The sequence below is a fragment of the Rhipicephalus microplus genome, unplaced genomic scaffold (genome assembly GCF_043290135.1).
Source record: "Rhipicephalus microplus isolate Deutch F79 unplaced genomic scaffold, USDA_Rmic scaffold_14, whole genome shotgun sequence".
NCBI lineage: Eukaryota > Metazoa > Arthropoda > Arachnida > Ixodida > Ixodidae > Rhipicephalus > Rhipicephalus microplus.
The window spans coordinates 2910618-3049158 of NW_027464587.1; positions in this window are offsets into that span (position 1 = coordinate 2910618).

Genomic DNA, 138541 nt, shown 5'->3' on the forward strand with positions numbered 1-138541 from the left:
GCCACCCTGTTTACGAGGTGTCTCCTGGCGGGAAGAGTACCAGAGTCTTGGAAGAACGCTAACATCATCTTAATACATAAGAAAGGAGATGACAAGGACTTGAAGAATTACAGGCCGATCAGCTTGCTCTCTGTAGTATACAAGCTATTTACAAAGGTAATTGCTAACAGAGTAAAGAAAACATTAGAATTCAATCAACCAAAGGAACAAGCAGGATTTCGAACAGGCTACTCAACAATTGACCACATTCATACTATCAATCAGGTAATAGAGAAATGCTCAGAGTATAACCAACCACTATACATAGCCTTCATAGATTACGAGAAGGCGTTTGATTCAGTAGAAATATCAGCCGTCATGCAAACACTGCGGAATCAGGGCGTAGATGAAGTATATATAAACATTCTGGAAGAAATCTACAGGGGATCAACTGCTACCATAGTGCTTCATAGAGAAAGCAACAGAATACCAATCAAGAAGGGTGTAAGGCAGGGGGACACAATTTCCCCAATGCTGTTTACCGCGTGCTTACAGGAGGTTTTCAGAAGCCTAGAATGGGAACAGTTAGGGATAAGAGTCAATGGAGAATACCTTAGTAACCTGCGCTTCGCCGATGACATTGCATTGCTGAGTAACTCGGGGGACGAATTGCAACTCATGATTACGGAGTTAGACAAGGAGAGCAGAAAAGTGGGTCTTAAAATTAATCTGCAGAAAACGAAAGTAATGTACAACAACCTCGGCAAAGAGCAGCGCTTCGAGATAGGTAATAGTGCACTTGAAGTTGTAAAAGACTATGTCTACTTAGGGCAGGTAATAACCGCAGAGCCGAACCACGAGATTGAAGTAACTAGAAGAATAAGAATGGGGTGGAGCACATTCGGCAAGCACTCTCAAATTATGACAGGTAGATTGCCACTATCCCTCAAGAGGAAGGTATATAACAGCTGTATCTTGCCGGTACTTAGCTACGGAGCAGAAACCTGGAGACTTACAAAGAGGGTTCAGCTTAAATTGAGGACGACGCAGCGAGCAATGGAAAGAAAAATGGTAGGTGTAACCTTAAGAGACAAGAAGAGAGCAGAGTGGATTAGGGAACAAACGGGGGTTAAGGATATCATAGCTGAAATCAAGAAGAAGAAATGGACATGGGCAGGGCATGTAGCGCGTAGACAGGATAACCGCTGGTCATTAAGGGTAACTGACTGGATTCCCAGAGAAGGGAAGCGGGGTAGGGGGAGACAGAAGGTTAGGTGGGCAGATGAGATTAAGAAGTTTGCGGGTATAAATTGGAAGCAGCAAGCACAGGACCGGGTTAACTGGCGGAACATGGGAGAGGCCTTTGTCCTGCAGTGGACGTAGTCAGGCTGATGATGATGATGATGATGATGATAGCTTTGATGATATGTTCTGATGGTGGTGAGAGTGGAGAAAGACTGTCCCCGTGGCGCAATGGGCAAGCTCGATCGGCTGTTAACCAAAAGGTTGGAATTTCGAGCCCACCCGGTGGTGGTGCGGCGCTTTTTTTTGCGCTGATAGTTTGAAGATATGTTCTGATGGTGGTGAGAGTGGAGCAAGACTGTCTCCGTGGCGCAATGGGCTAGCGCGATCGGCTGTTAACCGAAAGGTTGGAATTTCGAGCCCTCCCGGGAGTGGTGTGTTGCTTTTTTCTTTGCGGTAATAGCTTTGAAGATATGTTCTGATGGTGGTGAGAGTGCAGCAGGACTGTCTTCGTGGCGCAATTGGCTAGCGCGATCGGCTGTTAACCGAAAGGTTGGAGGTTCGAGCCCACCCGGTGGTGTTGCGGCGCTTTTTTTCTTTGTGGTAATAGCTTTGAAGATATGTTCTGATGGTGGTGAGAGTGGAGCAGGACTGTCTCCATGGCGCAATTGGCTAGCGCGATCGGCTGTTAACCGAAAGGTTGGAGTTTCGAGCCCACCCGGTGGTGGTGCGGCGCTTTTTTCTCTTTGTGCTGATAGCTTTGAAGATATGTTCTGATGGTGGTGAGAGTGGAGCAGGACTGTCTCCGTGGCGCAATTGGCTAACGCGATTGGCTGTTAACCGAAAGGTTGGAGGTTCCAGCCCACCCGGTGGTGGTGCGGTGCTTTTTTTCTTTGGGCTGATAGCTTTAAGATATGTTCTGATGGTGGTGAGAGTGGAGCATGACTGTCTCCGTGGCGCAATTGGCTTGCGCGATCGGCTATTAACCGAAAGGCTGGAGGTTCGAGCCCACCCGGTGGTGGTGCGGCGCTTTTTTTTTCTTTGCGCTGATAGATTTGAAGATATGTTCTGATAGTGGTGAGAGTGGAGCAAGACTGTCCCCGTGGCGCATAGGGCTAGCGCGATGGGCTGTTAACCGAAAGGTTGGAGTTTCGAGCCCTCCCGGGAGTGGTGTGTTGCTTTTTTCTTTGCACTGATAGCTTTGAAGATATGTTCTGATGGTGGTGAGAGTGGAGCAGGACTGTCTCCATGGCGCGATTGGCTAGCGCGATCGGCTGTTAACCGAAAGGTTGGAGTTTCGAGCCCACCCGGTGGTGGTGCGGCGCTTTTTTTTCTTTGGGCTGATAGCTCTGAAGAAATGTTCTGACGGCGGTGAGATTCGAGCAGGACTGTCTCCGTGGCGCAATTGGCTAGTGCGATCGGCTGTTAACCGAAAGGTTGGAGGTTCGAGCCCACCCGGTGGTTGTGCGGCGCTTTTTTTTTCTTTGGGGCGATAGCTCTGAAGAAATGGTCTGACGGTGGTGTGAGTGGAGCACGACTGTCTCTGTGGCGCAGTGGGCTAGCGCGATCGGCTGTTATCCGAAAGGTTGGAGGTTCGAGCCCACCCGGTGGTGGTGCGGCGCTTTTTTTCTTTGTGGTAATAGCTTTGAAGATATGTTCTGATGGTGGTGAGAGTGGAGCAGGACTGTCTCCATGGCGCAATTGGCTAGCGCGATCGGCTGTTAACCGAAAGGTTGGAGTTTCGAGCCCACCCGGTGGTGGTGCGGCGCTTTTTTCTCTTTGTGCTGATAGCTTTGAAGATATGTTCTGATGGTGGTGAGAGTGGAGCAGGACTGTCTCCGTGGCGCAATTGGCTAACGCGATTGGCTGTTAACCGAAAGGTTGGAGGTTCCAGCCCACCCGGTGGTGGTGCGGTGCTTTTTTTCTTTGGGCTGATAGCTTTGAAGATATGTTCTGATGGTGGTGAGAGTGGAGCATGACTGTCTCCGTGGCGCAATTGGCTTGCGCGATCGGCTATTAACCGAAAGGCTGGAGGTTCGAGCCCACCCGGTGGTGGTGCGGCGCTTTTTTTTTCTTTGCGCTGATAGGTTTGAAGATATGTTCTGATAGTGGTGAGAGTGGAGCAAGACTGTCCCCGTGGCGCATAGGGCTAGCGCGATGGGCTGTTAACCGAAAGGTTGGAGTTTCGAGCCCTCCCGGGAGTGGTGTGTTGCTTTTTTCTTTGCACTGATAGCTTTGAAGATATGTTCTGATGGTGGTGAGAGTGGAGCAGGACTGTCTCCATGGCGCGATTGGCTAGCGCGATCGGCTGTTAACCGAAAGGTTGGAGTTTCGAGCCCACCCGGTGGTGGTGCGGCGCTTTTTTTTCTTTGGGCTGATAGCTCTGAAGAAATGTTCTGACGGCGGTGAGATTCGAGCAGGACTGTCTCCGTGGCGCAATTGGCTAGTGCGATCGGCTGTTAACCGAAAGGTTGGAGGTTCGAGCCCACCCGGTGGTTGTGCGGCGCTTTTTTTTTCTTTGGGGCGATAGCTCTGAAGAAATGGTCTGACGGTGGTGTGAGTGGAGCACGACTGTCTCTGTGGCGCAGTGGGCTAGCGCGATCGGCTGTTATCCGAAAGGTTGGAGGTTCGAGCCCACCCGGTGGTGGTGTGGCGCTTTTTTTTCTTTGGGCTGATAGCTCTGAAGAAATGTTCTAATGGTGGTGAGAGTGCAGCAGGACTGTCTCCGTGGCACAATTGGCCAGCGCGATCGGGTGTTAACCCAAAAGTTGGAGGTTCGAGCCCTCCCGGGAGTGGTGTGTTGCTTTTTTCTTTGCGCTGATAGCTTTGAAGATATGTTCTGATGGTGGTAATAGTGGATCACGACTGTCTCCGTGGCGCAATTGGCTAGTGCGATCGGCTGTTAACCGAAAGGTTGGAGGTTCGAGCCCACCCGGTGGTGGTGCGGCGCTTTTTTTTCTTTGGGCTGATAGCTTTGAAGATATGTTCTGATGGTGGTGAGAAGGGAGCAAGACTGTCTCCGTGGCGCCTTGGGCTAGCGCGATCGGCTGTTAACCGAAAGGTTGGAGGTTCGAGCCCACCCGGTGGTGGTGCGGCGCTTTTTTTCTTTGCGCTGATAGCTTTGAAGATATGTTCTGATGGTGGTGAGAGTGGAGCAAGACTGTGTCCGTGGCGCAATGGACTAGCGCGATCGGCTGTTAACCGAAAGGTTGGAGTTTCGAGCCCTCCCGGTGGTGGTTCGGCGCTTTTTTTTCTTTGGGGTGGTAGCTCTGAATAAATGTTTTGACGGTGGTGAGAGTGGAGCAGGACTGTCTCCGTGGCGCAATTGGCTTGCGCGATCGGCTGTTAACCGAAAGGTTGGAGGTTCGAGCCCACCCGGTGATGGTGTGGCGCTTTTTTTTCTTTGTGCTGATAGATTTGAAGATATGTTATGAGGGTGGTGAGAGTGGAGCAGGACTGTCTCCGTGGCGCAATTGGCTAGCGCGATTGGCTGTTAACCGAGAATTTGGAGGTTCGAGCCCACCCGGTGGTGGTGCGGTGCTTTTTTTCTTTGGGCTGATAGCTTTGAAGATATGTTCTGATGGTGGTGACAGTGGAGCAGGACTGTCTCCGTGGCGCAATTGGCTTGCGCGATCGGCTGTTAACCGAAAGTTTGGAGGTTCGAGCCCACCCGGTGGTGATCCGGCGCTTTTTTTTGTGCTGATAGCTTTGAAGATATGTTCTGATGGTGGTGAGAGTGGAGCAAGACTGTCCCCGTGGCGCATTGGGCTAGCGCGATCGGCTGTTAACCGAGAGGTTGGAGGTTCGAGCCCACCCGGTTGTGGTGCGGCGATTTTTTTTCTTTGGGCTGATAGCTCTGAAGAAATGTTCTGGCGGTGGTGAGAGTGGAGCACGACTGTCTCCATGGCGTAATTGGCTATGAGATCGGCTGTTACCTGAAAGGTTGGAGGTTCGAGCCCTCCCGGGAGTGGTGTGTTGCTTTTTTTTGGGCTGATAGCTTTGAAGATATGTTCTGATGGTGGTGAGAGTGGAGCAGGACTGTCTCCGGGGCGCAATTGGCTAGCGCGATCGGCTATTAACTGAAAGGTTGGAGGTTCGAGCCCACCCGTTGGTGGTGCAGCGCTTTTCTTTCTTTAGGCTGATAACTTTGAAGATATGTTCTTATGGTGGTGAGAGAGGAGCACGACTGTCTCCGTGGCGCAGTTTGCTAGCGCGATTGGCTGTTAACCGAAAGGTTGGAGGTTCGAGCCCACCCGGTGGTGGTGCGGCGCTTTTTTTTCTTTGCGCTGATAGCTTTGAAGATATGTTCTGATAGTGGTGAGAGTGGAGCAAGACTGTCCCCGTGGCGCATAGGGCTAGCGCGATGGGCTGTTAACCGAAAGGTTGGAGTTTCGAGCCCTCCCGGGAGTGGTGTGTTGCTTTTTTCTTTGCACTGATAGCTTTGAAGATATGTTCTGGTGGTAGTGAGAGTGGAGCAGGACTGTCTCCGTGGCGCAATTGGCTAGCGCGATCGGCTGTTAACCGAAAGGTTGGAGGTTCGAGCCCACCCGGTGGTGGTGCGGCGCTTTTTCTTCTTTGCGCTGATAGCTTTGAAGATATGTTCTGATGGTGTTGAGAGTGGAGCAAGACTGTCTCCGTGGCGCATTGGGCTAGCGCGATTGGCTGTTTACCGAAAGGTTGGAGTTTCGAGCCCTCCCGGGAGTGGTGTGTTGCTTTTTTCTTTGTGGTAATAGCTTTGAAGCTATGTTCTGATGGTGGTGAGAGTGGAGCAGGACTGTCTCCATGGCGCGATTGGCTAGCGCGATCGGCTGTTAACCGAAAGGTTGGAGTTTCGAGCCCACCCGGTGGTGGTGCGGCGCTTTTTTTTCTTTGGGCTGATAGCTCTGAAGAAATGTTCTGACGGCGGTGAGATTCGAGCAGGACTGTCTCCGTGGCGCAATTGGCTAGTGCGATCGGCTGTTAATCGAAAGGTTGAAGGTTCGAGCCCACCCGGTGGTTGTGCGGCGCTTTTTTTTTCTTTGGGGCGATAGCTCTGAAGAAATGGTCTGACGGTGGTGTGAGTGGAGCACGACTGTCTCTGTTGCGCAGTCGGCTTGCGGGATCGGCTGTTAACCGAAAGCTTGTAGGTTCGAGCCCACCCGGTGGTGGTGCGGCGCTTTTTTTTCTTTGGGCTGATAGCTCCGAAGAAATGTTCTGACGTTGGTGAGAGTGGAGCAGGACTGTCCCCGTGGCGCCATTGGTTAGCGCGATCGGCTGTTAACCAAAAAGTTGGAGTTTCGAGCCTTCCCGGGTGGGTGTGTTGCTTTTTTCTTTGCGCTGATAGCTTTGAAGATATGTTCCGATGGTGGTGAGCGTGGAGCACGATTGTCTCCGTGGCGCAATTGGCTAGCGCGATCGGCCGTTAACCAAAAGGTTGGAGGTTCGAGCCCACTCGGTGGTGTCGGCGCTTTTTATTCTTTGGGCTGATAGCTTGAAAATTATGTTCTAATGGTGGTGAGGGTGCAGCAGGACTGTCTCCGTGGCACAATTGGCCAGCGCGATCGGCTGTTAACCCAAAAGTTGGAGGTTCGAGCCCTCCCGGGAGTGGTGTGTTGCTTTTTTCTTTGCGCTGATAGCTTTGAAGATATGTCCTGATGGTGGTAAGAGTGGATCACGACTGTCTCCGTGGCCCAATTGGCTAGTGCGATCGGCTGTTAACCGAAAGGTTGGAGGTTCGAGCCCACCCGGTGGTGGTGCGGCGCTTTTTTTTCTTTGGGCTGATAGCTTTGAAGATATGTTCTGGTGGTGGTGAGAAGGGAGCAAGACTGTCTCCGTGGCGCCTTGGGCTAGCGCGATCGGCTGTTAACCGAAAGGTTGGAGGTTCGAGCCCACCCGGTGGTGGTGCGGCGCTTTTTTTTCTTTGCGCTGATAGCTTTGAAGATATGTTCTGATGGTGGTGATAGTGGAGCAAGACTGTGTCCGTGGCGCAATGGACTAGCGCGATCGGCTGTTAACCGAAAGGTTGGAGTTTCGAGCCCTCCCGGTGGTGGTGCGGCGCTTTTTTTTCTTTGGGGTGATACCTTTGAATAAATGTTTTGACGGTGGTGAGAGTGGAGAAGGACTGTCTCCGTGGCGCAATTGGCTTGCGCGATCGGCTGTTAACCGAACGGTTGGAGGTTCGAGCCCACCCGGTGATGGTGTGGCGCTTTTTTTTCTTTGTGCTGATAGATTTGAAGATATGTTATGAGGGTGGTGAGAGTGGAGCAGGACTGTCTCCGTGGCGCAATTGGCTAGCGCGATTGGCTGTTAACCGAGAATTTGGAGGTTCGAGCCCACCCGGTGGTGGTGCGGTGCTTTTTTTCTTTGGGCTGATAGCTTTGAAGATATGTTCTGATGGTGGTGACAGTGGAGCAGGACTGTCTCCGTGGCGCAATTGGCTTGCGCGATCGGCTGTTAACCGAAAGTTTGGAGGTTCGAGCCCACCCGGTGGTGATCCGGCGCTTTTTTTTGTGCTGATAGCTTTGAAGATATGTTCTGATGGTGGTGAGAGTGGAGCAAGACTGTCCCCGTGGCGCATTGGGCTAGCGCGATCGGCTGTTAACCGAGAGGTTGGAGGTTCGAGCCCACCCGGTTGTGGTGCGGCGATTTTTTTTCTTTGGGCTGATAGCTCTGAAGAAATGTTCTGGCAGTGGTGAGAGTGGAGCACGACTGTCTCCATGGCGTAATGGGCTATGCGATGGGCTGTTACCTGAAAGGGTGGAGGTTCGAGCCCTCCCGGGAGTGGTGTGTTGCTTTTTTTGGGCTGATAGCTTTGAAGATATGTTCTGATGGTGGTGAGAGTGGAGCAAGACTGTCCTCGTGGCGCAATGGGCTAGCGCGATCGGCTGTAAACCGAAGGGTTGGAGTTTCGAGCCCTCCCGGGAATGGTGTGTTGCTTTTTTCTTTGCACTAATAGCTTTGAAGATATGTTCTGATGGTGGTGAAAGTGGAGCAGGACTGTCTCTGTGGCGCGATTGGCTAGCGCGATCGGCTTTTAACCGAAAGGTTGGAGGTTCGAGCCCACCCGGTGATGGTGCGGCGCTTTTTTTCTTTGCGCTAATAGCTTTGAAGATATGTTCTGATGGTGTTGAGAGTGGAGCACGGCTACCTCCGTGGCGCAATGGGCTAGCGCGATCGGCTGTTAACCGAAAGGTTGGAGGTTCGAGCCCACCCGGTGGTGGTGCGGCGCTTTTTTTTTCTTTGTGCTGATAGCTTTGAAGATATGTTCTGATGGTGGTAAGTGTGGAGCACGACTGCCTCCGTGGAGCAATTGGCGAGTGCGATCAGCTGTTAACCGAAAGGTTGAAGGTTCGAGCCCACCCGGTGGTGGTGCGGCGCTTTTTTTTTTCTTTGGGCTGATAGCTTTGAAGATATGTTCTGATGGTGGTGAGAGTGGAGCAAGACTGTCCCCGTGGCACAATGGGCTAGCGCGATCGGCTGTTAACCGAAAGTTTGGAGTTTCGAGCCCTCCCGGGAATGGTGTGTTGCTTTTTTCTTTGCACTAATAGCTTTGAAGATATGTTCTGATGACGGTGAAAGTGGAGCAGGACTGTCTCCATGGCGCGATTGGCTAGCGCGATCGGCTTTTAACCGAAAGGTTGGAAGTTCGAGCCCACCCGGTGGAGGTGCGGCGCTTTTTTTCTTTGCGCTAATAGCTTTGAAGATATGTTCTGATGGTGTTGAGAATGAAGCAAGGCTATCTCCGTGGCGCAATGGGCTAGCGCGATCGGCTGTTACCCGAAAGGTTGGAGGTTCGAGCCCACCCGGTGGTGGTGCGGCGCTTTTTTTCTTTGTGCTGATAGCTTTGAAGATATGTTCTGATGGTGGTGAGAGTGGAGCAAGACTGTCCCCGTGGCGCAATGGGCTAGCGCGATGGGCTGTTAACCGAAAGGTTGGAGTTTCGAGCCCTCCCGGGAGTGGTGTGTTGCTTTTTTCTTTGCACTGATAGCTTTGAAGATATGTTCTGGTGGTGGTGAGAGTTGAGCAGGACTGGCTCCGTGGCGCAATTGGCTAGCGCGATCGGCCGTTAACCAAAAGGTTGGAGGTTCGAGCCCACCCGGTGGTGTCGGCGCTTTTTATTCTTTGGGCTGTTAGCGTGAAAGATATGTTCTAATGGTGGTGAGAGTGCAGCCGGACTGTCTCCGTGGCGCAATTGGCCAGCGCGATCGGCTGTTAACCAAAAAGTTGGAGGTTCGAGCCCTCCCGGGAGTGGTGTGTTGCTTTTTCTTTGCGCTGATAGCTTTGAAGATATGTTCTGATGGTGGTAAGAGTGGAGCACGACTGTCTCCGTGGCGCAATTGGCTAGTGCGATCGGCTGTTAACCGAATAGTTGGAGGTTCGAGCCCACCCGGTGGTGGTGCGGCGCTTTTTTTTCTTTGGGCTGATAGCTTTGAAGATATGTTTTGATGGTGGTGAGAAGGGAGCAAGACTGTCTCCGTGGCGCAATGGGCTAGCGCGATCGGCTGTTAACCGAAAGGTTGGAAGTTCGAGCCCACCCGGTGGTGGTGCGGCGCTTTTTTTTCTTTGCGCTGATAGCTTTGAAGATATGTTCTGATGGTGGTGAGAGTGGAGCAAGACTGTGTCCGTGGCGCAATGGACTAGCGCGATCGGCTGTTAACCGAAAGGTTGGAGTTTCGAGCCCTCCCAGTGGTGGTGCGGCGATTTTTTTTCTTTGGGGTGATAGCTCTGAATAAATGTTTTGACGGTGGTGAGAGTGGAGCAGGACTGTCTCCGTCGCGCAATTGGCTTGCGCGATCGGCTGTTAACCGAAAGGTTGGAGGTTCGAGCCCACCCGGAGATGGTGTGGCGCTTTTTTTTCTTTGTGCTGATAGATTTGAAGATATGTTCTGAGGGTGGTGAGAGTGGAGCAGGACTGTCTCCGTGGCGCAATTGGCTAGCGCGATTGGCTGTTAACCGAGAGGTTGAAGGTTCGAGCCCACCCGGTGGTGGTGCGGTGCTTTTTTTCTTTGGGCTGATAGCTTTGAAGATATGTTCTGATGGTGGTGACAGTGGAGCAGGACTGTCTCCGTGGCGCAATTGGCTTGCGCGATCGGCTGTTAACCGAAAGTTTGGAGGTTCGAGCCCACCCGGTGGTGGTGCGGCGCTTTTTTTTTCTTTGTGCTGATAGCTTTGAAGATATGTTCTGATGGTGGTGAGAGTGGAGCAAGACTGTCCCAGTGACGCATTGGGCTAGCGCGATCAGCTGTTAACCGAAAGTTTGGAGTTTCGAGCCCTCCCGGGAGTGGTGTGTTGCTTTTTTCTTTGCACTATTAGCTTTCAAGATATGTTCTGATGGTGGTGAAAATGGAGCAGGACTGTCTCCGTGGCGCAATTGGCTAGCGCGATCGGCTGTTAACCGAAAGGTTGGAGGTTCGAGCCCACCCGGTGGTGGCGCGGCGCTTTTTTTCTTTGCGCTAATAGCTTTGAAGATATGTTCTGATGGTGTTGAGAGTGGAGCAAGGCTGTCTCCGTGGCGCAATGGGCTAGCGCCATCGGCTGTTAACCGAAAGGTTGGAGTTTCGAGCCCTCCCAGGAGTGGTGTGTTACTTTTTTTGTGGTAATAGCTTTGAAGATATGTTCTGATGGTGGTGAGAGTGGAGCAGGACTGTCTCCATGGCGCGATTGGCTAGCGCGATCGGCTGTTAACCGAAAGGTTGGAGTTTCGAGCCCACCCGGTGGTGGTGCGGCGCTTTTTTTTCTTTGGGCTGATAGCTCTGAAGAAATGTTCTGACGGTGGTGAGAGTGGAGCAGGACTGTCCCCGTGGCGCCATTGGTTAGCGCGATCGGCTGTGAACCAAAAAGTTGGAGTTTCGAGCCTTCCCGGGTGGGTGTGTTGCTTTTTTCTTTGCGCTGATAGCTTTGAAGATATGTTACGATGGTGGTGAGCGTGGAGCACGATTGTCTCCGTGGCGCAATTGGCTAGCGCGATCGGCCGTTAACCAAAAGGTTGGAGGTTGTAGCCCACCCGGTGGTGTCGGCGCTTTTTATTCTTTGGGCTGATAGCTTGAAAAATATGTTCTAATGGAGGTGAGAGTGCAGCAGGACTGTCTCCGTGGCGCAATTGGCCAGCGCGATCGGCTGTTAACCCAAAAGTTGGAGGTTCGAGCTTTCCCGGGAGTGGTGTGTTGCTTTTTTCTTTGCGCTGATAGCTTTGAAGATATGTCCTGATGGTGGTAAGAGTGGATCACGACTGTCTCCGTGGCGCAATTGGCTAGTGCGATCGGCTGTTAACCGAAAGGTTGGAGGTTCGAGCCCACCCGGTGGTGGTGCGGCGCTTTTTTTTCTTTGGGCTGATAGCTTTGAAGATATGTTCTGATGGTGGTGAGAAGGGAGCAAGACTGTCTCCGTGGCGCCTTGGGCTAGCGCGATCGGCTGTTAACCGAAAGGTTGGAGGTTCGAGCCCACCCGGTGGTGGTGCGGCGCTTTTTTTTCTTTGCGCTGATAGCTTTGAAGATATGTTGTGATGGTGGTGAGAGTGGAGCAAGACTGTGTCCGTGGCGCAATGGACTAGCGCGATCGGCTGTTAACCGAAAGGTTGGAGTTTCGAGCCCTCCCGGTGGTGGTGCGGCGCTTTTTTTTCTTTGGGGTGATAGCTCTGAATAAATGTTTTGACGGTGGTGAGAGTGGAGCAGGACTGTCTCCGTGGCGCAATTGGCTTGCGCGATCGGCTGTTAACCGAAAGGTTGGATGTTCGAGCCCACCCGGTGATGGTGTGGCGCTTTTTTTTCTTTGTGCTGATAGATTTGAAGATATGTTATGAGGGTGGTGAGAGTGGAGCAGGACTGTCTCCGTGGCGCAATTGGCTAGCGCGATTGGCTGTTAACCGAGAATTTGGAGGTTCGAGCCCACCCGGTGGTGGTGCGGTGCTTTTTTTCTTTGGGCTGATAGCTTTGAAGATATGTTCTGATGGTGGTGACAGTGGAGCAGGACTGCCTCCGTGGCGCAATTGGCTTGCGCGATCGGCTGTTAACCGAAAGTTTGGAGGTTCGAGCCCACTCGGTGGTGATCCGGCGCTTTTTTTTGTGCTGATAGCTTTGAAGATATGTTCTGATGGTGGTGAGAGTGGAGCAAGACTGTCCCCGTGGCGCATTGGGCTAGCGCGATCGGCTGTTAACCGAGAGGTTGGAGGTTCGAGCCCACCCGGTTGTGGTGCGGCGATTTTTTTTCTTTGGGCTGATAGCTCTGAAGAAATGTTCTGGCGGTGGTGAGAGTGGAGCACGACTGTCTTCATGGCGTAATTGGCTATGCGATCGGCTGTTACCTGAAAGGTTGGAGGTTCGAGCCCTCCCGGGAGTGGTGTGTTGCTTTTTTTTTGGGCTGATAGCTTTGAAGATATGTTCTGATGGTGGTGAGAGTGGAGCAAGACTGTCCTCGTGGCGCAATGGGCTAGCGCGATCGGCTGTAAACCGAAGGGTTGGAGTTTCGAGCCCTCCCGGGAATGGTGTGTTGCTTTTTTCTTTGCACTAATAGCTTTGAAGATATGTTCTGATGGTGGTGAAAGTGGAGCAGGACTGTCTCCGTGGCGCGATTGGCTAGCGCGATCGGCTTTTAACCGAAAGGTTGGAGGTTCGAGCCCACCCGGTGATGGTGCGGCGCTTTTTTTCTTTGCGCTAATAGCTTTGAAGATATGTTCTGATGGTGTTGAGAGTGGAGCAAGGCTATCTCCGTGGCGCAATGGGCTAGCGCGATCGGCTGTTAACCGAAAGGTTGGAGGTTCGAGCCCACCCGGTGGTGGTGCGGCGCTTTTTTTTTCTTTGTGCTGATAGCTTTGAAGATATGTTCTGATGGTGGTAAGAGTGGAGCACGACTGCCTCCGTGGCGCAATTGGCGAGTGCGATCAGCTGTTAACCGAAAGGTTGAAGGTTCGAGCCCACCCGGTGGTGGTGCGGCGCTTTTTTTTCTTTGGGCTGATAGCTTTGAAGATATGTTCTGATGGTGGTGAGAGTGGAGCAAGACTGTCCCCGTGGCGCAATGGGCAAGCGCGATCGGCTGTTAACCAAAAGGTTGGAGTTTCGAGCCCACCCGGTGGTGGTGCGGCGCTTTTTTTTGCGCTGATAGTTTGAAGATATGTTCTGATGGTGGTGAGAGTGGAGCAAGACTGTCTCCGTGGCACAATGGGCTAGCGCGATCGGCTGTTAACCGAAAGTTCGGAGTTTCGAGCCCTCCCGGGAATGGTGTGTTGCTTTTTTCTTTGCACTAATAGCTTTGAAGATATGTTCTGATGACGGTGAAAGTGGAGCAGGACTGTCTTCGTGGCGCGATTGGCTAGCGCGATCGGCTTTTACCCGAAAGGTTGGAAGTTCGAGCCCACCCGGTGGAGGTGCGGCGCTTTTTTTCTTTGCGCTAATAGCTTTGAAGATATGTTCTGATGGTGTTGAGAGTGGAGCAAGGCTATCTCCGTGGCGCAATGGGCTAGCGCGATCGGCTGTTAACCGAAAGGTTGGAGGTTCGAGCCCACCCGGTGGTGGTGCGGCGCTTTTTTTCTTTGTGCTGATAGCTTTGAAGATATGTTCTGATGGTGGTGAGAGTGGAGCAAGACTGTCCCCGTGGCGCAATGGGCTAGCGCGATGGGCTGTTAACCGAAAGGTTGGAGTTTCGAGCCCTCCCGGGACTGGTGTGTTGCTTTTTTTTTTGCACTGATAGCTTTGAAGATATGTTCTGGTGGTGGTGAGAGTGGAGCAGGACTGTCTCCGTGGCGCAATTGGCTAGCGCGATCGGCCGTTAACCAAAAGGTTGGAGGTTCGAGCCCACCCGGTGGTGTCGGCGCTTTTTATTCTTTGGGCTGTTAGCTTGAAAGATATGTTCTAATGGTGGTGAGAGTGCAGCAGGACTGTCTCCGTGGCGCAATTGGCCAGCGCGATCGGCTGTTAACCAAAAAGTTGGAGATTCGAGCCCTCCCGGGAGTGGTGTGTTGCTTTTTTCTTTGCGCTGATAGCTTTGAAGATATGTTCTGATGGTGTTAAGAGTGGAGCACGACTGTTTCCGTGGCGCAATTGGCTAGTGCGATCGGCTGTTAACCGAAAGGTTGGAGGTTCGAGCCCACCCGGTGGTGGTGCGGCGCTTTTTTTTCTTTGGGCTGATAGCTTTGAAGATATGTTTTGATGGTGGTGAGAAGGGAGCAAGACTGTCTCCGTGGCGCAATGGGCTAGCGCGAGCGGCTGTTAACCGAAAGGTTGGAAGTTCGAGCCCACCCGGTGGTGGTGCGGCGCTTTTTTTTCTTTGCGCTGATAGCTTTGAAGATATGTTCTGATGGTGGTGAGAGTGGAGCAAGACTGTGTCCGTGGCGCAATGGACTAGCGCGATCGGCTGTTAACCGAAAGGTTGGAGTTTCGAGCCCTCCCAGTGGTGGTGCGGCGCTTTTTTTTCTTTGGGGTGATAGCTCTGAATAAATGTTTTGACGGTGGTGAGAGTGGAGCAGGACTGTCTCCGTCGCGCAATTGGCTTGCGCGATCGGCTGTTAACCGAAAGGTTGGAGGTTCGAGCCCACCCGGTGATGGTGTGGCGCTTTTTTTTCTTTGTGCTGATAGATTTGAAGATATGTTCTGAGGGTGGTGAGAGTGGAGCAGGACTGTCTCCGTGGCGCAATTGGCTAGCGCGATTGGCTGTTAACCGAGAGGTTGGAGGTTCGAGCCCACCCGGTGGTGGTGTGGTGCTTTTTTTCTTTGGGCTGATAGCTTTGAAGATATGTTCTGATGGTGGTGACAGTGGAGCAGGACTGTCTCCGTGGCGCAATTGGCTTGCGCGATCGGCTGTTAACCGAAAGTTTGGAGGTTCGAGCCCACCCGGTGGTGGTGCGGCGCTTTTTTTTCTTTGTGCTGATAGCTTTGAAGATATGTTCTGATGGTGGTGAGAGTGGAGCAAGACTGTCCCCGTGGCGCATTGGGCTAGCGCGATCGGCTGTTAACCGAACGTTTGGAGTTTCGAGCCCTCCCGGGAGTGGTGTGTTGCTTTTTTCTTTGCACTATTAGCTTTCAAGATATGTTCTGATGGTGGTGAAAATAGAGCAGGACTGTCTCCGTGGCGCAATTGGCTAGCGCGATCGGCTGTTAACCGAAAGGTTGGAGGTTCGAGCCCACCCGGTGGTGGCGCGGCGCTTTTTTTATTTGCGCTAATAGCTTTGAAGATATGTTCTGATGGTGTTGAGAGTGGAGCAAGGCTGTCTCCGTGGCGCAATGGGCTAGCGCGATCGGCTGTTAACCGAAAGGTTGGAGTTTCGAGCCCTCCCAGGAGTGGTGTGTTGCTTTTTTTGTGGTAATAGCTTTGAGGATATGTTCTGATGGTGGTGAGAGTGGAGCAGGACTTTCTCCATGGCGCAATTGGCTAGCGCGATCGGCTGTTAACCGAAAGGTTGGAGTTTCGAGCCCACCCGGTGGTGGTGCGGCGCTTTTTTTTCTTTGTGCTGATAGCTTTGAAGATATGTTCTGATGGTGGAGAGTGGAGCAGGACTGTCTCCGTGGCGCAATCGGCTAGCGCGATTGGCTGTTAACCGAAAGGTTGGAGGTTCGAGCCCAACCGGTGGTGGTGCGGTTTTTTTTTCTTTGGGCTGATAGCTTTGAATATATGTTCTGATGATGGTGAGAGTGAAGCAGGACTGTCTCCATGGCGCAATTGGCTTGCACGATCGGCTGTTAACCGAACGGATGGAGGTTCGAGCCCACCCGGTGGTGGTGCGGCGCTTTTTTTTCTTTGCGCTGATAGCTTTGAAGATATGTTCTGATGGTGGTGAGAGTGGACCAGGACTGTCTCCATGGCGCAATCGGCTAGCGCGATCGGATTTTAATTGAAAGGTTGGAGGTTCGAGCCCACCCGGTGGTGGTGCGGCGCTTTTTTTTCTTTGGGGTGATAGCTCTGAAGAAATGTTTTGACGGTGGTGAGTGTGGAGCAGGACTGTCTCCGTGGCGCAATAGGCTTGCGCGATCGGCTGTTAACCGAAAGGTTGGAGGTTCGAGCCCACCCGATGATGGTGTGGCGCTTTTTTTTCTTTGTGCTGATAGCTTTGAAGATATGTTCTGATGGTGGTGAGAGTGAAGCAGGACTGTCTCCGTGGCGCAATTGGCTAGCGCGATTGGCTGTTAACCGAAAGGTTGGAAGTTCGAGCCCACCCGGTGGTGGTGCGGCGCTTTTTTTTCTTTGTGCTGATAGCTTTGAAGATATGTTCTGATGGTGGTGAGAGTGGAGCAAGACTGTCCTCATGGCGCAATGGGCTAGCGCGATCGGCTGTAAACCGAAGGGTTGGAGTTTCGAGCCCTCCCGGGAATAGTCTGTTGCTTTTTTCTTTGCACTAATAGCTTTGAAGATATGTTCTGATGATGGTGAAAGTGGAGCAGGACTGTCTCCGTGGAGCGATTGGCTAGCGCGATCGGCTTTTAACCGAAAGGTTGGAGGTGCGAGCCCACCCGGTGGAGGTGCGGCGCTTTTTTTCTTTGCGCTAATAGCTTTGAAGATATGTTCTGATGGTGTTGAGAGTGGAGCAAGGCTATCTCCGTGGCGCAATGGGCTAGCTCGATCGGCTGTTAACCGAAACGTTGGAGGTTCGAGCCCACCCGGTGGTGGTGCGGCGCTTTTTTTTCTTTGTGCTGATAGCTTTGAAGATATGTTCTGATGGTGGTAAGAGTGGAGCACGACTGCCTCCGTGGCGCAATTGGCGAGTGCGATCAGCTGTTAACCGAAATGTTGAAGGTTCTAGCCCACTCGGTGGTGGTGCGGCGCTTTGTTTTCTTTGGGCTGATAGCTTTGAAGATATGTTCTGATGGTGGTGAGAGTGGAGCAAGACTGTCCCCGTGGCGCAATGGGCAAGCGCGATCGGCTGTTAACCAAAAGGTTGGAGTTTCGAGCCCACCCGGTGGTGGTGCGGCGCTTTTTTTTGCGCTGATAGTTTGAAGATATGTTCTGATGGTGGTGAGAGTGGAGCAAGACTGTCTCCGTGGCGCAATGGGCTAGCGCGATCGGCTGTTAACCGAAAGGTTGGAATTTCGAGCCTTCCCGGGAGTGGTGTGTTGCTTTTTTCTTTGCGGTAATAGCTTTGAAGATATGTTCTGATGGTGGTGAGAGTGCAGCAGGACTGTCTTCGTGGCGCAATTGGCCAGCGCGATCGGCTGTAAACCGAAAGGTTGGAGGTTCGAGCCCACCCGGTGGTGGTGCGGCTCTTTTTTTTCTTTGGGGTGATAGCTCTGAAGAAATGTTCTGACGGTGGTGAGAGTGGAGCACGACTGTCTCCGTGGGGCAATAGGCTAGCGCCATCGGCTGTTAACCGAAAGGTTGGAGGTTGGAGCCCACCCGGGGGTGGTGCGGCGCTTTTTTTTCTTTGGGCTGATAGCTTTGAAGATATGTTCTGATGGTGGTGAGAGTGGAGCACGACTGTCTCCGTGGCGCAGTTGGCTAGCGCGATCGGCTGTTAACCGAAAGGTTGGAGGTTCGAGCCCACGCGGTGATGGTGTACCGCTTTTTTTTCTTTGTGCTGGTAGCTTTGAAGATATGTTCTGATGGTGGTGAGAGTGGAGCAGGACTGTCTCCGTGGCGCAGTTGGCTAGCGCGATTACCTGTTGACCGAAAGGTTGGAGGTTCGAGCCCACCCGGTGATGGTGCTGTGCTTTTTTTCTTTGGGCCGATAGCTTTGAAGATATGTTCTGATGGTGGTGAGAGTGGAGCAGGACTGTCTCCGTGGCGCAATTGGCTTGCGTGATCGGCTGTTAACCGAAAGGTTGGAGGTTCGAGCCCACCCGGTGGTGGTGCGGCGTTTTTTTTTCTATGTGCTGATAGCTTTGAAGAAGTGTACTGATGGTGGTGAGAGTGGAGCAAGACTGTCCCCGTGGCGCAATGGGCTAGCGGAGATCGGCTGTTAACAGAAAGGTTGGAGTTTCGACCCCTCCCGGGAGTGGTGTGCTGCTTTTTTCTTTGCACTAATAGCTTTGAAGATATGTTCTGATGGTGGTGAGAGTGGAGCAGGACTGTCTCCGTGGCGCAATGGGCTAGCGCGATCGGCTGTTAACCGAAAGGTTGGAGTTTCGAGCCCTCCCAGGAGTGGTGTGTTGCTTTTTTCTTTGTGGTAATAGCTTTGAAGATATGTTCTGATGGTGTTGAGAGTGGAGCAGGACTGTCTCCAGGGCGCAATTGGCTTGCGCGATCGGCTGTTAACCGAAAGGTTGGGGTTACGAGCCCACCCGGTGGTGGTGCGGCGCTTTTTTCTCTTTGTGCTGATAGCTTTGAAGATATGTTCTGATGGTGGTGAGAGTGGAGCAGGACTGTCTCTGTGGCGCAATTGGCTAACGCGATTGGCTGTTAACCGAAAGGTTGGAGGTTCCAGCCCACCAGGTGGTGGTGCGGTGCTTTTTTTTCTTTGGGCTGATAGCTTTGAAGATATGTTCTGATGGTGGTGAGAGTGGAGCATGACTGTCTCCATGGCGCAATTAGTTTGCGCGATCGGCTATTAACCGAAAGGCTGGAGGTTCGAGCCTACCCGGTGGTGGTGCGGCGCTTTTTTTTATTTGCGCTGATAGCTTTGAAGATATGTTCTGATGGTGGTGAGAGTGGAGCAAGACTGTCCCCGTGGCGCAATGGGCTAGCGCGATGGGCTGTCAACCGAAAGGTTGGAGTTTCGAGCCCTCCCGGGAGTGGTGTGTTGCTTTTTTCTTTGCACTGATAGCTTTGAAGATATGTTCTGGTGGTGGTGAGAGTGGAGCAGGACTGTCTCCGTGGCGCAATTGGCTAGCGCGATCGGCTGTTAACCGAAAGGTTGGAGGTTCGAGCCCACCCGGTGGTGGTGCGGCGCTTTTTCTTCTTTGCGCTGATAGCTTTGAAGATATGTTATGATGGTGTTGAGTGTGGAGCAAGACTGTCTCCGTGGCGCATTGGGCTAGCACGATCGGCTGTTTACCGAAAGGTTGGAGTTTCGAGCCCTCCCGGGAGTGGTGTGTTGCTTTTTTCGTTGTGGTAATAGCTTTGAAGATATGTTCTGATGGTGGCGAGAATGGAGCAGGACTGTCTCCATGGCGCGATTGGCTAGCGCGATCGGCTGTTAACCGAAAGGTTGGAGTTTCGAGCCCACCCGGTGGTGGTGCGGCGCTTTTTTTTCTTTGGGCTGATAGCTCTGAAGAAATGTTCTGACGGCGGTGAGAGTGAAGCAGGACTGTCTCCGTGGCGCAATTGGCTAGCGCGAGCGGCTGTTAACCGAAAGGTTGGAGGTTCGAGCCCACCCGGTGGTGGTGCGGCGCTTTTTGGGGGGGGGCGATAGATCTGAAGAAATGGTCTGATGGTGGTGAGCGTGGAGCACGATTGTCTCCGTGGCGCAATTGGCTAGCGCGATCGGCCGTTAACTAAAGGCTGGAGGTTTGAGCCCACCCGGTGGTGTTGCGGCGCTTTTTATTCTTTGGGCTGATAGCTTGAAAGATATGTTCTAATGGTGGTGAGAGTGGAGCAGGACTGTCTCCGTGGCGCAATTGGCCAGCGCGATCGGCTGTTAACCGAAACGTTGGAGGTTCGAGCCCTCCCGGGAGTGGTGTGTTGCTTTTTTCTTTGCGCTGATTGCTTTAAAGATATGTTCTGATGGTGGTAAGAGTGGAGCACGGCTGTCTCCGTGGCGCAATTGGCTAGTGCGATCGGCTGTTAACCGGAAGGTTGGAGGTTCCAGCCCACCCGGTGGTGGTGCGGCGCTTTTTTTTCTTTGGGCTGATAGCTTTGAAGATATGTTCTGATGGTGGTGAGAAGGAAGCAAGACTGTCTCCTTGGCGCAATGGGCTAGCGCGATCGGCTGTTAACCGAAAGGTTGGAGTTTCGAACCCTCCCGGTGGTGGTGCGGCGCTTTTTTTTCTTTGGGGCTATAGCTCTGAATGAATGTTTAGACGGTGGTGAGAGTGGAGCAGGGCTTTCTCCGTGGCGCAATTGGCTTGCGCGATCGGCTGTTAACCGAAACGTTGGAGGTTCGAGCCCACCCGGTGATGGTGTGGCGCTTTTTGTTCTTTGTGCTGATAGATTTGAAGATATGTTCTGAGGGTGGTGAGAGGGGAGCAAGACTGTCTCCGTGGCGCAATTGGCTAGCGCGATTGGCTGTTAACCGAAAGGTTGGAGGTTCGAGCCCACCCGTTGGTGGTGCGGTGCTTTTTTTATTTGGGCTGATAGCTTTGAAGATATGTGCTGATGGTGGTGACAGTGGAGCAGGACTGTCTCCGTGGCACAATTGGCTTGCGCGATCGGCTGTTAACCGAAAGTTTGGAGGTTCGAGCCCACCCGGTGGTGGTGCGGCGCTTTTTTTTTCTTTGTGCTGATAGCTTTGAAGATATGTTCTGATGGTGGTGAGAGTGGAGCAAGACTGTCCCCGTGGCGCATTGGGCTAGCGCGATCGGCTGTTAACCGAAAGTTTGGAGTTTCGAGCCCTCCCGGGAGTGGTGTGTTGCTTTTCTTGTGGTAATAGCTTTGAAGATATGTTCTGATGGTGGTGAGAGTGGAGCAGGACTGTCTCCGTGGCGCAATTGGCTTGCGCGATCGGCTGTTAACCGAAAGCTTGGAGGTTCGAGCCCACCCGGTGGTGGTGCGGCGCTTTTTTTTCTTTGCGCTGATAGCTTTGAAGATATGTTCTGATGGTGGTGAGAGTGGAGCAGGACTGTCTCCGTGGCGCAATCATTCCGCTTCTGGTCACCGACGCGTGCGGACGCAGGATGGCAGGCTCCTCAAGAGCTGTTACAGCGGCCGACGCTGGCCGCGGTTTCTCGTGCACATCGCTTCCCAAGGACTACCGTTTAATTCTGCCACCACTGCCCACAGGAGAAAGATTCAGACGCACGTTGGTTCTGCACTGCGACATCGCAGCGCGTCCGTACGGGATTAACGACTTCCTAAAGCCGCTCAAGGAACTAGGCATCATTCAAGAGGTAAGCGGCATAGGAGCGTATCAGATGTCGCACGTCTGGCTTCTTAACATGAAGACAGATGAAGCCAAAAAGATAGTTCTGGACGCTGGCCTATTCTCCGTGAAAGACCGGCCCTGCGTCGTCGTCGACCCAGAAAGGCAAGAGGTGCGTCTCAAGTTGCATTGGGTAGCCTTTGACGTCAACGCAGAGACTGTACGGCGTGCTTTCCGGGAGTACGGTGAAGTGAAAGAAGTTATCAGCGGCAAGTGGAGAGACGAAGACTTCGAAGGAGTTGAGTCAACCACAAGATTCGTTCGGCTACTACCTAAAAGAGCGTTACTACGGATCGCATACTCCACCAGATGCGTCTCGGAAGCGGCATGGCACTGGTGGTCGTGCCAGGAAGAGCACCGCTGTGCCTGCGTTGCCGGAACACGGGACACATTCGTCGCGACTGCAGGGTGCCCAGGTGCGCTGGTTGTCGCGCTTTTGGGCATGAGCAGGCGGACTGTACTCGTTCCTATGCCAATGCAGCAAGTCGAGCAACAAATGCCGACCACAGTGAATTGCTCATGGATGAAGAGGAAGCAGAGAGGGCCGCGGCGTCGAAGGCAGGAGAGGAGGCGTCTCATGCAGTGGCGACCAGCGAGGTAAAGACGGAGACACCTAAGCAAGACGCAGGCACAGATGAAAATACGGTTGTGGGCACTCCAACGCCACGGCGTTCGACTCAAATGGAAACCCAGCACAAGGCTGAACCAGTCATCGGGTCCGACGCTACTTCGGACATGGATACAGTTGAGGCTACGCCAGTAAAGCGACGCCTGAATGAGGGAGACGCGGCGTCCCAGCAGCGTCTGACCCAGGAAGATCAAGGGCAGTGGCGAGTGGCTGGCTCCAAAAAGTCTCGAGGTGCTGGCCGCCTGCGTTCGTCGTCGCTTTCACGCGGCGGCGACGGGACGACGCCTTGAGCGTCGGCCGGACAGTTGTTTAGGTGTTGGTAAGGTAAGCGTCTTTCGCTCGGCTTTCTCTCATCACGATGGCGACGATTAAATTTGCGACGCTAAATGTACGTGGGCTTTCTGCCAAACGGCGGCAAAACCAGCTTTACCGCCTGATTATAGAACAAGATCTGGACATCGTCGCTGTACAGGAAACTAAAGTAGAGAGTGAAGAGCACGCTGAGCGAATGGTGCAGCCTTTCACGAGACTGTTTGATGTGTGCGTTTGTCACGCAGTGGGTACATCTGCAGGTTGCCTCTTGTTAATTCGGCAGAGCCCTAATGCGAAAGTGGAGTCTGTAACTACCTGCGAGGCGGGTCGTTTTATTATATGTGATTTATCCCTACCAAGAGAAAAATGGAGAGTAATCTGTGTGTACGCACCCACTGTGATTCAAGATCGAAAGGAGTTTTTTGAAAAACTTGATGTGTATTTAAAATGTGAACGTAAACTAATTTTGGCTGGGGATTTCAACTGCGTTTGTACGAGTATAGATAAATAAAGTTCCAGGCCATACAGAGATTTAGGCACTGCCGTTCTAATTGATATGGTGGCGAAAGCTCAGCTAGAGGACGTGGGTGAATGTCTTTGCAGTGGAAAAGCGGTTATGTTTACCCACTTTCAGCGTTCAAGCCATGCTAGACTTGACAGAGTATATGTGTCTTCCGAAATCATTCCTTCGTGCCATGATTACAGAGTTACACCTGTTACGTTTAGTGATCATTGTTTGGTTTCATTTTCAATAGGTAAACAGAAAAGGAATAACAAACATTTCTCTTGGGACCTCTGGAAATTTAATGTAAAGCTACTAAAGGATGAAGAGTTTAATCGGATTTTTCTGGAGGGCTTAGAAGACTTAGCAAATAGAACACTTGAATCCTGGGGACATAAGTGGGAAATATTTAAACAGACCATTAAACTGAAAGCACTTGAGAGAGCCAGTATCCTGAGACATGCTGAAAAAGAACTTGAAGTGCGCTTGCGTGAAAACTTGCAACAGTTAGTAGTGGATGAATGTACTCAGGCCGGAACATTTTCAGAGGAGATAAACATAACTAAACAGAAGCTAGAGTTGATAGACCAAAAACGTTATCGTGGAGCATTGATTCGAGCTCGAGCAGAAAACTTGGTAGCGGGAGAAATGCCAACAAAACGAGCTCTTGGAGCTGAGAAGAGACATGCCTGTAAGAATGAAATAAGAAAAATAGAATATAAAGGAACAAGGTGCCATACGAAAGAAGCAATCGCCGGTGCTTTTTTTCGAATATTACAAAGAGTTATTCACACCAACCAGTGTACACGCAGAACGTTTGAATAGCGATTTCATTTCATTAATGCCAAGACTTGATGACGAAAGAAAGAAAATTTTAGAATTGCCTATAACAGAGCGAGAAGTTGAAAAAGCAATTGATAAGTTAAAAAAAGAGCAGCGATGGCGTAGTGGTTAGAGCATCCGCCTCGCATGCAAGAGGTCCGTGGTTCAAATCCCGGTACCGCGCAGATCCCAACCGGATTAAAAAAAAAAAAAATAAATCCGCGTGTTGATGGAACTGCATTAGGAGGCCTGGGGTGCGGCCTCACCGGCAAACACCGCCGAGAACGCACTCCCTCACCAGAGCAGGATTGGCCACCCTGGTGCAGTATCTGGCCACTACCTCCCACATGCTTACGTCAAATAACTCATGGCCCTCAGTCCCCAGCAGCTGCGAAGCAACTGACCACGGCGGCGGTCAGATCTGCAACGCAGCAGAGGGTGCTAAGAATCTCTGGATCCGGACAGGCCGCCATTGGAACCTGAACTTGGCAACGTTTAACGCTAGAACCTTATCTAGTGAGGGAAGTCTAGCTGTACTATTCGAGGAGCTAGAGGGTGTTAAATGGGATATAATAGGGCTCAGTGAGGTTAGGAGGACAGATGAGGCCTACACGGTGCTACAAAATGGGCACGTCCTTTGCTACAGGGGCTTGGCAGACAGAAGAGAACTGGGAGTAGGGTTCCTAATTCACAGAAACATAGCTGGCAACATAGAGGAATACTATAGCATTAATGAAAGGGTGGCAGGTATCGTAATTAAACTGAATAAAAGATACAAAATGAAGGTAGTACAGGCTTACGCGCCTACATCCAGCCATGATGACGCTTCAGTTGAAAGCTTCTATGAAGATGTGGAATCGGCAATGAGTAAGGTAAAAACACAGTATACTATGGTGATGGGCGATTTTAATGCAAAGGTAGGGAAGAAGCAGGCTGGAGACCAGGCAGTAGGAGATTATGGCATCGGTACTAGAAACGCCAGAGGAGAGCTACTAGTAGAATTCGCAGAACGCAATAATTTACGGATTTTGAATACCTTCTACCGAAAACGAGAAAACCGCAAGTGGACATGGAGGAGCCCTAATGGCGAAAATAAGAACGAAATAGACTTTATAATGAGTGCACACCCTGGAATCGTTAAGGATGTGGAAGTGATTGGCAAGGTACGATGCAGTGACCATAGAATGGTACGGTCTCGAATTCGCCTAGACTTAAAGAAGGAACGACAGAAACTGATACGCAAGAAGCCAATCAATCAGCTAGCACTGAGAGGGAAAGTACAGGTATTCAGAGTGTCGCTGCAGAACAGGTATTCGGCTCTTAGTGAGGAAACCAACCTTAGCGTAGATACAATGAATGATAATCTGACGAGTATCATTACGGAGTGTGCAGTGGAAGTTGGAGGCCGGGTAGTTAGACAGGACACTGGCAAGCTTTCCCAAGAAACGAAGAACCTAATTAAGAAGCGTCAAATCATGAAAGTGTCAAGTACAACAGACAAAATAGAACTGGCAGAGCTTTCGAAGTTGATTAATAGACGTAAGGTATGCGATGTAAGAAGGTATAACATGGAGAGAATTGAACACGCTCTGAAAAACGGAGGAAGTGTCAAAGCATTGAAGAGGAAACTTGGGATAGGCAAAAGTCGGATGTATGCACTAAGGGACAAAGAAGGCAAAATAACTACCAATATGGATAGGATAGTTAAAATAGCGGAGGAGTTTTACACAGATCTGTACAGTAGCCGAGACAACCACAACCTTAATACTATAAGAACTAGCAGTAACCCAGATTACACCCCACCAGTAATGATAGAAGAAGTCAGAAAAGCTTTGGAGAGCATGCAAAGGGGCAAAGCTGCTGGTGAGGATCAGGTAACATCAGATTTGCTGAAAGATGGAGGACAGATTGTGTTAGAAAAACTAGCCACCCTGTTTACGAGGTGTCTCCTGACGGGAAGAGTACCAGAGTCTTGGAAGAACGCTAACATCATCTTAATACATAAGAAAGGAGATGACAAGGACTTGAAGAATTACAGGCCGATCAGCTTGCTCTCTGTAGTATACAAGCTATTTACAAAGGTAATTGCTAACAGAGTAAAGAAAACATTAGAATTCAATCAACCAAAGGAACAAGCAGGATTTCGAACAGGCTACTCAACAATTGACCACATTCATACTATCAATCAGGTAATAGAGAAATGCTCAGAGTATAACCAACCACTATACATAGCCTTCATAGATTATGAGAAGGCGTTTGATTCAGTAGAAATATCAGCCGTCATGCAAACACTGCGGAATCAGGGCGTAGATGAAGTATATATAAACATTCTGGAAGAAATCTACAGGGGATCAACTGCTACCATAGTGCTTCATAAAGAAAGCAACAGAATACCAATCAAGAAGGGTGTAAGGCAGGGGGACACAATTTCCCCAATGCTATTTACCGCGTGCTTACACGAGGTTTTCAGAAGCCTAGAATGGGAGCAGTTAGGGATAAGAGTCAATGGAGAATACCTTAGTAACCTGCGCTTCGCCGATGACAATGCATTGCTGAGTAACTCGGGGGACGAATTGAAACTCATGATTACGGAGTTAGACAAGGAGAGCAGAAAGGTGGGTCTTAAAATTAATCTGCAGAAAACGAAAGTAATGTACAACAACCTCGGCAAGGAGCAGCGCTTCGAGATAGGTAATAGTGCACTTGAAGTTGTAAAAGACTATGTCTACTTAGGGCAGGTAATAACCGCAGAGCCGAACCACGAGATTGAAGTAACTAGAAGAATAAGAATGGGGTGGAGCACATTCGGCAAGCACTCTCAAATTATGACAGGTAGATTGCCACTATCCCTCAAGAGGAAGGTATATAACAGCTGTATCTTGCCGGTACTTAGCTACGGAGCAGAAACCTGGAGACTTACAAAGAGGGTTCAGCTTAAATTGAGGACGACGCAGCGAGCAATGGAAAGAAAAATGGTAGGTGTAACCTTAAGAGACAAGAAGAGAGCAGAGTGGATTAGGGAACAAACGGGGGTTAAGGATATCATAGCTGAAATCAAGATGAAGAAATGGACATGGGCAGGGCATGTAGCGAGTAGACAGGATAACCGCTGGTCATTAAGGGTAACTGACTGGATTCCCAGAGAAGGGAAGCGGGTTAGGGGGAGACAGAAGGTTAGGTGGGCAGATGAGATTAAGAAGTTTGCGGGTATAAATTGGCAGCAGCAAGCACAGGACCGGGTTAACTGGCGGAACATGGGAGAGGCCTTTGTCCTGCAGTGGACGTAGTCAGGCTGATGATGATGATGATGAAGTTAAACAATGGTAAGTCTCCAGGACCAGATAGCCTTAGTGCTGCAGTGTACAAGGAATTCAAACGCGTAGTTTCACCTATTTTGAGGGAGGTATTTAACGAGGCTTTTAAGTGTAAACAACTTCCACAATCGTTTTCGTCAGCCCACCCGGTCTTAATACCTAAAACAGAAGATCCCGCGGAGTTAAGAAGTGTTACTGCATATAGACCAATTAGCCTAACTAATGTTGACTATAAAATATTGATGAAAATATTGGCCAGAAAACTCCAGACAGTCATGACAAAACTGATTGGGCCCCACCAAACTTGTGGCATAAAGGGAAGGAAAATAATGACCAACATAAACATAGCACGATCAATCCTAGAAAGTTGTGACGTTATGCATCTTAATGTTGCCATGCTTCAAATTGACCTCGAAAAGGCATTTGATCGCGTGCCGCACGACGTGCTCCTTTCATTACTTGAGCACATCAACGTAGGGAGTTTGATTAGCGAAGGAGTGCGCATGGCTTACACTGGATGCACGACGAGATTGGTAATAAATAAAACTGCGGGTGAGCGTATACCTGTGCTGCGGTCAGTGAGACAAGGGTGTCCACTATCGCCCCTGCTTTTTGCTATTTTCATTGAACCTTTCTGCTTAAGTGTAATTAATAACCCTGCAATAAGCGGCTTTAAACTGCATGAAGCTGAGGCTAGCCTCCTCGCATACGCAGACGACATTGCAGTTTTCCGTACAAATTATGAGAGTATAATGCATGCTGTAAATGCCGTGAAAACTTTTTTGCCAGGCGAGTGGTAGTGCCGTGAACTGGGATAAGTGCCTTGGCTTTTGGCATGGGGAATGGGACGTCACGCCAAGAGTATTTCTAAACATTAAATGGCAGGAAACACCAGTGAAGTATTTAGGAGTGCCGCTGGAGTTCTATCATGACAGTGAACCGTATTGGAAAAAAGAAACACAGGCATTGCGCAATGATGTAGAAAAATGGAAAGGTTGGGGTATGTCGATATTCGCACGGGCCACAACATGCAACATGTTTCTGGTGAGCAAGCTGTGGTACGTAATGCAGGTTTTGCACTGCAGTAGAATAAGTGTACAGAAAATACACAGAGTATTTGCAACTTTCATATGGAGCTCTGTATTGGAAAGATCAAGCCGCACAAACCTTTTCAGAAAAGTAAGAGATGGTGGACTCGGATTAGTTCATTTGTACATAAGACAACTTGTCAATCGTTTCCTTTTTCTGCGTGATGTGGATGACCCCTTTTTGAGAACTGTTATACAACTAAGGTTATCTAGAGTGCTGCCGGGATTTCTCGTATCATCATCAAATATGCAAGGACCAATACAAGGGTATTTAAAAGAAGTTGTTTCGTCTTTCCGCTTTTTGTCAGTAAGATTTTCGTTAGAGTATCTGACTGAAGTACCACGTAAAAAATTGTATAGAGACCTTGTCGATGTTTTCTTGCCTGTTCCATTGTACCGTCAGCTATATTGTGCAGGCCCAGGACAGAATGTTCTGAAACGTGTTAAAAGAATGCTTGTAGCGCCAGGGGTCAAAACTTTCTTCTTTAAATTACATACTTGTACCTTACCAGTTAAAACGTGGTTGCAGGATAAGGATATATTCGTGCCATGGAGCACAAATTGCCACTTGTGTAATAAACCGGAAACAATTGAACACGTGTTTATAGATTGCTGGAGCGGGGTCTTTTTCTGGGATATACTGCAAAGAACCTTGAAAAAAGAATTACCGTTAAGTCCACATGGCATCCGTTTTCTTTCGGTTAAAAACGAGGCAGGTGTACCTTTTGATCTTATCATGTTTCTGGGCCTGCACAGTATATGAAAAACCCGATGTGCCTTTGAAAACGCGAATGTAGAGGTGCTAGCTGTGCGCCAATATTTTTGCAAATCTGTGTGCCATTTTCTTGAAATGCTGAAAAGCCAAGAGGATGTGCCAGACTGGATTGGGTGCATTGAGCGATTGTTACGAATGCCCAAGTATTGATTAATAGTCGGCCAAGAGCTGACGGTACCTCAATGAATTCTGTGGGTGTATTTTGTGACGCACTTGAATATAGACCAATATGTAAATATGTAAAATGTGAACAGTCATGATTTGCAAGGCAATAAAGAAAAAAAAGAAAAATTCTCCGTGGCGCAATCGGATTGCGCGATCGGCTGTTAACCGAAAGGTTGGAGGTTCGAGCCCGCCCGGTGGTGGTGCGGCGCTTTTTTTTTGTGCTGATAGCTTTGAAGATATGTTCTGATGGTGGTGAGACTGGAGCAAGACTGTCCTCGTGGCGCAATAGGCTAGCGCGATCGGCTGTAAACCGAAGGGTTGGAGTTTCGAGCCCTCCCGGGAATGGTGCGTTGCTTTTTTCTTTGCACTAATAGCTTTGAAGATATGTTCTGATGGTGGTGAAAGTGGAGCAGGACTGTCTCCGTGGCGCGATTGGCTAGCGCGATCAGCTTTTAACCGAAAGGTTGGAGCTTCGAGCCCACCCGGTGGTGGTGCGGCGCTTTTTTTCTTTGCACTAATAGCTTTGAAGATGTGTTCTGATGGTGTTGAGAGTGGAGCAAGGCTATCTCCGTGGCGCAATGGGCTAGCGCGATCGGCTGTTAACCGAAAGGTTGAAGTGTCGAGCCCTCCCAGGAGTGGTGTGTTGCTTTTTTCTTTGTGGTAATAGCATTGAATTATGTTCTGATGGTGGTAAGAGTGGAGCAGGACTGTCTCCATGGCGCAATTGGCTAGCGCGATCGGCTGTTAACCGAAAGGTTGGAGTTTCGAGCCCACCCGGGGGTGGTGCGGCGCTTTTTTTTCTTTGTGCTGATAGCTTTGAAGATATGTTCTGATGGTGGTGAGAGTGGAGCAGGACTGTCTCTTTGGCGCAATTGGTTAGCGCGATTGGCTGTTAACCGCAAGGTTGGAGGTTCGAGCCCACCCGGTGGTGGTGCGGTGCTTTTTTTTCTTTGGGCTGATAGCTTTGAAGATATGTTCTGATGGTGGTGAGAGTGGAGCAGGACTGTCTCCGTGGCGCAATTGGCTTGCGCGATCGGCTGTTAACCAAAAGGTTGGAGGTTCGAGCCCTCCCAGGAGTGGTGTGTTGCTTTTTTCTTTGTGGTAATAGCTTTGAAGATATCTTCTGATGGTGGTGAGAGTGGAGCAGGACTGTCTCTATGGCGCAATTGGCTAGCGCGATCGGCTGTTAACCGAAAAGTTGGAGTTTCGAGCCCACCCGGTGGTGGTGCGGCGCTTTTTTTTCTTTGTGCTGATAGCTTTGAAGATATGTTCTGATGGTGGTGAAAGTGGAGCAGGACTGTCTCCGTGGCGCGATTGGCTAGCGCGATCGGCTGTTAACCGAAAAGTTGGAGTTTCGAGCCCACCCGGTGGTGGTGCGGCGCTTTTTTTTCTTTGGGCTGATAGCTTTGAAGATATGTTCTGATGGTGATGAGAGTGGAGCAAGACTGTTCTCGTGGCGCAATGGGCTAGCGCGATCGGCTGTAAACCGAAGGGGTGGAGTTTCGAGCCCTCCCGGGAATGGTGTGTTGCTTTTTTCTTTGCACTAATAGCTTTGAAGATATGTTCTGATGGTGGTGAAAGTGGAGCAGGACTGTCTCCGTGGCACGATTGGCTAGCGCGATCGGCTTTTAACCGAAAGGTTGGAGGTTCGAGCCCACCCGGTGGGGGTGCGGCGCTTTTTTTTTGCGCTAATAGCTTTGAAGATATGTTCTGATGGTGTTGAGAGTAGAGCAAGGCTATCTCCGTGGCGCAATGGGCTAGCGCGATCGGCTGTTAACGGAAAGGTTGCAGTGTCGAGCCTTCCCAGGAGTGGTGTGTTGCTTTTTTCTTTGTGGTAATAGCTTTGAATTATGTTGTGATGGTGGTGAGAGTGGAGCAGGACTGTCTCCATGGCGCAATTGGCTAGCGCGATCGGCTGTTAACCGAAAGGTTGGAGTTTCGAGCCCACCCGGGGGTGGTGCGGCGCTTTTTTTTCTTTGTGCTGATAGCTTTGAAGATATGTTCTGATGGTGGTGAGAGTGGAGCAGGACTGTCTCCGTGGCGCAATTGGCTAGCGCGATTGGCTGTTAACCGAAAGGTTGGAGGTTCGAGCCCACCCGGTGGTGGTGCGGTGCTTTTTTTCTTTGGGCTGATAGCTTTGAAGATATGTTCTGATGGTGGTGAGAGTGGAGCAGGACTGTCTCCGTGGCGCAATTGGCTTGCGCAATTGGCTGTTAACCAAAAGGTTGGAGGTTCGAGCCCTCCCAGGAGTGGTGTGTTGCTTTTTTCTTTGTGGTAATAGCTTTGAAGATATGTTCTGATGGTGGTGAGAGTGGAGCAGGACTGTCTCCATGGCGCAATTGGCTAGCGCGATCGGCTGTTAACCGAAAGGTTGGAGTTTCGAGCCCTCCCGGTGGTGGTGCGGCGCTTTTTTTCTTTGTGCTGATAGCTTTGAAGATATGTTCTGATGGTGGTGAGAGTGGAGCAGGACTGTCTCCATGGCGCAATTGGCTAGCGCGATTGGCTGTTAAACGAAAGGTTGAAGGTTCGAGCCCACCCGGTGGTGGTGCGGTGCTTTTTTTTCTTTGGGCTGATAGCTTTGAAGATATGTTCTGATGGCGGTGAGAGTGGAGCAGGACTGTCTCCCTGGCGCAATTGGCTAGCGCAATCGGCTGTTAACCGAAAGGTTGGAGGTTCGAGCCCACCCGGTGGTGGTGCGGCGCTTTTTTTTCTTTGCGCTGATAGCTTTGAAGATATGTTCTGATGGTGGTGAGAGTGGAGCAAGACTGTCCCCGTGGCGCAATGGGTTAGCGCGATCGGCTGTTAACCGAAAGTTTGGAGTTTCGAGCCCTCCCGGGAGTGGTGTGTTGCTTTTTTCTTTGCACTGATAGCTTTGAAGATATGTTCTGATGGTGGTGAGAGTGGAGCAGGACTGTCTCCATGGCGCAATTGGCTAGCGCGATCGGCTGTTAACCGAAAGGTTGGAGGTTCGAGCCCACCCGGTGGTGGTGCGGCGCTTTTTCTTTCTTTGGGGCGATAGCTCTGAAGAAATGGTCTCACGGTGGTGAGAGTGGAGCACGACTGTCCCCGTGGCGGAATGGGCTAGCGCGATCGGCTGTTAACCGAAAGGTTGGAGTTTCGAGCCCTCCCGGGAGTGGTGTGTTGCTTTTTTCTTTGGACTGATAGCTTTGAAGATATGTTCTGATGGTGGTGAGAGTGGAGCAGGACTGTCTCCGTGGCGCAATTGGCTTGCGCGATCGGCTGTTAACCGAAAGGTTGGAGGTTCGAGCCCTCCCAGGAGTGGTGTGTTGCTTTTTTCTTTGTGGTAATAGCTTTGAAGATATGTTCTGATGGTGGTGAGAGTGGAGCACGACTGTCTCCATGGCGCAATTGGCTAGCTCGATCGGCTGTTAACCGAAAGGTTAGAGTTTCGAGCCCACCCGATGGTGGTGCGGCGCTTTTTTTTCTTTGTGGTGATAGCTTTGATGATATGTTCTGATGGTGGTGAGAGTGGAGCAAGACTGTCTCCGTGGCGCAATTGGCTAGCGCGATTGGCTGTTAACCGAAAGGTTGGAGTTTAGAACCCTCCCGGGAGTGGTGTGTTGCTTTTTTTCTTTGCACTGATAGCTTTGAAGATATGTTCTGATGGTGGTGAGAGTGGAGCAGGACTGTCTTCGTGGCGCAATCGGCTTGCGCGATCGGCTGTTAACCGAAAGGTTGGAGGTTCGAGCACCCCCCGGTGGTGGTGCGGCGCTTTTTTTTCTTTGCACTGATAGCTTTGAAGATATGTTCTGATAGTGGTGAGAGTGGAGCAGGACTGTTTCCGTGGCGCAATTGGCTTGCGTGATCGGCTGTTAACCGAAAGGTTGGAGGTTCGAGCCCACCCGGTGGTGGTGCGGCGCTTTTTTTTCTTTGGGCTGATAGCTTTGAAGATATGTTCTGATGGTGGTGAGAAGGGAGCAAGACTGTCTCAGTGGCGCAATGGGCTAGCGCGATCGGCTGTTAACCGAAAGGTTGGAGTTTCGAGCCCTCCCGGGAGTGGTGTGTTGCTTTTTTTTTGTGGTAATAGCTTTGAAGATATGTTCTGAAGGTGGTGAGAGTGGAGCAGGACTGTCTCCATGGCGCAATTGGCTAGCGCGATCGGCTGTTAACCGAAAGGTTGGAGTTTCGAGCCCACCCAGTGGTGGTGCGGCGCTTTTTTTTGGGCTGATAGCTCTGAAGAAATGTTCTGATGGTGGTGAGAGTGGAGCAGGACTGTCTCCGTGGCGCTATTGGCTAGCGCGATCGGCTGTTAACCGAACGGTTGGAGGTTCGAGCCCACCCGGTGGCGGTGCGGCGCTTTTACTTTCTTTGGGGCGATAGCTCTGAAGAAATGGTCTGACGGTGGTGAGAGTGGAGCACGACTGTCTCTCTGGCGCAATTGGCTAGCGCGATCGGCTGTTAACCGAAAGGTTGGAGGTTCGAGCCCACCCGGTGGTGGTGTGGCGCTTTTTTTTCTTTGGGCTATTAGCTCTGAAGAAATGTTCTGACGGTGGTGAGAGTGGAACAGGACTGTCCCCGTGGCGCCATTGGCTAGCGCGATTGGCTGTTAACCGAAAGGTTGGAGTTTAGAACCCTCCCGGGAGTGGTGTGTTGCTTTTTTTCTTTGCACTGATAGCTTTGAAGATATGTTCTGATGGTGGTGAGAGTGGAGCAGGACTGTCTTCGTGGCGCAATCGGCTTGCGCGATCGGCTGTTAACCGAAAGGTTGGAGGTTCGAGCACCCCCTGGTGGTGGTGCGGCGCTTTTTTTTCTTTGCACTGATAGCTTTGAAGATATGTTCTGATAGTGGTGAGAGTGGAGCAGGACTGTTTCCGTGGCGCAATTGGCTTGCGTGATCGGCTGTTAACCGAAAGGTTGGAGGTTCGAGCCCACCCGGTGGTGGTGCGGCGCTTTTTTTTCTTTGGGCTGATAGCTTTGAAGATATGTTCTGATGGTGGTGAGAAGGGAGCAAGACTGTCTCAGTGGCGCAATGGGCTAGCGCGATCGGCTGTTAACCGAAAGGTTGGAGTTTCGAGCCCTCCCGGGAGTGGTGTGTTGCTTTTTTTGTGGTAATAGCTTTGAAGATATGTTCTGAAGGTGGTGAGAGTGGAGCAGGACTGTCTCCATGGCGCAATTGGCTAGCGCGATCGGCTGTTAACCGAAAGGTTGGAGTTTCGAGCCCACCCAGTGGTGGTGCGGCGCTTTTTTTGGGCTGATAGCTCTGAAGAAATGTTCTGATGGTGGTGGGAGTGGAGCAGGACTGTCTCCGTGGCGCTATTGGCTAGCGCGATCGGCTGTTAACCGAACGGTTGGAGGTTCGAGCCCACCCGGTGGCGGTGCGGCGCTTTTACTTTCTTTGGGGCGATAGCTCTGAAGAAATGGTCTGACGGTGGTGAGAGTGGAGCACGACTGTCTCTGTGGCGCAATTGGCTAGCGCGATCGGCTGTTAACCGAAAGGTTGGAGGTTCGAGCCCACCCGGTGGTGGTGTGGCGCTTTTTTTTCTTTGGGCTAATAGCTCTGAAGAAATGTTCTGACGGTGGTGAGAGTGGAACAGGACTGTCCCCGTGGCGCCATTGGCTAGCGCGATCGGCTGATAACCAAAAAGTTGGAGGTTCGAGCCCTCCCGGGTGGGGTGTGTTGCTTTTTTCTTTGCGCTGATAGCTTCGAAGATATTTTCCGATGGTGGTGAGCGTGGAGCACGATTGTCTCCGTTGCGCAATTGGCTAGCGCGATCGGCCGTTAACTGAAAGGTTGGAGGTTCGAGCCCACCTGGTGGTGGTGCGGTGCTTTTTTTTTCTTTGGGCTGATAGCTTGAAAGATATGTTCATAAGGTGGTGAGAGTGGAGCAGGACTGTCTCCGTGGCGCAATTGGCCAGCGCGATTGGCTGTTAACCGAAAATTTGGAGGTTCGAGCCCTCCCGGGAGTGGTGTGTTGCTTTTTTCTTTGTGCTGATAGCTTTGAAGATATGTTCCGATGGTGGTAAGAGTGGAGCGCGACTGTCTCCGTGGCGCAATTGGCTAGTGCGATCGGCTGTCAACCGAAAGGTTGGAGGTTCGAGCCCACCCGGTGGTGGTGCGGCGCTTTTTTTTCTTTGGGCTGATAGCTTTGAAGATATGTTCTGATGGAGGTGAGAAGGGAGCAAGTTTGTCTCCGTGGCGCAATGGGCTAGCCCGATCGGCTGTTAACCGAAAGGTTGGAGTTTCGAGCCCGCCCGGGAGTGGTGTGTTGCTTTTTTCTTTGCGCTGATAGCTTTGAATATATTTTCTGATGGTTGTGAGAGCGGAGCAAGACTGTCTCCGTGGCGCAATGGGCTAGCGCGATCGGCTGTTAACCGAAAGGTTCGAGTTTCGAGCCCTCCCGGGAGTGGTGTGTTGCTTTTTTCTTTGCGCTGATAGCTTTGAAGATATATTCTGATGGTGGTGAGAGTGGAGCAGGACTGTCTCCGTGGCGCAATTGGCTAGCGCGATCGGCTGTTAACCGAAAGTTGGGAGGTTCGAGCCCACCCGGTGGTGGTGCGGCGCTTTTTTTTTCTTTGTGCTGATAGCTTTGAAGATATGTTCTGATGGTGGTGAGAGTGAAGCAAGACTGTCTCCGTGGCGCAATGGGCTAGCGCGATCGGCTGTTAACCGAAAGGTTGGAGTTTCGAGCCCTCCCGGTGGTGGTGCGGCGCTTTTTTTTCTTTGGGGTGATAGCTCTAAATAAATGTTTTGACGGTGGTGAGAGTGGAGCAGGACTGTCTCCGTGGCGCAATTGGCTTGCGCGATCGGCTGTTAACCGAAAGGTTGGAGGTTCGAGCCCACCCGGTGGTGGTGCGGCGCTTTTTTTTCTTTGCACTGATAGCTTTGAAGATATGTTTTGATGGTGGTGAGAGTGGAGCAAGACTGTCCCCGTGGCGCAATTGGCTACCGCGATCGGCTGTTAACCGAAAGGTTGGAGTTTCAAGCCCTCCCGGGAGTGGTGTGTTGCTTTTTTCTTTGCACTGATAGCTTTGAAGATATGTTGTGATGGTGGTGAAAGTGGACCAGGACTGTCTCCGTGGCGCAAATGGCTTGCGCGATCGGCTGTTAACCGAAAGGTTGGAGTTTCGAGCCCTCCCGGGAGTGGTGCGTTGCTTTTTTTCTTTGTGGTAATAGCTTTTAAGATATGTTCTGATGGTGGTGAGAGTGGAGCAGGACTGTCTCCATGGCGCAATTGGCTAGCGCGATCGGCTGTTAACCGAAAGGTTGGAGTTTCGAGCCCACCCGGTGGTGGTGCGGCGCTTTTTTTTCTTTGGGCTGATAGCTTTGAAGATATGTTCTGATGGTGGTGAGAGCGGAGCAAGACTGTCTCCGTGGCGCAAAGGGCTAGCGCGATCGGCTGTTAACCGAAAGGTTCGAGTTTCGAGCCCTTCCGGGAGTGGTGTGTTGCTTTTTTCTTTGCGCTGATAGCTTTGAAGATATGTTCTGATGGTGGTGAGAGTGGAGCAGGACTGTCTCCGTGGCGCAATGGGCTAGCGCGATCGGCTGTTAACCGAAAGGTTGGAGTTTCGAGCCCTCCCGGTGGTGGTGCGGCGCTTTTTTTTCTTTGTGGTGATAGCTTTGATGATATGTTCTGATGGTGGTGAGAGTGGAGACAGACTGTCTCCGTGTCGCAATTGGCTAGCGCGATTGGCTGTTAACCGAAAGGTTGGAGTTTAGAACCCTCCCGGGAGTGGTGTGTTGCTTTTTTTCTTTGCACTGATAGCTTTGAAGATATGTTCTGATGGTGGTGAGAGTGGAGCAGGACTGTCTTCGTGGCGCAATCGGCTTGCGCGATCGGCTGTTAACCGAAAGGTTGGAGGTTCGAGCCCACCCGGTGGTGGTGCGTCGCTTTTTTTTCTTTGGGCTGATAGCTTTGAAGATATGTTCTGATGGTGGTGAGAAGGGAGCAAGACTGTCTCAGTGGCGCAATGGGCTAGCGCGATCGGCTGTTCACCGAAAGGTTGGAGTTTCGAGCCCTCCCGGGAGTGGTGTGTTGCTTTTTTTTGTGGTAATAGCTTTGAAGATATGTTCTGAAGGTGGTGAGAGTGGAGCAGGACTTTCTCCATGGCGCAATCGGCTAGCGCGATCGGCTGTTAACCGAAAGGTTGGAGTTTCGAGCCCACCCAGTGGTGGTGAGGCGCTTTTTTTGGGCTGATAGCTCTGAAGAAATGTTCTGATGGTGGTGAGAGTGGAGCAGGACTGTCTCCGTGGCGCTATTGGCTAGCGCGATCGGCTGTTAACCGAACGGTTGGAGGTTCGAGCCCACCCGGTGGCGGTGCGGCGCTTTTACTTTCTTTGGGGCGATAGCTCTGAAGAAATGGTCTGACGGTGGTGAGAGTGGAGCACGACTGTCTCTGTGGCGCAATTGGCTAGCGCGATCGGCTGTTAACCGAAAGGTTGGAGGTTCGAGCCCACCCGGTGGTGGTGTGGCGCTTTTTTTTCTTTGGGCTAATAGCTCTGAAAAAATGTTTTGACGGTGGTGAGAGTGGAACAGGACCGTCCCCGTGGCGCCATTGGCTAGCGCGATCGGCTGATAACCAAAAAGTTGGAGGTTCGAGCCCTCCCGGGTGGGGTGTGTTGCTTTTTTCTTTGCGCTGATAGCTTCGAAGATATTTTCCGATGGTGGTGAGCGTGGAGCACGATTGTCTCCGTTGCGCAATTGGCTAGCGCGATCGGCCGTTAACTGAAAGGTTGGAGGTTCGAGCCCACCTGGTGGTGGTGCGGCGCTTTTTTTTTCTTTGGGCTGATAGCTTGAAAGATATGTTCATATGGTGGCGCGAGTGGAGCAGGACTGTCTCCGTGGCGCAATTGGCCAGCGCGATCGGCTGTTAACCGAAAAGTTGGAGGTTCGAGCCCTCCCGGGAGTGGTGTGTTGCTTTTTTCTTTGTGCTGATAGCTTTGAAGATATGTTCCGATGTTGGTAAGAGTGGAGCGCGACTGTCTCCGTGGCGCAATTGGCTAGTGCGATCGGCTGTTAACCGAAAGGTTGGAGGTTCGAGCCCACCCGGTGGTGGTGCGGCGCTTTTTTTTCTTTGGGCTGATAGCTTTGAAGATATGTTCTGATGGAGGTGAGAAGGGAGCAAGTTTGTCTCCGTGGCGCAATGGGCTAGCCCGATCGGCTGTTAACCGAAAGGTTGGAGTTTCGAGCCCGCCCGGGAGTGGTGTGTTGCTTTTTTCTTTGCGCTGATAGCTTTGAATATATGTTCTGATGGTGGTGAGAGCGGAGCAAGACTGTCTCCGTGGCGCAAAGGGCTAGCGCGATCGGCTGTTAACTGAAAGGTTCGAGTTTCAAGCCCTCCCGGGAGTGGTGTGTTGCTTTTTTCTTTGCGCTGATAGCTTTGAAGATATGTTCTGATGGTGGTGAGAGTGGAGCAGGACTGTCTCCGTGGCGCAATTGGCTAGCGCGATCGGCTGTTAACCGAAAGTTGGGAGGTTCGAGCCCACCCGGTGGTGGTGCGGCGCTTTTTTTTTCTTTGTGCTGATAGCTTTGAAGATATGTTCTGATGGTGGTGAGAGTGAAGCAAGACTGTCTCCGTGGCGCAATGGGCTAGCGCGATCGGCTGTTAACCGAAAGGTTGTAGTTTCGAGCCCTCCCGGTGGTGGTGCGGCGCTTTTTTTTCTTTGGGGTGATAGCTCTAAATAAATGTTTTGACGGTGGTGAGAGTGGAGCAGGACTGTCTCCGTGGCGCAATGGGCTAGTGCGATCGGCTGTTAACCGAAAGGTTGGAGTTTCGAGCCCTCCCGGTGGTGGTGCGGCGCTTTTTTTCTTTGGGGTGATAGCTCTGAATAAATGTTTTGACGGTGGTGAGAGTGGAGCAGGACTGTCTTCGTGGTGCAATTGGCTTACGCGTTCGGCTGTTAACCGAAAGGTTGGAGGTTCGAGCCCCCCCGGGAGTGGTATGTTGCTTTTTTCTTTGCGCTGATAGCTTTGAAGATATGTTTTGATGGTGGTGAGAGTGGAGCAGGACTGTCTTCGTGGTGCAATTGGCTTGCGCGATCGGCTGTTAACCGAAAGGTTGGAGGTTCGAGCCCACCCGGTGGTGGTGCGGCGCTTTTTTTTCTTTGCACTGATAGCTTTGAAGATATGTTTTGATGGTGGTGAGAGTGGAGCAAGACTGTCCCCGTGGCGCAATTGGCTACCGCGATCGGCTGTTAACCGAAAGGTTGGAGTTTCAAGCCCTCCCGGGAGTGGTGTGTTGCTTTTTTCTTTGCACTGATAGCTTTGAAGATATGTTGTGATGGTGGTGAAAGTGGACCAGGACTGTCTCCGTGGCGCAAATGGCTTGCGCGATCGGCTGTTAACCGAAAGGTTGGAGTTTCGAGCCCTCCCGGGAGTGGTGCGTTGCTTTTTTTCTTTGTGGTAATAGCTTTTAAGATATGTTCTGATGGTGGTGAGAGTGGAGCAGGACTGTCTCCATGGCGCAATTGGCTAGCGCGATCGGCTGTTAACCGAAAGGTTGGAGTTTCGAGCCCACCCGGTGGTGGTGCGGCGCTTTTTTTTCTTTGGGCTGATAGCTTTGAAGATATGTTCTGATGGTGGTGAGAGCGGAGCAAGACTGTCTCCGTGGCGCAAAGGGCTAGCGCGATCGGCTGTTAACCGAAAGGTTCGAGTTTCGAGCCCTTCCGGGAGTGGTGTGTTGCTTTTTTCTTTGCGCTGATAGCTTTGAAGATATGTTCTGATGGTGGTAAGAGTGGAGCAGGACTGTCTCCGTGGCGCAATGGGCTAGCGCGATCGGCTGTTAGCCGAAAGGTTGGAGTTTCGAGCCCTCCCGGTGGTGGTGCGGCGCTTTTTTTTCTTTGTGGTGATAGCTTTGATGATATGTTCTGATGGTGGTGAGAGTGGAGACAGACTGTCTCCGTGGCGCAATTGGCTAGCGCGATTGGCTGTTAACCGAAAGGTTGGAGATTAGAACCCTCCCGGGAGTGGTGTGTTGCTTTTTTTCTTTGCACTGATAGCTTTGAAGATATGTTCTGATGGTGGTGAGAGTGGAGCAGGACTGTCTTCGTGGCGCAATCGGCTTGCGCGATCGGCTGTTAACCGAAAGGTTGGAGGTTCGAGCACCCCCCGGTGGTGGTGCGGCGCTTTTTTTTCTTTGCACTGATAGCTTTGAAGATATGTTCTGATAGTGGTGAGAGTGGAGCAGGACTGTTTCCGTGGCGCAATTGGCTTCGTGATCGGCTGTTAACCGAAAGGTTGGAGGTTCGAGCCCACCCGGTGGTGGTGCGGCGCTTTTTTTTCTTTGGGCTGATAGCTTTGAAGATATGTTCTGATGGTGGTGAGAAGGGAGCAAGACTGTCTCAGTGGCGCAATGGGCTAGCGCGATCGGCTGTTAACCGAAAGGTTGGAGTTTCGAGCCCTCCCGGGAGTGGTGTGTTGCTTTTTTTTGTGGTAATAGCTTTGAAGATATGTTCTGAAGGTGGTGAGAGTGGAGCAGGACTTTCTCCATGGCGCAATTGGCTAGCGCGATCGGCTGTTAACCGAAAGGTTGGAGTTTCGAGCCCACCCAGTGGTGGTGAGGCGCTTTTTTTGGGCTGATAGCTCTGAAGAAATGTTCTGATGGTGGTGAGAGTGGAGCAGGACTGTCTCCGTGGCGCTATTGGCTAGCGCGATCGGCTGTTAACCGAACGGTTGGAGGTTCGAGCCCACCCGGTGGCGGTGCGGCGCTTTTACTTTCTTTGGGGCGATAGCTTTGAAGATATTTATTTATTTACAGGTTCTGCAGGCCTATACTTAGGCCCAAGCAGGAGGGGCAAAAACAACAAAAAAAAAGTACAATGTCACAGCACTTAATTAGACAACTTATAGTGCACTTGCACAACAGAGTTACGGCACATAAACAGTGATCAGAACACTCATGCGCAGCAGAAGTCAACTAACTACATTACTCGGGCACTGCGAATACACACCATATGGATACATCATTCAGAACTAAACAAAAAAAGTTTCAAGCTGTTTTTCAATATCTTCGGACTGAAAAGCACTTATTGGTAAAGAGTTCCAGTCAGCAATAGTCCTAGGGAAAAAACTATTTTTAAAAGCAGTGGTACGGGCAAAAACTGGCGCCAATGAATATTTATGCTTATGTCTTGTTTTTCTAGAAGATAGAGGTTTCACACAGTTGGGCAGACTTGTTGTAACTTTACCGGAAAGAATTTTGTGTAGGAACGTTAACCGATTAATTTTCCTGCGAGTTTCCAGTGTTTGGATATCATTTAGTTGCATAAGTTGTGTTGGCGAATCATATCTTTTATATTTACTAAATATAAATCTGACAGCCTTCCGTTGAACTTTTTCAATCAAGGCAATATCTTTTTTACATTGAGGGTCCCAAACAACCGAGGCATATTCAAGTTTTGATCGGATGCAGGTGTTATATGCCAATAATCTAGTCTCCTTCGTTGAGGATTTAAGTTTCCTCTTAAGAAACCATGTTCTGATGGTGGTGAGAGTGGAGCAGGACTGTCTCCGTGGCGCAATTGGCTAGCGCGATCGGCTGTTAACCGAAAGTTGGGAGGTTCGAGCCCACCCGGTGGTGGTGCGGCGCTTTTTTTTTCTTTGTGCTGATAGCTTTGAAGATATGTTCTGATGGTGGTGAGAGTGAAGCAAGACTGTCTCCGTGGCGCAATGGGCTAGCGCGATCGGCTGTTAACCGAAAGGTTGTAGTTTCGAGCCCTCCCGGTGGTGGTGCGGCGCTTTTTTTTCTTTGGGGTGATAGCTCTAAATAAATGTTTTGACGGTGGTGAGAGTGGAGCAGGACTGTCTCCGTGGCGCAATGGGCTAGTGCGATCGGCTGTTAACCGAAAGGTTGGAGTTTCGAGCCCTCCCGGTGGTGGTGCGGCGCTTTTTTTCTTTGGGGTGATAGCTCTGAATAAATGTTTTGACGGTGGTGAGAGTGGAGCAGGACTGTCTTCGTGGTGCAATTGGCTTACGCGTTCGGCTGTTAACCGAAAGGTTGGAGGTTCGAGCCCCCCCGGGAGTGGTGTGTTGCTTTTTTCTTTGCGCTGATAGCTTTGAAGATATGTTTTGATGGTGGTGAGAGTGGAGCACGACTGTCTCCGTGGCGCAGTTGGCTAGCGCGATCGGCTTTTAACCGAAAGGTTGGAGGTTCGAGCCCACCCGGTGATGGTGTGGCGCTTTTTTTCTTTGTGCTGATAGCTTTGAAGATATGTTCTGATGGTGCTGAGAGTGGAGCAGGACTGTCTCCATGGCGCAATTGGCTAGCGCGATCGGCTGTTAACCGAAAGGTTGGAGGTTCGAGCCCACCCGGGGGTGGTGCGGCGCTTTTTTTTCTTTGGGCTGATAGCTTTGAAGATATGTTCTGATGGTGGTGAGAGTGGAACAGGACTGTCCCCGTGGCGCCATTGGCTAGCGCGATCGGCTGATAACCAAAAAGTTGGAGGTTCGAGCCCTCCCGGGTGGGGTGTGTTGCTTTTTTCTTTGCGCTGATAGCTTCCAAGATATTTTCCGATGGTGGTGAGCGTGGAGCACGATTGTCTCCGTTGCGCAATTGGCTAGCGCGATCGGCCGTTAACTGAAAGGTTGGAGGTTCGAGCCCACCTGGTGGTGGTACGGTGCTTTTTTTTTCTTTGGGCTGATAGCTTGAAAGATATGTTCATATGGTGGTGAGAGTGGAGCAGGACTGTCTCCGTGGCGCAATTGGCCAGCGCGATCGGCTGTTAACCGAAAAGTTGGAGGTTCGAGCCCTCCCGGGAGTGGTGTGTTGCTTTTTTCTTTGTGCTGATAGCTTTGAAGATATGTTCCGATGGTGGTAAGAGTGGAGCGCGACTGTCACCGTGGCGCAATTGGCTAGTGCGATCGGCTGTCAACCGAAAGGTTGGAGGTTCGAGCCCACCCGGTGGTGGTGCGGCGCTTTTTTTTCTTTGGGCTGATAGCTTTGAAGATATGTTCTGATGGAGGTAAGAAGGGAGCAAGTTTGTCTCCGGCGCAATGGGCTAGCCCGATCGGCTGTTAACCGAAAGGTTGGAGTTTCGAGCCCGCCCGGGAGTGGTGTGTTGCTTTTTTCTTTGCGCTGATAGCTTTGAATATATTTTCTGATGGTGGTGAGAGCGGAGCAAGACTGTCTCCGTGGCGCAATGTGCTAGTGCGATCGGCTGTTAACCGAAAGGTTCGAGTTTCGAGCCCTCCCGGGAGTGGTGTGTTGCTTTTTTCTTTGCGCTGATAGCTTTGAAGATATATTCTGATGGTGGTGAGAGTGGAGCAGGACTGTCTCCGTGGCGCAATTGGCTAGCGCGATCGGCTGTTAACCGAAAGTTGGGAGGTTCGAGCCCACCCGGTGGTGGTGCGGCGCTTTTTTTTTTCTTTGTGCTGATAGCTTTGAAGATATGTTCTGATGATGGTGAGAGTGAAGCAAGACTGTCTCCGTGGCGCAATGGGCTAGCGCGATCGGCTGTTAACCGAAAGGTTGGAGTTTCGAGCCCTCCGGTGGTGGTGCGGCGCTTTTTTTTCTTTGGGGTGATAGCTCTAAATAAATGTTTTGACGGTGGTGAGAGTGGAGCAGGACTGTCTCCGTGGCGCGATTGGCTTGCGCGATCGGCTGTTAACCGAAAGGTTGGAGGTTCGAGCCCACCCGGTGGTGGTGCGGCGCTTTTTTTCTTTGCACTGATAGCTTTGAAGATATGTTCTGATGGTGGTGAGAGTGGAGCAAGACTGTCCACGTGGCGCAATGGGCTACCGCGATCGGCTGTTAACCGAAAGGTTGGAGTTTCAAGCCCTCCCGGGAGTGGTGTGTTGCTTTTTTCTTTGCACTGATAGCTTTGAAGATATGTTGTGATGGTGGTGAAAGTGGACCAGGACTGTCTCCGTGGCGCAAATGGCTTGCGCGATCGGCTGTTAACCGAAAGTTTGGAGTTTCGAGCCCTTCCGGGAGTGGTGCGTTGCTTTTTTTCTTTGTGGTAATAGCTTTTAAGATATGTTCTGATGGTGGTGAGAGTGGAGCAGGACTGTCTCCATGGCGCAATTGGCTAGCGCGATCGGCTGTTAACCGAAAGGTTGGAGGTTCGAGCCCACCCGGTGGTGGTGCGGCGCTTTTTTTCTTTGGGCTGATAGCTTTGAAGATATGTTCTGATGGTGGTGAGAGCGGAGCAAGACTGTCTCCGTGGCGCAAAGGGCTAGCGCGATCGGCTGTTAACCGAAAGGTTCGAGTTTCGAGCCCTTCCGGGAGTGGTGTGTTGCTTTTTTCTTTGCGCTGATAGCTTTGAAGATATGTTCTGATGGTGGTGAGAGTGGAGCAGGACTGTCTCCGTGGCGCAATGGGCTAGCGCGATCGGCTGTTAACCGAAAGGTTGGAGTTTCGAGCCCTCCCGGTGGTGGTGCGGCGCTTTTTTTCTTTGTGGTGATAGCTTTGATGATATGTTCTGATGGTGGTGAGAGTGGAGACAGACTGTCTCCGTGGCGCAATTGGCTAGCGCGATTGGCTGTTAACCGAAAGGTTGGAGTTTAGAACCCTCCCGGGAGTGGTGTGTTGCTTTTTTTCTTTGCACTGATAGCTTTGAAGATATGTTCTGATGGTGGTGAGAGTGGAACAGGACTGTCTTCGTGGCGCAATCGGCTTGCGCGATCGGCTGTTAACCGAAAGGTTGGAGGTTCGAGCACCCCCCGGTGGTGGTGCGGCGCTTTTTTTTCTTTGCACTGATAGCTTTGAAGATATGTTCTGATAGTGGTGAGAGTGGAGCAAGACTGTCTCAGTGGCGCAATGGGCTAGCGCGATCGGCTGTTAACCGAAAGGTTGGAGGTTCGAGCCCACCCGGTGGTGGTGCGGCGCTTTTTTTTCTTTGGGCTGATAGCTTTGAAGATATGTTCTGATGGTGGTGAGAGTGAAGCAAGACTGTCTCCGTGGCGCAATGGGCTAGCGCGATCGGCTGTTAACCGAAAGGTTGGAGTTTCGAGCCCTCCCGGTGGTGGTGCGGCGCTTTTTTTTCTTTGGGGTGATAGCTCTAAATAAATGTTTTGACGGTGGTGAGAGTGGAGCAGGACTGTCTCCGTGGCGCAATTGGCTTGCGCGATCGGCTGTTAACCGAAAGGTTGGAGGTTCGAGCCCACCCGGTGGTGGTGCGGCGCTTTTTTTTTTCTTTGTGCTGATAGCTTTGAAGATATGTTCTGATGGTGGTGAGAGTGAAGCAAGACTGTCTCCGTGGCGCAATGGGCTAGCGCGATCGGCTGTTAACCGAAAGGTTGGAGTTTCGAGCCCTCCCGGTGGTGGTGCGGCGCTTTTTTTTCTTTGGGGTGATAGCTCTAAATAAATGTTTTGACGGTGGTGAGAGTGGAGCAGGACTGTCTCCGTGGCGCAATTGGCTTGCGCGATCGGCTGTTAACCGAAAGGTTGGAGGTTCGAGCCCACCCGGTGGTGGTGCGGCGCTTTTTTTTCTTTGCACTGATAGCTTTGAAGATATGTTCTGATGGTGGTGAGAGTGGAGCAAGACTGTCCCCGTGGCGCAATGGGCTACCGCGATCGGCTGTTAACCGAAAGGTTGGAGTTTCAAGCCCTCCCGGGAGTGGTGTGTTGCTTTTTTCTTTGCACTGATAGCTTTGAAGATATGTTGTGATGGTGGTGAAAGTGGACCAGGACTGTCTCCGTGGCGCAAATGGCTTGCGCGATCGGCTGTTAACCGAAAGGTTGGAGTTTCGAGCCCTTCCGGGAGTGGTGCGTTGCTTTTTTTCTTTGTGGTAATAGCTTTTAAGATATGTTCTGATGGTGGTGAGAGTGGAGCAGGACTGTCTCCATGGCGCAATTGGCTAGCGCGATCGGCTGTTAACCGAAAGGTTGGAGTTTCGAGCCCACCCGGTGGTGGTGCGGCGCTTTTTTTTCTTTGGGCTGATAGCTTTGAAGATATGTTCTGATGGTGGTGAGAGCGGAGCAAGACTGTCTCCGTGGCGCAAAGGGCTAGCACGATCGGCTGTTAACCGAAAGGTTCGAGTTTCGAGCCCTTCCGGGAGTGGTGTGTTGCTTTTTTCTTTGCGCTGATAGCTTTGAAGATATGTTCTGATGGTGGTGAGAGTGGAGCAGGACTGTCTCCGTGGGGCAATGGGCTAGCGCGATCGGCTGTTAACCGAAAGGTTGGAGTTTCGAGCCCTCCCGGTGGTGGTGCGGCGCTTTTTTTTCTTTGTGGTGATAGCTTTGATGATATGTTCTGATGGTGGTGAGAGTGGAGACAGACTGTCTCCGTGGCGCAATTGGCTAGCGCGATTGGCTGTTAACCGAAAGGTTGGAGTTTAGAACCCTCCCGGGAGTGGTGTGTTGCTTTTTTTCTTTGCACTGATACCTTTGAAGATATGTTCTGATGGTGGTGAGAGTGGAGCAGGACTGCCTTCGTGGCGCAATCGGCTTGCGCGATCGGCTGTTAACCGAAAGGTTGGAGGTTCGAGCACCCCCCGGTGGTGGTGCGGCGCTTTTTTTTCTTTGCACTGATAGCTTTGAAGATATGTTCTGATAGTGGTGAGAGTGGAGCAGGACTGTTTCCGTGGCGCAATTGCCTTGCGTGATCGGCTGATAACCGATAGGTTGGAGGTTCGAGCCCACCCGGTGGTGGTGCGGCGCTTTTTTTTCTTTGGGCTGATAGCTTTGAAGATATGTTCTGATGGTGGTGAGAAGGGAGCAAGACTGTCTCAGTGGCGCAATGGGCTAGCGCGATCGGCTGTTAACCGAAAGGTTGGAGTTTCGAGCCCTCCCGGGAGTGGTGTGTTGCTTTTTTTGTGGTAATAGCTTTGAAGATATGTTCTGAAGGTGGTGAGAGTGGAGCAGGACTTTCTCCATGGCGCAATTGGCTAGCGCGATCGGCTGTTAACCGAAAGGTTGGAGTTTCGAGCCCACCCAGTGGTGGTGCGGCGCTTTTTTTGGGCTGATAGCTCTGAAGAAATGTTCTGATGGTGGTGAGAGTGGAGCAGGACTGTCTCCGTGGCGCTATTGGCTAGCGCGATCGGCTGTTAACCGAACGGTTGGAGGTTCGAGCCCACCCGGTGGCGGTGCGGCGCTTTTACTTTCTTTGGGGCGATAGCTCTGAAGAAATGGTCTGATGGTGGTGAGAGTGGAGCACGACTGTCTCTGTGGCGCAATTGGCTAGCGCGATCGGCTGATAACCAAAAAGTTGGAGGTTCGAGCCCTCCCGGGTGGGGTGTGTTGCTTTTTTCTTTGCGCTGATAGCTTCGAAGATATTTTCCGATGGTGGTGAGCGTGGAGCACGATTGTCTCCGTTGCGCAATTGGCTAGCGCGATCGGCCGTTAACTGAAAGGTTGGAGGTTCGAGCCCACCTGGTGGTGGTGCGGCGCTTTTTTTTCTTTGGGCTGATAGCTTGAAAGATATGTTCATATGGTGGCGAGAGTGGAGCAGGACTGTCTCCGTGGCGCAATTGGCCAGCGCGATCGGCTGTTAACCGAAAAGTTGGAGGTTCGAGCCCTCCCGGGAGTGGTGTGTTGCTTTTTTCTTTGTGCTGATAGCTTTGAAGATATGTTCCGATGGTGGTAAGAGTGGAGCGCGACTGTCTCCGTGGCGCAATTGGCTAGTGCGATCGGCTGTTAACCGAAAGGTTGGAGGTTCGAGCCCACCCGGTGGTGGTGCGGCGCTTTTTTTTCTTTGGGCTGATAGCTTTGAAGATATGTTCTGATGGAGGTGAGAAGGGAGCAAGTTTGTCTCCGTGGCGCAATGGGCTAGCCCGATCGGCTGTTAACCGAAAGGTTGGAGTTTCGAGCCCGCCCGGGAGTGGTGTGTTGCTTTTTTCTTTGCGCTGATAGCTTTGAATATATGTTCTGATGGTGGTGAGAGCGGAGCAAGACTGTCTCCGTGGCGCAAAGGGCTAGCGCGATCGGCTGTTAACCGAAAGGTTCGAGTTTCAAGCCCTCCCGGGAGTGGTGTGTTGCTTTTTTCTTTGCGCTGATAGCTTTGAAGATATGTTCTGATGGTGGTGAGAGTGGAGCAGGACTGTCTCCGTGGCGCAATTGGCTAGCGCGATCGATGTTAACCGAAAGTTGGGAGGTTCGAGCCCACCCGGTGGTGGTGCGGCGCTTTTTTTTTCTTTGTGCTGATAGCTTTGAAGATATGTTCTGATGGTGGTGAGAGTGAAGCAAGACTGTCTCCGTGGCGCAATGGGCTAGCGCGATCGGCTGTTAACCGAAAGGTTGGAGTTTCGAGCCCTCCCGGTGGTGGTGCGGTGCTTTTTTTTCTTTGGGGTGATAGCTCTAAATAAATGTTTTGACGGTGGTGAGAGTGGAGCAGGACTGTCTCCGTGGCGCAATGGGCTAGTGCGATCGGCTGTTAACCGAAAGGTTGGAGTTTTTAGCCCTAGCGGTGGTGGTGCGGCGCTTTTTTCCTTTGGGGTGATAGCTCTGAATAAATGTTTTGACGGTGGTGAGAGTGGAGCAGGACTGTCTTCGTGGTGCAATTGGCTTACGCGTTCGGCTGTTAACCGAAAGGTTGGAGGTTCGAGCCCCCCCGGGAGTGGTGTGTTGCTTTTTTCTTTGCGCTGATAGCTTTGAAGATATGTTTTGATGGTGGTGAGAGTGGAGCACGACTGTCTCCGTGGCGCAGTTGGCTAGCGCGATCGGCTTTTAACCGAAAGGTTGGAGGTTCGAGCCCACCCGGTGATGGTGTGGCGCTTTTTTTCTTTGTGCTGATAGCTTTGAAGATATGTTCTGATGGTGCTGAGAGTGGAGCAGGACTGTCTCCATGGCGCAATTGGCTAGCGCGATCGGCTGTTAACCGAAAGGTTGGAGGTTCGAGCCCACCCGGGGGTGGTGCGGCGCTTTTTTTTCTTTGGGCTGATAGCTTTGAAGATATGTTCTGATGGTGGTGAGAGTGGAGCAGGACTGTCTCCGTGGCGCTATTGGCTAGCGCGATCGGCTGTTAACCGAACGGTTGGAGGTTCGAGCCCACCCGGTGGCGGTGCGGCGCTTTTACTTTCTTTGGGGCGATAGCTCTGAAGAAATGGTCTGACGGTGGTGAGAGTGGAGCACGACTGTCTCTGTGGCGCAATTGGCTAGCGCGATCGGCTGTTAACCGAAAGGTTGGAGGTTCGAGCCCACCCGGTGGTGGTGTGGCGCTTTTTTTTCTTTGGGCTAATAGCTCTGAAGAAATGTTCTGACGGTGGTGAGAGTGGAACAGGACTGTCCCCGTGGCGCCATTGGCTAGCGCGATCGGCTGATAACCAAAAAGTTGGAGGTTCGAGCCCTCCCGGGTGGGGTGTGTTGCTTTTTTCTTTGCGCTGATAGCTTCGAAGTTATTTTCCGATGGTGGTGAGCGTGGAGCACGATTGTCTCCGTTGCGCAATTGGCTAGCGCGATCGGCCGTTAACTGAAAGGTTGGAGGTTCGAGCCCACCTGGTGGTGGTGCAGTGCTTTTTTTTTCTTTGGGCTGATAGCTTGAAAGATATGTTCATATGGTGGTGAGAGTGGAGCAGGACTGTCTCCGTGGCGCAATTGGCCAGCGCGATCGGCTGTTAACCGAAAAGTTGGAGGTTCGAGCCCTCCCGGGAGTGGTGTGTTGCTTTTTTCTTTGTGCTGATAGCTTTGCAGATATGTTCCGATGGTGGTAAGAGTGGAGCGCGACTGTCTCCGTGGCGCAATTGGCTAGTGCGATCGGCTGTCAACCGAAAGGTTGGAGGTTCGAGCCCACCCGGTGGTGGTGCGGCGCTTTTTTTTCTTTGGGCTGATAGCTTTGATGATATGTTCTGATGGAGGTGAGAAGGGAGCAAGTTTGTCTCCGTGGCGCAATGGGCTAGCCCGATCGGCTGTTAACCGAAAGGTTGGAGTTTCGAGCCCGCCCGGGAGTGGTGTGTTGCTTTTTTCTTTGCGCTGATAGCTTTGAATATATTTTCTGATGGTGGTGAGAGCGGAGCAAGACTGTCTCCGTGGCGCAATGGGCTAGCGCGATCGGCTGTTAACCGAAAGGTTCGAGTTTCGAGCCCTCCCGGGAGTGGTGTGTTGCTTTTTTCTTTGCGCTGATAGCTTTGAAGATATATTCTGATGGTGGTGAGAGTGGAGCAGGACTGTCTCCGTGGCGCAATTGGCTAGCGCGATCGGCTGTTAACCGAAAGTTGGGAGGTTCGAGCCCACCCGGTGGTGGTGCGGCGCTTTTTTTTTCTTTGTGCTGATAGCTTTGAAGATATGTTCTGATGGTGGTGAGAGTGAAGCAAGACTGTCTCCGTGGCGCAATGGGCTAGCGCGATCGGCTGTTAACCGAAAGGTTGGAGTTTCGAGCCCTCCCGGTGGTGGTGCGGCGCTTTTTTTTCTTTGGGGTGATAGCTCTAAATAAATGTTTTGACGGTGGTGAGAGTGGAGCAGGACTGTCTCCGTGGCGCAATTGGCTTGCGCGATCGGCTGTTAACCGAAAGGTTGGAGGTTCGAGCCCACCCGGTGGTGGTGCGGCGCTTTTTTTTCTTTGCACTGATAGCTTTGAAGATATGTTCTGATGGTGGTGAGAGTGGAGCAAGACTGTCCCCGTGGCGCAATGGGCTACCGCGATCGGCTGTTAACCGAAAGGTTGGAGTTTCAAGCCCTCCCGGGAGTGGTGTGTTGCTTTTTTCTTTGCACTGATAGCTTTGAAGATATGTTGTGATGGTGGTGAAAGTGGACCAGGACTGTCTCCGTGGCGCAAATGGCTTGCGCGATCGGCTGTTAACCGAAAGGTTGGAGTTTCGAGCCCTTCCGGGAGTGGTGCGTTGCTTTTTTTCTTTGTGGTAATAGCTTTTAAGATATGTTCTGATGGTGGTGAGAGTGGAGCAGGACTGTCTCCACGGCGCAATTGGCTAGCGCGATCGGCTGTTAACCGAAAGGTTGGAGTTTCGAGCCCACCCGGTGGTGGTGCGGCGCTTTTTTTTCTTTGGGCTGATAGCTTTGAAGATATGTTCTGATGGTGGTGAGAGCGGAGCAAGACTGTCTCCGTGGCGCAAAGGGCTAGCGCGATCGGCTGTTAACCGAAAGGTTCGAGTTTCGAGCCCTTCCGGGAGTGGTGTGTTGCTTTTTTCTTTGCGCTGATAGCTTTGAAGATATGTTCAGATGGTGGTGAGAGTGGAGCAGGACTGTCTCCGTGGCGCAATGGGCTAGCGCGATCGGCTGTTAACCGAAAGGTTGGAGTTTCTAGCCCTCCCGGTGGTGGTGCGGCGCTTTTTTTTCTTTGTGGTGATAGCTTTGATGATATGTTCTGATGGTGGTGAGAGTGGAGACAGACTGTCTCCGTGGCGCAATTGGCTAGCGCGATTGGCTGTTAACCGAAAGGTTGGAGTTTAGAACCCTCCCGGGAGTGGTGTGTTGCTTTTTTTCTTTGCACTGATAGCTTTGAAGATATGTTCTGATGGTGGTGAGAGTGGAGCAGGACTGTCTTCGTGGCGCAATTGGCTTGCGCGATCGGCTGTTAACCGAAAGGTTGGAGGTTCGAGCACCGCCCGGTGGTGGTGCGGCGCTTTTTTTTCTTTGCACTGATAGCTTTGAAGATTTGTTCTGATAGTGGTGAGAGTGGAGCAGGACTGTTTCCTTGGCGCAATTGGCTTGCGTGATCGGCTGTTAACCGAAAGGTTGGAGGTTCGAGCCCACCCGGTGGTGGTGCGGCGCTTTTTTTTCTTTGGGCTGATAGCTTTGAAGATATGTTCTGATGGTGGTGAGAAGGGAGCAAGACTGTCTCAGTGGCGCAATGGGCTAGCGCGATCGGCTGTTAACCAAAAGGTTGGAGTTTCGAGCCCTCCCGGGAGTGGTGTGTTGCTTTTTTTTGTGGTAATAGCTTTGAAGATATGTTCTGAAGGTGGTGAGAGTGGAGCAGGACTTTCTCCATGGCGCAATTGGCTAGCGCGATCGGCTTTTAACCGAAAGGTTGGAGTTTCGAGCCCACCCAGTGGTGGTGCGGCGCTTTTTTTTGGGCTGATAGCTCTGAAGAAATGTTCTGATGGTGGTGAGAATGGAGCAGGACTGTCTCCGTGGCGCTATTGGCTAGCGCGATCGGCTGTTAACCGAACGGTTGGAGGTTCGAGCCCACCCGGTGGCGGTGCGGCGCTTTTACTTTCTTTGGGGCGATAGCTCTGAAGAAATGGTCTGACGGTGGTGAGAGTGGAGCACGACTGTCTCTGTGGCGCAGTTGGCTAGCGCGATCGGCTGTTAACCGAAAGGTTGGAGGTTCGAGCCCACCCGGTGGTGGTGTGGCGCTTTTTTTTCTTTGGGCTAATAGCTCTGAAGAAATGTTCTGACGGTGGTGAGAGTGGAACAGGACTGTCCCCGTGGCGCCATTGGCTAGCGCGATCGGCTGATAACCAAAAAGTTGGAGGTTCGAGCCCTCCCGGGTGGGGTGTGTTGCTTTTTTCTTTGCGCTGATAGCTTCGAAGATATTTTCAGATGGTGGTGAGCGTGGAGCACGATTGTCTCCGTTGCGCAATTGGCTAGCGCGATCGGCCGTTAACTGAAAGGTTGGAGGTTCGAGCCCACCTGGTGGTGGTGCGGCGCTTTTTTTTTCTTTGGGCTGATAGCTTGAAAGATATGTTCATATGGTGGCGAGAGTGGAGCAGGACTGTCTCCGTGGCGCATTTGGCCAGCGCGATCGGCTGTTAACCGAAAAGTTGGAGGTTCGAGCCCTCCCGGGAGTGGTGTGTTGCTTTTTTCTTTGTGCTGATAGCTTTGAAGATATGTTCTGATGGTGGTAAGAGTGGAGCGCGACTGTCTCCGTGGCGCAATTGGCTAGTGCGATCGGCTGTTAACCGAAAGGTTGGAGGTTCGAGCCCACCCGGTGGTGGTGCGGCGCTTTTTTTTTTGGGCTGATAGCTTTGAAGATATGTTCTGATGGAGGTGAGAAGGGAGCAAGTTTGTCTCCGTGGCGCAATGGGCTAGCCCGATCGGCTGTTAACCGAAAGGTTGGAGTTTCGAGCCCCCCCGGGAGTGGTGTGTTGCTTTTTTCTTTGCGCTGATAGCTTTGAAGATATGTTTTGATGGTTGTGAGAGTGGAGCACGACTGTCTCCGTGGCGCAGTTGGCTAGCGCGATCGGCTTTTAACCGAAAGGTTGGAGGTTCGAGCCCACCCGGTGATGGTGTGGCGCTTTTTTTCTTTGTGCTGATAGCTTTGAAGATATGTTCTGATGGTGCTGAGAGTGGAGCAGGACTGTCTCCATGGCGCAATTGGCTAGCGCGATCGGCTGTTAACCGAAAGGTTGGAGGTTCGAGCCCACCCGGGGGTGGTGCGGCGCTTTTTTTTCTTTGGGCTGATAGCTTTGAAGATATCTTCTGATGGTGGTGAGAGCGGAGCAAGACTGTCTCCGTGGCGCAAAGGGCTAGCGCGATCGGCTGTTAACCGAAAGGTTCGAGTTTCGAGCCCTCCCGGGAGTGGTGTGTTGCTTTTTTCTTTGCGCTGATAGCTTTGAAGATATGTTCTGATGGTGGTGAGAGTGGAGCAGGACTGTCTCCGTGGCGCAATGGGCTAGTGCGATCGGCTGTTAACCGAAAGGTTGGAGTTTCGAGCCCTCCCGGTGGTGGTGCGGCGCTTTTTTTCTTTCGGGTGATAGCTCTGAATAAATGTTTTGACGGTGGTGAGAGTGGAGCAGGACTGTCTTCGTGGTGCAATTGGCTTACGCGTTCGGCTGTAAACCGAAAGGTTGGAGGTTCGAGCCCCCCCGGGAGTGGTGTGTTGCTTTTTTCTTTGCGCTGATAGCTTTCAAGATATGTTTTGATGGTGGTGAGAGTGGAGCACGACTGTCTCCGTGGCGCAGTTGGCTAGCGCGATCGGCTTTTAACCGAAAGGTTGGAGGTTCGAGCCCACCCGGTGATGGTGTGGCGCTTTCTTTCTTTGTGCTGATAGCATTGAAGATATGTTCTGATGGTGCTGAGAGTGGAGCAGGACTGTCTCCATGGCGCAATTGGCTAGCTCGATCGGCTGTTAACCGAAAGGTTGGAGGTTCGAGCCCACCCGGGGGTGGTGCGGCGCTTTTTTTTTCTTTGGGGCGATAGCTCTGAAGAAATGGTCTGATGGTGGTGAGAGTAGAGCAGGACTGTCTCCGTGACGCAATTGGCTAGCGTGATCGGCTGTTAACAGAAAATTTGGAGGTTCGAGCCCACCCGGTGGTGGTGCGGCGCTTTTTTTTCTTTGGGCTGATAGATTTGAAGATATGTTCTGATGGTGGTGAGAGTAGAGCAGGACTGTCTCCGTGGCGCAATTGGCTAGCGCTATCGGCTGTTAACCGAAAGATTGGAGTTTCGAGCCCTCCCGGGAGTGGTGTGTTCCTTTTTTCTTTGCGCTAATAGCTTTGAAGATATGTTCTGATGGTGGTGAGTGTGGAGCACGACTGTCTCCGTGGCGCAGTTGGCTAGCGCGATCGGCTTTTAACCGAAAGGTTGGAGGTTCGAGCCCACCTGGTGATGGTGTGGCGCTTTTTTTCTTTGTGCTGATAGCTTTGAAGATATGTTCTGATGGTGCTGAGAGTGGAGCAGGACTGTCTCCATGGCGCAATTGGCTAGCGCGATCAGCTGTTAACCGAAAGGTTGGAGGTTCGAGCCCACCCGGGGGTGGTGCGGCGCTTTTTTTCTGGGGGCTGATAGCTTTGAAGATATGTTCTGGTGGTGGTGAGAGTAGAGCAGGACTGTCTCCGTGACGCAATTGGCTAGCGTGATCGGCTGTTAACAGAAAATTTGGAGGTTCGAGCCCACCCGGTGGTGGTGCGGCGCTTTTTTTTCTTTGCGCTAATAGCTTTGAAGATATGTTCTGATGGTGTTGAGAGTGGAGCAAGGCTATCTCCGTGGCGCAATTGGCTAGCGCGATCGGCTGTTAACCGAAAGGTTGGAGTGTCGAGCCCTCCCAGGAGTGGTGTGTTGCTTTTTTCTTTGTAGTAATAGCTTTGAATTATGTTCTGATGGTGGTGAGAGTGGAGCAGGACTGTCTCCATGGCGCAATTGGCTAGCGCGATCGGCTGTTAACCGAAAGGTTGGAGTTTCGAGCCCACCCGGGGGTGGTGCGGCGCTTTTTTTTCTTTGTGCTGATAGCTTTGAAGATATGTTCTGATGGTGGTGAGAGTGGAGCAGGACTGTCTCCGTGGCGCAATTGGCTTGCGCGATCGGCTGTTAACCAAAAGGTTGGAGTTTCGAGCCCACCCTGTGGTGGCGCGGCGCTTTTTTTTATTTGTGCTGATAGCTTTGAAGATATGTTCTGATGGTGGTGAGAGTGGAGCAGGGCTGTCTCCTTGGCGCAATTGGCTAGCGCGATTGGCTGTTAAACGAAAGGTTGGAGGTTCGAGCCCACCCGGTGGTGGTGCGGTGCTTTTTTTTCTTTGGGCTGATAGCTTTGAAGATATGTTCTGATGGCGGTGAGAGTGGAGCAGGACTGTCTCTCTGGCGCAATTGGCTAGCGCGATCGGCTGTTAACCGAAAGGTTGGAGGTTCGAGCCCACCCGGTGGTGGTGCGGCGCTTTTTCTTTCTTTGGGGCGATAGCTCTGAAGAAATGGTCTGACGGTGGTGAGAGTGGAGCACGGCTGTCCCCGTGGCGGAATGGGCTAGCGCGATCGGCTGTTAACCGAAAGGTTGGAGTTTCGAGCCCTCCCGGGAGTGGTGTGTTGCTTTTTTCTTTGCACTGATAGCTTTGAAGATATGTTCTGATGGTGGTGAGAGTGGAGCAGGACTGTCTCCGTGGCGCAATTGGCTTGCGCGATCGGCTGTTAACCGAAAGGTTGGAGGTTCGAGCCCTCCCAGGAGTGGTGTGTTGCTTTTTTCTTTGTGGTAATAGCTTTGAAGATATGTTCTGAAGTGGTGAGAGTGGAGCACGACTGTCTCCGAGGCGCAATTGGCTAGCGCGATCGGCTGTTAACCGAAAGGTTGGAGTTTCGAGCCCACCCGATGGTGGTGCGGCGCTTTTTTTTCTTTGTGGTGATAGCTTTGATGATATGTTCTGATGGTGGTGAGAGTGGAGCAGGGCTGTCTCCGTGGCGCAATTGGCTAGCGCGATTGGCTGTTAACCGAAAGGTTGGAGTTTCGAACCCTCCCGGGAGTGGTGTGTTGCTTTTTTTTTGCACTGATAGCTTTGAAGATATGTTCTGATGGTGGTGAGAGTGGAGCAGGACTGTCTTCGTGGCGCAATTGGCTGGCGCGATCGGCTGTTAACCGAAAGGTTGGAGGTTCGAGCACCACCCGGTGGTGGTGCGGCGATTTTTTTTCTTTGCACTGATAGCTTTGAAGATATGTTCTGATAGTGGTGAGAGTGAAGCAGCACTGTCTCCGTGGCGCAATTGGCTTGCGTGATCGGCTGTTAACCGAAAGGTTGGAGGTTCGAACCGACCCGAGGGTGGTGCGGCGCTTTTTTTTCTTTGGGGCGATAGCTCTGAAGAAATGGTCTGACGGTGGTGAGAGTGGAGCACGACTGTATCTGTGGCGCAATTGGCTAGCGCGATCGGTTGTTAACCGAAAAGTTAGAGGTTCGAGCCCACCCAGTGGTGGTGCCGCGCTTTTTTTCTGGGGGCTGATAGCTTTGAAGATATGTTCTGATGTTGTTGAGAGTAGAGCAGGACTGTCTCCGTGACCCAATTGGCTAGCGTGATCGGCTGTTAACAGAAAATTTGTAGGTTCGAGCCCACCCGGTGGTGGTGCGGCGCTTTTTTTTCTTTCGGCTGATAGCTTTGAAGATATGTTCTGATGGTGGTGAGAGTAGAGCAGGACTGTCTGCGTGGCGCAATTGGCTAGCGCGATCGGCTGTTAACCGAAAGATTGGAGTTTCGAGCCCTCCCGGGAGTGGTGTGTTCCTTTTTTCTTTGCGCTGATAGCTTTGAAGATATGTTCTGATGGTGGTGATTGTGGAGCACGACTGTCTCCGTGGCGCAATTGGCTAGCGCGATCGGCTGTTAACCGAAAGGTTGGAGGTTTGAGCCCACCCGGTGATGATGTAGCGCTTTTTTTTCTTTGTGCTGATAGCTTTGAAGATATGTTCTGATGGTGGTGAGAGTGGAGCAGGACTGTCTCCGTGGCGCAATTGGCTTGCGCGATCGGCTGTTAACCGAAAGAATGGAGGTTCGAGCCCACCCGGTGGTGGTGAGGCGCTTTTTTTTCTTTGCGCTGATAGCTTTGAAGATATGTTGTGATGGTGGTGAGAGTGTAGCAAGACTGTCCCCGTGGCGCAATGGGCAAGCACGATCGGCTGTCAACCGAAATGTTGGAGTTTCCAGCCCACCCGGTGGTGGTGCGGCGTTTTTTTTTTCTTTGCGTTGATTGTTTGAAGATGTGTTCCGATGGTGGTGAGAGTGGAGCAAGACTGTCTCCGTGGCGCAATGGGCTAGCGCGATCGGCTGTTAACCGAGAGGTTGGAATTGTGAGCCCTCCCGGGAGTGGTGTGTTGCTTTTTTCTTTGCGGTAATAGCTTTGAAGATATGTTCTGATGGTGGTGAGAGTGCAGCAGGACTGTCTTCGTGGCGCGATTGGCTAGCGCGATCGGCTGTTAACCGAAAGGTTGGAGGTTCGAGCCCACCCGGTGGTGGTGTGGTGCTTTTTTTTCTTTGTGCTGATAGCTTTGAAGATATGTTCTGATGGTGGTGAGAGTGGAGCAAGACTGTCCTCATGGCGCAATGGGCTAGCGCGATCGGCTGTAAACCGAAGGGTTGGAGTTTCGAGCCCTCCCGGGAGTGGTGTGTTGCTTTTTTCTTTGCACTGATAGCTTTGAAGATATGTTCTGATGGTGTTGAGAGTGGAGCAGGACTGTCTCCGTGGCGCAATTGGCTAGCGCTATCGGCTGTTAACCGAAAGGTTGGAGGTTCGAGCCCACCCGGTGGTGGTGTGGCGCTTTTTCTTTCTTTGCACTGATAGCTTTGAAGATATGTTCTGATGGTGGTGAGAGTGGAGCAGGACTGTCTCCGTGGCGCAATTGGCTTGCGCGATCGGCTGTTAACCGAAAGGTTGGAGGTTCGAGCCCTCCCAGGAGTGGTGTGTTGCTTTTTTCTTTGTGGTAATAGCTTTGAAGATATGTTTTGATGGTGGTGAGAGTGGAGCACGACTGTCTCTATAGCGCAATTGGCTAGCGCGATCGGCTGTTAACCGAAAGGTTGGAGTTTCGAGCCCACCCGATGGTGGTGCGGCGCTTTTTTTTTCTTTGTGGTGATAGCTTTGATGATATGTTCTGATGGTGGTGAGATTGGAGCAGGACTGTCTCCGTGGCGCAATTGGCTAGCGCGATTGGCTGTTAACCGAAAGGTTGGAGTTTCGAACCCTCCCGGGAGTGGTGTGTTGCTTTTTTCTTTGCACTGATAGCTTTGAAGATATGTTCTGATGGTGGTGAGAGTGGAGCAGGACTGTCTTCGTGGCGCAATTGGCTTGCGCGATCGGCTGTTAACCGAAAGGTTGGAGGTTCGAGCACCACCCGGTGGTGGTGCGGCGCTTTTTTTTCTTTGCACTGATAGCTTTGAAGATATGTTCTGATAGTGGTGAGAGTGGAGCAGGACTGTCTCCGTGGCGCAATTGGCTTGCGTGATCGGCTGTTAACCGAAAGGTTGGAGGTTCGAGCCCACCCGGTGGTGGTGCGGCGCTTTTTTTTCTTTGGGCTGATAGCTTTGAAGATATGTTCTGATGGTGGTGAGAAGGGAGCAAGACTGTCTCCGTGGCGCAATGGGCTAGCGCGATCGGCTGTTAACCGAAAGGTTTGAGTTTCGAGCCCTCCCGGGAGTGGTGTGTTGCTTTTTTCTTTGTGGTAATAGCTTTAGAGTTATGTTCTGATGGTGGTGAGAGTGGAGCAGGACTGTCTCTATGGCGCAATTGTCTAGCGCGATCGGCTGTTAACCGAAAGGTTGGAGTTTGGAGCCCACCCGGTGGTGGTGCGGCGCTTTTTTTTCTTTGGGCTGATAGCTCTGAAGAAATGTTCTGACGGTGGTGAGAGTGGAGCAGGACTGTCTCCGTGGCGCAATTGGCTAGCGCGATCGGCTGTTAACCGAAAGGTTGGATGTTCGAGCCCTCCCGGTGGCGGTGCGGCGCTTTTTCTTTCTTTAGGGCGATAGCTCTGAAGAAATGGTCTGACGGTGGTGAGAGTGGAGCACGACTGTCTCTGTGGCGCAATTGGCTAGCGCGATCGGCCGTTAACCGAAAGGTTGGAGGTTCGAGCCCACCTGGTGGTAGTGCGGCGCTTTTTTTTTTCTTTGGGCTGATAGCATTAAAGATATGTTCTAATGGTGGTGAGAGTGGAGCAGGACTGTCTCCGTGGCGCAATTGGCCAGCGCGATTGGCGGTTAACCGAAAAGTTGGAGGTTCGAGCCCTCCCGGGAGTGGTGTGTTGCTTTTTTCTTTGTGCTGATAGCTTTGAAGATATGTTCCGATGGTGGTAAGAGTGGAGCGCGACTGTCTCCGTGGCGCAATTGGCTAGTGCGATCGGCTGTTAACCGAAAGGTTGGAGGTTCGAGCCCACCCGGTGGTTGTGCGGCGCTTTTTTTTCTTTGGGCTGATAGCTTTGAAGATATGTTCTGATGGAGGTGAGAAGGGAGCAAGTTTGTCTCCGTGGCGCAATGGGCTAGCCCGCTCGGCTGTTAACCGAAAGGTTGGAGTTTCGAGCCCGCCCGGGAGTGGTGTGTTGCTTTTTTCTTAGCGCTGATAGCTTTGAATATATGTACTGATGGTGGTGAGAGTGAAGCAAGACTGTCTCCGTGGCGCAAAGGGCTAGCGCGATCGGCTGTTAACCGAAAGGTTCACGTTTCGAGCCCTCCCGGGAGTGGTGTGTTGCTTTTTTCTTTGCGCTGATAGCTTTGAAGATATGTTCTGATGGTGGTGAGAGTGGAGCAGGACTGTCTCCGTGGCGCAATTGGCTAGCGCGACTGGCTGTTAACCGAAAGTTTGGAGGTTCGAGCCCACCCGCTGGTGGTGCGGCGCTTTTTTTTCTTTGTTCTGATAGCTTTGAAGATATGTTCTGATGGTGGTGAGAGTGAAGCCAGACTGTGTCCGTGGCGCAATGGGCTAGCACGATCGGCTGTTAACCGAACGGTTGGAATTTCGAGCCTTCCCGGTGGTGGTGCGGCGCTTTTTTTTCTTTGGGCTGATAGCTCTGAATAAATGTTTTGACGGTGGTGAGAGTGGAGCAGGACTGTCTCCGTGGTGCAATTGGCTTGCGCAATCGGCTGTTAACCGAAAGGTTGGAGGTTCGAGCCCACCCGGTGGTGGTGCGGCGCTTTTTTTTATTTGCACTGATAGCTTTGAAGATATGTTCTGATGGTGGTGAGAGTGGAGCAAGACTGTCCCCGTGGCGCAATGGGCTACCGCGATCGGCTGTTAACCGAAAGGTTGGAGTTTCAAGCCCTTCCGGGAGTGGTGTGTTGCTTTTTTCTTTGCACTGATAGCTTTGAAGATATGTTCTGATGGTGGTGAGAGTGGAGCAGGACTGTCTCCGTGGCGCAATTGGCTTGCGCGATCGGCTGTTAACCGAAAGGTTGGAGTTTCGAGCCCTCCCGGGAGTGGTGTGTTGCTTTTTTTCTTTGTGGTAATAGCTTTTAAGATATGTACTGATGGTGGTGAGAGTGGAGCAGGACTGTCTCCATGGCGCAATTGGCTAGCGCGATCGGCTGTTAACCGAAAGGTTGGAGTTTCGAGTCCACCCGGTGGTGGTGCGGCGCTTTTTTTTGTTTGGGCTGATAGCTTTGAAGATATGTTCTGATGGTGCTGAGAGCGGAGCAAGACTGCCTCCGTGGCACAAAGGGCTAGCGCGATCGGCTGTTAACCGAAAGGTTCGAGTTTCGAGCCCTCCCGGGAGTGGTGTGTTGCTTTTTTCTTTGCGCTGATAGCTTTGAAGATGTGTTCTGATGGTGGTGAGAGTGGAGCAGGACTGTCTCCGTGGCGCAATGGCCTAGCGCGATCGGCTGTTAACCGAAAGGTTGGAGTTTCTAGCCCTCCCGGTGGTGGTGCGGCGCTTTTTTTCTTTGGGGTGATAGCTCTGAATAAATGTTCTGATGGTGGTGAGAGTGGAGCAGGACTGTCTCTGTGGCGCGATTGGCTAGCGCGATTGGCTGTTAACCGAAAGTTTCGAGGTTCGAGTCCACCCGGTGGTGGTGCGGCGCTTTTTTTTCTTTGGGCTGATAGCTTTGAAGATATGTTCTGATGGTGGTGAGAGCGGAGCAAGACTGTCTCCGTGGCGCAAAGGGCTAGCGCGATTGGCTGTTAACCGAAAGTTTCGAGTTTCGAGCCCTCCCGGGAGTGGTGTGTTGCTTTTTTCTTTGCGCTGATAGCTTTGAAGATATGTTCTGATGGTGTTGAGAGTGGAGCAGGACTGTCTCCGTGGCGCAATGGGCTAGCGCGATCGGCTGTTAACCGAAAGGGTTGAGTTTCTATCCCTCCCGGTGGTGGTGCGGCGCTTTTTTTCTTTGGGGTGATAGCTCTGAATAAATGTTTTGACGGTGGTGAGAGTGGAGCAGGACTGTCTTCGTGGCGCAATTGGCTTACGCGATCGGCTGTTAACCGAAAGGTTGGAGGTTCGAGCCCTCCCGGAAGTGGTGTGTTGCTTTTTTCTTTGCGCTGATAGCTTTGAAGATATGTTCTGATGGTGGTGAGAGTGGAGCACGACTGTCTCCTTGGCGCAGTTGGCTAGCGCGATCGGCTAGTAACCGAAAGGTTGGAGGTTCGAGCCCACCCGGTGATGGTGTGGCGCTTTTTTTCTTTGTGCTGATAGCTTTGAAGATATGTTCTGATGGTGGTGAGAGTGGAGCAGGACTGTCTCCGTGGCGCAATTGGCTGGCGCGATTGGCTGTTAACCGAAAGGTTGGAGGTTCGAGCCCACCCGGTGGTGGTGCGGTACTTTTTTTCTTTGGGCTGATAGCTTTGAAGATATGTTCTGATAGTGTTGAGAGTGGAGCAAGACTGTCTCCGTGGCGCAATGGGCTAGCGCAATCGGCTGTTAACGGAAAGGTTGGAGTTTCGAGCCCTCCCGGGAGTGGTGTGTTGCTTTTTTTTTGCACTGATAGCTTTGAAGATATGTTCTGATGATGGTGAGAGTGGAGCAGGACTGTCTCCGTGGCGCAATTGGCTAGCGCGATCGGCTGTTAACCGAAAGGTTGGAGGTTCGAGCCCACCCGGTGGTGGTGCGGCGCTTTTTCTTTCTTTGGGGCGATAGCTCTGAAGAAATGGTCTGATGGTGGTGAGAGTGGAAAAAGACTGTCTCCGTGGCGCAATTGGCTTGCGCGATCGGCTGTTAACCGAAAGGATGGAGGTTCGAGCCCTCCCAGGAGTGGTGTGTTGCTTTTTTCTTTGTGGTAATAGCTTTGAAGATATGTTCTGATGGTGGTGAGAGTGGAGCACGACTGTCTCCATGGCGCAATTGGCTAGCGCGATCGGCTGTTAACCGAAAGGTTGGAGTTTCGAGCCCACCCGATGGTGGTGCGGCGCTTTTTTTTCTTTGTGGTGATAGCTTTGATGATATGTTCTGATGGTGGTGAGAGTGGAGCAGGACTGTCTCCGTGGCGCAATTGGCTACCGAGATTGGCTGTTAACCGAAAGCTTGGAGTTTCGAACCCTCCCGGGAGTGGTGTGTTGCTTTTTTCTTTGCACTGATCGCTTTGAAGATATGTTCTGATGGTGCTGAGAGTGGAGCAGGACTGTCTTCGTGGCGCAATTGGCTTGCGCGATCGGCTGTTAACCGAAAGGTTGGAGGTTCGAGCACCACCCGGTGGTGGTGCGGTGCTTTTTTTTCTTTGCACTGATAGCTTTGAAGATATGTTCTGATAGTGGTGAGAGTGGAGCAGGACTGTCTCCGTGGCGCAATTGGCTTGCGTGATCGGCTGTTAAACGAAAGGTTGGAGGTTTGAGCCCACCCGGTGGTGGTCGCTTTTTTTTCTTTGGGCTGATAGCTTTGAAGATATGTTCTGATGGTGGTGAGAAGGGAGCAAGACTGTCTCCGTGGCGCATTGGGCTAGCGCGATCGGCTGTTAACCGAAAGGTTGGAGTTTCGAGCCCTCCCGGGAGAGGTGTGTTGCTTTTTTCTTTGTGGTAATAGCTTTCAAGATATGTTCTGATGGTTGTGAGAGTGGAGCAGGACTGTCTCCATGGCGCAATTGGCTAGCGCGATCGGCTGTTAACCGAAAGGTTGGAGTTTCGAGCCCACCCGGTGGTGGTGCGGCGCTTTTTTTTCTTTGGGCTGATAGCTCTGAAGAAATGTTCTGACGGTGGTGAGAGTGGAGCAGGACTGTCTCCGTGGCGCAATTGGCTAGCGCGATCGGCTGTTAACCGAAAGGTTGGAGGTTCGAGCCCACCCGGTGGCGGTGCGGCGCTTTTTCTTTCTTTGGGGCGATAGCTCTGAAGAAATGGTCTGACGGTGGTGAGAGTGCAGCACGACTGTCTCTGTGGCGCAATTGGCTAGCGCGATCGGCTGTTAACCGAAAGGTTGGAGGTTCGAGCCCACCCGGTGGTGGTGCGGCGCTTTTTTTTTCTTTGGGCTGATAGCTCTGAAGAAATGTTCTGACGGTGGTGAGAGTGGAGCAGGACTGTCCCCGTGGCGCCATTGGCTAGCGCGATCGGCTGTTAACCAAAACGTTGGAGGTTCGAGCCCTCCCGGGTGGGGTGTGTTGCTTTTTTCTTTCCGCTGATAGCTTTGAAGATATTTTCTGATGGTGGTGAGCGTGGAGCACGATTGTCTCCGTTGCGCAATGGGCTAGCGCGATTGGCCGTTAACCGAAAGGTTGGAGGTTCGAGCCCACCTGGTGGTGGTGCTGCGCTTTTTTTTTTGGATGATAGCTTGAAAGATATGTTCTAATGGTGGTGAGAGTGGAGCAGGACTGTCTCCGTGGCGCAATTGGCCAGCGCGATCGGCTGTTAACCGAAAAGTTGGAGGTTCGAGCCCTTCCAGGAGTGGTGTGTTGCTTTTTTTTTTGTGTTAATAGCTTTGAAGATATGTTTTGATGGTGGTGAGAGTGGAGCACGACTGTCTCTATAGCGCAATTGGCTAGCGCGATCGGCTGTTAACCGAAAGGTTGGAGGTTCGAGCCCACCCGGTGGTGGTGCGGCGCTTTTTTTTCTTTGGGCTGATAGCTTTGAAGATATGTTCTGATGGTGGTGAGAGTGGAGCAGGACTGTCTCCGTGGCGCAATTGGCTTGCGCGATCGGCTGTTAACCGAAAGTTTGGAGGTTCGAGCCCTCCCAGGAGTGGTGTGTTGCTTTTTTCTTTGTGGTAATAGCTTTGAAGATATGTTTTGATGGTGGTGAGAGTGGAGCACGACTCTCTCTATAGCGCAATTGGCTAGCGCGATCGGCTGTTAACCGAAAAGTTGGAGTTTCGAGCCCTCCCAGTGGTGGTGCGGCGCTTTTTTTCCTTTGGGCTGATAGCTCTGAATAAATGTTTTGACGGTGGTGAGAGTGGAGCAGGACTGTCTCCGTGGCGCAATTGGCTTGCGCAATCGGCTGTTAACCGAAAGGTTGGAGGTTCGAGCCCACCCGGTGGTGGTGCGGCGCTTTTTCTTTCTTTGCACTGATAGCTTTGAAGATATGTTCTGATGGTGGTGAGAGTGGAGCAGGACTGTCTCCGTGGCGCAATTGGCTTGCGCGATCGGCTGTTAACCGAAAGGTTGGAGGTTCGAGCCCTACCAGGAGTGGTGTGTTGCTTTTTTCTTTGTGGTAATAGCTTTGAAGATATTTTTTGATGGTGGTGAGAGTGGAGCACGACTGTCTCCATAGCGCAATTGGCTAGCGCGATCGGCTGTTAACCGAAAGGTTGGAGTTTTGAGCCCACCCGATGGTGGTGCGGCGCTTTTTTTTCTTTGTGGTGATAGCTCTGATGATATGTTCTGATGGTGGTGAGAGTGGAGCAGGACTGTGTCCGTGGCGCAATTGGCTAGCGTGATTGGCTGTTAACCGAAAGGTTGGAGTTTCGAACCCTCCCGGGAGTGGTGTGTTGCTTTTTTCTTTGCACTGATAGCTTTGAAGATATGTTCTGATGGTGGTGAGAGTGGAGCAGGACTGTCTTCGTGGCGCAATTGGCTTGCGCGATCGGCTGTTAACCGAAAGGTTGGAGGTTCGAGCACCACCCGGTGGTGGTGCGGCGCTTTTTTTTCTTTGCACTGATAGCTTTGAAGATATGTTCTGATAGTGGTGAGAGTGGAGCAGGACTGTCTCCGTGGCGCAATTGGCTTGCGTGATCGGCTGTTAACCGAAAGGTTGGAGGTTAGAGCCCACCCGGTGGTGGTGCGGCGCTTTTTTTTCTTTGGGCTGATAGCTTTGAAGATATGTTCTGATGGTGGTGAGAAGGGAGCAAGACTGTCTCCGTGGCGCAATGGGCTAGCGCGATCGGCTGTTAACCGAAAGGTTGGAGTTTCGAGCCCTCCCGGGAGTGGTGTGTTGCTTTTTTCTTTGTGGTAATAGCTTTCAAGTTATGTTCTGATGGTGGTGAGAGTGGAGCAGGACTGTCTCCATGGCGCAATTGGCTAGCGCGACTGGCTGTTAACCGAAAGTTTGGAGGTTCGAGCCCACCCGCTGGTGGTGCGGCGCTTTTTTTTCTTTGTTCTGATAGCTTTGAAGATATGTTCTGATGGTGGTGAGAGTGAAGCAAGACTGTGTCCGTGGCGCAATGGGCTAGCACGATCGGCTGTTAACCGAAAGGTTGGAGTTTCGAGCCCTCCCGGTGGTGGTGCGGCGCTTTTTTTTCTTTGGGCTGATAGCTCTGAATAAATGTTTTGACGGTGGTGAGAGTGGAGCAGGACTGTCTCCGTGGCGCAATTGGCTTGCGCAATCGGCTGTTAACCGAAAGGTTGGAGGTTCGAGCCCACCCGGTGGTGGTGCGGCGCTTTTTTTTCTTTGCACTGATAGCTTTGAAGATATGTTCTGATGGTGGTGAGAGTGGAGCAAGACTGTCCCCGTGGCGCAATGGGCTACCGCGATCGGCTGTTAACCGAAAGGTTGGAGTTTCAAGCCCTTCCGGGAGTGGTGTGTTGCTTTTTTCTTTGCACTGATAGCTTTGAAGATATGTTCTGATGGTGGTGAGAGTGGAGCAGGACTGTCTCCGTGGCGCAATTGGCTTGCGCGATCGGCTGTTAACCGAAAGGTTGGAGTTTCGAGCCCTCCCGGGAGTGGTGTGTTGCTTTTTTTCTTTGTGGTAATAGCTTTTAAGATATGTACTGATGGTGGTGAGAGTGGAGCAGGACTGTCTCCATGGCGCAATTGGCTAGCGCGATCGGCTGTTAACCGAAAGGTTGGAGTTTCGAGTCCACCCGGTGGTGGTGCGGCGCTTTTTTTTGTTTGGGCTGATAGCTTTGAAGATATGTTCTGATGGTGCTGAGAGCGGAGCAAGACTGCCTCCGTGGCGCAAAGGGCTAGCGCGATCGGCTGTTAACCGAAAGGTTCGAGTTTCGAGCCCTCCCGGGAGTGGTGTGTTGCTTTTTTCTTTGCGCTGATAGCTTTGAAGATGTGTTCTGATGGTGGTGAGAGTGGAGCAGGACTGTCTCCGTGGCGCAATGGCCTAGCGCGATCGGCTGTTAACCGAAAGGTTGGAGTTTCTAGCCCTCCCGGTGGTGGTGCGGCGCTTTTTTTCTTTGGGGTGATAGCTCTGAATAAATGTTCTGATGGTGGTGAGAGTGGAGCAGGACTGTCTCTGTGGCGCAATTGGCTAGCGCGATTGGCTGTTAACCGAAAGTTTCGAGGTTCGAGTCCACCCGGTGGTGGTGCGGCGCTTTTTTTTCTTTGGGCTGATATATTTGAAGATATGTTCTGATGGTGGTGAGAGCGGAGCAAGACTGTCTCCGTGGCGCAAAGGGCTAGCGCGATTGGCTGTTAACCGAAAGTTTCGAGTTTCGAGCCCTCCCGGGAGTGGTGTGTTGCTTTTTTCTTTGCGCTGATAGCTTTGAAGATATGTTCTGATGGTGTTGAGAGTGGAGCAGGACTGTCTCCGTGGCGCAATGGGCTAGCGCGATCGGCTGTTAACCGAAAGGTTGGAGTTTCTATCCCTCCCGGTGGTGGTGCGGCGCTTTTTTTCTTTGGGGTGATAGCTCTGAATAAATGTTTTGACGGTGGTGAGAGTGGAGCAGGACTGTCTTCGTGGCGCAATTGGCTTACGCGATCGGCTGTTAACCGAAAGGTTGGAGGTTCGAGCCCTCCCGGAAGTGGTGTGTTGCTTTTTTCTTTGCGCTGATAGCTTTGAAGATATGTTCTGATGGTGGTGAGAGTGGAGCACGACTGTCTCCTTCGCGCAGTTGGCTAGCGCGATCGGCTAGTAACCGAAAGGTTGGAGGTTCGAGCCCACCCGGTGATGGTGTGGCGCTTTTTTTCTTTGTGCTGATAGCTTTGAAGATATGTTCTGATGGTGGTGAGAGTGGAGCAGGACTGTCTCCGTGGCGCAATTGGCTGGCGCGATTGGCTGTTAACCGAAAGGTTGGAGGTTCGAGCCCACCCGGTGGTGGTGCGGTACTTTTTTTCTTTGGGCTGATAGCTTTGAAGATATGTTCTGATAGTGTTGAGAGTGGAGCAAGACTGTCTCCGTGGCGCAATGGGCTAGCGCAATCGGCTGTTAACGGAAAGGTTGGAGTTTCGAGCCCTCCCGGGAGTGGTGTGTTGCTTTTTTTTTGCACTGATAGCTTTGAAGATATGTTCTGATGATGGTGAGAGTGGAGCAGGACTGTCTCCGTGGCGCAATTGGCTAGCGCGATCGGCTGTTAACCGAAAGGTTGGATGTTTGAGCCCACCCGGTGGTGGTGCGGCGCTTTTTCTTTCTTTGGGGCGATAGCTCTGAAGAAATGGTCTGATGGTGGTGAGAGTGGAAAAAGACTGTCTCCGTGGCGCAATTGGCTTGCGCGATCGGCTGTTAACCGAAAGGATGGAGGTTCGAGCCCTCCCAGGAGTGGTGTGTTGCTTTTTTCTTTGTGGTAATAGCTTTGAAGATATGTTCTGATGGTGGTGAGAGTGGAGCAAGACTGTCTCCATGGCGCAATTGGCTAGCGCGATCGGCTGTTAACCGAAAGGTTGGAGTTTCGAGCCCACCCGATGGTGGTGCGGCGCTTTTTTTTCTTTGTGGTGATAGCTTTGATGATATGTTCTGATGGTGGTGAGAGTGGAGCAGGACTGTCTCCGTGGCGCAATTGGCTACCGCGATTGGCTGTTAACCGAAAGCTTGGAGTTTCGAACCCTCCCGGGAGTGGTGTGTTGCTTTTTTCTTTGCACTGATAGCTTTGAAGATATGTTCTGATGGTGCTGAGAGTGGAGCAGGACTGTCTTCGTGGCGCAATTGGCTTGCGCGATCGGCTGTTAACCGGAAGGTTGGAGGTTCGAGCACCACCCGGTGGTGGTGCGGCGCTTTTTTTTCTTTGCACTGATAGCTTTGAAGATATGTTCTGATAGTGGTGAGAGTGGAGCAGGACTGTCTCCGTGGCGCAATTGGCTTGCGTGATCGGCTGTTAAACGAAAGGTTGGAGGTTTGAGCCCACCCGGTGGTGGTCGTTTTTTTTTCTTTGGGCTGATAGCTTTGAAGATATGTTCTGATGGTGGTGAGAAGGGAGCAAGACTGTCTCCGTGGCGCAATGGGCTAGCGCGATCGGCTGTTAACCGAAAGGTTGGAGTTTCGAGCCCTCCCGGGAGAGGTGTGTTGCTTTTTTCTTTGTGGTAATAGCTTTCAAGATATGTTCTGATGGTTGTGAGAGTGGAGCAGGACTGTCTCCATGGCGCAATTGGCTAGCGCGATCGGCTGTTAACCGAAAGGTTGGAGGTTCGAGCCCACCCGGTGGCGGTGCGGCGCTTTTTCTTTCTTTGGGGCGATAGCTCTGAAGAAATGGTCTGACGGTGGTGAGAGTGCAGCACGACTGTCTCTGTGGCGCAATTGGCTAGCGCGATCGGCTGTTAACCGAAAGGTTGGAGGTTCGAGCCCACCCGGTGGTGGTGCGGCGCTTTTTTTTTTCTTTGGGCTGATAGCTCTGAAGAAATGTTCTGACGGTGGTGAGAGTGGAGCAGGACTGTCCCCGTGGCGCCATTGGCTAGCGCGATCGGCTGTTAACCAAAACGTTGGAGGTTCGAGCCCTCCCGGGTGGGGTGTGTTGCTTTTTTCTTTCCGCTGATAGCTTTGAAGATATTTTCTGATGGTGGTGAGCGTGGAGCACGATTCTCTCCGTTGCGCAATGGGCTAGCGCGATTGGCCGTTAACCGAAAGGTTGGAGGTTCGAGCCCACCTGGTGGTGGTGCTGCGCTTTTTTTTTCTTTGGATGATAGCTTGAAAGATATGTTCTAATGGTGGTGAGAGTGGAGCAGGACTGTCTCCGTGGCGCAATTGGCCAGCGCGATCGGCTGTTAACCGAAAAGTTGGAGGTTCGAGCCCTTCCAGGAGTGGTGTGTTGCTTTTTTCTTTGTGTTAATAGCTTTGAAGATATGTTTTGATGGTGGTGAGAGTGGAGCACGACTGTCTCTATAGCGCAATTGGCTAGCGCGATCGGCTGTTAACCGAAAGGTTGGAGGTTCGAGCCCACCCGGTGGTGGTGCGGCGCTTTTTTTTCTTTGGGCTGATAGCTTTGAAGATATGTTCTGATGGTGGTGAGAGTGGAGCAGGACTGTCTCCGTGGCGCAATTGGCTTGCGCGATCGGCTGTTAACCGAAAGGTTGGAGGTTCGAGCCCTCCCAGGAGTGGTGTGTTGCTTTTTTCTTTGTGGTAATAGCTTTGAAGATATGTTTTGATGGTGGTGAGAGTGAAGCAAGACTGTGTCCGTGGCGCAATGGGCTAGCACGATCGGCTGTTAACCGAAAGGTTGGAGTTTCGAGCCCTCCCGGTGGTGGTGCGGCGCTTTTTTTTCTTTGGGCTGATAGCTCTGAATAAATGTTTTGACGGTGGTGAGAGTGGAGCAGGACTGTCTCCGTGGCGCAATTGGCTTGCGCAATCGGCTGTTAACCGAAAGGTTGGAGGTTCGAGCCCACCCGGTGGTGGTGCGGCGCTTTTTTTTCTTTGCACTGATAGCTTTGAAGATATGTTCTGATGGTGGTGAGAGTGGAGCAAGACTGTCCCCGTGGCGCAATGGGCTACCGCGATCGGCTGTTAACCGAAAGGTTGGAGTTTCAAGCCCTTCCGGGAGTGGTGTGTTGCTTTTTTCTTTGCACTGATAGCTTTGAAGATATGTTCTGATGGTGGTGAGAGTGGAGCAGGACTGTCTCCGTGGCGCAATTGGCTTGCGCGATCGGCTGTTAACCGAAAGGTTGGAGTTTCGAGCCCTCCCGGGAGTGGTGTGTTGCTTTTTTTCTTTGTGGTAATAGCTTTTAAGATATGTACTGATGGTGGTGAGAGTGGAGCAGGACTGTCTCCATGGCGCAATTGGCTAGCGCGATCGGCTGTTAACCGAAAGGTTGGAGTTTCGAGTCCACCCGGTGGTGGTGCGGCGCTTTTTTTTGTTTGGGCTGATAGCTTTGAAGATATGTTCTGATGGTGCTGAGAGCGGAGCAAGACTGCCTCCGTGGCGCAAAGGGCTAGCGCGATCGGCTGTTAACCGAAAGGTTGGAGGTTCGAGCCCACCCGGTGGTGGTGCGGCGCTTTTTTTTCTTTGGGCTGATAGCTTTGAAGATATGTTCTGATGGTGGTGAGAGTGGAGCAGGACTGTCTCCGTGGCGCAATTGGCTTGCGCGATCGGCTGTTAACCGAAAGGTTGGAGGTTCGAGCCCTCCCAGGAGTGGTGTGTTGCTTTTTTCTTTGTGGTAATAGCTTTGAAGATATGTTTTGATGGTGGTGAGAGTGAAGCAAGACTGTGTCCGTGGCGCAATGGGCTAGCACGATCGGCTGTTAACCGAAAGGTTGGAGTTTCGAGCCCTCCCGGTGGTGGTGCGGCGCTTTTTTTTCTTTGGGCTGATAGCTCTGAATAAATGTTTTGACGGTGGTGAGAGTGGAGCAGGACTGTCTCCGTGGCGCAATTGGCTTGCGCAATCGGCTGTTAACCGAAAGGTTGGAGGTTCGAGCCCACCCGGTGGTGGTGCGGCGCTTTTTTTTCTTTGCACTGATAGCTTTGAAGATATGTTCTGATGGTGGTGAGAGTGGAGCAAGACTGTCCCCGTGGCGCAATGGGCTACCGCGATCGGCTGTTAACCGAAAGGTTGGAGTTTCAAGCCCTTCCGGGAGTGGTGTGTTGCTTTTTTCTTTGCACTGATAGCTTTGAAGATATGTTCTGATGGTGGTGAGAGTGGAGCAGGACTGTCTCCGTGGCGCAATTGGCTTGCGCGATCGGCTGTTAACCGAAAGGTTGGAGTTTCGAGCCCTCCCGGGAGTGGTGTGTTGCTTTTTTTCTTTGTGGTAATAGCTTTTAAGATATGTACTGATGGTGGTGAGAGTGGAGCAGGACTGTCTCCATGGCGCAATTGGCTAGCGCGATCGGCTGTTAACCGAAAGGTTGGAGTTTCGAGTCCACCCGGTGGTGGTGCGGCGCTTTTTTTTGTTTGGGCTGATAGCTTTGAAGATATGTTCTGATGGTGCTGAGAGCGGAGCAAGACTGCCTCCGTGGCGCAAAGGGCTAGCGCGATCGGCTGTTAACCGAAAGGTTCGAGTTTCGAGCCCTCCCGGGAGTGGTGTGTTGCTTTTTTCTTTGCGCTGATAGCTTTGAAGATGTGTTCTGATGGTGGTGAGAGTGGAGCAGGACTGTCTCCGTGGCGCAATGGCCTAGCGCGATCGGCTGTTAACCGAAAGGTTGGAGTTTCTAGCCCTCCCGGTGGTGGTGCGGCGCTTTTTTTCTTTGGGGTGATAGCTCTGAATAAATGTTCTGATGGTGGTGAGAGTGGAGCAGGACTGTCTCTGTGGCGCAATTGGCTAGCGCGATTGGCTGTTAACCGAAAGTTTCGAGGTTCGAGTCCACCCGGTGGTGGTGCGGCGCTTTTTTTTCTTTGGGCTGATATATTTGAAGATATGTTCTGATGGTGGTGAGAGCGGAGCAAGACTGTCTCCGTGGCGCAAAGGGCTAGCGCGATTGGCTGTTAACCGAAAGTTTCGAGTTTCGAGCCCTCCCGGGAGTGGTGTGTTGCTTTTTTCTTTGCGCTGATAGCTTTGAAGATATGTTCTGATGGTGTTGAGAGTGGAGCAGGACTGTCTCCGTGGCGCAATGGGCTAGCGCGATCGGCTGTTAACCGAAAGGTTGGAGTTTCTATCCCTCCCGGTGGTGGTGCGGCGCTTTTTTTCTTTGGGGTGATAGCTCTGAATAAATGTTTTGACGGTGGTGAGAGTGGAGCAGGACTGTCTTCGTGGCGCAATTGGCTTACGCGATCGGCTGTTAACCGAAAGGTTGGAGGTTCGAGCCCTCCCGGAAGTGGTGTGTTGCTTTTTTCTTTGCGCTGATAGCTTTGAAGATATGTTCTGATGGTGGTGAGAGTGGAGCACGACTGTCTCCTTGGCGCAGTTGGCTAGCGCGATCGGCTAGTAACCGAAAGGTTGGAGGTTCGAGCCCACCCGGTGATGGTGTGGCGCTTTTTTTCTTTGTGCTGATAGCTTTGAAGATATGTTCTGATGGTGGTGAGAGTGGAGCAGGACTGTCTCCGTGGCGCAATTGGCTGGCGCGATTGGCTGTTAACCGAAAGGTTGGAGGTTCGAGCCCACCCGGTGGTGGTGCGGTACTTTTTTTCTTTGGGCTGATAGCTTTGAATATATGTTCTGATAGTGTTGAGAGTGGAGCAAGACTGTCTCCGTGGCGCAATGGGCTAGCGCAATCGGCTGTTAACGGAAAGGTTGGAGTTTCGAGCCCTCCCGGGAGTGGTGTGTTGCTTTTTTTTTGCACTGATAGCTTTGAAGATATGTTCTGATGATGGTGAGAGTGGAGCAGGACTGTCTCCGTGGCGCAATTGGCTAGCGCGATCGGCTGTTAACCGAAAGGTTGGAGGTTTGAGCCCACCCGGTGGTGGTGCGGCGCTTTTTCTTTCTTTGGGGCGATAGCTCTGAAGAAATGGTCTGATGGTGGTGAGAGTGGAAAAAGACTGTCTCCGTGGCGCAATTGGCTTGCGCGATCGGCTGTTAACCGAAAGGATGGAGGTTCGAGCCCTCCCAGGAGTGGTGTGTTGCTTTTTTCTTTGTGGTAATAGCTTTGAAGATATGTTCTGATGGTGGTGAGAGTGGAGCAGGACTGTCTCCGTGGCGCAATTGGCTACCGCGATTGGCTGTTAACCGAAAGCTTGGAGTTTCGAACCCTCCCGGGAGTGGTGTGTTGCTTTTTTCTTTGCACTGATAGCTTTGAAGATATGTTCTGATGGTGCTGAGAGTGGAGCAGGACTGTCTTCGTGGCGCAATTGGCTTGCGCGATCGGCTGTTAACCGAAAGGTTGGAGGTTCGAGCACCACCCGGTGGTGGTGCGGCGCTTTTTTTTCTTTGCACTGATAGCTTTGAAGATATGTTCTGATAGTGGCGAGAGTGGAGCAGGACTGTCTCCGTGGCGCAATTGGCTTGCGTGATCGGCTGTTAAACGAAAGGTTGGAGGTTTGAGCCCACCCGGTGGTGGTCGTTTTTTTTTCTTTGGGCTGATAGCTTTGAAGATATGTTCTGATGGTGGTGAGAAGGGAGCAGGACTGTCTCCATGGCGCAATTGGCTAGCGCGATCGGCTGTTAACCGAAAGGTTGGAGTTTCGAGTCCACCCGGTGGTGGTGCGGCGCTTTTTTTTGTTTGGGCTGATAGCTTTGAAGATATGTTCTGATGGTGCTGAGAGCGGAGCAAGACTGCCTCCGTGGCGCAAAGGGCTAGCGCGATCGGCTGTTAACCGAAAGGTTCGAGTTTCGAGCCCTCACGGGAGTGGTGTGTTGCTTTTTTCTTTGCGCTGATAGCTTTGAAGATGTGTTCTGATGGTGGTGAGAGTGGAGCAGGACTGTCTCCGTGGCGCAATGGCCTAGCGCGATCGGCTGTTAACCGAAAGGTTGGAGTTTCTAGCCCTCCCGGTGGTGGTGCGGCGCTTTTTTTCTTTGGGGTGATAGCTCTGAATAAATGTTCTGATGGTGGTGAGAGTGGAGCAGGACTGTCTCTGTGGCGCAATTGGCTAGCGCGATTGGCTGTTAACCGAAAGTTTCGAGGTTCGAGTCCACCCGGTGGTGGTGCGGCGCTTTTTTTTCTTTGGGCTGATATATTTGAAGATATGTTCTGATGGTGGTGAGAGCGGAGCAAGACTGTCTCCGTGGCGCAAAGGGCTAGCGCGATTGGCTGTTAACCGAAAGTTTCGAGTTTCGAGCCCTCCCGGGAGTGGTGTGTTGCTTTTTTCTTTGCGCTGATAGCTTTGAAGATATGTTCTGATGGTGTTGAGAGTGGAGCAGGACTGTCTCCGTGGCGCAATGGGCTAGCGCGATCGGCTGTTAACCGAAAGGTTGGAGTTTCTATCCCTCCCGGTGGTGGTGCGGCGCTTTTTTTCTTTGGGGTGATAGCTCTGAATAAATGTTTTGACGGTGGTGAGAGTGGAGCAGGACTGTCTTCGTGGCGCAATTGGCTTACGCGATCGGCTGTTAACCGAAAGGTTGGAGGTTCGAGCCCTCCCGGAAGTGGTGTGTTGCTTTTTTCTTTGCGCTGATAGCTTTGAAGATATGTTCTGATGGTGGTGAGAGTGGAGCACGACTGTCTCCTTGGCGCAGTTGGCTAGCGCGATCGGCTAGTAACCGAAAGGTTGGAGGTTCGAGCCCACCCGGTGATGGTGTGGCGCTTTTTTTCTTTGTGCTGATAGCTTTGAAGATATGTTCTGATGGTGGTGAGAGTGGAGCAGGACTGTCTCCGTGGCGCAATTGGCTGGCGCGATTGGCTGTTAACCGAAAGGTTGGAGGTTCGAGCCCACCCGGTGGTGGTGCGGTACTTTTTTTCTTTGGGCTGATAGCTTTGAATATATGTTCTGATAGTGTTGAGAGTGGAGCAAGACTGTCTCCGTGGCGCAATGGGCTAGCGCAATCGGCTGTTAACGGAAAGGTTGGAGTTTCGAGCCCTCCCGGGAGTGGTGTGTTGCTTTTTTTTTTGCACTGATAGCTTTGAAGATATGTTCTGATGATGGTGAGAGTGGAGCAGGACTGTCTCCGTGGCGCAATTGGCTAGCGCGATCGGCTGTTAACCGAAAGGTTGGAGGTTTGAGCCCACCCGGTGGTGGTGCGGCGCTTTTTCTTTCTTTGGGGCGATAGCTCTGAAGAAATGGTCTGATGGTGGTGAGAGTGGAAAAAGACTGTCTCCGTGGCGCAATTGGCTTGCGCGATCGGCTGTTAACCGAAAGGATGGAGGTTCGAGCCCTCCCAGGAGTGGTGTGTTGCTTTTTTCTTTGTGGTAATAGCTTTGAAGATATGTTCTGATGGTGGTGAGAGTGGAGCAGGACTGTCTCCGTGGCGCAATTGGCTACCGCGATTGGCTGTTAACCGAAAGCTTGGAGTTTCGAACCCTCCCGGGAGTGGTGTGTTGCTTTTTTCTTTGCACTGATAGCTTTGAAGATATGTTCTGATGGTGCTGAGAGTGGAGCAGGACTGTCTTCGTGGCGCAATTGGCTTGCGCGATCGGCTGTTAACCGAAAGGTTGGAGGTTCGAGCACCACCCGGTGGTGGTGCGGCGCTTTTTTTTCTTTGCACTGATAGCTTTGAAGATATGTTCTGATAGTGGCGAGAGTGGAGCAGGACTGTCTCCGTGGCGCAATTGGCTTGCGTGATCGGCTGTTAAACGAAAGGTTGGAGGTTTGAGCCCACCCGGTGGTGGTCGTTTTTTTTTCTTTGGGCTGATAGCTTTGAAGATATGTTCTGATGGTGGTGAGAAGGGAGCAAGACTGTCTCCGTGGCGCAATGGGCTAGCGCGATCGGCTGTTAACCGAAAGGTTGGAGTTTCGAGCCCTCCCGGGAGAGGTGTGTTGCTTTTTTCTTTGTGGTAATAGCTTTCAAGATATGTTCTGATGGTTGTGAGAGTGGAGCAGGACTGTCTCCATGGCGCAATTGGCTAGCGCGATCGGCTGTTAACCGAAAGGTTGGAGGTTCGAGCCCACCCGGTGGCGGTGCGGCGCTTTTTCTTTCTTTGGGGCGATAGCTCTGAAGAAATGGTCTGACGGTGGTGAGAGTGCAGCACGACTGTCTCTGTGGCGCAATTGGCTAGCGCGATCGGCTGTTAACCGAAAGGTTGGAGGTTCGAGCCCACCCGGTGGTGGTGCGGCGCTTTTTTTTCTTTGGGCTGATAGCTCTGAAGAAATGTTCTGACGGTGGTGAGAGTGGAGCAGGACTGTCCCTGTGGCGCCATTGGCTAGCGCGATCGGCTGTTAACCAAAACGTTGGAGGTTCGAGCCCTCCCGGGTGGGGTGTGTTGCTTTTTTCTTTCCGCTGATAGCTTTGAAGATATTTTCTGATGGTGGTGAGCGTGGAGCACGATTCTCTCCGTTGCGCAATGGGCTAGCGCGATTGGCCGTTAACCGAAAGGTTGGAGGTTCGAGCCCACCTGGTGGTGGTGCTGCGCTTTTTTTTTCTTTGGATGATAGCTTGAAAGATATGTTCTAATGGTGGTGAGAGTGGAGCAGGACTGTCTCCGTGGCGCAATTGGCCAGCGCGATCGGCTGTTAACCGAAAAGTTGGAGGTTCGAGCCCTTCCAGGAGTGGTGTGTTGCTTTTTTCTTTGTGTTAATAGCTTTGAAGATATGTTTTGATGGTGGTGAGAGTGGAGCACGACTGTCTCTATAGCGCAATTGGCTAGCGCGATCGGCTGTTAACCGAAAGGTTGGAGGTTCGAGCCCACCCGGTGGTGGTGCGGCGCTTTTTTTTCTTTGGGCTGATAGCTTTGAAGATATGTTCTGATGGTGGTGAGAGTGGAGCAGGACTGTCTCCGTGGCGCAATTGGCTTGCGCGATCGGCTGTTAACCGAAAGGTTGGAGGTTCGAGCCCTCCCAGGAGTGGTGTGTTGCTTTTTTCTTTGTGGTAATAGCTTTGAAGATATGTTTTGATGGTGGTGAGAGTGGAGCACGACTGTCTCTATAGCGCAATTGGCTAGCGCGATCGGCTGTTAACCGAAAAGTTGGAGTTTCGAGCCCTCCCAGTGGTGGTGCGGCGCTTTTTTTCCTTTGGGCTGATAGCTCTGAATAAATGTTTTGACGGTGGTGAGAGTGGAGCAGGACTGTCTCCGTGGCGCAATTGGCTTGCGCAATCGGCTGTTAACCGAAAGGTTGGAGGTTCGAGCCCACCCGGTGGTGGTGCGGCGCTTTTTCTTTCTTTGCACTGATAGCTTTGAAGATATGTTCTGATGGTGGTGAGAGTGGAGCAGGACTGTCTCCGTGGCGCAATTGGCTTGCGCGATCGGCTGTTAACCGAAAGGTTGGAGGTTCGAGCCCTACCAGGAGTGGTGTGTTGCTTTTTTCTTTGTGGTAATAGCTTTGAAGATATTTTTTGATGGTGGTGAGAGTGGAGCACGACTGTCTCCATAGCGCAATTGGCTAGCGCGATCGGCTGTTAACCGAAAGGTTGGAGTTTTGAGCCCACCCGATGGTGGTGCGGCGCTTTTTTTTCTTTGTGGTGATAGCTCTGATGATATGTTCTGATGGTGGTGAGAGTGGAGCAGGACTGTGTCCGTGGCGCAATTGGCTAGCGTGATTGGCTGTTAACCGAAAGGTTGGAGTTTCGAACCCTCCCGGGAGTGGTGTGTTGCTTTTTTCTTTGCACTGATAGCTTTGAAGATATGTTCTGATGGTGGTGAGAGTGGAGCAGGACTGTCTTCGTGGCGCAATTGGCTTGCGCGATCGGCTGTTAACCGAAAGGTTGGAGGTTCGAGCACCACCCGGTGGTGGTGCGGCGCTTTTTTTTCTTTGCACTGATAGCTTTGAAGATATGTTCTGATAGTGGTGAGAGTGGAGCAGGACTGTCTCCGTGGCGCAATTGGCTTGCGTGATCGGCTGTTAACCGAAAGGTTGGAGGTTAGAGCCCACCCGGTGGTGGTGCGGCGCTTTTTTTTCTTTGGGCTGATAGCTTTGAAGATATGTTCTGATGGTGGTGAGAAGGGAGCAAGACTGTCTCCGTGGCGCAATGGGCTAGCGCGATCGGCTGTTAACCGAAAGGTTGGAGTTTCGAGCCCTCCCGGGAGTGGTGTGTTGCTTTTTTCTTTGTGGTAATAGCTTTCAAGTTATGTTCTGATGGTGGTGAGAGTGGAGCAGGACTGTCTCCATGGCGCAATTGGCTAGCGCGATCGGCTGTTAACCGAAAGGTTGGAGTTTCGAGCCCACCCGGTGGTGGTGCGGCGCTTTTTTTTCTTTGGGCTGATAGCTCTGAAGAAATGTTCTGACGGTGGTGAGAGTGGAGCAGGACTGTCTCCGTGGCGCAATTGGCTAGCGCGATCGGCTGTTAACCGAAAGGTTGGATGTTCGAGCCCTCCCGGTGGCGGTGCGGCGCTTTTTCTTTCTTTGGGGCGATAGCTCTGAAGAAATGGTCTGACGGTGGTGAGAGTGGAGCACGACTGTCTCTGTGGCGCAATTGGCTAGCGCGATCGGCTGTTAACCGAAAGGTTGGAGGTTCGAGCCCACCCGGTGGTGGTGCGGCGCTTTTTTTTCTTTGGGCTTATAGCTCTGAAGAAATGTTCTGACGGTGGTGAGAGTGAAGCAGGACTGTCCCCGTGGCGCCATTGGCTAGCGCGATCGGCTGTTAACCAAAAAGTTGGAGGTTCGAGCCCTCCCGGGTGGGGTGTGTTGCTTTCTTCTTTGCGCTGATAGCTTTGAAGATATGTTCTGATGGTGGTGAGCGTGGAGCACGATTGTCTCCGTTGCGCAATTGGCTAGTGCGATCGGCCGTTAACCAAAAGGTTGGAGGTTCGAGCCCACCTGGTGGTGGTGCGGCGCTTTTTTTTTCTTTGGGCTGATAGCTTGAAAGATATGTTCTAATGGTGGTGAGAGTGTAGCAGGACTGTCTCCGTGGCGCAATTGGCCAGCGCGATTGGCTGTTAACCGAAAAGTTGGAGGTTCGAGCCCTCCCGGGAGTGGTGTGTTGCTTTTTTTCTTTGTGGTAATAGCTTTTAAGATATGTACTGATGGTGGTGAGAGTGGAGCAGGACTGTCTCCATGGCGCAATTGGCTAGCGCGGTCGGCTGTTAACCGAAAGGTTGGAGTTTCGAGTCCACCCGGTGGTGGTGCGGCGCTTTTTTTTTGTTTGGGCTGATAGCTTTGAAGATATGTTCTGATGGTGGTGAGAGCGGAGCAAGACTGCCTCCGTGGCGCAAAGGGCTAGCGCGATCGGCTGTTAACCGAAAGGTTCGAGTTTCGAGCCCTCCCGGGAGTGGTGTGTTGCTTTTTTCTTTGCGCTGATAGCTTTGAAGATTTGTTCTGATGGTGGTGAGAGTGGAGCAGGACTGTCTCCGTGGCGCAATGGCCTAGCGCGATCGGCTGTTAACCGAAAGGTTGGAGTTTCTAGCCCTCCCGGTGGTGGTGCGGCGCTTTTTTTCTTTGGGGTGATAGCTCTGAATAAATGTTCTGATGGTGGTGAGAGTGGAGCAGGACTGTCTCTGTGGCGCAATTGGCTAGCGCGATTGGCTGTTAACCGAAAGTTTCGAGGTTCGAGTCCACCCGGTGGTGGTGCGGCGCTTTTTTTTCTTTGGGCTGATAGCTTTGAAGATATGTTCTGATGGTGGTGAGAGCGGAGCAAGACTGTCTCCGTGGCGCAAAGGGCTAGCGCGATTGGCTGTTAACCGAAAGGTTCGAGTTTCGAGCCCTCCCGGGAGTGGTGTGTTGCTTTTTTCTTTGCGCTGATAGCTTTGAAGATATGTTCTGACGGTGGTGAGAGTGGAGCAGGACTGTCTCCGTGGCGCAATGGGCTAGCGCGATCGGCTGTTAACCGAAAGGTTGGAGTTTCTATCCCTCCCGGTGGTGGTGCGGCGCTTTTTTTCTTTGGGGTGATAGCTCTGAATAAATGTTTTGACGGTGGTGAGAGTGGAGCAGGACTGTCTTCGTGGCGCAATTGGCTTACGCGATCGGCTGTTAACCGAAAGGTTGGAGGTTCGAGCCCTCCCGGAAGTGGTGTGTTGCTTTTTCTTTGCGCTGATAGCTTTGAAGATATGTTCTGATGGTGGTGAGAGTGGAGCACGACTGTCTCCTTGGCGCAGTTGGCTAGCGCGATCGGCTGGTAACCGAAAGGTTGGAGGTTCGAGCCCACCCGGTGATGGTGTGGCGCTTTTTTTCTTTGTGCTGATAGCTTTGAAGATATGTTCTGATGGTGGTGAGAGTGGAGCAGGACTGTCTCCGTGGCGCAATTGGCTGGCGCGATTGGCTGTTAACCGAAAGGTTGGAGGTTCGAGCCCACCCGGTGGTGGTGCGGTACTTTTTTTTCTTTGGGCTGATAGCTTTGAAGATATGTTCTGATAGTGTTGAGAGTGGAGCAAGACTGTCTCCGTGGCGCAATGGGCTAGCGCAATCGGCTGTTAACGGAAAGGTTGGAGTTTCGAGCCCTCCCGGGAGTGGTGTGTTGCTTTTTTTTTGCACTGATAGCTTTGAAGATATGTTCTGATGGTGGTGAGAGTGGAGCAGGACTGTCTCCGTGGCGCAATTGGCTAGCGCGATCGGCTGTTAACCGAAAGGTTGGAGGTTCGAGCCCACCCGGTGGTGGTGCGGCGCTTTTTCTTTCTTTGGGGCGATAGCTCTGAAGAAATGGTCTGATGGTGGTGAGAGTGGAAAAGGACTGTCTCCGTGGCGCAATTGGCTTGCGCGATCGGCTGTTAACCGAAAGGATGGAGGTTCGAGCCCTCCCAGGAGTGGTGTGTTGCTTTTTTCTTTGTGGTAATAGCTTTGAAGATATGTTCTGATGGTGGTGAGAGTGGAGCACGACTGTCTCCATGGCGCAATTGGCTAGCGCGATCGGCTGTTAACCGAAAGGTTGGAGTTTCGAGCCCACCCGATGGTGGTGCGGCGCTTTTTTTTCTTTGTGGTGATAGCTTTGATGATATGTTCTGATGGTGGTGAGAGTGGAGCAGGACTGTCTCCGTGGCGCAATTGGCTACCGCGATTGGCTGTTAACCGAAAGCTTGGAGTTTCGAACCCTCCCGGGAGTGGTGTGTTGCTTTTTTCTTTGCACTGATAGCTTTGAAGATATGTTCTGATGGTGCTGAGAGTGGAGCAGGACTGTCTTCGTGGCGCAATTGGCTTGCGCGATCGGCTGTTAACCGAAAGGTTGGAGGTTCGAGCACCACCCGGTGGTGGTGCGGCGCTTTTTTTCCTTTGCACTGATAGCTTTGAAGATATGTTCTGATGGTGGTGAGAGTGGAGCACGACTGTCTCCATGGCGCAATTGGCTAGCGCGATCGGCTGTTAACCGAAAGGTTGGAGTTTCGAGCCCACCCAATGGTGGTGCGGCGCTTTTTTTCTTTGTGGTGATAGCTTTGAAGATATGTTCTGATGGTGGTGAGAAGGGAGCAAGACTGTCTCCGTGGCGCAATGGGCTAGCGCGATCGGCTGTTAACCGAAAGGTTGGAGTTTCGAGCCCTCCCGGGAGAGGTGTGTTGCTTTTTTCTTTGTGGTAATAGCTTTCAAGATATGTTCTGATGGTTGTGAGAGTGGAGCAGGACTGTCTCCATGGCGCAATTGGCTAGCGCGATCGGCTGTTAACCGAAAGGTTGGAGTTTCGAGCCCACCCGGTGGTGGTGCGGCGCTTTTTTTTCTTTGGGCTGATAGCTCTGAAGAAATGTTCTGACGGTGGTGAGAGTGGAGCAGGACTGTCTCCGTGGCGCAATTGGCTAGCGCGATCGGCTGTTAACCGAAAGGTTGGAGGTTCGAGCCCACCCGGTGGCGGTGCGGCGCTTTTTCTTTCTTTGGGGCGATAGCTCTGAAGAAATGGTTTGACGGTGGTGAGAGTGGAGCACGACTGTCTCTGTGGCGCAATTGGCTAGCGCGATCGGCTGTTAACCGAAAGGTTGGAGGTTCGAGCCCACCCGGTGGTGGTGCGGCGCTTTTTTTTTCTTTGGGCTGATAGCTCTGAAGATATGTTCTGACGGTGGTGAGAGTGGAGCAGGACTGTCCCCGTGGCGCCATTGGCTAGCGCGATCGGCTGTCAACCAAAACGTTGGAGGTTCGAGCCCTCCCGGGTGGGGTGTGTTGCTTTTTTCTTTCCGCTGATAGCTTTGAAGATATTTTCTGATGGTGGTGAGCGTGGAGCGCGATTGTCTCCGTTGCGCAATGGGCTAGCGCGATTGGCCGTTAACCGAAAGGTTGGAGGTTCGAGCCCACCTGGTGGTGGTGCTGCGCTTTTTTTTTCTTTGGATGATAGCTTGAAAGATATGTTCTAATGGTGGTGAGAGTGGAGCAGGACTGTCTCCGTGGCGCAATTGGCCAGCGCGATCGGCTGTAACCGAAAAGTTGGAGGTTCGAGCCCTCCCGGGAGTGGTGTGTTGCTTTTTTCTTTGTGCTGATAGCTTTGAAGATATGTTCCGATGGTGGTAAGAGTGGAGCGCGACTGTCTCCGTGGCGCAATCGGCTAGTGCGATCGGCTGTTAACCGAAAGGTTGGAGGTTCGAGCCCACCCGGTGGTGGTGCGGCGCTTTTTTTTCTTTGGGCTGATAGCTTTGAAGATATGTTCTGATGGAGGTGAGAAGGGAGCAAGTTTTTCTCCGTGGCGCAATGGGCTAGCCCGATCGGCTGTTAACCGAAAGGTTGGAGTTTCGAGCCCGCCCGGGAGTGGTGTGTTGCTTTTTTCTTTGCGCTGATAGCTTTGAATATATGTTCTGATGGTGGTGAGAGCGGAGCAAGACTGTCTCCGTGGCGCAAAGGGCTAGCGCGATCGGCTGTTAACCGAAAGGTTCGAGTTTCGAGCCCTCCCGGGAGTGGTGTGTTGCTTTTTTCTTTGAGCTGATAGCTTTGAAGTTATGTTCTGATGGTGGTGAGAGTGGAGCAGGACTGTCTCCGTGGCGCAATTGGCTAGCGCGATCGGCTGTTAACCGAAAGTTGGGAGGTTCGAGCCCACCCGGTGGTGGTGCGGCGCTTTTTTTTCTTTGTGCTGATAGCTTTGAAGATATGTTCTGATGGTGGTGAGAGGGAAGCAAGACTGTCTCCGTGGCGCAATGGGCTAGCGCGATAGGCTGTTAACCGAAAGGTTGGAGTTTCGCGCCCTCCCGGTGGTGGTGCGGCGCTTTTTTTTCTTTGGGGTGATAGCTCTGAATAAATGTTTTGACGGTGGTGAGAGTGGAGCAGGACTGTCTCCGTGGCGCAATTGGCTTGCGCGATCGGCTGTTAACCAAAAGGTTGGAGGTTCGAGCCCACCCGGTGCTGGTGCGGCGCTTTTTTTTCTTTGCACTGATAGCTTTGAAGATATGTTCTGATGGTGGTGAGAGTGGAGCAAGACTGTCCCCGTGGCGCAATGGGCTACCGCGATCGGCTGTTAACCGAAAGGTTAGAGTTTCAAGCCCTCCCGGGAGTGGTGTGTTGCTTTTTTCTTTGCACTGATAGCTTTGAAGATATGTTCTGATGGTGGTGAGAGTGGAGCAGGACTGTCTCCGTGGCGCAATTGGCTTGCGCGATCGGCTGTTAGCCGAAAGGTTGGAGTTTCGAGCCCTCTCGGGAGTGGTGTGTTGCTTTTTTTCTTTGTGGTAATAGCTTTTAGGATATGTTGTGATGATGGTGAGAGTGGAGCAGGACTGTCTCCATGGCGCAATTGGCTAGCGCGATCGGCTGTTAATCGAAAGGTTGGAGTTTCGAGCCCACCCGGTGGTGGTGCGGCGCTTTTTTTTCTTTGGGCTGATAGCCTTGAAGATATGTTCTGATGGTGGTGAGAGCGGAGCAAGACTGTCTCCGTGGCGCAAAGGGCTAGCGCGATCGGCTGTTAACCGAAAGGTTCGAGTTTCGAGCCCTCCCGGGAGTGGTGTGTTGCTTTTTTCTTTGCGCTGATAGCTTTGAAGATATGTTCTGATGGTGGTGAGAGTGGAGCAGGACTGTCTCTGTGGCGCAATGGGCTAGCGCGATCGGCTGTTAACCGAAAGGTTAGAGTTTCGAGCCCTCCCGGTGGTGGTGTGGCGCTTTTTTTCTTTGCGGTGATAGCTCTGAATAAATGTTTGGACGGTGGTGAGAGTGGAGCAGGACTGTCTTCGTGGCGCAATTGGCTTACCCGATCGGCTGTTAACCGAAAGGTTGGAGGTTCGAGCCCTCCCGGGAGTGGTGTGTTGCTTTTTTCTTTGCGCTGATAGCTTTGAAGATATGTTCTGATGGTGGTGAGAGTGGAGCACGACTGTCTCCGTGGCGCAGTTGGCTAGCGCGATCAGCTGTTAACCGAAAGGTTGGAGGTTCGAGCCCACCCGGTGATGGTGTGGCGCTTTTTTTCTTTGTGCTGATAGCTTTGAAGATATGTTCTGATGGTGCTGAGAGTGGAGCAGGACTGTCTCCATGGCGCAATTGGCTAGCGCGATCGGCTGTTAACCGAAAGGTTGGAGGTTCGAGCCCACCCGGGGGTGGTGCGGCGCTTTTTTTTTCTTTGGGGCGATAGCTCTGAAGAAATGGTCTGACGTTGGTGAGAGTGGAGCACGACTGTCTCTGTGACGCAATTGGCTAGCGCGATCGGCTGTTAACCGAAAGGTTGGAGGTTCGAGCCGACCCGGTGGTGGTGCGGCGCTTTTTTTTTCTTTGGGCTGATAGCTCTGAAGAAATGTTCTGACGGTGGTGAGAGTGGAGCAGGACTGTCCCCGTGGCGCCATTGGCTAGCGCGATCGGCTGTTAACCAAAACGTTGGAGGTTCGAGCCCTCCCGGGTGGGGTGTGTTGCTTTTTTCTTTCCGCTGATAGCTTTGAAGATATTTTCTGATGGTGGTGAGCGTGGAGCACGATTGTCTCCGTTGCGCAATGGGCTAGCGCGATTGGCCGTTAACCGAAAGGTTGGAGGTTCGAGCCCACCTGGTGGTGGTGCTGCGCTTTTTTTTTCTTTGGATGATAGCTTGAAAGATATGTTCTAATGGTGGTGAGAGTGGAGCAGGACTGTCTCCGTGGCGCAATTGGCCAGCGCGATCGGCTGTTAACCGAAAAGTTGGAGGTTCGAGCCCTCCCGGGAGTGGTGTGTTGCTTTTTTCTTTGTGCTGATAGCTTTGAAGATATGTTCCGATGGTGGTAAGAGTGGAGCGCGACTGTCTCCGTGGCGCAATCGGCTAGTGCGATCGGCTGTTAACCGAAAGGTTGGAGGTTCGAGCCCACCCGGTGGTGGTGCGGCGCTTTTTTTTCTTTGGGCTGATAGCTTTGAAGATATGTTCTGATGGAGGTGAGAAGGGAGCAAGTTTGTCTCCGTGGCGCAATGGGCTAGCCCGATCGGCTGTTAACCGAAAGGTTGGAGTTTCGAGCCCGCCCGGGAGTGGTGTGTTGCTTTTTTCTTTGCGCTGATAGCTTTGAATATATGTTCTGATGGTGGTGAGAGCGGAGCAAGACTGTCTCCGTGGCGCAAAGGGCTAGCGCGATCGGCTGTTAACCGAAAGGTTCGAGTTTCGAGCCCTCCCGGGAGTGGTGTGTTGCTTTTTTCTTTGAGCTGATAGCTTTGAAGTTATGTTCTGATGGTGGTGAGAGTGGAGCAGGACTGTCTCCGTGGCGCAATTGGCTAGCGCGATCGGCTGTTAACCGAAAGTTGGGAGGTTCGAGCCCACCCGGTGGTGGTGCGGCGCTTTTTTTTCTTTGTGCTGATAGCTTTGAAGATATGTTCTGATGGTGGTGAGAGTGAAGCAAGACTGTCTCCGTGGCGCAATGGGCTAGCGCGATAGGCTGTTAACCGAAAGGTTGGAGTTTCGCGCCCTCCCGGTGGTGGTGCGGCGCTTTTTTTTCTTTGGGGTGATAGCTCTGAATAAATGTTTTGACGGTGGTGAGAGTGGAGCAGGACTGTCTCCGTGGCGCAACTGGCTTGCGCGATCGGCTGTTAACCAAAAGGTTGGAGGTTCGAGCCCACCCGGTGGTGGTGCGGCGCTTTTTTTTCTTTGCACTGATAGCTTTGAAGATGTGTTCTGATGGTGGTGAGAGTGGAGCAACACTGTCCCCGTGGCGCAATGGGCTACCGCCGCGATCGGCTGTTAACCGAAAGGTTAGAGTTTCAAGCCCTCCCGGGAGTGGTGTGTTGCTTTTTTCTTTGCACTGATAGCTTTGAAGATATGTTCTGATGGTGGTGAGAGTGGAGCAGGACTGTCTCCGTGGCGCAATTGGCTTGCGCGATCGGCTGTTAACCGAAAGGTTGGAGTTTCGAGCCCTCTCGGGAGTGGTGTGTTGCTTTTTTTCTTTGTGGTAATAGCTTTTAGGATATGTTGTGATGATGGTGAGAGTGGAGCAGGACTTTCTCCATGGCGCAATTGGCTAGCGCGATCGGCTGTTAATCGAAAGGTTGGAGTTTCGGGCCCACCCGGTGGTGGTGCGGCGCTTTTTTTTCTTTGGGCTGATAGCCTTGAAGATATGTTCTGATGGTGGTGAGAGCGGAGCAAGACTGTCTCCGTGGCGCAAAGGGCTAGCGCGATCGGCTGTTAACCGAAAGGTTCGAGTTTCGAGCCCTCCCGGGAGTGGTGTGTTGCTTTTTTCTTTGCGCTGATAGCTTTGAAGATATGTTCTGATGGTGGTGAGAGTGGAGCAGGACTGTCTCCGTGGCGCAATGGGCTAGCGCGATCGGCTGTTAACCGAAAGGTTGGAGTTTCGAGCCCTCCCGGTGGTGGTGCGGCGCTTTTTTTCTTTGCAGTGATAGCTCTGAATAAATGTTTTGACGGTGGTGAGAGTGGAGCAGGACTGTCTTCGTGGCGCAATTGGCTTACCCGATCGGCTGTTAACCGAAAGGTTGGAGGTTCGAGCCCTCCCGGGAGTGGTGTGTTGCTTTTTTCTTTGCGCTGATAGCTTTGAAGATATGTTCTGATGGTGGTGAGAGTGGAGCACGACTGTCTCCGTGGCGCAGTTGGCTAGCGCGATCGGCTGTTAACCGAAAGGTTGGAGGTTCGAGCCCACCCGGTGATGGTGTGGCGCTTTTTTTCTTTGTGCTGATAGCTTTGAAGATATGTTCTGATGGTGCTGAGAGTGGAGCAGGACTGTCTCCATGGCGCAATTGGCTAGCGCGATCGGCTGTTAACCGAAAGGTTGGAGGTTCGAGCCCACCCGGGGGTGGTGCGGCGCTTTTTTTTCTTTGGGGCGATAGCTCTGAAGAAATGGTCTGACGTTGGTGAGAGTGGAGCACGACTGTCTCTGTGACGCAATTGGCTAGCGCGATCGGCTGTTAACCGAAAAGTTAGAGGTTCGAGCCCACCCGGTGGTGGTGCGGCGCTTTTTTTCTGGGGGCTGATAGCTTTGAAGATATGTTCTGATGGTGGTGAGAGTAGAGCAGGACTGTCTCCGTGACGCAATTGGCAAGCGGGATCGGCTGTTAACAGAAAAGTTGGAGGTTCGAGCCCACCCGGTGGTGGTGCGGCGCTTTTTTTTCTTTGGGCTGATAGCTTTGAAGATATGTGCTGATGGTGGTGAGAGTAGAGCAGGACTGTCTCTGTGACGCAATTGGCTAGCGCGATCGGCTGTTAACCGAAAAGTTAGAGGTTCGAGCCCACCCGGTGGTGGTGCGGCGCTTTTTTTCTGGGGGCTGATAGCTTTGAAGATATGTTCTGATGGTGGTGAGAGTAGAGCAGGACTGTCTCCGTGACGCAATTGGCTAGCGGGATCGGCTGTTAACAGAAAAGTTGGAGGTTCGAGCCCACCCGGTGGTGGTGCGGCGCTTTTTTTTCTTTGGGCTGATAGCTTTGAAGATATGTGCTGATGGTGGTGAGAGTAGAGCAGGACTGTCTCCGTGGCGCAATTGGCTAGCGCGATCGGCTGTTAATCGAAAGATTGGAGTTTCGAGCCCTCCCGGGAGTGGTGTGTTGCTTTTTTCTTTTGGCTGTTAGCTTTGAAGATATGTTCTGATGGTGGTGAGCGTGGAGCACGATTGTCTCCGTGGCGCAATTGGCTAGCGCGATCGGCTGTTAAACGAAAGTTTGGAGGTTCGAGCCCGCCCGGTGGTGGTGCGGCGCTTTTTTTTCTTTGTGCTGATAGCTTTGAAGATATGTTCTGATGGTGGTGAGAGTGGAGCAGGACTGTCTCCTTGGCGCAATTGGCTAGCGCGATTGGCTTTTAAACGAAAGGTTGGAGGTTCGAGCCCACCCGGTGGTGGTGCGGTGCTTTTTTTTCTTTGGGCTGATAGCTTTCAAGATATGTTCTGATGGCGGTGAGAGTGGAGCAGGACTGTCTCCCTGGCGCAATTGGCTAGCGCGATCGGCTGTTAACCGAAAGGTTGGAGGTTTGAGCCCACCCGGTGGTGGTGCGGCGCTTTTTTTTCTTTGCGCTGATAGCTTTGAAGATATGTTCTGATGGTGGTGAGAGTGGAGCAAGACTGTCCCCGTGGTGCAATGGGTTAGCGCGATCGGCTGTTAACCGAAAGGTTGGAGTTTCGAGCCCTCCCGGGAGTGGTGTGTTGTTTTTTCTTTGCACTGATAGCTTTGAAGATATGTTCTGATGGTGGTGAGAGTGGAGCAGGACTGTCTTTGTGGCGCAATTGGCTAGCGCGATCGGCTGTTAACCGAAAAATTGAAGGTTCGAGCCCACCCGGTGGTGGTGCGGCGCTTTTTTTTCTTTGCGCTTATAGCTTTGAAGATATGTTCTGATGGTGTTGAGAGTGGAGCAAGACTGTCTCCGTGGCGCAATCGGCTAGCACGATCGGCTGTTAACCGAAAGGTTGGAGGTTCGAGCCCACCCGGTGGTGGTGCGGCACTTTTTCTTTCTTTGGGGCGATAGCTCTTAAGAAATGGTCTGACGGTGGTGAGAGTGGAGCACGACTGTCCCCGTGGCGGAATGGGCTAGCGCGATCGGCTGTTAACCGAAAGGTTGGAGTTTCGAGCCCTCCCGGGAGTGGTGTGTTGCTTTTTTCTTTGCACTGATAGCTTTGAAGCTATGTTCTGATGGTGGTGAGAGTGAAGCAGGACTGTCTCCGTTGCGCAATTGGCTAGGGCGATCGGCTGTTAACCGAAAGGTTGGAGGTTCGAGCCCACCCGGTGGTGGTGCGGCGATTTTTCTTTCTTTGGGGCGATAGCTCTGAAGAAATGGTCTGACGGTGGTGAGAGTGGAGCACGACTGTCCCCGTGGTGGAATGGGCTAGCGCGATCGGCTGTTAACCGAAAGGTTGGAGTTTCGAGCCCTCCCGGGAGTGGTGTGTTGCTTTTTTCTTTGCACTGATAGCTTTGAAGATATGTTCTGATGGTGGTGAGAGTGGAGCAGGACTGTCTCCGTGGCGCAATTGGCTTGCGCGAACGGCTGTTAACCGAAAGAATGGAGGTTCGAGCCCTCCCAGGAGTGGTGTGTTGCTTTTTTCTTTGCGCTGATAGCTTTGAAGATATGTTCTGATGGTGGTGAGAGTGGAGCAGGACTGTCTACTGTGGCGCCATTGGCTAGCGCGATCGGCTGTTAACCGAAAGTTTGGAGGTTCGAGCCCACCCGGTGGTGGTGCGGCGCTTTTTTTTCTTTGTGCTGATAGCTTTGAAGATATGTTCTGATGGTGGTGTGAGTGTAGCAAGACTGTCCCCGTGGCGCAATGGGCAAGCACGATCGGCTGTCAACCGAAATGTTGGAGTTTCGAGCCCACCCGGGGGTGGTGCGGCGCTTTTTTCTCTTTGCGTTGATTGTTTTAAGATGTGTTCCGATGGTGGTGAGAGTTGAGCAAGACTGTCTCCGTGGCGCAATGGGCTAGCGCGATCGGCTGTTAACCGAAAGGTTGGAATTGCGAGCCCTCCCGGGAGTGGTGTGTTGCTTTTTTCTTTGCGGTAATAGCTTTGAAGATATGTGCTGATGGTGGTGAGAGTGCAGCAGGACTGTCTTCGTGGCGCAATTGGCTAGCGCGATCGGCTGTTAACCGAAAGGTTGGAGGTTCGAGCCCACCCGGTGGTGGGGCGGCGCTTTTTTTTCTGTGGGCTGATAGCATTGAAGATATGTTCTGATGGTGGTGAGAGTAGAGCAGGGCTGTCTCCGTGGCGCTATTGGCTAGCGTGATCGGCTGTTAACCGAAAAGTTGGAGGTTCGAGCCCACCCGGTGGTGATGCGGCGCTTTTTTTTCTTTGGGCTGATAGCTTTGAAGATATGTTCTGATGGTGGTGAGAGTAGAGCAGGACTGTCTCCGTGGCGCAATTGGCTAGCGCGATCGGCTGTTAACCGAAAGGTTGGAGTTTCGAGTCCTCCCGGGAGTGGTGTGTTGCTTTTTTCTTTGCGCTGATAGCTTTGAAGATATGTTCTGATGGTGGTGACAGTGGAACACGTCTGTCTCCGTGGCGCAGTTGGCTAGCGCGATCGGCTGTTAACCGAAAGGTTGGAGGTTCGAGCCCACCCGGTGATGGTGTGGCGCTTTTTTTTCTTTGAGCTGATAGCTTTGAAGATATGTTCTGATGGTGGTGAGAGTGGAGCAGGACTGTCTCCGTAGCGCAATTGGCTAGCGCGATTGACTGTTAACCGAAAGGTTGGAGGTTCGAGCTCACCCGGTGGTGGTGCGGTGCTTTTTTTTCTTTGGGCTGATAGCTTTGAAGATATGTTCTGATGGTGGGGAGAGTGGAGCAGGACTGTCTCCTTGGCGCAATTGGCTAGCGCGATTGGCTTTTAAACGAAAGGTTGGAGGTTCGAGTCCACCCGGTGGTGGTGCGGTGCTTTTTTTTCTTTGGGCTGATAGCTTTCAAGATATGTTCTGATGGCGGTGAGAGTGGAGCAGGACTGTCTCCCTGGCGCAATTGGCTAGCGCGATCGGCTGTTAACCGAAAGGTTGGAGGTTTGAGCCCACCCGGTGGTGGTGCGGCGCTTTTTTTTCTTTGCGCTGATAGCTTTGAAGATATGTTCTGATGGTGGTGAGAGTGGAGCAAGACTGTCCCCGTGGCGCAATTGGTTAGCGCGATCGGCTGTTAACCGAAAGTTTGCAGTTTCGAGCCCTCCCGGGAGTGGTGTGTTGCTTTTTTCTTTGCACTGATAGCTTTAAAGATATGTTCTGATGGTGGTAAGAGTGGAGCAGGACTGTCTCCGTGGCGCAAATGGCTAGCGCGATCGACTGTTAACCGAAAGATTGAAGGTTCGAGCCCACCCGTTGGTGGTGCGGCGCTTTTTTTTCTTTGCGCTTATAGCTTTGAAGATATGTTCTGATGGTGTTGAGAGTGGAGCAAGACTGTCTCCGTGGCGCAATTGGCTAGCACGATCGGCTGTTAACCGAAAGGTTGGAGGTTCGAGCCCACCCGGTGGTGGTGCGGCGCTTTTTCTTTCTTTGGGGCGATAGCTCTGAAGAAATGGTCTAACGGTGGTGAGAGTGGAGCACGACTGTCCCCGTGGCGGAATGGGCTAGCGCGATCGGCTGTTAACCGAAAGGTTGGAGTTTCGAGCCCTCCCGGGAGTGGTGTGTTGCTTTTTTCTTTGCACTGATAGCTTTGAAGCTATGTTCTGATGGTGGTGAGAGTGGAGCAGGACTGTCTCCGTGGCGCAATTGGCTAGCGTGATCGGCTGTTAACCGAAAGGTTGGAGGTTCGAGCCCACCCGGTGGTGGTGCGGCGCTTTTTCTTTCTTTGGGGCGATAGCTCTGAAGAAATGGTCTGACGGTGGTGAGAGTGGAGCACGACTGTCCGCGTGGCGGAATGGGCTAGCGCGATCGGCTGTTAACCGAAAGGTTGGAGTTTCGAGCCCTCCCGGGAGTGGCGTGTTGCTTTTTTCTTTGCACTGATAGCTTTGAAGATATGTTCTGATGGTGGTGAGAGTGGAGCAGGACTGTCTCCGTGGCGCAATTGGCTTGCGCGATCGGCTGTTAACCGAAAGGTTGGAGGTTCGAGCATTCCCAGGAGTGGTGTGTTGATTTTTTCTTTGCGCTGATAGCTTTGAAGATATGTTCTGATGGTGGTGAGAGTGGAGCAGGACTGTCTACTGTGGCGCAATTGGCTAGCGCGATCGGCTGTTAACCGAAAGTTTGGAGGTTCGAGCCCACCCGGTGGTGGTGCGGCGCTTTTTTTTCTTTGTGCTGATAGCTTTGAAGATATGTTCTGATGGTGGTGAGAGTGTAGCAAGACTGTCCCCGTGGCGCAATGGGCAAGCACGATCGGCTGTCAACCGAAATGTTGGAGTTTCGAGCCCACCCGGGGGTGGTGCGGCGCTTTTTTCTCTTTGCGTTGATTGTTTGAAGATGTGTTCCGATGGTGGTGAGTGTGGAGCAAGACTGTCTCCGTGGCGCAATGGGCTAGCGCGATCGGCTGTTAACCGAAAGTTTGGAATTGCGAGCCCTCCCGGGAGTGGTGTGTTGCTTTTTTCTTTGCGGTAATAGCTTTGAAGATATGTGCTGATGGTGGTGAGAGTGCAGCAGGACTGTCTTCGTGGCGCAATTGGCTAGCGCGATCGGGTGTTAACCGAAAGGTTGGAGGTTCGAGCCCACCCGGTGGTGGGGCGGCGCTTTTTTTTCTGTGGGCTGATAGCTTTGAAGATATGTTCTGATGGTTGTGAGAGTAGAGCAGGGCTGTCTCCGTGGCGCTATTGGCTAGCGTGATCGGCTGTTAACCGAAAAGTTGGAGGTTCGAGCCCACCCGGTGATGATGCGGCGCTTTTTTTTCTTTGGGCTGATGGCTTTGAAGATATGTTCTGATGGTGGTGAGAGTAGAGCAGGACTGTCTCCGTGGCGCAATTGGCTAGCGCGATCGGCTGTTAACCGAAAGGTTGGAGTTTCGAGCCCTCCCGGGAGTGGTGTGTTGCTTTTTTCTTTGCGCTGATAGCTTTGAAGATATGTTCTGATGGTGGTGACAGTGGAACACGACTGTCTCCGTGGCGCAGTTGGCTAGCGCGATCGGCTGTTAACCGAAAGGTTGGAGGTTCGAGCCCACCCGGTGATGGTGTGCCGCTTTTTTTCTTTGTGCTGATAGCTTTGAAGATATGTTCTGATGGTGGTGAGAGTGGAGCAGGACTGTCTCCGTGGCGCAATTGGCTAGCGCGATTGACTTTTAACCGAAAGGTTGGAGGTTCGAGCCCACCCGGTGGTGATGCGGCGCTTTTTTTTCTTTGGGCTGATAGCTTTGAAGATATGTTCTGATGGTGGTGAGACTAGAGCAGGACTGTCTCCCTGGCGCAATTGGCTAGCGCGATCGGCTGTTAACCGAAAGGTTGGAGGTTCGAGCCCCCCCGGTGGTGGTGCGGCGCTTTTTTTCTTTGCGCTGATAGCTTTGAAGATATGTTCTGATGGTGGTGAGAGGGGAGCAAGACTGTCCCCGTGGCGCATTGGGTTAGCGCGATCGGCTGTTAACCGAAAGGTTGGAGTTTCGAGCCCCCCCGGGAGTGGTGTGTTGCTTTTTTCTTTGCACTGATAGCTTTGAAGATATGTTCTGATGGTGGAGAGAGTGGAGCAGGACTGTCTCCGTGGCGCAATTGGCTAGCGCGATCGGCTGTTAACCGAAAGATTGGAGGTTCGAGCCCACCCGGCGGTGGTGCGGCGCTTTTTTTTCTTTGCGCTTATAGCTTTGAAGATATGTTCTGATGGTGTTGAGAGTGAAGCAAGACTGTCTCCGTGTCGCAATTGGCTAGCACGATCGGCTGTTAACGGAAAGGTTGGAGGTTCGAGCCCACCCGGTGGTGGTGCGGCGCTTTTTCTTTCTTTGGGGCGATAGCTCTGAAGAAATGGTCTGACGGTGGTGAGAGTGGAGCACGACTGTCCCCGTGGCAGAATGGGCTAGCGCGATCGGCTGTTAACCGAAAAGGTTAGAGTTTCGAGCCCTCCCGGGAGTGGTGTGTTGCTTTTTTCTTTGCACTGATAGCTTTGAAGCTATGTTCTGATGGTGGTGAGAGTGGAGCAGGACTGTCTCCGTGGCGCAATTGGCTAGCGCGAACGGCTGTTAACCGAAAGGTTGGAGGTTCGAGCCCACCCGGTGGTGGTGCGGCGCTCTTTCTTTCTTTGGGGCGATAGCTCTGAAGAAATGGTCTGACGGTGGTGAGAGTGGAGCACGACTGTCCCCGTGGCGGAATGGGCTAGCGCGATCGGCTGTTAACCGAAAGGTTGGAGTTTCGAGCCCTTCCGGGATTGGTGTGTTGCTTTTTTCTTTGCGCTGATAGCTTTGAATATATGTTCTGATGGTGGTGAGAGCGGAGCAAGACTGTCTCTGTGGCGCAAAGGGCTAGCGCGATCGGCTGTTAACCGAAAGGTTCGAGTTTCGAGCCCTCCCGGGAGTGGTGTGTTGCTTTTTTCTTTGCGCTGATAGCTTTGAAGATATGTTCTGATGGTGGTGAGAGTGGAGCAGGACTGTCTCTGTGGCGCAATTGGCTAGCGCGATCGGCTGTTAACCGAAAGTTTGGAGGTTCGAGCCCACCCGGTGGTGGTGCGACGCTTTTTTTTCTTTGTGCTGATAGCTTTGAAGATATGTTCTGATGGTGGTGAGAGTGAAGCAAGACTGTCTCCGTGGCGCAATGGGCTAGCGCGATCGGCTGTTAACCGAAAGGTTGGAGTTTCGAGCCCTCCCGGTGGTGGTGCGGCGCTTTTCTTTCTTTGGGGTGATAGCTCTGAATAAATGTTTTGACGGTGGTGAGAGTGGAGCAGGACGCTCTCCGTGGCGCAATTGGCTTGCGCGATCGGCTGTTAACCGAAAGGTTGGAGGTTCGAGCCCACCCGGTGGACGTCCGGCGCTTTTTTTTCTTTGCACTGATAGCTTTGAAGATATGTTCTGATGGTGGTGAGAGTGGAGCAAGACTGTCCCCGTGGCGCAATGGTCTACCGCGATCGGCTGTTAACCGAAAGGTTAGAGTTTCAAGCCCTCCCGGGAGTGGTGTGTTGCTTTTTTCTTTGCACTGATAGCTTTGAAGATATGTTCTGATGGTGGTGAGAGTGGAGCAGGACTGTCTCCGTGGCGCAATTGGCTTGCGCGATCGGCTGTTAACCGAAAGGTTGGAGTTTCGAGCCCTCCCGGGAGTGGTGTGTTGCTTTTTTTTGTGGAAATAGCTTTTAGGATATGTTCTGATGATGGTGAGAGTGGAGCAGGACTGTCTCCATGGCGCAATGGGCTAGCGCGATCAGCTGTTAATCGAAAGGTTGGAGTTTCGAGCCCACCCGGTGGTGGTGCGGCGCGTTTTTTCTTTGGGCTGATAGCTTTGAAGAAATGTTCTGACGGTGGTGAGAGTGGAGCAGGACTGTTTTCGTGGCGCAATTGGCTTACCCGATCGGCTGTTAACCGAAAGGTTGGAGGTTCGAGCCCTCCAGGGAGTGGTGTGTTGCTTTTTTCTTTGCGCTGATAGCTTTGAAGATATGTTCTGATGGTGGTGAGAGGGGAGCAAGACTGTCCCCGTGGCGCAATGGGTTAGCGCGATCGGCTGTTAACCGAAAGGTTGGAGTTTCGAGCCCTCCCGGGAGTGGTGTGTTGCTTTTTTCTTTGCACTGATAGCTTTGAAGGTATGTTCTGATGGTGGAGAGAGTGGAGCAGGACTGTCTCCGTGGCGCAATTGGCTAGCGCGATCGGCTGTTAACCGAAAGATTGGAGGTTCGAGCCCACCCGGCGGTGGTGCGGCGCTTTTTTTCTTTGCGCTTATAGCTTTGAAGATATGTTCTGATGGTGTTGAGAGTGGAGCAAGACTGTCTCCGTGGCGCAATTGGCTAGCACGATCGGCTGTTAACGGAAAGGTTGGAGGTTCGAGCCCACCTGGTGGTGGTGCGGCGCTTTTTCTTTCTTTGGGGCGATAGCTCTGAAGAAATGGTCTGACGGTGGTGAGAGTGGAGCACGACTGTCCCCGTGGCAGAATGGGCTAGCGCGATCGGCTGTTAACCGAAAAGGTTAGAGTTTCGAGCCCTCCCGGGAGTGGTGTGTTGCTTTTTTCTTTGCACTGATAGCTTTGAAGCTATGTTCTGATGGTGGTGAGAGTGGAGCAGGACTGTCTCCGTGGCGCAATTGGCTAGCGCGATCGGCTGTTAAACGAAAGGTTGGAGGTTCGAGCCCACCCGGTGGTGGTGCGGCGCTCTTTCTTTCTTTGGGGCGATAGCTCTGAAGAAATGGTCTGACGGTGGTGAGAGTGGAGCACGACTGTCCCCGTGGCGGAATGGGCTAGCGCGATCGGCTGTTAACCGAAAGGTTGGAGTTTCGAGCCCTCCCGGGATTGGTGTGTTGCTTTTTTCTTTGCACTGATAGCTTTGAAGATATGTTCTGATGGTGGTGAGAGTGGAGCAGGACTGTCTCCGTGGCGCAATTGGCTTGCGCGATCGGCTGTTAACCGAAAGGTTGGAGGTTCGAGCCCTCCCAGGAGTGGTGTGTTGCTTTTTTCTTTGCGCTGATAGCTTTGAAGATATATTCTGATGGTGGTGAGAGTGGAGCAGGACTGTCTCCGTGGCGCAATTGGCTAGCGCGATCGGCTGTTAACCGAAAGGTTGGAGTTTCGAGCCCTCCCGGGAGTGGTGTGTTGCTTTTTTCTTTGCGCTGATAGCTTTGAAGATTTGTTCTGATGGTGGTGACAGTGGAACACGACTGTCTCCGTGGCGCAGTTGGCTAGCGCAATCGGCTGTTAACCGAAAGGTTGGAGGTTCGAGCCCACCCGGTGATGGTGTGCCGCTTTTTTTCTTTGTGCTGATAGCTTTGAAGATATGTTCTGATGGTGGTGAGAGTGGAGCAGGACTGTCTCCGTGGCGCAATTGGCTAGCGCGATTGACTGTTAACCGAAAGGTTGGAGGTTCGAGCCCACCCGGTGGTTATGCGGCGCTTTTTTTTCTTTGGGCTGATAGCTTTGAAGATATGTTCTGATGGTGGTGAGACTAGAGCAGGACTGTCTCCCTGGCGCAATTGGCTAGCGCGATCGGCTGTTAACCGAAAGTTTGGAGGTTCGAGCCCCCCCGGTGGTGGTGCGGCGCTTTTTTTCTTTGCGCTGATAGCTTTGAAGATATGTTCTGATGGTGGTGAGAGGAGAGCAAGACTGTCCCCGTGGCGCAATGGGTTAGCGCGATCGGCTGTTAACCGAAAGGTTGGAGTTTCGAGCCCCCCCGGGAGTGGTGTGTTGCTTTTTTCTTTGCACTGATAGCTTTGCAGATATGTTCTGATGGTGGAGAGAGTGGAGCAGGACTGTCTCCGTGGCGCAATTGGCTAGCGCGATCGGCTGTTAACCGAAAGATTGGAGGTTCGAGCCCACCCGGCGGTGGTGCGGCGCTTTTTTTTCTTTGCGCTTATAGCTTTGTAGATATGTTCTGATGGTGTTGAGAGTGGAGCAAGACTGTCTCCGTGGCGCAATTGGCTAGCACGATCGGCTGTTAACGGAAAGGTTGGAGGTTCGAGCCCACCCGGTGGTGGTGCGGCGCTTTTTCTTTCTTTGGGGCGATAGCTCTGAAGAAATGGTCTGACGGTGGTGAGAGTGGAGCACGACTGTCCCCGTGGCAGAATGGGCTAGCGCGATCGGCTGTTAACCGAAAAGGTTAGAGTTTCGAGCCCTCCCGGGAGTGGTGTGTTGCTTTTTTCTTTGCACTGATAGCTTTGAAGCTATGTTCTGATGGTGGTGAGAGTGGAGCAGGACTGTCTCCGTGGCGCAATTGGCTAGCGCGATCGGCTGTTAACCGAAAGGTTGGAGGTTCGAGCCCACCCGGTGGTGGTGCGGCGCTCTTTCTTTCTTTGGGGCGATAGCTCTGAAAAAATGGTCTGACGGTGGTGAGAGTGGAGCACGACTGTCCCCGTGGCGGAATGGGCTAGCGCGATCGGCTGTTAACCGAAAGGTTGGAGTTTCGAGCCCTCCCGGGATTGGTGTGTTGCTTTTTTCTTTGCGCTGATAGCTTTGAATATATGTTCTGATGGTGGTGAGAGCGGAGCAAGACTGTCTCCGTGGCGCAAAGGGCTAGCGCGATCGGCTGTTAACCGAAAGGTTCGAGTTTCGAGCCCTCCCGGGAGTGGTGTGTTGCTTTTTTCTTTGCGCTGATAGCTTTGAAGATATGTTCTGATGGTGGTGAGAGTGGAGCAGGACTGTCTCTGTGGCGCAATTGGCTAGCGCGATCGGCTGTTAACCGAAAGTTTGGAGGTTCGAGCCCACCCGGTGGTGGTGCGACGCTTTTTTTTCTTTGTGCTGATAGCTTTGAAGATATGTTCTGATGGTGGTGAGAGTGAAGCAAGACTGTCTCCGTGGCGCAATGGGCTAGCGCGATCGGCTGTTAACCGAAAGGTTGGAGTTTCGAGCCCTCCCGGTGGTGGTGCGGCGCTTTTCTTTCTTTGGGGTGATAGCTCGGAATAAATGTTTTGACGGTGGTGAGAGTGGAGCAGGACGCTCTCCGTGGCGCAATTGGCTTGCGCGATCGGCTGTTAACCGAAAGGTTGGAGGTTCGAGCCCACCCGGTGGACGTCCGGCGCTTTTTTTTCTTTGCACTGATAGCTTTGAAGATATGTTCTGATAGTGGTGAGAGTGGAGCAAGACTGTCCCCGTGGCGCAATGGTCTACCGCGATCGGCTGTTAACCGAAAGGTTAGAGTTTCAAGCCCTCCCGGGAGTGGTGTGTTGCTTTTTTCTTTGCACTGATAGCTTTGAAGATATGTTCTGATGGTGGTGACAGTGGAACACGACTGTCTCCGTGGCGCAGTTGGCTAGCGCGATCGGCTGTTAACCGAAAGGTTGGAGGTTCGAGCCCACCCGGTGATGGTGTGCCGCTTTTTTTCTTTGTGCTGATAGCTTTGAAGATATGTTCTGATGGTGGTGAGAGTGGAGCAGGACTGTCTCCGTGGCGCAATTGGCTAGCGCGATTGACTGTTAACCGAAAGGTTGGAGGTTCGAGCCCACCCGGTGGTGGTGCGGCGCTTTTTTTTCTTTGGGCTGATAGCTTTGAAGATATGTTCTGATGGTGGTGAGACTAGAGCAGGACTGTCTCCCTGGCGCAATTGGCTAGCGCGATCGGCTGTTAACCGAAAGGTTGGAGGTTCGAGCCCCCCCGGTGGTGGTGCGGCGCTTTTTTTCTTTGCGCTGATAGCTTTGAAGATATGTTCTGATGGTGGTGAGAGGAGAGCAAGACTGTCCCCGTGGCGCAATGGGTTAGCGCGATCGGCTGTTAACCGAAAGGTTGGAGTTTCGAGCCCCCCCGGGAGTGGTGTGTTGCTTTTTTCTTTGCACTGATAGCTTTGCAGATATGTTCTGATGGTGGAGAGAGTGGAGCAGGACTGTCTCCGTGGCGCAATTGGCTAGCGCGATCGGCTGTTAACCGAAAGATTGGAGGTTCGAGCCCACCCGGCGGTGGTGCGGCGCTTTTTTTTCTTTGCGCTTATAGCTTTGTAGATATGTTCTGATGGTGTTGAGAGTGGAGCAAGACTGTCTCCGTGGCGCAATTGGCTAGCACGATCGGCTGTTAACGGAAAGGTTGGAGGTTCGAGCCCACCCGGTGGTGGTGCGGCGCTTTTTCTTTCTTTGGGGCGATAGCTCTGAAGAAATGGTCTGACGGTGGTGTGAGTGGAGCACGACTGTCCCCGTGGCAGAATGGGCTAGCGCGATCGGCTGTTAACCGAAAAGGTTAGAGTTTCGAGCCCTCCCGGGAGTGGTGTGTTGCTTTTTTCTTTGCACTGATAGCTTTGAAGCTATGTTCTGATGGTGGTGAGAGTGGAGCAGGACTGTCTCCGTGGCGCAATTGGCTAGCGCGATCGGCTGTTAACCGAAAGGTTGGAGGTTCGAGCCCACCCGGTGGTGGTGCGGCGCTCTTTCTTTCTTTGGGGCGATAGCTCTGAAAAAATGGTCTGACGGTGGTGAGAGTGGAGCACGACTGTCCCCGTGGCGGAATGGGCTAGCGCGATCGGCTGTTAACCGAAAGGTTGGAGTTTCGAGCCCTCCCGGGATTGGTGTGTTGCTTTTTTCTTTGCGCTGATAGCTTTGAATATATGTTCTGATGGTGGTGAGAGCGGAGCAAGACTGTCTCCGTGGCGCAAAGGGCTAGCGCGATCGGCTGTTAACCGAAAGGTTCGAGTTTCGAGCCCTCCCGGGAGTGGTGTGTTGCTTTTTTCTTTGCGCTGATAGCTTTGAAGATATGTTCTGATGGTGGTGAGAGTGGAGCAGGACTGTCTCTGTGGCGCAATTGGCTAGCGCGATCGGCTGTTAACCGAAAGTTTGGAGGTTCGAGCCCACCCGGTGGTGGTGCGACGCTTTTTTTTCTTTGTGCTGATAGCTTTGAAGATATGTTCTGATGGTGGTGAGAGTGAAGCAAGACTGTCTCCGTGGCGCAATGGGCTAGCGCGATCGGCTGTTAACCGAAAGGTTGGAGTTTCGAGCCCTCCCGGTGGTGGTGCGGCGCTTTTCTTTCTTTGGGGTGATAGCTCGGAATAAATGTTTTGACGGTGGTGAGAGTGGAGCAGGACGCTCTCCGTGGCGCAATTGGCTTGCGCGATCGGCTGTTAACCGAAAGGTTGGAGGTTCGAGCCCACCCGGTGGACGTCCGGCGCTTTTTTTTCTTTGCACTGATAGCTTTGAAGATATGTTCTGATAGTGGTGAGAGTGGAGCAAGACTGTCCCCGTGGCGCAATGGTCTACCGCGATCGGCTGTTAACCGAAAGGTTAGAGTTTCAAGCCCTCCCGGGAGTGGTGTGTTGCTTTTTTCTTTGCACTGATAGCTTTGAAGATATGTTCTGATGGTGGTGAGAGTGGAGCAGGACTGTCTCCGTGGCGCAATTGGCTTGCGCGATCGGCTGTTAACCGAAAGGTTGGAGTTTCGAGCCATCCCGGGAGTGGTGTGTTGCTTTTTTTTGTGGAAATAGCTTTTAGGATATGTTCTGATGATGGTGAGAGTGGAGCAGGACTGTCTCCATGGCGCAATGGGCTAGCGCGATCAGCTGTTAATCGAAAGGTTGGAGTTTCGAGCCCACCCGGTGGTGGTGCGGCGCTTTTTTTTCTTTGGGCTGATAGCTTTGAAGAAATGTTCTGACGGTGGTGAGAGTGGAGCAGGACTGTCTTCGTGGCGCAATTGGCTTACCCGATCGGCTGTTAACCGAAAGGTTGGAGGTTCGAGCCCTCCAGGGAGTGGTGTGTTGCTTTTTTCTTTGCGCTGATAGCTTTGAAGATATGTTCTGATGGTGGTGAGAGGGGAGCAAGACTGTCCCCGTGGCGCAATGGGTTAGCGCGATCGGCTGTTAACCGAAAGGTTGGAGTTTCGAGCCCTCCCGGGAGTGGTGTGTTGCTTTTTTCTTTGCCCTGATAGCTTTGAAGATATGTTCTGATGGTGGTGAGAGTGGAGCAGGACTGTCTCCGTGGCGCAAGTGGTTAGCGCGATCTACTGTTAACCGAAAGGTTGGAGGTTCGAGCCCACCCGGTGGTGGTGCGGCGCTTTTTTTTCTTTGCGCTTATAGCTTTGAAGATATGTTCTGATGGTGTTGAGAGTGGAGCAAGACTGTATCCGTGGCGCAATGTGCTAGCACGATCGGCTGTTAACCGAAAGGTTGGAGGTTCGAGCCCACCCGGTGGTGGTGCGGCGCTTTTTCTTTCTTTGGGGCGATAGCTCTGAAGAAATGGTCTGACGGTGGTGAGAGTGGAGCACGACTGTCCCCGTGGCGGAATGGGCTAGCGCGATCGGCTGTTAACCGAAAGGTTGGAGTTTCGAGCCCTCCCGGGAGTGGTGTGTTGCTTTTTTCTTTGCACTGATAGCTTTGAAGATATGTTCTGATGGTGGAGAGAGTGGAGCAGGACTGTCTCCGTGGCGCAATTGGCTAGCGCGATCGGCTGTTAACCGAAAGATTGGAGGTTCGAGCCCACCCGGCGGTGGTGCGGCGCTTTTTTTTCTTTGCGCTTATAGCTTTGAAGATATGTTCTGATGGTGTTGAGAGTGGAGCAAGACTGTCTCCGTGGCGCAATTGGCTAGCACGATCGGCTGTTAACGGAAAGGTTGGAGGTTCGAGCCCACCCGGTGGTGGTGCGGCGCTTTTTCTTTCTTTGGGGCGATAGCTCTGAAGAAATGGTCTGACGGTGGTGAGAGTGGAGCACGACTGTCCCCGTGGCCGAATGGGCTAGCGCGATCGGCTGTTAACCGAAAAGGTTAGAGTTTCGAGCCCTCCCGGGAGTGGTGTGTTGCTTTTTTCTTTGCACTGATAGCTTTGAAGCTATGTTCTGATGGTGGTGAGAGTGGAGCAGGACTGTCTCCGTGGCGCAATTGGCTAGCGCGATCGGCTGTTAACCGAAAGGTTGGAGGTTCGAGCCCACCCGGTGGTGGTGCGGCGCTCTTTCTTTCTTTGGGGCGATAGCTCTGAAGAAATGGTCTGACGGTGGTGAGAGTGGAGCACGACTGTCCCCGTGGTGGAATGGGCTAGCGCGATCGGCTGTTAACCGAAAGGTTGGAGTTTCGAGCCCTCCCGGGATTGGTGTGTTGCTTTTTTCTTTGCACTGATAGCTTTGAAGATATGTTCTGATGGTGGTGAGATTGGAGCAGGACTGTCTCCGTGGCGCAATTGGCTTGCGCGATCGGCTGTTAACCGAAAGGTTGGAGGTTCGAGCCCTCCCAGGAGTGGTGTGTTGCTTTTTTCTTTGCGCTGATAGCTTTGAAGATATATTCTGATGGTGGTGAGAGTGGAGCAGGACTGTCTCCGTGGCGCAATTGGCTAGCGCGATCGGCTGTTAACCGAAAGGTTGGAGTTTCGAGCCCTCCCGGGAGTGGTGTGTTGCTTTTTTCTTTGCGCTGATAGCTTTGAAGATATGTTCTGATGGTGGTGACAGTGGAACACGACTGTATCCGTGGCGCAATGTGCTAGCACGATCGGCTGTTAACCGAAAGGTTGGAGGTTCGAGCCCACCCGGTGGTGGTGCGGCGCTTTTTCTTTCTTTGGGGCGATAGCTCTGAAGAAATGGTCTGACGGTGGTGAGAGTGGAGCACGACTGTCCCCGTGGCGGAATGGGCTAGCGCGATCGGCTGTTAACCGAAAGGTTGGAGTTTCGAGCCCTCCCGGGAGTGGTGTGTTGCTTTTTTCTTTGCACTGATAGCTTTGAAGATATGTTCTGATGGTGGAGAGAGTGGAGCAGGACTGTCTCCGTGGCGCAATTGGCTAGCGCGATCGGCTGTTAACCGAAAGATTGGAGGTTCGAGCCCACCCGGCGGTGGTGCGGCGCTTTTTTTTCTTTGGGCTGATAGCTTTGAAGATATGTTCTGATGGTGGTGAGAGTGGAGCAGGACTGTCTCCGTGGCGCAATTGGCTAGCGCGATTGACTGTTAACCGAAAGGTTGGAGGTTCGAGCCCACCCGGTGGTGATGCGGCGCTTTTTTTTCTTTGGGCTGATAGCTTTGAAGATATGTTCTGATGGTGGTGAGACTAGAGCAGGACTGTCTCCCTGGCGCAATTGGCTAGCGCGATCGGCTGTTAACCGAAAGGTTGGAGGTTCGAGCCCCCCCGGTGGTGGTGCGGCGCTTTTTTTCTTTGCGCTGATAGCTTTGAAGATATGTTCTGATGGTGGTGAGAGGGGAGCAAGACTGTCCCCGTGGCGCATTGGGTTAGCGCGATCGGCTGTTAACCGAAAGGTTGGAGTTTCGAGCCCCCCCGGGAGTGGTGTGTTGCTTTTTTCTTTGCACTGATAGCTTTGAAGATATGTTCTGATGGTGGAGAGAGTGGAGCAGGACTGTCTCCGTGGCGCAATTGGCTAGCGCGATCGGCTGTTAACCGAAAGATTGGAGGTTCGAGCCCACCCGGCGGTGGTGCGGCGCTTTTTTTCTTTGCGCTTATAGCTTTGAAGATATGTTCTGATGGTGTTGAGAGTGGAGCAAGACTGTCTCCGTGGCGCAATTGGCTAGCACGATCGGCTGTTAACGGAAAGGTTGGAGGTTCGAGCCCACCCGGTGGTGGTGCGGCGCTTTTTCTTTCTTTGGGGCGATAGCTCTGAAGAAATGGTCTGACGGTGGTGAGAGTGGAGCACGACTGTGCCCGTGGCAGAATGGGCTAGCGCGATCGGCTGTTAACCGAAAAGGTTAGAGTTTCCAGCCCTCCCGGGAGTGGTGTGTTGCTTTTTTCTTTGCACTGATAGCTTTGAAGCTATGTTCTGATGGTGGTGAGAGTGGAGCAGGACTGTCTCCGTGGCGCAATTGGCTAGCGCGATCGGCTGTTAACCGAAAGGTTGGAGGTTCGAGCCCACCCGGTGGTGGTGCGGCGCTCTTTCTTTCTTTGGGGCGATAGCTCTGAAGAAATGGTCTGACGGTGGTGAGAGTGGAGCACGACTGTCCCCGTGGCGGAATGGGCTAGCGCGATCGGCTGTTAACCGAAAGGTTGGAGTTTCGAGCCCTCCCGGGATTGGTGTGTTGCTTTTTTCTTTGCGCTGATAGCTTTGAATATATGTTCTGATGGTGGTGAGAGCGGAGCAAGACTGTCTCCGTGGCGCAAAGGGCTAGCGCGATCGGCTGTTAACCGAAAGGTTCGAGTTTCGAGCCCTCCCGGGAGTGGTGTGTTGCTTTTTTCTTTGCGCTGATAGCTTTGAAGATATGTTCAGATGGTGGTGAGAGTGGAGCAGGACTGTCTCTGTGGCGCAATTGGCTAGCGCGATCGGCTGTTAACCGAAAGTTTGGAGGTTCGAGCCCACCCGGTGGTGGTGCGACGCTTTTTTTTCTTTGTGCTGATAGCTTTGAAGATATGTTCTGATGGTGGTGAGAGTGAAGCAAGACTGTCTCCGTGGCGCAATGGGCTAGCGCGATCGGCTGTTAACCGAAAGGTTGGAGTTTCGAGCCCTCCCGGTGGTGGTGCGGCACTTTTCTTTCTTTGGGGTGATAGCTCTGAATAAATGTTTTGACGGTGGTGAGAGTGGAGCAGGACGCTCTCCGTGGCGCAATTGGCTTGCGCGATCGGCTGTTAACCGAAAGGTTGGAGGTTCGAGCCCACCCGGTGGACGTCCGGCGCTTTTTTTTCTTTGCACTGATAGCTTTGAAGATATGTTCTGATGGTGGTGAGAGTGGAGCAAGACTGTCCCCGTGGCGCAATGGTCTACCGCGATCGGCTGTTAACCGAAAGGTTAGAGTTTCAAGCCCTCCCGGGAGTGGTGTGTTGCTTTTTTCTTTGCACTGATAGCTTTGAAGATATGTTCTGATGGTGGTGAGAGTGGAGCAGGACTGTCTCCGTGGCGCAATTGGCTTGCGCGATCGGCTGTTAACCGAAAGGTTGGAGTTTCGAGCCCTCCCGGGAGTGGTGTGTTGCTTTTTTTTGTGGAAATAGCTTTTAGGATATGTTCTGATGATGGTGAGAGTGGAGCAGGACTGTCTCCATGGCGCAATGGGCTAGCGCGATCAGCTGTTAATCGAAAGGTTGGAGTTTCGAGCCCACCCGGTGGTGGTGCGGCGCTTTTTTTTCTTTGGGCTGATAGCTTTGAAGAAATGTTCTGATTTTGGTGAGAGCGGAGCAAGACTGTCTCCGTGGCGCAAAGCGCTAGCGCGATCGGCTGTTAACCGAAAGGTTCGAGTTTCGAGCCCTCCCGGGAGTGGTGTGTTGCTTTTTTCTTTGCGCTGATAGCTTTGAAGATATGTTCTGATGGTGGTGAGAGTGGAGCTGGACTGTCTCCGTGGCGCAATGGGCTAGCGCGATCGGCTGTTAACCGAAAGGTTGGAGTTTCGAGCCCTCCCGGTGGTGGTGCGGCGCTTTTTTTTCTTCGGGCTGATAGCTTTGAAGATATGTTCTGATGGTGGTGAGACTAGAGCAGGACTGTCTCCCTGGCGCAATTGGCTAGCGCGATCGGCTGTTAACCGAAAGGTTGGAGGTTCGAGCCCCCCCGGTGGTGGTGCGGCGCTTTCTTTCTTTGCGCTGATAGCTTTGAAGATATGTTCTGATGGTGGTGAGAGGGGAGCAAGACTGTCCCCGTGGCGCAATGGGTTAGCGCGATCGGCTGTTAACCGAAAGGTTGGAGTTTCGAGCCCTCCCGGGAGTGGTGTGTTGCTTTTTTCTTTGCACTGATAGCTTTGAAGATATGTTCTGATGGTGGAGAGAGTGGAGCAGGACTGTCTCCGTGGCGCAATTGGCTAGCGCGATCGGCTGTTAACCGAAAGATTGGAGGTTCGAGCCCACCCGGCGGTGGTGCGGCGCTTTTTTTTCTTTGCGCTTATAGCTTTGAAGATATGTTCTGATGGTGTTGAGAGTGGAGCAAGACTGTCTCCGTGGCGCAATTGGCTAGCACGATCGGCTGTTAACGGAAAGGTTGGAGGTTCGAGCCCACCCGGTGGTGGTGCGGCGCTTTTTCTTTCTTTGGGGCGATAGCTCTGAAGAAATGGTCTGACGGTGGTGAGAGTGGAGCACGACTGTCCCCGTGGCAGAATGGGCTAGCGCGATCGGCTGTTAACCGAAAAGGTTAGAGTTTCGAGCCCTCCCGGGAGTGGTGTGTTGCTTTTTTCTTTGCGCTGATAGCTTTGAAGATATGTTCTGATGGTGGTGAGAGTGGAGCACGACTGTCTCCGTGGCGCAGTTGGCTAGCGCGATCGGCTGTTAACCGAAAGGTTGGAGGTTCGAGCCCACCCGGTGATGGTGTGGCGCTTTTTTTCTTTGTGCTGATAGCTTTGAAGATATGTTCTGATGGTGCTGAGAGTGGAGCAGGACTGTCTCCATGGCGCAATTGGCTAGCGCGATCGGCTGTTAACCGAAAGGTTGGAGGTTCGAGCCCACCCGGGGGTGGTGCGGCGCTTTTTTTTTCTTTGGGGCAATAGCTCTGAAGAAATGGTCTGACGGTGGTGAGAGTGGAGAACGACTGTCTCTTTGGCGCAATTGGCTAGCGTGATCGGCTGTTAACAGAAAAGTTGGAGGTTCGAGCCCACCCGGTGGTGGTGCGGCGCTTTTTTTTCTTTGGGCTGATGGCTTTGAAGATATGTTCTGATGGTGGTGAGAGTAGAGCAGGACTGTCTCCGTGGCGCAATTGGCTAGCGCGATCGGCTGTTAACCGAAAGATTGGAGTTTCGAGCCCTCCCCGGAGTGGTGTGTTCCTTTTTTCTTTGCGCTGATAGCTTTGAAGTTATGTTCTGATGCTGGTGAGTGTGGAGCCCGACTGTCTCCGTGGCGCAGTTGGCTAGCGCGATCAGCTGTTAACCGAAAGGTTGGAGGTTCGAGCCCACCCGGTGATGGTGTGGCGCTTTTTTTTCTTTGTGCTGATAGCTTTGAAGATATGTTCTGATGGCGGTGAGAGAGGAGCAGGACTGTCTCCGTGGCGCAATTGGCTTGCGCGATCGGCTGTTAACCGAAAGGTTGGAGGTTCGAGCCCACCCGGTGGTGGTGCGGCGCTTTTTTTTTCTTTGCGCGGATAGCTTTCAAGATATGTTTTGATGGTGGTGAGAGTGTAGCAAGACGGTCCCCGTGGCGCAATGGGCAAGCACGATCGGCTGTCAACCGAAATTTTGGAGTTTCGAGCCCACCCGGTGGTGGTGCGGCGCTTTTTTCTCTTTGCGTTGACTGTTTGACGATGTGTTCCGATGGTGGTGAGAGTGGAGCAAGAGTGTCTCCGTGGCGCAATGGGCTAGCGCGATCGGCTGTTAACCGAAAGGTTGGAATTGCGAGCCCTCCCGGGAGTGGTGTGTTGCTTTTTTCTTTGAGGTAATAGCTTTGAAGATATGTTCTGATGGTGGTGAGAGTGCAGCAGGACTGTCTTCGTGGCGCAATTGGCTAGCGCGATCGGCTGTTAACCGAAAGTTTGGAGGTTCGAGCCCACCCGGTGGTGGGGCGGCGCTTTTTTTTCTGTGGGCTGATAGCTTTGAAGATATGTTCTGATGGTGGGGAGAGTAGAGCAGGGCTGTCTACGTGGCGCTATTGGCTAGCGTGATTGGCTGTTAACCGAAAAGTTGGAGGTTCGAGCCCACCCGGTGGCGATGCGGCACTTTTTTTTCTTTGGGCTGATAGCTTTGAAGATATGTTCTGATGGTGGTGAGAGTAGAGCAGGACTGTCTCCGTGACGCAATTTGCCAGCGCGATCGGCTGTTAACCGAAAGGTTGGAGTTTCGAGCCCTCCCGGGAGTGGTGTGTTGCTTTTTTCTTTGCGCTGATAGCTTTGAAGATATGTTCTGATGGTGGTGACAGTGGAACACGACTGTGTCTGTGGCGCAGTTGACTAGCGCGATCGGCTGTTAACCGAAAGGTTGGAGGTTCGAGCCCACCCGGTGATGGTGTGGCGCTTTTTTTTCTTTGTGCTGATAGCTTTGAAGATATGTTCTGATGGTGGTGAGAGTGGAGCAGGACTGTCTCCGTGGCGCAATTGGCTAGCGCGATTGACTGTTAACCGAAAGGTTGGAGGTTTGCGCCCACCCGGTGGTGGTGCGGTGCTTTTTTTTCTTTGGGCTGATAGCTTTGAAGATATGTTCTGATGGTGGGGAGCGTGGAGCACGATTGTCTCCGTGGCGCAATTGGCTAGCGCGATCGGCTGTTAAACGAAAGTTTGGAAGTTCGAGCCCACCCGGTGGTGGTGCGGCGCTTTGTTTTCTTTGTGCTGATAGCTTTGAAGATATGTTCTGATGGTGGTGAGAATGGAGCAGGACTGTCTCCTTGGCGCAATTGGCTAGCGCGATTGGCTGTTAAACGAAAGGTTGGAGGTTCGAGCCCACCCGGTGGTGGTGCGGCGCTTTTTCTTTCTTTGGGGCGATAGCTCTGAAGAAATGGTCTGACGGTGGTGAGAGTGGAGCACGACTGTCCCCGTGGCGGAATGGGCTAGCGCGATCGGCTGTTAACCGAAAGGTTGGAGTTTCGAGCCCTCCCGGGATTGGTGTGTTGCTTTTTTCTTTGCACTGATAGCTTTGAAGATATGTTCTGATGGTGGTGAGATTGGAGCAGGACTGTCTCCGTGGCGCAATTGGCTTGCGCGATCGGCTGTTAACCGAAAGGTCGGAGGTTCGAGCCCTCCCAGGAGTGGTGTGTTGCTTTTTTCTTTGCGCTGATAGCTTTGAAGATATGTTCTGATGGTGGTGAGAGTGGAGCAGGACTGTCTCCGTGGCGCAATTGGCTAGCGCGATCGGCTGTTAACCGAAAGTTTGGAGGTTCGAGCCCACCCGGTGGTGGTGCGGCGCTTTTTTTTCTTTGTGCTGATAGGTTTGAAGATATGTTCTGATGGTGGTGAGAGTGAAGCAAGACTGTCTCCGTGGCGCAATGGGCTAGCGCGGATCGGCTGTTAACCGAAAGGTTGGAGTTTCGAGCCCTCCCGGTGGTGGTGCGGCGCTTTTTTTTCTTTGGGGTGATAGGTCTGAATAAATGTTTTGACGGTGGTGAGAGTGGAGCAGGACTGTCCCTGTGGCGGAATGGGATAGCGCGATCGGCTGTTAACCGAAAGGTTGGAGTTTCGAGCCCGCCCGGGAGTGGTGTGTTGCTTTTTTCTTTGTGCTGATAGCTTTGAAGATATGTTCTGATGGTGGTGAGATTGGAGCAGGACTCTCTCCGTGGCGCAATTGGCTTGCGCGATCGGCTGTTAACCGAAAGGTCGGAGGTTCGAGCCCTCCCAGGAGTGGTGTGTTGCTTTTTTCTTTGCGCTGATAGCTTTGAAGATATGTTCTGATGATGGTGAGAGTGGAGCAGGACTGTCTCCATGGCACAATGGGCTAGCGCGATCGGCTGTTAATCGAAAGGTTGGAGTTTCGAGCCCACCCGGTGATGGTGTGGCGCTTTTTTTCTTTGTGCTGATAGCTTTGAAGATATGTTCTGATGGTGCTGAGAGTGGAGCAGGACTGTCTCCATGGCGCAATTGGCAAGCGCGATCGGCTGTTAACCGAAAGGTTGGAGGTTCGAGCCCACCCGGGTGTGGTGCGGCGCTTTTTTTTCTTTGGGGCGATAGCTCTGAAGAAATGGTCTGACGGTGGTGAGAGTGGAGCACGACTGTCTCTTTGGCGCAATAGGCTAGCGCGATCGGCTGTTAACCGAAAAGTTAGAGGTTCGAGCCCACCCGGTGGTGGTGCGGCGCTTTTTTTCTGGGGGCTGATAGCTTTGAAGATATGTTCTGATGGTGGTGAGAGTAGAGCAGGACTGTCTCCGTGACGCAATCGGCTAGCGTGATCGGCTGTTAACAGAAAAGTTGGAGGTTCGAGCCCACCCGGTGGTGGTGCGGCGCTTTTTTTTCTTTGGGCTGATGGCTTTGAAGATATGTTCTGATGGTGGTGAGAGTAGAGCAGGACTGTCTCCGTGGCGCAATTGGCTAGCGCGATCGGCTGTTAACCGAAAGATTGGAGTTTCGAGCCCTCCCGGGAGAGGTGTGTTCCTTTTTTCTTTGCGCTGATAGCTTTGAAGTTATGTTCTGATGGTGGTGAGTGTGGAGCACGACTGTCTCCGTGGCGCAGTTGGCTAGCGCGATCAGCTGTTAACCGAAAGGTTGGAGGTTCGAGCCCACCCAGTGATGGTGTGGTGCTTTTTTTTCTTTGTGCTGATAGCTTTGAAGATATGTTCTGATGGCGGTGAGAGTGGAGCAGGACTGTCTCCATGGCGCAATTGGCTTGCGCGATCGGCTGTTAACCGAAAGGTTGGAGGTTCGAGCCCACCCGGTGGTGGTGCGGCGCTTTTTTTTCTTTGCGCGGATAGCTTTGAAGATATGTTCTGATGGTGGTGAGAGTGTAGCAAGACTGTCCCCGTGGCGCAATGGGCAAGCACGATCGGCTGTCAACCGAAATGTTGGAGTTTCGAGCCCACCCGGTGGTGGTGCGGCGCTTTTTTCTCTTTGCGTTGACTGTTTGACGATGTGTTCCGATGGTGGTGAGAGTGGAGCAAGAGTGTCTCCGTGGCGCAATGGGCTAGCGCGATCGGCTGTTAACCGAAAGGTTGGAATTGCGAGCCCTCCCGGGAGTGGTGTGTTGCTTTTTTCTTTGCGGTAATAGCTTTGAAGATATGTTCTGATGGTGGTGAGAGTGCAGCAGGACTGTCTCCGTGGCGCAATTGGCTTGCGCGATCGGCTGTTAACCGAAAGGTTGGAGGTTCGAGCCCTCCCAGGAGTGGTGTGTTGCTTTTTTCTTTGCGCTGATAGCTTTGAAGATATGTTCTGATGGTGGTGAGAGTGGAGCAGGACTGTCTCCGTGGCGCAATTGGCTAGCGCGATCGGCTGTTAACCGAAAGTTTGGAGGTTCGAGCCCACCCGGTGGTGGTGCGGCGCTTTTTTTTCTTTGTGCTGATAGCTTTGAAGCTATGTTCTGATGGTGGTGAGAGTGAAGCAAGACTGTCTCCGTGGCGCAATGGGCTAGCGCGATCGGCTGTTAACCGAAAGGTTGGAGTTTCGAGCCCCCCCCGGTGGTGGTGCGGCGCTTTTTTTTCTTTGGGGTGATAGGTCTGAATAAATGTTTTGACGGTGGTGAGAGTGGAGCAGGACTGTCCCCGTGGCAGAATGGGCTAGCGCGATCGGCTGTTAACCGAAAGGTTGGAGTTTCGAGCCCGCCCGGGAGTGGTGTGTTGCTTTTTTCTTTGCGCTGAGAGCTTTGAATATATGTTCTGATGGTGGTGAGAGCGGAGCAAGACTGTCTCCGTGGCGCAAAGGGCTAGCGCGATCGGCTGTTAACCGAAAGGTTCGAGTTTCGAGCCCTCCCGGGAGTGGTGTGTTGCTTTTTTCTTTGCGCTGATAGCTTTGAAGATATGTTCTGATGGTGGTGAGAGTGGAGCAAGACTGTCCCCGTGGCGCAATGGGCAAGCACGATCGGCTGTCAACCGAAATGTTGGAGTTTCGAGCCCACCCGGTGGTGGTGCGGCGCTTTTTTCTCTTTGCGTTGACTGTTTGACGATGTGTTCCGATGGTGGTGAGAGTGGAGCAAGAGTGTCTCCGTGGCGCAATGGGCTAGCGCGATCGGCTGTTAACCGAAAGGTTGGAGTTTCGAGCCCTCCCGGGAGTGGTGTGTTGCTTTTTTCTTTGCGCTGATAGCTTTGAAGATATGTTCTGATGGTGGTGAGAGTGCAGCAGGACTGTCTCCGTGGCGCAATTGGCTAGCGCGATCGGCTGTTAACCGAAAGTTTGGAGGTTCGAGCCCACCCGGTGGTGGTGCGGCGCTTTTTTTTCTTTGTGCTGATAGCTTTGAAGCTATGTTCTGATGGTGGTGAGAGTGAAGCAAGACTGTCTCCGTGGCGCAATGGGCTAGCGCGATCGGCTGTTAACCGAAAGGTTGGAGTTTCGAGCCCCCCCCCGGTGGTGGTGCGGCGCTTTTTTTTCTTTGGGGTGATAGGTGTGAATAAATGTTTTGACGGTGGTGAGAGTGGAGCAGGACTGTCCCCGTGGCGGAATGGGCTAGCGCGATCGGCTGTTAACCGAAAGGTTGGAGTTTCGAGCCCGCCCGGGAGTGGTGTGTTGCTTTTTTCTTTGCGCTGAGAGCTTTGAATATATGTTCTGATGGTGGTGAGAGCGGAGCAAGACTGTCTCCGTGGCGCAAAGGGCTAGCGCGATCGGCTGTTAACCGAAAGGTTCGAGTTTCGAGCCCTCCCGGGAGTGGTGTGTTGCTTTTTTCTTTGCGCTGATAGCTTTGAAGATATGTTCTGATGGTGGTGAGAGTGTAGCAAGACTGTCCCCGTGGCGCAATGGGCAAGCACGATCGGCTGTCAACCGAAATGTTGGAGTTTCGAGCCCACCCGGTGGTGGTGCGGCGCTTTTTTCTCTTTGCGTTGACTGTTTGACGATGTGTTCCGATGGTGGTGAGAGTGGAGCAAGAGTGTCTCCGTGGCGCAATGGGCTAGCGCGATCGGCTGTTAACCGAAAGGTTGGAGTTTCGAGCCCTCCCGGGAGTGGTGTGTTGCTTTTTTCTTTGCGCTGATAGCTTTGAAGATATGTTCTGATGGTGGTGACAGTGGAACACGACTGTCTCTGTGGCGCAGTTGACTAGCGCGATCGGCTGTTAACCGAAAGGTTGGAGGTTCGAGCCCACCCGGTGATGGTGTGGCGCTTTTTTTTCTTTGTGCTGATAGCTTTGAAGATATGTTCTGATGGTGGTGAGAGTGGAGCAGGACTGTCTCCGTGGCGCAATTGGCTAGCGCGATTGACTGTTAACCGAAAGGTTGGAGGTTTGCGCCCACCCGGTGGTGGTGCGGTGCTTTTTTTTCTTTGGGCTGATAGCTTTGAAGATATGTTCTGATGGTGGGGAGCGTGGAGCACGATTGTCTCCGTGGCGCAATTGGCTAGCGCGATCGGCTGTTAAACGAAAGTTTGGAAGTTCGAGCCCACCCGGTGGTGGTGCGGCGCTTTGTTTTCTTTGTGCTGATAGCTTTGAAGATATGTTCTGATGGTGGTGAGAATGGAGCAGGACTGTCTCCTTGGCGCAATTGGCTAGCGCGATTGGCTGTTAAACGAAAGGTTGGAGGTTCGAGCCCACCCGGTGGTGGTGCGGCGCTTTTTCTTTCTTTGGGGCGATAGCTCTGAAGAAATGGTCTGACGGTGGTGAGAGTGGAGCACGACTGTCCCCGTGGCGGAATGGGCTAGCGCGATCGGCTGTTAACCGAAAGGTTGGAGTTTCGAGCCCTCCCGGGATTGGTGTGTTGCTTTTTTCTTTGCACTGATAGCTTTGAAGATATGTTCTGATGGTGGTGAGATTGGAGCAGGACTGTCTCCGTGGCGCAATTGGCTTGCGCGATCGGCTGTTAACCGAAAGGTCGGAGGTTCGAGCCCTCCCAGGAGTGGTGTGTTGCTTTTTTCTTTGCGCTGATAGCTTTGAAGATATGTTCTGATGGTGGTGAGAGTGGAGCAGGACTGTCTCCGTGGCGCAATTGGCTAGCGCGATCGGCTGTTAACCGAAAGTTTGGAGGTTCGAGCCCACCCGGTGGTGGTGCGGCGCTTTTTTTTCTTTGTGCTGATAGGTTTGAAGATATGTTCTGATGGTGGTGAGAGTGAAGCAAGACTGTCTCCGTGGCGCAATGGGCTAGCGCGGATCGGCTGTTAACCGAAAGGTTGGAGTTTCGAGCCCTCCCGGTGGTGGTGCGGCGCTTTTTTTTCTTTGGGGTGATAGGTCTGAATAAATGTTTTGACGGTGGTGAGAGTGGAGCAGGACTGTCCCTGTGGCGGAATGGGATAGCGCGATCGGCTGTTAACCGAAAGGTTGGAGTTTCGAGCCCGCCCGGGAGTGGTGTGTTGCTTTTTTCTTTGTGCTGATAGCTTTGAAGATATGTTCTGATGGTGGTGAGATTGGAGCAGGACTGTCTCCGTGGCGCAATTGGCTTGCGCGATCGGCTGTTAACCGAAAGGTCGGAGGTCCGAGCCCTCCCAGGAGTGGTGTGTTGCTTTTTTCTTTGCGCTGATAGCTTTGAAGATATGTTCTGATGATGGTGAGAGTGGAGCAGGACTGTCTCCATGGCACTATGGGCTAGCGCGATCGGCTGTTAATCGAAAGGTTGGAGTTTCGAGCCCACCCGGTGATGGTGTGGCGCTTTTTTTCTTTGTGCTGATAGCTTTGAAGATATGTTCTGATGGTGCTGAGAGTGGAGCAGGACTGTCTCCATGGCGCAATTGGCAAGCGCGATCGGCTGTTAACCGAAAGGTTGGAGGTTCGAGCCCACCCGGGTGTGGTGCGGCGCTTTTTTTTCTTTGGGGCGATAGCTCTGAAGAAATGGTCTGACGGTGGTGACAGTGGAGCACGACTGTCTCTTTGGCGCAATAGGCTAGCGCGATCGGCTGTTAACCGAAAAGTTAGAGGTTCGAGCCCACCCGGTGGTGGTGCGGCGCTTTTTTTCTGGGGGCTGATAGCTTTGAAGATATGTTCTGATGGTGGTGAGAGTAGAGCAGGACTGTCTCCGTGACGCAATCGGCTAGCGTGATCGGCTGTTAACAGAAAAGTTGGAGGTTCGAGCCCACCCGGTGGTGGTGCGGCGCTTTTTTTTCTTTGGGCTGATGGCTTTGAAGATATGTTCTGATGGTGGTGAGAGTAGAGCAGGACTGTCTCCGTGGCGCAATTGGCTAGCGCGATCGGCTGTTAACCGAAAGATTGGAGTTTCGAGCCCTCCCGGGAGTGGTGTGTTCCTTTTTTCTTTGCGCTGATAGCTTTGAAGTTATGTTCTGATGGTGGTGAGTGTGGAGCACGACTGTCTCCGTGGCGCAGTTGGCTAGCGCGATCAGCTGTTAACCGAAAGGTTGGAGGTTCGAGCCCACCCAGTGATGGTGTGGTGCTTTTTTTTCTTTGTGCTGATAGCTTTGAAGATATGTTCTGATGGCGGTGAGAGTGGAGCAGGACTGTCTCCATGGCGCAATTGGCTTGCGCGATCGGCTGTTAACCGAAAGGTTGGAGGTTCGAGCCCACCCGGTAGTGGTGCGGCGCTTTTTTTTCTTTGCGCGGATAGCTTTTAAGATATGTTCTGATGGTGGTGAGAGTGTAGCAAGACTGTCCCCGTGGCGCAATGGGCAAGCACGATCGGCTGTCAACCGAAATGTTGGAGTTTCGAGCCCACCCGGTGGTGGTGCGGCGCTTTTTTCTCTTTGCGTTGACTGTTTGACGATGTGTTCCGATGGTGGTGAGAGTGGAGCAAGAGTGTCTCCGTGGCGCAATGGGCTAGCGCGATCAGCTGTTAACCGAAAGGTTGGAATTGCGAGCCCTCCCGGGAGTGGTGTGTTGCTTTTTTCTTTGCGGTAATAGCTTTGAAGATATGTTCTGATGGTGGTGAGAGTGCAGCAGGACTGTCTCCGTGGCGCAATTGGCTTGCGCGATCGGCTGTTAACCGAAAGGTTGGAGGTTCGAGCCCTCCCAGGAGTGGTGTGTTGCTTTTTTCTTTGCGCTGATAGCTTTGAAGATATGTTCTGATGGTGGTGAGAGTGGAGCAGGACTGTCTCCGTGGCGCAATTGGCTAGCGCGATCGGCTGTTAACCGAAAGTTTGGAGGTTCGAGCCCACCCGGTGGTGGTGCGGCGCTTTTTTTTCTTTGTGCTGATAGCTTTGAAGCTATGTTCTGATGGTGGTGAGAGTGAAGCAAGACTGTCTCCGTGGCGCAATGGGCTAGCGCGATCGGCTGTTAACCGAAAGGTTGGAGTTTCGAGCCCCCCCCCCGGTGGTGGCGCGGCGCTTTTTTTTCTTTGGGGTGATAGGTCTGAATAAATGTTTTGACGGTGGTGAGAGTGGAGCAGGACTGTCCCCGTGGCGGAATGGGCTAGCGCGATCGGCTGTTAACCGAAAGGTTGGAGTTTCGAGCCCGCCCGGGAGTGGTGTGTTGCTTTTTTCTTTGCGCTGAGAGCTTTGAATATATGTTCTGATGGTGGTGAGAGCGGAGCAAGACTGTCTCCGTGGCGCAAAGGGCTAGCGCGATCGGCTGTTAACCGAAAGGTTCGAGTTTCGAGCCCTCCCGGGAGTGGTGTGTTGCTTTTTTCTTTGCGCTGATAGCTTTGAAGATATGTTCTGATGGTGGTGAGAGTGGAGCAGGACTGTCTCCGTGGCGCAATTGGCTAGCGCGATTGTCTGTTAACCGAAAGTTTGGAGGTTCGAGGCCACCCGGTGGTGGTGCGGCGCTTTTTTTTCTTTGTGCTGATAGCTTTGAAGGTATGTTCTGATGGTGGTGAGAGTGAAGCGAGACTGTCTCCGTGGCGCAATGGGCTAGCGCCATCGGCTGTTAACCGAAAGGTTGTAGTTTCGAGACCTCCCGGTGGTGGTGCGGCGCTTTTTTTTCTTTGGGGTGATAGCTCTGAATAAACGTTTTGACGGTGGTGAGAGTGGAGCAGGACTCTCTCCGTGGCGCAATTGGCTTGCGCGATCGGCTGTTAACCGAAAGGTTGGAGGTTCGAGCCCACCCGGTGGTGGTGCGGCGCTTTTTTTTCTTTGCACTGATAGCTTTGAAGATATGTTCTGATGGTGGTGAGAGTGGAGCAAGACTGTCCCCGTGGCGCAATGGTCTACCGCGATCGGCTGTTAACCGAAAGGTTAGAGTTTCAAGCCCTCCCGGGAGTGGTGTGTTGCTTTTTTCTTTGCACTGATAGCTTTGAAGATATGTTCTGATGGTGGTGATTGTGGAGCAGGACTGTCTCCGTGGCGCAATTGGCTTGCGCGATCGGCTGTTAACCGAACGGTTGGAGTTTCGAGCCCTCCCGGAAGTGGTGTGTTGCTTTTTTTCTTTGTGGTAATAGCTTTTAGGATATGTTCTGATGATGGTGAGAGTGGAGCAGGACTGTCTCCATGGCGCAATGGGCTAGCGCGATCGGCTGTTAATCGAAAGGTTGGAGTTTCGAGCCCACCCGGTGGTGGTGCGGCGCTTTTTTTTCTTTGGGCTGATAGCTTTGAAGAAATGTTCTGATGGTGGTGAGAGCGGAGCAAGACTGTCTCCGTGGCGCAAAGGGCTAGCGCGATTGGCTGTTAACCGAAAGGTTCGAGTTTCGAGCCCTCCCGAAAGTGGTGTGTTGCTTTTTTCTTTGCGCTGATAGCTTTGAAGATATGTTCTGATGGTGGTGAGAGTGGAGCAGGACTGTCTCCGTGGCGCATTGGGCTAGCGCGATCGGCTGTTAACCGAAAGGTTGGAGTTTCGAGCCCTCTAGGTGGTGGTGCGGCGCTTTTTTTCTTTGCGGTGATAGCTCTGAATAAATGTTTTGACGGTGGTGAGAGTGGACCAGGACTGTCTTCGTGGCGCAATTGGCTTACCCGATCGGCTGTTAACCGAAAGGTTGGAGGTTCGAGCCCTCCCGGGAGTGGTGTGTTGCTTTTTTCTTTGCGCTGATAGCTTTGAAGATATGTTCTGATGGTGGTGAGAGTGGAGCACGACTGTCTCCGTGGCGCAGTTGGCGAGCGCGAGCGGCTGTTAACCGAAAGGTTGGAGGTTCGAGCCCACCCGGTGATGGTGTGGCGCTTTTTTTCTTTGTGCTGATAGCTTTGAAGATATGTTCTGATGGTGCTGAGAGTGGAGCAGGATTGTCTCCATGGCGCAATTGGCTAGCGCGATCGGCTGTTAACCGAAAGGTTGGAGGTTTGAGCCCACCCGAGAAGGTGCGGCGCTTTTTTTTTCTTTGGGGCGATAGCTCTGAAGAAATGGTCTGACGGTGGTGAGAGTGGAGCACGACTGTCTCTTTGGCGCAATTGGCTAGCGCGATCGGCTGTTAACCGAAAAGTTAGAGGTTCGAGCCCACCCGGTGGTGGTGCGGCGCTTTTTTTCTGGGGGCTGATAGCTTTGAAGATATGTTCTGATGGTGGTGAGAGTGGAGCACGACTGTCCCCGTGGCAGAATTGGCTAGCGCGATCGGCTGTTAACCGAAAAGGTTGGAGTTTCGAGCCCTCCCGGGAGTGGTGTGTTGGTTTTTTCTTTGCACTGACAGCTTTGAAGCTATGTTCTGATGGTGGTGAGAGTGGAGCAGGACTGTCTCCGTGCCGCAATTGGCTAGCGCGATCGGCTGTTAACCAAAAGGTTGGAGGTTCGAGCCCACCCGGTGGTGGTGCGGCGCTTTTTCTTTCTTTGGGGCGATAACTCTGAAGAAATGGTCTGACGGTGGTGAGAGTGGAGCACGACTGTCCCCGTGGCGGAATGGGCTAGCGCGATCGGCTGTTAACCGAAAGGTTGGAGTTTCGAGCCCTCCCGGGATTGGTGTGTTGCTTTTTTCTTTGCACTGATAGCTTTGAAGATATGTTCTGATGGTGGTGAGAGTGGAGCAGGACTGTCTCCGTGGCGCAATTGGCTTGCGCGATCGGCTGTTAACCGAAAGGTTGGAGGTTCGAGCCCTCCCAGGAGTGGTGTGTTGCTTTTTTCTTTGCGCTGATAGCTTTGAAGATATGTTCTGATGGTGGTGAGAGTGGAGCAGGACTGTCTCCGTGGCGCAATTGGCTAGCGCGATCGGCTGTTAACCGAAAGTTTGGAGGTTCGAGCCCACCCGGTGGTGGTGCGGCGCTTTTTTTTCTTTGTGCTGATAGCTTTGAACATATGTTCTGATGCTGGTGAGAGTGAAGCAAGACTGTCTCCGTGGCGCAATAGGCTAGCGCGATCGGCTGTTAACCGAAAGGTTGGAGTTTCGAGCCCTCCCGGTGGTGGTGCGGCGCTTTTTTTTCTTTGCACTGATAGCTTTGAAGATATGTTCTGATGGTGGTGAGAGTGGAGCAAGACTGTCCCCGTGGCGCAATGGTCTACCGCGATCGGCTGTTAACCGAAAGGTTAGAGTTTCAAGCCCTCCCGGGAGTGGTGTGTTGCTTTTTTCTTTGCACTGATAGCTTTGAAGATATGTTCTGATGGTGGTGAGAGTGGAGCAGGACTGTCTCCGTGGCGCAATTGGCTTGCGCGATCGGCTGTTAACCGAACGGTTGGAGTTTCGAGCCCTCCCGGAAGTGGTGTGTTGCTTTTTTTCTTTGTGGTAATAGCTTTTAGGATATGTTCTGATGATGGTGAGAGTGGAGCAGGACTGTCTCCATGGCGCAATGGGCTAGCGCGATCGGCTGTTAATCGAAAGGTTGGAGTTTCGAGCCCACCCGGTGGTGGTGCGGCGCTTTTTTTTCTTTGGGCTGATAGCTTTGAAGAAATGTTCTGATGGTGGTGAGAGCGGAGCAAGACTGTCTCCGTGGCGCAAAGGGCTAGCGCGATTGGCTGTTAACCGAAAGGTTCGAGTTTCGAGCCCTCCCGAAAGTGGTGTGTTGCTTTTTTCTTTGCGCTGATAGCTTTGAAGATATGTTCTGATGGTGGTGAGAGTGGAGCAGGACTGCCTCCGTGGCGCATTGGGCTAGCGCGATCGGCTGTTAACCGAAAGGTTGGAGTTTCGAGCCCTCTAGGTGGTGGTGCGGCGCTTTTTTTCTTTGCGGTGATAGCTCTGAATAAATGTTTTGACGGTGGTGAGAGTGGACCAGGACTGTCTTCGTGGCGCAATTGGCTTACCCGATCGGCTGTTAACCGAAAGGTTGGAGGTTCGAGCCCTCCCGGGAGTGGTGTGTTGCTTTTTTCTTTGCGCTGATAGCTTTGAAGATATGTTCTGATGGTGGTGAGAGTGGAGCACGACTGTCTCCGTGGCGCAGTTGGCGAGCGCGAGCGGCTGTTAACCGAAAGGTTGGAGGTTCGAGCCCACCCGGTGATGGTGTGGCGCTTTTTTTCTTTGTGCTGATAGCTTTGAAGATATGTTCTGATGGTGCTGAGAGTGGAGCAGGACTGTCTCCATGGCGCAATTGGCTAGCGCGATCGGCTGTTAACCGAAAGGTTGGAGGTTTGAGCCCACCCGAGAAGGTGCGGCGCTTTTTTTTTCTTTGGGGCGATAGCTCTGAAGAAATGGTCTGACGGTGGTGAGAGTGGAGCACGACTGTCTCCGTGGCGCAATTGGCTAGCGCGATTGTCTGTTAACCGAAAGTTTGGAGGTTCGAGGCCACCCGGTGGTGGTGCGGCGCTTTTTTTTCTTTGTGCTGATAGCTTTGAAGGTATGTTCTGATGGTGGTGAGAGTGAAGCGAGACTGTCTCCGTGGCGCAATGGGCTAGCGCCATCGGCTGTTAACCGAAAGGTTGTAGTTTCGAGACCTCCCGGTGGTGGTGCGGCGCTTTTTTTTCTTTGGGGTGATAGCTCTGAATAAACGTTTTGACGGTGGTGAGAGTGGAGCAGGACTCTCTCCGTGGCGCAATTGGCTTGCGCGATCGGCTGTTAACCGAAAGGTTGGAGGTTCGAGCCCACCCGGTGGTGGTGCGGCGCTTTTTTTTCTTTGCACTGATAGCTTTGAAGATATGTTCTGATGGTGGTGAGAGTGGAGCAAGACTGTCCCCGTGGCGCAATGGTCTACCGCGATCGGCTGTTAACCGAAAGGTTAGAGTTTCAAGCCCTCCCGGGAGTGGTGTGTTGCTTTTTTCTTTGCACTGATAGCTTTGAAGATATGTTCTGATGGTGGTGATTGTGGAGCAGGACTGTCTCCGTGGCGCAATTGGCTTGCGCGATCGGCTGTTAACCGAACGGTTGGAGTTTCGAGCCCTCCCGGAAGTGGTGTGTTGCTTTTTTTCTTTGTGGTAAAAGCTTTTAGGATATGTTCTGATGATGGTGAGAGTGGAGCAGGACTGTCTCCATGGCGCAATGGGCTAGCGCGATCGGCTGTTAATCGAAAGGTTGGAGTTTCGAGCCCACCCGGTGGTGGTGCGGCGCTTTTTTTTCTTTGGGCTGATAGCTTTGAAGAAATGTTCTGATGGTGGTGAGAGCGGAGCAAGACTGTCTCCGTGGCGCAAAGGGCTAGCGCGATTGGCTGTTAACCGAAAGGTTCGAGTTTCGAGCCCTCCCGAAAGTGGTGTGTTGCTTTTTTCTTTGCGCTGATAGCTTTGAAGATATGTTCTGATGGTGGTGAGAGTGGAGCAGGACTGTCTCCGTGGCGCATTGGGCTAGCGCGATCGGCTGTTAACCGAAAGGTTGGAGTTTCGAGCCCTCTAGGTGGTGGTGCGGCGCTTTTTTTCTTTGCGGTGATAGCTCTGAATAAATGTTTTGACGGTGGTGAGAGTGGACCAGGACTGTCTTCGTGGCGCAATTGGCTTACCCGATCGGCTGTTAACCGAAAGGTTGGAGGTTCGAGCCCTCCCGGGAGTGGTGTGTTGCTTTTTTCTTTGCGCTGATAGCTTTGAAGATATGTTCTGATGGTGGTGAGAGTGGAGCACGACTGTCTCCGTGGCGCAGTTGGCGAGCGCGAGCGGCTGTTAACCGAAAGGTTGGAGGTTCGAGCCCACCCGGTGATGGTGTGGCGCTTTTTTTCTTTGTGCTGATAGCTTTGAAGATATGTTCTGATGGTGCTGAGAGTGGAGCAGGATTGTCTCCATGGCGCAATTGGCTAGCGCGATCGGCTGTTAACCGAAAGGTTGGAGGTTTGAGCCCACCCGAGAAGGTGCGGCGCTTTTTTTTTCTTTGGGGCGATAGCTCTGAAGAAATGGTCTGACGGTGGTGAGAGTGGAGCACGACTGTCTCTTTGGCGCAATTGGCTAGCGCGATCGGCTGTTAACCGAAAAGTTAGAGGTTCGAGCCCACCCGGTGGTGGTGCGGCGCTTTTTTTCTGGGGGCTGATAGCTTTGAAGATATGTTCTGATGGTGGTGAGAGTGGAGCACGACTGTCCCCGTGGCAGAATTGGCTAGCGCGATCGGCTGTTAACCGAAAAGGTTGGAGTTTCGAGCCCTCCCGGGAGTGGTGTGTTGGTTTTTTCTTTGCACTGACAGCTTTGAAGCTATGTTCTGATGGTGGTGAGAGTGGAGCAGGACTGTCTCCGTGCCGCAATTGGCTAGCGCGATCGGCTGTTAACCAAAAGGTTGGAGGTTCGAGCCCACCCGGTGGTGGTGCGGCGCTTTTTCTTTCTTTGGGGCGATAACTCTGAAGAAATGGTCTGACGGTGGTGAGAGTGGAGCACGACTGTCCCCGTGGCGGAATGGGCTAGCGCGATCGGCTGTTAACCGAAAGGTTGGAGTTTCGAGCCCTCCCGGGATTGGTGTGTTGCTTTTTTCTTTGCACTGATAGCTTTGAAGATATGTTCTGATGGTGGTGAGAGTGGAGCAGGACTGTCTCCGTGGCGCAATTGGCTTGCGCGATCGGCTGTTAACCGAAAGGTTGGAGGTTCGAGCCCTCCCAGGAGTGGTGTGTTGCTTTTTTCTTTGCGCTGATAGCTTTGAAGATATGTTCTGATGGTGGTGAGAGTGGAGCAGGACTGTCTCCGTGGCGCAATTGGCTAGCGCGATCGGCTGTTAACCGAAAGTTTGGAGGTTCGAGCCCACCCGGTGGTGGTGCGGCGCTTTTTTTTCTTTGTGCTGATAGCTTTGAACATATGTTCTGATGCTGGTGAGAGTGAAGCAAGACTGTCTCCGTGGCGCAATAGGCTAGCGCGATCGGCTGTTAACCGAAAGGTTGGAGTTTCGAGCCCTCCCGGTGGTGGTGCGGCGCTTTTTTTTCTTTGCACTGATAGCTTTGAAGATATGTTCTGATGGTGGTGAGAGTGGAGCAAGACTGTCCCCGTGGCGCAATGGTCTACCGCGATCGGCTGTTAACCGAAAGGTTAGAGTTTCAAGCCCTCCCGGGAGTGGTGTGTTGCTTTTTTCTTTGCACTGATAGCTTTGAAGATATGTTCTGATGGTGGTGAGAGTGGAGCAGGACTGTCTCCGTGGCGCAATTGGCTTGCGCGATCGGCTGTTAACCGAACGGTTGGAGTTTCGAGCCCTCCCGGAAGTGGTGCTTTGCTTTTTTTCTTTGTGGTAATAGCTTTTAGGATATGTTCTGATGATGGTGAGAGTGGAGCAGGACTGTCTCCATGGCGCAATGGGCTAGCGCGATCGGCTGTTAATCGAAAGGTTGGAGTTTCGAGCCCACCCGGTGGTGGTGCGGCGCTTTTTTTTCTTTGGGCTGATAGCTTTGAAGAAATGTTCTGATGGTGGTGAGAGCGGAGCAAGACTGTCTCCGTGGCGCAAAGGGCTAGCGCGATTGGCTGTTAACCGAAAGGTTCGAGTTTCGAGCCCTCCCGAAAGTGGTGTGTTGCTTTTTTCTTTGCGCTGATAGCTTTGAAGATATGTTCTGATGGTGGTGAGAGTGGAGCAGGACTGCCTCCGTGGCGCATTGGGCTAGCGCGATCGGCTGTTAACCGAAAGGTTGGAGTTTCGAGCCCTCTAGGTGGTGGTGCGGCGCTTTTTTTCTTTGCGGTGATAGCTCTGAATAAATGTTTTGACGGTGGTGAGAGTGGACCAGGACTGTCTTCGTGGCGCAATTGGCTTACCCGATCGGCTGTTAACCGAAAGGTTGGAGGTTCGAGCCCTCCCGGGAGTGGTGTGTTGCTTTTTTCTTTGCGCTGATAGCTTTGAAGATATGTTCTGATGGTGGTGAGAGTGGAGCACGACTGTCTCCGTGGCGCAGTTGGCGAGCGCGAGCGGCTGTTAACCGAAAGGTTGGAGGTTCGAGCCCACCCGGTGATGGTGTGGCGCTTTTTTTCTTTGTGCTGATAGCTTTGAAGATATGTTCTGATGGTGCTGAGAGTGGAGCAGGACTGTCTCCATGGCGCAATTGGCTAGCGCGATCGGCTGTTAACCGAAAGGTTGGAGGTTTGAGCCCACCCGAGAAGGTGCGGCGCTTTTTTTTTCTTTGGGGCGATAGCTCTGAAGAAATGGTCTGACGGTGGTGAGAGTGGAGCACGACTGTCTCTTTGGCGCAATTGGCTAGCGCGATCGGCTGTTAACCGAAAAGTTAGAGGTTCGAGCCCACCCGGTGGTGGTGCGGCGCTTTTTTTCTGGGGGCTGATAGCTTTGAAGATATGTTCTGATGGTGGTGAGAGTGGAGCACGACTGTCCCCGTGGCAGAATTGGCTAGCGCGATCGGCTGTTAACCGAAAAGGTTGGAGTTTCGAGCCCTCCCGGGAGTGGTGTGTTGGTTTTTTCTTTGCACTGACAGCTTTGAAGCTATGTTCTGATGGTGGTGAGAGTGGAGCAGGACTGTCTCCGTGCCGCAATTGGCTAGCGCGATCGGCTGTTAACCAAAAGGTTGGAGGTTCGAGCCCACCCGGTGGTGGTGCGGCGCTTTTTCTTTCTTTGGGGCGATAACTCTGAAGAAATGGTCTGACGGTGGTGAGAGTGGAGCACGACTGTCCCCGTGGCGGAATGGGCTAGCGCGATCGGCTGTTAACCGAAAGGTTGGAGTTTCGAGCCCTCCCGGGATTGGTGTGTTGCTTTTTTCTTTGCACTGATAGCTTTGAAGATATGTTCTGATGGTGGTGAGAGTGGAGCAGGACTGTCTCCGTGGCGCAATTGGCTTGCGCGATCGGCTGTTAACCGAAAGGTTGGAGGTTCGAGCCCTCCCAGGAGTGGTGTGTTGCTTTTTTCTTTGCGCTGATAGCTTTGAAGATATGTTCTGATGGTGGTGAGAGTGGAGCAGGACTGTCTCCGTGGCGCAATTGGCTAGCGCGATCGGCTGTTAACCGAAAGTTTGGAGGTTCGAGCCCACCCGGCGGTGGTGCGGCGCTTTTTTTTCTTTGTGCTGATAGCTTTGAACATATGTTCTGATGCTGGTGAGAGTGAAGCAAGACTGTCTCCGTGGCGCAATAGGCTAGCGCGATCGGCTGTTAACCGAAAGGTTGGAGTTTCGAGCCCTCCCGGTGGTGGTGCGGCGCTTTTTCTTTCTTTGGGGTGATAGGTCTGAATAAATGTTTTGACGGTGGTGAGAGTGGAGCAGGACTGTCCCCGTGGCGGAATGGGCTAGCGCGATCGGCTGTTAACCGAAAGGTTGGAGTTTCGAGCCCGCCCGGGAGTGGTGTGTTGCTTTTTTCTTTGCGCTGATAGCTTTGAATATATGTTCTGATGGTGGTGAGAGCGGAGCAAGACTGTCTCCGTGGCGCAAAGGGCTAGCGCGATCGGCTGTTAACCGAAAGGTTCGAGTTTCGAGCCCTCCCGGGAGTGGTGTGTTGCTTTTTTCTTTGCGCTGATAGCTTTGAAGATATGTTCTGATGGTGGTGAGAGTGGAGCAGGACTGTCTCCGTGGCGCAATTGGCTAGCGCGATCGGCTGTTAACCGAAAGTTTGGAGGTTCGAGCCCACCCGGGAGTGGTGTGTTGCTTTTTTCTTTGCACTGATAGCTTTGAAGATATGTTCTGATGGTAATGAGAGTGGAGCAGGACTGTCTCCGTGGCGCAATTGGCTTGCGCGATCGGCTGTTAACCGAACGGTTGGAGTTTCGAGCCCTCCCGGGTGTGGTGTGTTGCTTTTTTTCTTTGTGGTAATAGCTTTTAGGATATGTTCTGATGACTGTGAGAGTGGAGCAGGACTGTCTCCATGGCGCAATTGGCTAGCGCGATCGGCTGTTAACCGAAAGTTTGGAGGTTCGAGCCCACCCGGTGGTGGTGCGGCACTTTTTTTTCTTTGTGCTGATAGCTTTGAAGATATGTTGTGATGGTGGTGAGAGTGGAGCAGGACTGTCTCCGTGGCGCAATGGGCTAGCGCGATCGGCTGTTAACCGAAAGGTTGGAGGTTCGAGCTCTCCCGGGAGTGGTGTGTTGCTTTTTTCTTTGCGCTGATAGCTTTGAAGATATGTTCTGATGGTGGTGAGAGTGGAGCACGACTGTCTCCGTGGCGCAGTTGGCTAGCGCGATCGGCTGTTAACCGAAAGGTTGGAGGTTCGAGCCCACCCGGTGATGGTGTGGCGCTTTTTTTCTTTGTGCTGATAGCTTTGAAGATATGTTCTGAAGGTGCTGAGAGTGGAGCAGGACTGTCTCCATGGCGCAATTGGCTAGCGCGATCGGCTGTTAACCGAAAGGTTGGAGGTTGGAGCCCACCCGGGGGTGGTGCGGCGCTTTTTTTTTCTTTGGGGCGATAGCTCTGAAGAAATGGTCTGACGGTGGTGAGAGTGGAGCACGACTGTCTCTTTGGCGCAATTGGCTAGCGCGATCGGCTGTTAACCGAAAAGTTAGAGGTTCGAGCCCACCCGGTGGTGGTGCGGCGCTTTTTTTCTGGGGGCTGATAGCTTTGAAGATATGTTCTGATGGTGGTGAGAGTAGAGCAGCACTGTCTCTGTGACGCAATTGGCTAGCGTGATCGGCTGTTAACAGAAAAGTTGGAGGTTCGAGCCCACCCGGTGGTGGTGCGGCGCTTTTTTTTCTTTGGGCTGATAGCTTTGAAGATATGTTCTGATGGTGGTGAGAGTAGAGCAGGACTGTCTCCGTGGCGCAATTGGCTAGCGCGATCGGCTGTTAACCGAAAGATTGGAGTTTCGAGCCCTCCCGGGAGTGGTGTGTTCCTTTTTTCTTTGCGCTAATAGCTTTGAAGTTATGTTCTGATGGTGGTGAGTGTGGAGCACGACTGTCTCCGTGGCGCAGTTGGCTAGCGCGATCAGCTGTTAACCGAAAGGTTGGAGGTTCGAGCCCACCCGGTGATGGTGTGGCGCTTTTTTTTCTTTGTGCTGATAGCTTTGAAGATATGTTCTGATGGCGGTGAGAGTGGAGCAGGACTGTCTCCGTGGCGCAATTGGCTTGCGCGATCGGCTGTTAACCGAAAGGTTGGAGGTTCGAGCCCACCCGGTGGTAGTGCGGCGCTTTTTTTCTTTGCGCGGATAGCTTTGAAGATATTTTCTGTTGGTGGTGAGAGTGTAGCAAGACTGTCCCCGTGGCGCATTGGGCAAGCACGATCGGCTGTCAACCGAAATGTTGGAGTTTCGAGCCCACCCGGTGGTGGTGCGGCGCTTTTTTCTCTTTGCGTTGATTGTTTGAAGATGTGTTCCGATGGTGGTGAGAGTAGAGCAAGAGTGTCTCCGTGGCGCAATGGGCTAGCGCGATCGGCTGTTAACCGAAAGGTTGGAGTTGCGAGCCCTCCCGGGAGTGGTGTGTTGCTTTTTTCTTTGCGGTAATAGCTTTGAAGATATGTTCTGATGGTGGTGAGAGTGCAGCAGGACTGTCTTCGTGGCGCAATTGGCTAGCGCGATCGGCTGTTAACCGAAAGGTTGGAGGTTCGAGCCCACCCGGTGGTGGGGCGGCGCTTTTTTTTCTGTGGGCTGATAGCTTTGAAGATATGTTCTGATGGTGGTGGAGTAGAGCAGGGCTGTCTCCGTGGCGCTATTGGCTAGCGTGATCGGCTGTTAACCGAAAAGTTGGAGGTTCGAGCCCACCCGGTGGTGATGCGGCGCTTTTTTTTCTTTGGGCTGATAGCTTTGAAGATATGTTCTGATGGTGGTGAGAGTAGAGCAGGACTGTATCCGTGGCGCAATTGGCTAGCGCGATCGGCTGTTAACCGAAAGGTTGGAGTTTCGAGCCCTCCCGGGAGTGGTGTGTTGCTTTTTTCTTTGTGCTGATAGCTTTGAAGATATGTTCTGATGGTGGTGACATTGGAACACGACTGTCTCCGTGGCGCAGTTGGCTAGCGCGATCGGCTGTTAACCGAAAGGTTGGAGGTTCGAGCCCACCCGGTGATGGTGTGGCGCTTTTTTTTCTTTGTGCTGATAGCTTTGAAGATATGTTCTGATGGTGGTGAGAGTGGAGCAGGACTGTCTCCGTGGCGCAATTGGCTAGCGCGATTGACTGTTAACCGAAAGGTTGGAGGTTTGAGCCCACCCGGTGGTGGTGCGGTGCTTTTTTTTCTTTGGGCTGATAGCTTTGAAGATATGTTCTGATGATGGGGAGCGTGGAGCACGATTGTCTCCGTGGCGCAATTGGCTAGCGCGATCGGCTGTTAAACGAAAGTTTGGAGGTTCGAGCCCACCCGGCGGTGGTGCGGCGCTTTTTTTTCTTTGCGCTTATAGCTTTGAAGATATGTTCTGATGGTGTTGAGAGTGGAGCAAGACTGTCTCCGTGGCGCAATTGGCTAGCACGATCGGCTGTTAACCGAAAGGTTGGAGGTTCGAGCCCACCCGGTGGTGGTGCGGCGCTTTTTCTTTCTTTGGGGCGATAGCTCTGAAGAAATGGTCTGACGGTGGTGAGAGTGGAGCACGACTGTCCCCGTGGCGGAATGGGCTAGCGCGATCGGCTGTTAACCGAAAGGTTGGAGTTTCGAGCCCTCCCGGGAGTGGTGTGTTGCTTTTTTCTTTGCACTGATAGCTTTAAAGCTATGTTCTGATGGTGGTGAGAGTGGAGCAGGACTGTCTCCGTGGCGCAATTGGCTAGCGCGATCGGCTGTTAACCGAAAGGTTGGAGGTTCGAGCCCACCCGGTGGTGGTGCGGCGCTTTTTCTTTCTTTGGGGCGATAGCTCTGAAGAAATGGTCTGACGGTGGTGAGAGTGGAGCAAGACTGTCCCAGTGGCGGAATGGGCTAGCGCGATCGGCTGTTAACCGAAAGGTTGGAGGTTCGAGCCCACCCGCTGATGGTGTGGCGCTTTTTTTTCTTTGTGCTGATAGCTTTGAAGATATGTTCTGATGGTGGTGAGAGTGGAGCAAAACTGTCTCCGTGGCGCAATTGGCTAGCGCGATTGACTGTTAACCGAAAGGTTGGAGGTTTGAGCCCACCCGGTGGTGGTGCTGTGCTTTTTTTTCTTTGTGCTGATAGCTTTGAAGATATGTTCTGATGGTGGTGAGAGTGGAGCAGGACTGTCTCCTTGGCGCAATTGGCTATCGCGATTGGCTGTTAAACGAAAGGTTGGAGGTTCGAGCCCACCCGGTGGTGGTGCGGTGCTTTTTTTTCTTTGGGCTGTAGCTTTCAAGATATGTTCTGATGGCGGTGAGAGTGGAGCAGGACTGTCTCCCTGGCGCAATTGGCTAGCGCGATCGGCTGTTAACCGAAAGGTTGGAGGTTCGAGCCCACCCGGTGATGGTGTGGCGCTTTTTTTTCTTTGTGCTGATAGCTTTGAAGATATGTTCTGATGGTGGTGAGAGTGGAGCAGGACTGTCTCCGTGGCGCAATTGGCTAGCGCGATTGACTGTTAACCGAAAGGTTGGAGGTTTGAGCCCGCACGGTGGTGGTGCGGCGCTTCTTTTTCTTTGGGGTGATAGCTCTGAATCAATGTTTTGACGGTGGTGAGAGTGGAGCAGGACTGTCTCCGTGGCGCAATTGGCTTGCGCGATCGGCTGTTAAACGAAAGTTTGGAGGTTCGAGCCCACCCGGTGGTGGTGCGGCGCTTTTTTTTCTTTGTGCTGATAGCTTTGAAGATATGTTCTGATGGTGGTGAGAGTGGAGCAAGACTGTCCCCGTGGCGCAATGGGCTACCGCGATCGGCTGTTAACCGAAATGTTAGAGTTTCAAGCCCTGCCGGGAGTGGTGTGTTGCTTTTTTCTTTGCACTGATAGCTTTGAAGATATGTTCTGATGGTGCTGAGAGTGGAGCAGGACTGTCTCCGTGGCGCAATTGGCTTGCGCGATCGGCTGTTAACCGAAAGGTTGGAGTTTCGAGCACTCCCGGGAGTGGTGTGTTGCTTTTTTTTCTTTGTGGTAATAGCTTTCAAGATATGTTCTGATGGTGGTGAGAGTGGAGCAGGACTGTCTCCATGGCGCAATTGGCTAGCGCGATCGGCTGTTAATGGAAAGGTTGGAGTTTCGAGCCCACCCGGTGGTGGTGCGGCGCTTTTTTTCTTTGGGCTGATAGCTTTGAAGATATGTTCTGATGATGGTGAGAGCGGAGCAAGACTGTCTCCGTGGCGCAAAGGGCTAGCGCGATCGGCTGTTAACCGAAAGGTTCGAGTTTCGAGCCCTCCCGGGAGTGGTGTGTTGCTTTTTTCTTTGCACTGATAGCTTTGAAGATATGTTGTGATGGTGGTGAGAGTGGAGCAGGACTGTCTCCGTGGCGCAATGGGCTAGCGCGATGGGCTGTTAACCGAAAGGTTGGAGTTTCGAGCCCTCCCGGTGGTGGTGCGGTGCTTTTTTTCTTTGCGGTGATAGCTCTGAATAAATGTTTCAACGGTGGTGAGAGTGGAGCAGAACTGTCTTCGTGGCGCAATTGGCTTACGCGATCGGCTGTTAACCGAAAGGTTGGAGGTTCGAGCCCTCCCGAGGGTGGTGTGTTGCTTTTTTCTTTGCGCTGATAGCTTTGAAGATATGTTCTGATGGTGGTGAGAGTGGAGCACGACTGTCTTCGTGGCGCAGTTGGCTAGCGCGATCGGCTGTTGACCGAAAGGTTGGAGGTTCGAGCCCAGCCGGTGATGGTGTGGCGCTTTTTTTCTTTGTGCTGATAGCTTTGAAGATATGTTCTGATGGTGCTGAGAGTGGAGCAGGACTGTCTCCATGGCGCAATTGGCTAGCGCGATCGCTGTTAACCGAATGGTTGGAGGTTCGAGCCCACCCGGGGGTGGTGCGGCGCTTTTTTTTTCTTTGGGGCGATAGCTCTGAAGAAATGGTCTGACGGCGGTGAGAGTGGAGCACGACTGTCTCTGTGGCGCAATTGGCTAGCGCGATCGGCTGTTAACCGAAAAGTTAGAGGTTTGAGCCCACCCGGTGGTGGTGCGGCGCTTTTTTTCTCGGGGCTGATAGCTTTGAAGATATGTTCTGATGGTGGTGAGAGTAGAGCAGGACTGTCCCCGTGACGCAATTGGCTAGCGTGATCGGCTGTTAACAGAAAAGTTGGAGGTTCGAGCCCACCCGGTGGTGGTGCGGCGCTTTTTTTTTCTTTGGGCTGATAGCTTTCAAGATAAGTTCTGATGGTGGTGAGAGTGGAGCAGGACTGTCTCCGTGGCGCAATTGGCTTGCGCGATCGGCTGTTAACCGAAAGGTTGGAGGTTCGAGCCCACCCGGTGGTAGTGCGGCGCTTTTTTTCTTTGTGCGGATAGCTTTGAAGATATTTTCTGTTGGTGGTGAGAGTGTAGCAAGACTGTCCCCGTGGCGCATTGGGCAAGCACGATCGGCTGTCAACCGAAATGTTGGAGTTTCGAGCCAACCCGGTGGTGGTGCGGCGCTTTTTTCTCTTTGCGTTGATTGTTTGAAGATGTGTTCCGATGGTGGTGAGAGTAGAGCAAGAGTGTCTCCGTGGCGCAATGGGCTAGCGCGATCGGCTGTTAACCGAAAGGTTGGAATTGCGAGCCCTCCCGGGAGTGGTGTGTTGCTTTTTTCTTTGCGGTAATAGCTTTGAAGATATGTTCTGATGGTGGTGAGAGTGCAGCAGGACTGTCTTCGTGGCGCAATTGGCTAGCGCGATCGGCTGTTAACCGAAAGGTTGGAGGTTCGAGCCCACCCGGTGGTGGGGCGGCGCTTTTTTTTCTGTGGGCTGATAGCTTTGAAGATATGTTCTGATGGTGGTGGAGTAGAGCAGGGCTGTCTCCGTGGCGCTATTGGCTAGCGTGATCGGCTGTTAACCGAAAAGTTGGAGGTTCGAGCCCACCCGGTGGTGATGCGGCGCTTTTTTTTCTTTGGGCTGATAGCTTTGAAGATATGTTCTGATGGTGGTGAGAGTAGAGCAGGACTGTATCCGTGGCGCAATTGGCTAGCGCGATCGGCTGTTAACCGAAAGGTTGGAGTTTCGAGCCCTCCCGGGAGTGGTGTGTTGCTTTTTTCTTTGTGCTGATAGCTTTGAAGATATGTTCTGATGGTGGTGACATTGGAACACGACTGTCTCCGTGGCGCAGTTGGCTAGCGCGATCGGCTGTTAACCGAAAGGTTGGAGGTTCGAGCCCACCCGGTGATGGTGTGGCGCTTTTTTTTCTTTGTGCTGATAGCTTTGAAGATATGTTCTGATGGTGGTGAGAGTGGAGCAGGACTGTCTCCATGGCGCAATTGGCTAGCGCGATTGACTGTTAACCGAAAGGTTGGAGGTTTGAGCCCACCCGGTGGTGGTGCGGTGCTTTTTTTTCTTTGGGCTGATAGCTTTGAAGATATGTTCTGATGATGGGGAGCGTGGAGCACGATTGTCTCCGTGGCGCAATTGGCTAGCGCGATCGGCTGTTAAACGAAAGTTTGGAGGTTCGAGCCCACCCGGCGGTGGTGCGGCGCTTTTTTTTCTTTGCGCTTATAGCTTTGAAGATATGTTCTGATGGTGTTGAGAGTGGAGCAAGACTGTCTCCGTGGCGCAATTGGCTAGCACGATCGGCTGTTAACCGAAAGGTTGGAGGTTCGAGCCCACCCGGTGGTGGTGCGGCGCTTTTTCTTTCTTTGGGGCGATAGCTCTGAAGAAATGGTCTGACGGTGGTGAGAGTGGAGCACGACTGTCCCCGTGGCGGAATGGGCTAGCGCGATCGGCTGTTAACCGAAAGGTTGGAGTTTCGAGCCCTCCCGGGAGTGGTGTGTTGCTTTTTTCTTTGCACTGATAGCTTTAAAGCTATGTTCTGATGGTGGTGAGAGTGGAGCAGGACTGTCTCCGTGGCGCAATTGGCTAGCGCGATCGGCTGTTAACCGAAAGGCTGGAGGTTCGAGCCCACCCGGTGGTGGTGCGGCGCTTTTTCTTTCTTTGGGGCGATAGCTCTGAAGAAATGGTCTGACGGTGGTGAGAGTGGAGCAAGACTGTCCCAGTGGCGGAATGGGCTAGCGCGATCGGCTGTTAACCGAAAGGTTGGAGGTTCGAGCCCACCCGCTGATGGTGTGGCGCTTTTTTGCTTTGTGCTGATAGCTTTGAAGATATGTTCTGATGGTGGTGAGAGTGGAGCAAAACTGTCTCCGTGGCGCAATTGGCTAGCGCGATTGACTGTTAACCGAAAGGTTGGAGGTTTGAGCCCACCCGGTGGTGGTGCTGTGCTTTTTTTTCTTTGTGCTGATAGCCTTGAAGATATGTTCTGATGGTGGTGAGAGTGCAGCAGGACTGTCTTTGTGGCGCAATTGGCTAGCGCGATCGGCTGTTAACCGAAAGGTTGGAGGTTCGAGCCCACCCGGTGGTGGTGCGGCACTTTTTTTTTCTGTGGGCTGATAGCTTTGAAGATATGTTCTGATGGTGGTGATAGTAGAGCAGTGCTGTCTCCGTGGCGCTATTGGCTAGCGTGATCGGCTGTTAACCGAAAAGTTGGAGGTTCAAGCCCACCCGGTGGTGATGCGGCACTTTTTTTTCTTTGGGCTGACAGCTTTGAAGATATGTTCTGATGGTGGTGAGAGTAGAGCAGGACTGTCTCCGTGGCGCAATTGGCTAGCGCGATCGGCTGTTAACCGAAAGGTTGGAGTTTCGAGCCCTCCCGGGAGTGGTGTGTTGCTTTTTTCTTTGCGCTGATAGCTTTGAAGATATGTTCTGTTGGTGGTGACAGTGGAACACGACTGTCTCCGTGGCGCAGTTGGCTAGCGCGATCGGCTGTTAACCGAAAAGTTGGAGGTTCGAGCCCACCCGGTGATGGTGTGGCGCTTTTTTTTCTTTGCACTGATAGCTTTGAAGATATGTTCTGATGGTGGTGAGAGTGGAGCAGGACTGTCTCCGTGGCGCACTTGGCTAGCGCGATTGACTGTTAACCGAAAGGTTGGAGGTTCGAGCCCACCCGGTGGTGGTGCAGTGCTTTTTTTCCTTTGAACTGATAGCTTTGAAGATATGTTCTGATGGTGGTGAGAGTGGAGCAGGACTGTCTCCGTGGCGCAATTGGCTTGCGCGAACGGCTGTTAACCGAAAGGTTGGAGGTTCGAGCCCACCCGGTGGTGGTGCGGTGCTTTTTTTTCTTTGGGCTGATAGCTTTGAAGATATGTTCTGATGGTGGTGAGAGTGGAGCAGGACTGTCTCCGTGGCGCAATTGGCTTGCGCGAACAGCTGTTAACCGAAAGGTTGGAGGTTCGAGCCCTCCCAGGAGTGGTGTGTTGCTTTTTTCTTTGTGGTAATAGCTTTGAAGATATGTTCTGATGGTGGTGAGAGTGGAGCACGACTGTCTCCATGGCGCAATTGGCTAGCGCGATCGGCTGTTAACCGAAAGGTTGGAGTTTCGAGCCCACCCGATGGTGGTGCGGCGTTTTTTTTCTTTGTGGTGATAGCTTTGATGATATGTTCTCATGGTGGTGAGAGTGGAGCAGTACTGTCTCCGTGGCGCAATTGGCTAGCGCGATTGGCTGTTAACCGAAAGGTTGGAGTTTCGAACCCTCCCGGGAGTGGTGTGTTGCTTTTTTCTTTGCACTGATAGCTTTGAAGATATGTTCTGATGGTGGTGAGAGTGGAGCAGGACTGTCTTCGTGGCGCAATTGGCTTGCGCGATCGGCTGTTAACCGAAAGGTTGGAGGTTCGAGCACCACCCGGTGGTGGTGCGGCGCTTTTTTTTCTTTGCACTGATAGCTTTGAAGATATGTTCTGATAGTGGTGAGAGTAGAGCAGGACTGTCTCCGTGGCGCAATTGGCTTGCGTGATCGGCTGTTAACCGAAAGGTTGGAGGTTCGAGCCCACCCGGTGGTGGTGCGGCGCTTTTTTTTTCTTTGGGCTGATAGCTTTGAAGATATGTTCTGATAGTGGTGAGAAGGGAGCAAGACTGTCTCCGTGGCCAAATGGGCTAGCGCGATCGGCTGTTAACCGAAAGGTTGGAGTTTCGAGCCCTCCCGGGAGTGGTGTGTTGCTTTTTTCTTTGTGGTAATAGCTTTGAAGATATGTTCTGATGGTGGTGAGAGTGGAGCAGGACTGTCTCCATGGCGCAATTGGCTAGCGCGATCGGCTGTTAACCGAAAGGTTGGAGTTTCAAGCCCACCCGGTGGTGGTGCGGCGCTTTTTTTTCTTTGGGCTGATAGCTCTGAAGAAATGTTCTGACGGTGGTTAGAGTGGAGCAGGACTGTCTCCGTGGCGCAATTGGCCAGCGCGATCGGCTGTTAACCGGAAGGTTGGAGGTTCGAGCCCATCCGGTGATGGTGTGGCGCTTTTTTTTCTTTGTGCTGATAGCTTTGAAGATATGTTCTGATGGTGGTGAGAGTGGAGCAGGACTGTCTCCGTGGCGCAATTGGCTAGCGCGATTGACTGTTAACCGAAAGGTTGGAGGTTTGAGCCCGCACGGTGGTGGTGCGGCGCTTCTTTTTCTTTGGGGTGATAGCTCTGAATAAATGTTTTGACGGTGGTGAGAGTAGAGCAGGACTGTCTCCGTGGCGCAATTGGCTTGCGCGATCGGCTGTTAAACGAAAGTTTGGAGGTTCGAGCCCACCCGGTGGTGGTGCGGCGCTTTTTTTTCTTTGTGCTGATAGCTTTGAAGATATGTTCTGATGGTGGTGAGAGTGGAGCAAGACTGTCCCCGTGGCGCAATGGGCTACCGCGATCGGCTGTTAACCGAAAGGTTAGAGTTTCAAGCCCTGCCGGGAGTGGTGTGTTGCTTTTTTCTTTGCACTGATAGCTTTGAAGATATGTTCTGATGGTGCTGAGAGTGGAGCAGGACTGTCTCCGTGGCGCAATTGGCTTGCGCGATCGGCTGTTAACCGAAAGGTTGGAGTTTCGAGCACTCCCGGGAGTGGTGTGTTGCTTTATTTTCTTTGTGGTAATAGCTTTTAAGATATGTTCTGATGGTGGTGAGAGTGGAGCAGGACTGTCTCCATGGCGCAATTGGCTAGCGCGATCGGCTGTTAATGGAAAGGTTGGAGGTTTGAGCCCACCCGGTGGTGGTGCTGTGCTTTTTTTTCTTTGTGCTGATAGCTTTGAAGATATGTTCTGATGGTGGTGAGAGTGGAGCAGGACTGTCTCCTTGGCGCAATTGGCTAGCGCGATTGGCTGTTAAACGAAAGGTTGGAGGTTCGAGCCCACCCGGTGGTGGTGCGGTGCTTTTTTTTTCTTTGGGCTGTAGCTTTCAAGATATGTTCTGATGGCGGTGAGAGTGGAGCAGGACTGTCTCCCTGGCGCAATTGGCTAGCGCGATCGGCTGTTAACCGAAAGGTTGGAGGTTCGAGCCCACCCGGTGATGGTGTGGCGCTTTTTTTTCTTTGTGCTGATAGCTTTGAAGATATGTTCTGATGGTGGTGAGAGTGGAGCAGGACTGTCTCCGTGGCGCAATTGGCTAGCGCGATTGACTGTTAACCGAAAGGTTGGAGGTTTGAGCCCGCACGGTGGTGGTGCGGCGCTTCTTTTTCTTTGGGGTGATAGCTCTGAATAAATGTTTTGACGGTGGTGAGAGTGGAGCAGGACTGTCTCCGTGGCGCAATTGGCTTGCGCGATCGGCTGTTAAACGAAAGTTTGGAGGTTCGAGCCCACCCGGTGGTGGTGCGGCGCTTTTTTTTCTTTGTGCTGATAGCTTTGAAGATATGTTCTGATGGTGGTGAGAGTGGAGCAAGACTGTCCCCGTGGCGCAATGGGCTACCGCGATCGGCTGTTAACCGAAAGGTTAGAGTTTCAAGCCCTGCCGGGAGTGGTGTGTTGCTTTTTTCTTTGCACTGATAGCTTTGAAGATATGTTCTGATGGTGCTGAGAGTGGAGCAGGACTGTCTCCGTGGCGCAATTGGCTTGCGCGATCGGCTGTTAACCGAAAGGTTGGAGTTTCGAGCACTCCCGGGAGTGGTGTGTTGCTTTTTTTTCTTTGTGGTAATAGCTTTTAAGATATGTTCTGATGGTGGTGAGAGTGGAGCAGGACTGTCTCCATGGCGCAATTGGCTAGCGCGATCGGCTGTTAATGGAAAGGTTGGAGTTTCGAGCCCACCCGGTGGTGGTGCGGCGCTTTTTTTTCTTTGGGCTGATAGCTTTGAAGATATGTTCTGATGGTGGTGAGAGCGGAGCAAGACTGTCTCCGTGGCGCAAAGGGCTAGCGCGATCGGCTGTTAACCGAAAGGTTCGAGTTTCGAGCCCTCCCGGGAGTGGTGTGTTGCTTTTTTCTTTGCACTGATAGCTTTGAAGATATGTTGTGATGGTGGTGAGAGTGGAGCAGGACTGTCTCCGTGGCGCAATGGGCTAGCGCGATCGGCTGTTAACCGAAAGGTTGGAGTTTCGAGCCCTCCCGGTGGTGGTGCGGTGCTTTTTTTCTTTGCGGTGATAGCTCTGAATAAATGTTTTGACGGTGGTGAGAGTGGAGCAGAACTGTCTTCGTGGCGCAATTGGCTTACGCGATCGGCTGTTAACCGAAAGGTTGGAGGTTCGAGCCCTCCCGAGGGTGGTGTGTTGCTTTTTTCTTTGCGCTGATAGCTTTGAAGATATGTTCTGATGGTGGTGAGAGTGGAGCACGACTGTCTTCGTGGCGCAGTTGGCTAGCGCGATCGGCTGTTGACCGAAAGGTTGGAGGTTCGAGCCCAGCCGGTGATGGTGTGGCGCTTTTTTTCTTTGTGCTGATAGCTTTGAAGATATGTTCTGATGGTGCTGAGAGTGGAGCAGGACTGTCTCCATGGCGCAATTGGCTAGCGCGATCGCTGTTAACCGAATGGTTGGAGGTTCGAGCCCACCCGGGGGTGGTGCGGCGCTTTTTTTTTCTTTGGGGCGATAGCTCTGAAGAAATGGTCTGACGGCGGTGAGAGTGGAGCACGACTGTCTCTGTGGCGCATTTGGCTAGCGCGATCGGCTGTTAACCGAAAAGTTAGAGGTTTGAGCCCACCCGGTGGTGGTGCGGCGCTTTTTTTCTCGGGGCTGATAGCTTTGAAGATATGTTCTGATGGTGGTGAGAGTAGAGCAGGACTGTCTCCGTGACGCAATTGGCTAGCGTGATCGGCTGTTAACAGAAAAGTTGGAGGTTCGAGCCCACCCGGTGGTGGTGCGGCGCTTTTTTTTTCTTTGGGCTGATAGCTTTCAAGATAAGTTCTGATGGTGGTGAGAGTAGAGCAGGACTGTCTCCGTGGCGCAATTGGCTAGCGCGATCGGCTGTTAACCGAAAGATTGGAGTTTCGAGCCCTCCCGGGAGTGGTGTGTTCCTTTTTTCTTTGCGCTGATAGCTTTGAAGATATGTTCTGATGGTGGTGAGTGTGGAGCACGACTGTCTCCGTGGCGCAGTTGGCTAGCGCGATCGGCTGTTAACCGAAAGGTTGGACGTTCGAGCCCACCCGGTGATGGTGTGGCGCTTTTTTTTCTTTGTGCTGATAGCTTTGAAGATATGTTCTGATGGTGGTGAGAGTGGAGCAGGACTGTCTTCGTGGCGCAATTGGCTCTCGCGATCGGCTGTTAACCGAAAGGTTGGGGGTTCGAGCCCACCCGGTTGTGGTGCGGCGCTTTTTTTTCTTTGCGCTGATAGCTTTGAAGATATGTTCTGATGGTGGTGAGAGTGTAGCAAGACTGTCCCCGTGGCGCAATGGGCAAGCACGATCGGCTGTCAACCGAAATGTTGGAGTTTCAAGCCCACGCGGTGGTGGTGCGGCGCTTTTTTTTCTTTGCGTTGATTGTTTGAAGATGTGTTCCGATGGTGGTGAGAGTGGAGCAAGACTGTCTCCGTGGCACAATGGGCTAGTGCGATCGGCTGTTAACCGAAAGGTTGGAATTGCGAGCCCTCCCGGGAGTGGTGTGTTGCTTTTTTCTTTGCGGTAATAGCCTTGAAGATATGTTCTGATGGTGGTGAGAGTGCAGCAGGACTGTCTTTGTGGCGCAATTGGCTAGCGCGATCGGCTGTTAACCGAAAGGTTGGAGGTTCGAGCCCACCCGGTGGTAGTGCGGCACTTTTTTTTCTGTGGGCTGATAGCTTTGAAGATATGTTCTGATGGTGGTGATAGTAGAGCAGGGCTGTCTCCGTGGCGCTATTGGCTAGCGTGATCGGCTGTTAACCGAAAGGTTAGAGTTTCAAGCCCTGCCGGGAGTGGTGTGTTGCTTTTTTCTTTGCACTGATAGCTTTGAAGATATGTTCTGATGGTGCTGAGAGTGGAGCAGGACTGTCTCCGTGGCGCAATTGGCTTGCGCGATCGGCTGTTAACCGAAAGGTTGGAGTTTCGAGCACTCCCGGGAGTGGTGTGTTGCTTTATTTTCTTTGTGGTAATAGCTTTTAAGATATGTTCTGATGGTGGTGAGAGTGGAGCAGGACTGTCTCCATGGCGCAATTGGCTAGCGCGATCGGCTGTTAATGGAAAGGTTGGAGGTTTGAGCCCACCCGGTGGTGGTGCTGTGCTTTTTTTTCTTTGTGCTGATAGCTTTGAAGATATGTTCTGATGGTGGTGAGAGTGGAGCAGGACTGTCTCCTTGGCGCAATTGGCTAGCGCGATTGG